Source organism: Enhydra lutris, unplaced genomic scaffold (assembly GCF_002288905.1).
Source record: "Enhydra lutris kenyoni isolate GAN:26980312 unplaced genomic scaffold, ASM228890v2 scaffoldscaffold55, whole genome shotgun sequence".
In the NCBI taxonomy this organism is placed as follows: Eukaryota; Metazoa; Chordata; class Mammalia; order Carnivora; family Mustelidae; genus Enhydra; species Enhydra lutris.
The window spans coordinates 14,517,740-14,660,277 of record NW_019154139.1 but is presented as its reverse complement, the minus strand read 5'-3'; the positions used below and the strand labels follow the sequence as shown (position 1 = coordinate 14,660,277).

The 142,538-nt window shown below is 45.1% G+C and overlaps 5 protein-coding genes across 11 annotated transcripts in view; 2 read left to right on the top strand and 3 right to left on the bottom strand.

The window, feature by feature from the left end:
- Positions 1–13,418: 13,418 nt before the first annotated feature.
- Positions 13,419–13,934, top strand: LOC111157459 (achaete-scute family bHLH transcription factor 4). The gene has a single exon (XM_022518876.1). The coding sequence runs from the start codon at positions 13,419–13,421 to the stop codon at positions 13,932–13,934; it is 516 nt and encodes a 171-aa protein (XP_022374584.1).
- An 18,339-nt stretch (positions 13,935–32,273) lies between these two features.
- On the bottom strand, positions 32,274–52,640 carry LOC111157565 (RNA 2',3'-cyclic phosphate and 5'-OH ligase). The gene is made up of 12 exons (XM_022519082.1): positions 52,470–52,640; positions 49,409–49,487; positions 48,160–48,227; positions 46,297–46,396; positions 45,461–45,617; positions 43,730–43,886; positions 41,987–42,146; positions 40,439–40,614; positions 39,760–39,948; positions 38,963–39,073; positions 37,516–37,635; positions 32,274–33,329 (listed from the first exon to the last, which is right to left on the bottom strand). Exons 1-12 carry the CDS (start codon positions 52,560–52,562, stop codon positions 33,222–33,224), a joined length of 1,518 nt encoding a protein of 505 aa, XP_022374790.1. The 5' UTR covers positions 52,563–52,640; the 3' UTR covers positions 32,274–33,221.
- Positions 52,641–54,482: 1,842 nt separating this feature from the next.
- LOC111157512 (BPI fold containing family C) lies at positions 54,483–108,029 on the bottom strand. 5 transcript variants are annotated; one of them, XM_022518979.1, is made up of 20 exons: positions 107,029–108,029; positions 104,610–104,707; positions 96,533–96,684; positions 96,107–96,400; positions 94,872–94,965; positions 87,718–87,841; positions 84,241–84,361; positions 80,353–80,481; positions 79,028–79,183; positions 78,838–78,901; positions 76,721–76,781; positions 75,349–75,440; positions 73,736–73,912; positions 72,524–72,577; positions 71,196–71,366; positions 70,472–70,539; positions 59,761–59,803; positions 56,986–57,049; positions 56,037–56,113; positions 54,523–54,803 (listed from the first exon to the last, which is right to left on the bottom strand). In XM_022518979.1, exons 6-20 carry the CDS (start codon positions 87,839–87,841, stop codon positions 54,681–54,683), a joined length of 1,524 nt encoding a protein of 507 aa, XP_022374687.1. In that variant the 5' UTR covers positions 94,872–94,965; positions 96,107–96,400; positions 96,533–96,684; positions 104,610–104,707; positions 107,029–108,029; the 3' UTR covers positions 54,523–54,680. The 5 variants fall into 5 exon arrangements, with proteins under 5 accessions (XP_022374690.1, XP_022374687.1, XP_022374688.1 ...); XM_022518980.1 differs by lacking the exon at positions 96,107–96,400; XM_022518981.1 differs by lacking the exons at positions 96,107–96,400; positions 96,533–96,684.
- Positions 108,030–108,142: 113 nt separating this feature from the next.
- Positions 108,143–132,371, top strand: LOC111157511 (F-box protein 7). Of its 2 annotated transcripts, none has more exons than XM_022518976.1 (9): positions 108,143–108,418; positions 112,937–113,231; positions 117,879–118,106; positions 119,440–119,581; positions 122,157–122,240; positions 126,717–126,812; positions 128,774–128,950; positions 130,705–130,742; positions 131,691–132,371. In XM_022518976.1, the coding sequence occupies exons 1-9, from the start codon at positions 108,297–108,299 to the stop codon at positions 132,078–132,080; spliced, it is 1,572 nt and encodes a 523-aa protein (XP_022374684.1). In that variant the 5' UTR covers positions 108,143–108,296; the 3' UTR covers positions 132,081–132,371. The 2 variants fall into 2 exon arrangements, with proteins under 2 accessions (XP_022374684.1, XP_022374686.1); XM_022518978.1 differs by lacking the exon at positions 108,143–108,418 and adding an exon at positions 108,585–108,651 and having other exon boundaries at positions 113,089–113,231.
- Positions 132,372–138,548: 6,177 nt separating this feature from the next.
- Positions 138,549–142,538, bottom strand: part of LOC111157509 (synapsin III) — a 508,652-nt gene continuing 504,662 nt past the window's right edge. For both annotated transcript variants that reach the window (XM_022518973.1, XM_022518974.1), the window contains exons 13-14: positions 141,808–142,099; positions 138,549–138,681 (exon numbers count right to left, since the gene is read on the bottom strand). In XM_022518973.1, coding sequence (XP_022374681.1) covers positions 138,549–138,681; positions 141,808–142,099 — 425 coding nt within the window. The remainder of the gene's footprint in view (positions 138,682–141,807; positions 142,100–142,538) is intronic.

Genomic DNA, 142,538 nt, shown 5'->3' with positions numbered 1-142,538 from the left:
CCAGGCACCCCTCTCTCATCATTCTTAATTTTTATTGCAATTAATTGTTTAATTTTCTGTCTTGCCAAGTAGATTTTAAGTTTTGGGAACCAGATCCATGTCTGTCTGATTTAATGCTATACGAGACAGCACAATACCTGACCTATACTGGGAGCTCAATAAATATTTGATTAATAAATGAAGATTAGGGGCGCCAGGGTGGCTCAGTCGGTTAAGCGCCAGCCTTCGGCTCAGGTCAAGATCCCAGAGTCCCAGGATCAAGCCCCACATCGGGCTCCCTGCTCAGCAAGGAGTCCACTTCTCCCTTTGACCCTTCCCCATCTCGTGCTCTCTCTCTCTCTCAAATAAATAAATAAATCTTTAAAAATAAATACATACATTAAATTTAAACTGGCATAACTGTAAACTATGCTTATTAACTCACATATCGTTTTACTTGGAGACTTACAGAAAAATGAATGCTTCAAAGGTTTCCTACGGAGCTGATTTAGGATGACTTGCCACTTTAGGGAGACACCAAGGGGCCAGTAAAACAATCAAAATAATGGGAGAACTACTGACCAATCAGACAAATAGAAACAAAGAGTGTAACTGTTCTTTTAGAACCCAAGTATTTAAGCGACTGAAACAGAGATGCTGGTTTGCACCCAAAGGTTGAAACTTAGAGATAAACTTAGAGATATACTTAGTGTAGATGAGACCAACCAGATCACAACCATTCACATTTTTGCTGGATTGAAAATTATCTTCCAGCATTAAAGACATGGGAAGAATGGGTAAATTGGGGCTTAGTTTGGGCTGCTCAGGATATCCCTTTTTTTTCATTTGACTCTAATTAAGGTATAAAATCCTGCTTTTGATCTCTCATGTTAGGAAGAGTCTGGAAATATCACTTTTTGTGGATAAACCTGTTCTTCAGCATTCTTGAGATTCTCCCCCTAAGCCTGAAACAATTACAATTTATTGCATCAGATTCTGACACTTTTCTCTATATAATATTTGCAGAAAGGCATGGGAAAGCTAGAATTTATTCAACAAATATTTGTTGAGTAGCTACTGTATGCCAGGCATTGCCCTGGGTACTGGGGATACAGCAGTGAATTAAATGGGCAAAAAAAAAATGCCAGTCCTTATGGAGCTTACATTATAGTGAAGGAATACAGATAATAAACAAGTAACTAATTAAAATATATAACATTCCAGGTGGCAATAAAAACCATGAAAAATTATGGGAGGGAAGAAAATGCTCGGAGATAGGGGCTACAATTTAAAATACGATAGACAAATCATCACTGAAAGGTGAAATCTGAACCAAAGGAGGTGAGAGAGTGATCCATATGCACATCTGAAGAAGAGAGTTTCGGTCAGAGGTAAGGGAAAGTGCAAAGGCCCTGAGGCAGAAGAACATCTGGCAGGTTTGAAGAATTGCAAGGAGGCCAATGAGAGTAGAATTGTATATTCCAACATGGTGGCCATTAACCACATGTGGTTATTGTGAACCTCTAAAATGTACCTACTTCAGATTGTGACTTTACAGCTCATTCCACTATCACCTAGAGTCCTTTTCTTCTGCCCCCTGATTCTGAGTTGGCCATACTAGACTCCACTAGAACTCAGCCTCAGTCATTGCCCTTCAGGCTCAAGAACTAAATAAATACTTCTTGCCTTAAGTGACTGAGTCTTGGGGTAATGTCCTTGGTGCCCACTCTGAAGGAGGCTGCCTTCATTTTCTTGGATACTACTGATTTTCTGCTCAGAGCTTTGGAAATGTTAAATGGGTATGAAAGATTAAGCACTAGTATTTGCAACAGTATTTCTTTAGAGTTAATGTCCAAGAACAGGCATACCTCATTTTACGGCACTTTGCTGATATCACATTTTTTACAGATCGAAGGTGTGTGGCAACCGTGTGTCAATCAGTCAGTTGGTGTCATTTTTCCAACAGCATTTGCTCACTTTATGTCTCTGTGTCACATTTTGGTAATGCTCCCAATATTTCAAAAGTTTTCATTATTGGTGCGCCTGGGTGGCTCAGTCAATTGAGCATCTGATTCTTGATTTCCACTTGGGTCATGATCTCAGGGTTGTGAGATGGAGCCCGTGTTACACTCTGTGCTGGGCTTGGAGCCTGCTTAAGATTCTCCCTCTCATTCTGCCCCTCCCCACCCCCTGTGCTCGCTTGCTCTCTCTCTCTCTCTCTCAAAACAAAAAACCAGTAATAATACAAATTTTTAAGTTTTTATATATTTGTTATAGTGATCTGTGATTTTTTTTTTTTTAAAGTAGGCGACAGGAGCACCTGAGTGGCTCAGTCATTAAGTGTCTGCCTTTGGGGTGCCTGGGTGGCTCAGTGGGTTAAAGCCTCTGCCTTCAGCTCGGGTCATGATCCCAGGGTCCTGGGATCGAGCCCCGCATCAGGCTCCTTGCTCAGCAGGGAGCTTTCTTCTCCCACTCCCTCTGCTTGTGTTCCCTCTCTTGCTGTCTCTCTCTCTCTCTGCCAAATAAATAAATAAATAAAATCTTTTAAAAATAAATAAATAAAGTAGGCTGTATGCCCAGCGTGGAGCCCAGCATGGGGCCTGAACTCACAACTCTGAGATCAAGACCTGGGCGGAAATCTTAAGAGTCAGACACTTAACTGACTGAGCCACCCACGCGCCCTGATCAGTGATCTTTGATGTTACTATTGTAGGTTTTCTTGGTGCCACAAATCTCACCCATATAAGACAGTGAACTTACTTGATAAATGTTGTATGTGTTCTCACTGCTCTACCAGCTGGCTGTTCCCCCTTCTCTCTCCCTCTCCTTGGGCCTCCTTATTCCCCGAGACACAACAATGTTGAAATTAGGCCAATTAATAACCTGTAAGCGTTCAAGTGAAAGGTTGAGTTGCACATTCTCTCGCTTTAAATCCAAAGCTAGAAATGACGAAGCTTAGTGAGGAAGCGTGTCAAAAGCTGAGACAGGCTAAAAGCCAGGCCTCTTGAGCCAAACAGTTAGCAAGGCTGTGAAGTGGGAGGGAAAGTTTTTGAAGGAAAGTGAAAGTGCGACGCCAGTGAACACATGAATGATAAGAAAGCAGAACAGCCTTATTGCTGGTCTGGATTGAAGATCAAACCAGCCACAACGTTCCCTTAAGACAAAGCTGAACCCAGAGTAAGGACCTAACTCTCTTCAATTTTTTGAAGGCTCAGAGAGGGAAGGAAGCTGCAGAAGAAAAGTTTGAGGCTAGAAGGGGTTCATTTATGAAGTTCAAGGAGAGAACCTGTCTCCATAACATACAAGTGCAAGGTGAACCAGCAAGAGCTGATGGAGAAGCTACAGCGAGTGACCCAGAAGCTCGAGCCGAGATCATTAAGGCGGCTGCTCTAAGCAATAGATTTCAGTGTAGACAAAACAGCTTTCTGTGGGAAGAAGATGCCATCTAAGACTTTCAGAGCTGAAGAGGAGTCAGCGCCTGGCCTCAAAGCTTCAAAGGGCACATTGACTCTCTTGCTAGGGGTTAAATCTGCTGATGACTTTAAGTTGAAGCCAACGCTCATCTATTATTCCAAAAATCCTCGGACCCTTAAGAATTATGCTAAATCTGGGCACCTGGATGGCTCAGTGGGTTAAAGCCTCTGCCTTCGGCTCAGGTCATGATCTCAGGATCCTGAGATCGAGCCCCGCATCGGGCTCTCTGCTCAGCAGGGAGCCTGCTTCCCCCTCTCTCTCTGCCTGCCTCTCTGACTACGTGTAATCTCTGTCTGTCAAATAAATAAATAAAATCTTTAAAAAATATATTTAAAAAAAGAGTTATGCTAAATCCGCTCTGCCTGTGTTCTACCAAGGGAGCAACAAAGCCTAATGACAACACATCTGTTATATCTGTTTATGGAATATATTAAGCCCACTGTTGAGAACTACTGCTCAGGAAAAAAGACTCCTTTCAAAATACTACTTGTTGACAACACACTTGGTCACCCAGGAGCTCTGATGGAGATGGACAACCAGATAATTTGTTTTCGTGCCTGCCAACACAACATCCATTCTGTAGCCAGTGGGTCAGGGAGTAATTTCAATGTTCAAGTCTTACTATTTAAGAAGTACATTTTGGGAATGCCTTGGTGGCTCAGTCAGTTATGTGTCTTAATTCTTTTTTTTTTTAAGATTTTGTTCATTTATTTGACAGAGAGAGACACAACGAGAGAGGGAGCACAAATAGGGGGAGAGGGAGAAGCAGGCTTCCCACTGAGCAGAGAGCCCGATGCGGGGCTTGATCCCAGGACCCTGGGATCATGACCCGAGCTGAAAGCAGATGCTTAATGACTGAACCACCCAGGTACCCCAAGCGTCTGATTCTTGATCTCACCCCAGGTCTTTTTTTTTTTTTTTTTTTTTTGGGAGGGAGAGGGAGAGATCACAAGTAGGCAGGGAGGCAGGCAGAGAGAGAGGGGGAAGCAGGCTCCCTGCTGAGCAGAGAGCCCGATGCGGGGCTCGATCCCAGGACTCTGAGATCATGACCTGGGCCGAAGGCAGAGGCTTAAGCCACTGAGCCACCCAGGCACCCCTCACCCCAGGTCTTGATCTCAGGGTCATGAGTTCAAGCCCCTTCCCCTGAGGAGCCTATTAAAAATTAAAAAAAAGAATATATTTCGTAAGGCAATAGCTACCATGAACAGTCATTCCTCTGACTGATTTGGAAAAAGTCAGTTGAAACCTTCTGGAAGGGTTCCACCATTCTAGATGCCATTCAGAACATTCATGATTAATTAGAAGACGTCGAAATATCAATATGAACAGGGGTTTGGAAGAAGTTGATTCCAACCCTCACAGGTGACTTGGTGAGGTTCAAGACTTAAGAAATTGCCGCAGCCACCCCACCCTTCAGCAATCACTGCCTGATCCAGCCAACAACATGGAGACAAGACAGTCGACCAGCAAAAAGGTGATAACTTGCCGAAAGCTCAGGTGATGGTTAGCATTTTTTAGCAATAACATATTTTTTAAAAAAGATTTTGTTTATTTTAGAGAGAGAGCACAAGCAGGGGGTGGGGAAGAGGGAGAGGGAGAGAAAGAATCTCAAGCAGGATTCACGCTGAATGTGGAGCCTGACACTGGGCTAGATCTCACAACCCTGAGATCATGAAGAGCTGAAATCAAGAGTCGGACACTCAGCCGACTGCTGAGTCACCCGGGCGCCCTGGCAATAATGTATTTTTAAATTTTTTTAAAAAATATTTTATTTATTTATTTGAGAGAGAGTGAGAACATGAGCTGGGAGAGGGCCAGAGGGACAGAGAGAAGCAGACTCCCCACTGGCCAGACAGCCTGATGTGGGGCTTGATCCCAGGACTCTGGGATCATGACCTGAGTTGAAGGCAGATGCTTAACCGACTGAGCCACCCAAGTGTCCCAATAACGTATGTAGGTTGGTTTTTTTTTTTAGACACAATGCTGTTTACTGCACGCATAAGAGACTGTAGTGTAGGATAAATGTAACATTTATATGCACTGGGGAAAAAAATCATTTGACTCTCTTCATTGTGATGTTTACTTTATTGTGGTGGCCTGGAACTCCACCTGCAAAATATCTTAGGGGTGTGCCTGGACTTGGTCCCACTCCTCTAAGCAGTGCGGAAGGGCTTATTTTCTAAATGTTGGGGATACAGGACTGGAGCTGACATAATTCTGTGTGTTCTGTTCACTCTTGAACCTCAGAAGCAGAACACACGCATCACTAAATGAGTTCAGTCTCTTAGACTTGACAGAGCTATACTAATTTCAGGAGCCCCCAGGCTGTGACTGATGAAGGAATCCTGACTCTGCTCAGGCTTTGGACTAAGAGCCTTCTGGTTCAGCCTGAGTGGAATAAGAAACTGGGAGGAATGATCAGTGGAGTTTAACCAAAGGCATTTTCAGGTTACCTTCAAATGTGAACTTCTAGGCTAAGGTTTTTTAAACTTTGGGTTTTAACTAACACAACTTGATATGGGAGGCATATTTTAAAATTTGCAGTATTCTTTCTTGATGATTATTTGATTACATAACCTCCAGTCAACTATAATGGAATGGTCTTCCTTAGAGAAAGGAAAAGAATCAGGAAGGAGTTTTTAACCCTAGCCCACCACGTTCTGGGGTTCATTTAACTAAAGTATTGTTCTGATCCATTTTAGAGATTTTTATGGGGCAAAAAAGAGACTGTGATTCTAGGATGATACAAAAAGGAGGAGGAGTTGCCACTGAAGGTGGGTGGAAATGGGGGGAGGGTGTTGGTCAGAACATTATTAATGGTCCCCAAAAATTCCAACAGGAAAGATAAAATAAGTTTTAAAAGTAACTAAAATTTAGGGGCACCTGGGTGGCTCAGTGGGTAAAAGCCTCTGCCTTCGGCTCGGGTCATGATCTCAGGGTCCTGGGATTGAGTCCAGCATGGGGCTCTCTGCTCAGCAGGGATCCTGCTTCCCCCTCTCTCTCTGCCTGCCTCTCTGCCTACTTGTGATCTCTGTCAAACAAATAAATAAAATATTTAAAAAAATAAAGTAACTGAAAATTTAGCTCTAAAGTTCCATGTGGTTTTTGGTTTTTTTGTTTTGTTTTGTTTGACAGACAGAGATCACAAGTAGGCAGAGAGGCAGGAAGAGAGAGAAGAAGGGAAGCAGGCTTCCCGCTGAGCAGAGAGCCCGATGCGGGGCTCGATCCCAGGACCCTGGGATCATGACCTGAGCTGAAGGCAGAGGCTTTAACCCACTGAGCCACCCAGGTGCCCCCCATGTGGTTTTTAAGATGGGTTTTTACCAAGTCTTCAAGGAATAGGTAATTTCTACCTTCTACAAATGGTTCCAGAGCCTAGAAATAGATGGATAGCTACTGAGCTTATTTTTAAGAGTTTGAAATAATCCCAATACCAGAAAAGAAGAGTACAAGAAAATAAAACTAGGAACCAATACAAATTGGAACTCTAGAAAGAAAATTTCTAAATGAAATGTTAACAAATTGAACCCAGCAGTGTACTAAAAGAAACATGACTCTGTAAGGTTCAATCCCAGGAATGCAAGACAGCTCAATTGTAGGAGATCTATTATCACAATTCACTGCAATGCTAAATTAAAGAAGAAAATATGCATGATTATTTTCATAGATGCATCTGATAAAATTTAATAGCCACTAAATACTAATAATACTCTTAGCAAACTAAGAGTGGAAGAAAATGTCCTTAATTTGATAAAAAAAAATCTACTACATGGTAGAACATTAGAAATTTCCCCATATAGGGATGCCTGGGTGGCTCAGTCGGCTGAGCTGCTGCTTTCAGCTCAGGTCATGATCCCAGGATCCTGGGATTGAGTCCTGCATCAGGCTCCTTGCTCGGAGGGGAGCCTGCTTCTCTCTCCGCCTCTGCCTGCCACTCTGCCTGCTTGTGCACATACTCTCTCTCTACCTGACAAATAAATAAAAAAATAAATAAAATCTTAAAAAAAAAAAAGAAGTTTTCCCATATAAAAATGCGAAGATGCTAGCTACTACTACCACAATTAGCACTGGACTGGGTATCTTAGGCAGTGAAATTTAGTAAGAAAAATAAATGAGTTACATTGAAAGGAAGAAACAAAACTATCATTGTTAGTAGACAATATGATTGTAGTTTAAGAAATCCTAGAAAATTGGGGTGTCTTGGTGGCTCAGGCAGTTAAGTATCTGCCTTTGACTCGGGTCATGATCCCAGGGTCCTGGAATCAAGTCCCCATTGGGCTCCTTGCTCAGTGGGGAGTCTGCTTCTCTCTCTCCCTGTCAAATAGATGAATTAAATCTTTAAAAAAAAATTCTAGAAAATAATTTTTAGAAAATAACTATTAGAATTATCTTGAGTGGGGCATTATTTCACAAGTGTGCACATTTATCAGCATTCAATGAATTGTATGTTTTTTTAAAAGATTTTATTTATTTATTTGACAGAGATCAGAAGTAGGCAGAGAGGAAGGCAGAGAGAGAGGAAGGGAAGCAGACTCCCTGATGAGCAGAGAGCTTGATGCTGGGTTCAATCCCAGGACCCTGAGATCACGACCTGAGCCGAAGGCAGAGGCTTAACCCACTGAGCCACCCAGGTGCCCCAAATTGTATGTTTAATATATGTACATTTCACTGAATGTAGATTTTCTGTCAGTTAAAAGCTGATAGAACTAGCCAGTGAAATGAGTGGATTAAAGATTAACATTTGCTAAATCATTAGCTTCAAAAACTAGAATAAAATTCTATTCACAATAGCAACCAGACCTTTGAGACGTCTTGAGATAAATGTAATAAGAAACACATAAAACTGACACTAAGAAATCTGTGAAACTTCCTTAAAGCACAAAAAAAGAAGACCTGGATGAATGAATTCTATTGTGTTCGTACAGGAGAGATTCAGTGTTTCAAAAAGTCAACCTCTTTCCAAATCCATCCATATATTTAACACAATCCCAATCAGAATACCAAATTTTGTTTGTATCTTTACAGAAATTAAAAGTGCATATTACCTTCTCAGCAGTTCTCCAAATATAGACGTCCTTGTTCAAGAACTGTACCTCCAAATGACTTGTGCAGTCAGCCATCCATTCTCCAAGACTTGGGTTTGGTTTCTTTCTCTAACTCACACCGAGGTGCCAGACACAGGCTAGGAAACGGCCATGCAAAATTTGTGGCAGGAAAAGACAGCCTTAAAGAAGAGAGAAAAGACAAAAAGCCATAAGGAAAGGATGAATATATTTGACTACAGCAAAATTTTACATTGTTGTATGATAAAAGACTGCAGAGAAAAGCCTAGCATGCAAATACTGTTGGAGAAAGACAGAAAAGTTAGTAATAAATTGTACCTAAATATTTGCAGGTCTTTAAACCTAAGTGCCCCACCAAACACACTGTTCTTGATCTATATCCTTGCCACTGAATCTGACACCAAATGTGGCCCTGGAGAGTCTTAATGAGCCTCAGTATTTAGTTGTACCCCAAGGACCCCCAGGAGATGTTGCACATGAAAATATAGAGTTTACTCCCGAGCTAGGTAGAAAAGGAATAACTGAATAGAACAGAATCGTAGGGGTGCCTGGGTGGCTCAGTGGTTTAAAGCCCCTGCCTTCGGCTCAGGTCATGATCCCGGGGTTCTGGGATCAAACCCCGCATCGGGCTCTCTGCTCCGCGGGGAGCCTGCTTCCTCCTCTCTCTGCCTGCCTCTCTGCCTACTTGTGATCCCTGTCTGTCAAATAAATAAATAAAATCTTAAAAAAAAAAAAACAGAATCGTATGATCTATTCAGCTTGAGATTTAGTTAGCTACACCTGTGAGAAATCTTCTTTCTACCATGAGGTCGTAACATGGGTCTTCCTGTTTCCCCTTGTGGCAGCTGATGCAAACAGCAAGTGTGGGGACAGCCATGTATGTACCCCTCTGTGCCACCAGCCTAGGAAACCAAAATCTACGTGACATCAAACATTCTGGAAGAAGAGCCAATCTAAAGTCTTCAGTTCAGATATTTAAAGCAGCTGACAAGGGACCTGTCTGAGTTTTAGAGATGGAAGTCCACCGTAGCCTTAAAGAGATCTTTGAATCTACTGTGCCCAGTCTTTAGTGAATCCCCATGACCCCTTTTTACAAGCAGATCCCGAAAAGGACAACTAAACCTAGTCCGAAGCGTTCTTGGAGGTTTAGCCTATTTGTCACATATTCTAGATGTATCTGCAACATATGCAGACCTGATCCAGATGGGAGACACCTTTAAAGTTGGTGAGAACATCTGTTTGGATCAAAACTGACTGGAGAGATCAGGAGTCAGAACCTCCTCTTTTGATTTTTTATGTGACAATAACACAGCCCCTCCCCACTTCACATTATGTAACAAAACATTGCTTCTCCTACTCAAGAGGCTACTTATTTCTAATGCCCTTGCACCTTCAGAAAGCATAAGACTAACAACACCCTCTGTGACCATGTAGATATCTCACAACATTACTTGGACCCAATAAAAAGATAACTAGAGAATCAGGATCCAACCATTTCTGATGTGGTTTTAGTAGAAACAAAAGTCTTATAGATAATTACTCCTCAGAGACAGAATTTATAAGGAGCCAGAAAACTTGGCCCAAGATGTTTACATTATAATGATAAATCTGTTGGTTTGGGTCCGATCAGGTTATCATTTGAGTTTTCTGTATATTTTGTCTTATTTATTATAAGACACTTATCTATTTTTACTTTTATTTATTATAATAATTATAATAATGCATTATTATAAATAATGTCTTAAACATTATTTATCTTATTACTTTAAAAAGATTTTTTTAAAGATTTTATTCATTTATTTGACAAACAGAGATCACAAGTAGGCAGAGAGGCAGGCAGAGAGAGAGAGGAGGAAGCAGGCTCCCCGCTGAGCAGAGAACCTGATGCGGGGCTCGATCCCAGAATCCCGGGATCATGACCTGAGCAGAAGGCAGAGGCTTTAACCTGCTGAGCCACCCAGGTGCCCCTGTCTTATTATTTTAAAAAGTATTTAAACTAGATTAAAAAAATACAAAAGTAATACATGCCTTTTGTAACAAATTAAGCAGTAGAGAGATCTATAAAGAAAAGGAACAACACCTCTTCTCCCCAGAGCCACCTTTTTAAGGCAACCAATGACAGAAATTTACTGTGTGTCTTTCTCCTTCCTTCCCTGTGCTCACATTAACACATATAAAGACTTATGTATCATGTAGAAGAGTTTGTTTTAAATTCACACTGCAGGGGCACCTGGGTGGCTCAGTGGGTTAAAGCCTCTGCCTTTGGCTCAGGTCATGGTCTCAGGGTCCTAGGATCAAGCCCCGCATCGGGCTCTCTGCTCAGCGGGAAGCCTGCTTCTCCCTCTCTCTCTGCCTGCCTCTCTGCCTATTTGTGATCTCTCTCTCTGTCAAATAAATAAATAAAATCTTTAAAAATAAATAAATTCACACTGCATATATTCCTCGTTAGTTTACTTTTTCTCGCTCACCACATTATGTACAGTTCTGCAAGTTCTTACATATAGCTCTAACTCATTATTTTTAGTAATAATATAATATTCTCAAAGTATTAGCCCTCCCTCTATTGATGGACATTCAGACTGTCCCCTTTTTCTCCTTTTAAAAATCATCATGGGGGGGGCACCTGGGTGGCTCAGTGGGTTAAGCCTCTGCCTTTAGCTAGGGTCATGATCTCGGGGTCCTGGGATTGAGCCCCACATCGGGCTCTCTGCTCAGTGGGGAGCCTGCTTCCTCCTCTCTCTCTGCCTGCCTCTCTGCCTACTCATGATCTCTCTGTCAAATAAATAAATAAAATAAATCTTTAAAAATAATAAAAATCATTACAAACAATGCTGCAGCAGATAACATTGTACATATAAATTTCCGCTGGTGCATTTATCTATGCAGGATCTCTGGGTCAAAGGACATGTAATGTACACTATTAATTTTAAGTCACTTTCCCAAAAGCTTATAGCAATTTATGCTTCTGCCCTTTCCCCAAATTCTTGCCTGCCCTGGGTATTAGCCATTTTTAGATTTTCCAATCTGAGGATGAAATATGGTACCTCTTATCCGTTCTCCCTTTCCTACCTCTCCAGTCTACTCTCCAGTCTGCAGATAGAGTAATGTTCTTGACAAACAAAATCTCACTATGTCACCTTTCTGCTTAAAGCACCTCATTTACTTCCCATCACTCTTAGAACAAAGGCCAAAATCCTTAACACGGCCCAAAGCACCTTGTGGTCCAGTAGTCTTTCTACCTCTCTGGGGGGTTTGTCTCCCAACCATAAGAGCTTTCTCTGGATTGTTCTCAACTCTACTGAGAAATCAAGGTGACACATTGGGTTGTTTGCTGGTACATGCCTCATAGGGAGTTTTTAAAATGTGACTAACTTATGCCTAAAAGGAATAATTATTTCTATTTTATTTGCCTTGATGGAGGTGTTTTTCCAGTTGCTTCAGGCAAAAATCATTTAGGATAAACAGGTAAGCATAGCACTTGTCAAAAAAACATGTCAGGGCTACACCCTGGCTCCTGAGGAATAGGCAGAAAGTCTGATCATAAATGTCGGGGGGTTTTGCTTCTCGTTTTTAAGTTGGACTTTTAAAAGTAGAAGCTGCCTTTAATGTGCTGGGTTTGGAGAACAAGAAATCTGATTTTCAGTGTGATAACACACTTTTTGACATTAACCAGCACTGTTGGGTTTTTAATGACACTTTCATCTTCAAAGCCTTTCACCAACATGGATGGATTAATTATTCTTTTTTTTTTTTTTTGGTGGTATGTTAAAAAGACAAGTCTTCAAAGCCATCATCCTTTATCCCTGGAACTGGGGCTCTTCACCTGCCCCCAAGGGAGAAAATAAATTGCATCTTTGTTTTTAAGACAAAAAGAAGAATACAATAGAAATACACTTTTTGCATTATGGAAAAATGGTCTTATATCCTGGGTGGGATTAGAAGAGGTCAGGAAGCAGGGTTGAACCTGTGTTTACAGTAAGCACCGTGAGAATAACTGACTAAAAGTGTTTGTTACTGTTCAACCTTTTGATGTGCTCTTAAAAAGTAACACACACACGTGGAAAAAAAAAAAAAAGTCCTGCGTTCCACACAAGCAGGAGCATAATACTCGGACACTTACCTTCTCGCTAAGGTATATTCCTTCCCTCCTCTCTTCGATGTCAAACTGGGATTTTTAAAAGATTGGGTTTTGGAGAAGAAACCCTCAAGCATCCCCTGAGGTCCCCCTTTGCTTGACACATCTTTTAACCACAAGGGAGCAGTCTTTCCTTTGATGAGGTCTTCCCTCCACCTCCACAGAAATGGAAGAACAAGGGCAAGTTTGCAAACAGTCTGAAAGCTCTTTCCATTAGCCCTGGACGCCGGAAACCGCAAAGGGCAGTCAAGTTTTGATTTTCAAGGAGAAAGCTTCTGGTAGACTTTCGCCCAGCCGCCACATCTGTGGGTTCCTGGGAGGGGCTTTTTGAAACCGGGAAGATTCCTATGCTCTTGAAGACCCAGAGCGGGTGGATTACAGTGATTGAAAAGCTTGGGTGATTTTTGGAAGATTACTCTGTTTGGTCTACGCTCCCATTCCCAGGCTAGGGGACCGAGCAGAAGCATCCCTTTTGTTATCTGTCGAAATAAGAAGATCAGAGGGGAAGACAGGGTTTGAAGTGTGGATTAGGGGGTCCTAAATCTTTGCCTGTCCCCTCCGTATGGATCTTTATAAATGATCGAGGAGTGCGATGAATTTAGGAAATCATGCAAAGTTTCCTGTCCTGGAACCAGAAACTTCTTTAAAGGCAGATCGGCCGTGCCGGGCTGTCTGAATGGACCAGCATCTTCGCCTCGAAGATTTATTTGAGTCTCAGCTTGTCAGAGATTAGTCCCTCGGGAGATCTGTTGGCTTTTCGGCGAGGGATGGAGAAGCGTAAGCCGGCCGGACTGCCGCCCTTGCCCTACCACCTCCGCACCGTGCCCTTGGACCTGCCGGGGACCCCGCCCCGCCTCCCTCTCAGGGACCCCCCCAGGGTCTCCCGTCCCGACGCCGCGTGCTGCGCGCGGGGGCCCGGGGGCTGCGCCGCGAGGCCGCCCTGCCGGCCGCTGCCGCTGGAGTGCGCCTTCGAGCCCGCCTTCCTCCGGCGGCGCAACGAGCGCGAGCGGCAGCGGGTGCGCTGCGTGAACGAGGGCTACGCGCGCCTGCGAGCCCACCTGCCCCGCGAGCTGGCGGAGCGGCGGCTCAGCAAGGTGGAGACGCTCCGCGCCGCCATCGGCTACATCAGGCACCTCCAGGAGCTGCTGGAGCGCCACGCCCGGGGGCCGGAGGGTCCCGCCGGCGCCCGCACCCCGCGCCCGGCCGAATGCAACAGCGACGGCGAGTCCAAGGCCTCGTCGGCGCCTTCGCCCTGCAGTGAGCCCGAGGAGGCGGGCAGCTAGCGAGCGCCGGGCCCCGGCCGGGTCCCCCCGCGCGCCCCCCGCGGCCCGGGAGTCGGCCGGAAGAGTCTCTCCCAGGGTGGTTTGCATTTCTAATGCGGTTTTTTTCCTCCACGACTAAATCTGAGGAACGAGAAATGCGTGTTTTGCGGAGGAAAGTGTATTTTGACATTCTGGTTGCCCTCCTCCCCTCCCCCTCCCACCCGCCCTTACTGGTCATGCGCTTGCAAACTTAAAGGTGCTCATGACGGAAACTCTTCCACGGTACTTCTCAAAGGCATACGGAGCCGGATTCTGAGCACCGGATTCTAAAAACGAGTATTCTAAAAACTCAGAGGACGGCGACAATGGGAAAAAGGTCCCACAGCCCGCGGGGTGGGTACATTAGGTACACGAATATCGAATCAAATTCAACCCAACCAAAGAACTTTCCAAATAAATAAATCACAGCCCTTAGGACAAGAGGAACGTTTTCCTGCATGCTTTCCTTTGGGGATTGTATTTGAAATTTAACTGACACCATCTGTTTGGGTGAAGGTGACTGTAAGTTGACGCTTTAGCAAACACGCACTTGCGAGGGCTTGTCGCTAGGCCAGCGGCCGCTCTCGGCTGAGTCCGTGCACGGTGGTGCTGGAGAAGACGGGGGCCATCCTTTGATACTACCAGCTTTATCTTATCCAGAAGTGGCCATCTGGAAACTTCATAACATTCAGGAAGTAACATGTTACTGTACATGATCTCGTTGAAGGAGAACTCAGATTTGTATGAAAACTTCTCAGTTGTTTCTACCCACTGGTTTTCCTTTTTTCTTTTTCTTTCCATCTCCCTCGGTAGTTCTCACTTCATCTAACCTTTGGTTAGATCTAAACTAAAGTGACACCCCTGATTTAAAAAAAAAAAAAAGGGAAATGCGTAGATGATTGAACCAGGTGGACTGAATTTCATATGTTCTCAAAATCTCATCACCATGAGGGCCTCTGGGTATATTGAAATTATCTAGTGACTTTGACTTTGTTCCCGGACTTTGAAAAACATTTAATTTGGGTCCATTTTGTCTTAGGGACAATTGTGAAATTCAGTAGATAGGTAAAATGCTTGCTGACCTATGAAGATAAACTTCCTCTCTCTAAAGTTGCTTTCTAGTATCTTGAATTGATACTACAGAGGCAGGCCTGATATGGGGGTGGGTAGCCAGGCCAGGACATGGGCAAGGAGAGAAAACTATTCCTGGTGAGCCCTTACAGGGCATGGTTTAATCCCCACAGGGGCCTCATGAGCTAGGTTTTTTAGTACCGCCTTTTTACAGCTGTGTCAACGGAGGGAAGCCAATATGCAATGAATATCTTTTATGGGCCAGGAATTCTGTCATGTGCTTTTTACATGTTGTCCTAGTTCATTCTCATTCGTCTGCGAGGTGAGTATTACACATACGATATGGTTAAAAAGTGGGGCCTTGCCCAGGTTTGTATTGCTATGGTTAGTTGAGCTGAGATTCCATCCAGAGTTTGACCCTAAAGCCCAGACTTGCTGGGTCTGGTTCCCTGTCCTCCCTTGCGCCTTTGTTTGCTAGCGGAGTGATACAGCAAACATTTCTTAATCGGGCAGCAACTCAGTTTCCTCATCTGTACTGTTTCACAGGAGAAATGTAGATGAAAGACCATGGTAATCTGCAAGGTACTATCCAAAGGTAAATTAGTCGTGTTATCATCCTTTGGAGAAAATACTCTTACTCGAACTCATACAAAATACTATTACCTATATACTATGGGAAGGAGAGCCTGGTTGAAAATGATCTCTAGGTGGAGTTAGTGTGATTTCTTCAGTGTGTTAGAAGGAAGACGGAGTAACCCCATGGTATTAGGATTTTGCCTTCTATTGTAAATTTCCAGGGGACATGACTTGACCTGTGGAAGCTGCATCCCTGTTAAGACGTATAATTACTAATATTTGTAACAATGAGTTCTAATGGATTCTGTGTTTCTGGCGGCACAGATAAATGCTTTGCAGTGATTCACAACAAATCTTTACATTTTCTTAAGAATGGGGCAGAGATGTTGGGTTTGAAGGAGTAAGATGGAAGCTTGCCCTTGCCCATTCCTTGGTTACAGCCTTACTGACATCTGTCATGAATCCATTTTGGTCTTCAGGCAGGTGGTTATTCCTTGTAGAGGTTTCAGTGAAGCAAGCCTCCCTGAGATGTATTTATTGTTGGGGGCGGCGTGGAAAGGAAAACACCCATCTTACCTCCCTGGCTGAGATGGAGGAGAGGGTAATGCACCAAGTTGTTCAGAACCTTGAGAAACTTTTTAAGGGTCTTCCATAAGGGCTAATGACGCTCTCCGTTCCTTCATTCTGCTCCAGCCATGGCCGGTACCTGGATGTTCTCTTTTCTACAGTAGGAATAATAACAATGAAAGAGTATATTTTGTTTATATACTGTGGTTACTTTTAAATACAGGAAAATGAAATAAAGACTTTTTTCTTTATTTACTTCTCTAAAATAAATGCACAAAATGGGTGAATAAATACAATATACCTTGTGGAGATGAGTGGTTTATAAAGAAAAGGACAAAGGCAATTTTAAAAGAGAATTTTATTCCAGGGGTGCCTGGGCAGCTCAGTCGGTTAAGCGTCCGACTCTTGATTTTGGCTCCGGTCATGATCTCAGGGTCATGAGATCAAGCCCAGACTTGGGCTCCATGCTCAACATGGAGTCTGCTTAGGATTCTCTCTCTCCTTCTTCCTCCACCACTACCCCCCAAAATAAATAAATACAATTAAAAAAAAAAAGAATTTTACTCTGGGTAAAAATGCCTTAAGAGATTTTTTTAAAAAGATTTTACTTATTGGACAGAGAGAGACACAGCAAGAATGGGAACACAAGCAGGGCGAGTGGGAGAGGGAGAAGCAAGCTTCCTGCTGAGCAGGGAGCCCCATGTGGGGCTCAATCCCAGGACCCCGGGATCCTGACCTGAGCTGAAAGCAGACGCTTAATGCCTGGGCCAGCTAGGCACCCCACCTTGAGAGATTTTTCATGTGGTTTTGTTTGAAGCCCTCCTGAGACTAAGGCAATGATTTTGAGAAGCCTTTTGGAAAAAAATCAGGCAGTTTTTCTGGAATCTTCCAGATGGCTTACAGGAGGAGCACTAATTCAGGAATGAGACCTTTTAAAATGTTCAATCTTGGGGCGCCTGGGTGGCTCAGTGGGTTAAGCCGCTGCCTTCGGCTCAGGTCATGATCTCAGGGTCCTGGGATTGAGCCCCGCATCAGGCTCTCTGCTCAGCAGGGAGCCTGCTTCCTCCTCTCTCTCTACCTGCCTCTCTGCCTGCTTGTGATCTCTCTCTGTCAAATAAATAAATAAAATCTTAAAAAAAAAAATAAAATAAAATGTTCAATCTTCATTTTTTCCTGTGGATGGATGGTATTAATTAACCATTAGACAACTTGACTCTTGGAAAGAACAAAATAAATGACCAAAAGTTTTGCAGAAACAATGCGGTGAGCAAAGTTTTATGGAAATGGTGCATTCATGACAGGAGAAACATTTACCTGTCCTTTAAAATCTTCCTTGTGTTTTTTCATTTGTTTTTGGTTTTGTTTTTGGCCACTCAGCTCAGACAGATCCAATGATTATCATACATATTGCCTTTTGGAATATTTCCTGTGGTTCATAACGGCTGCTCACCCTGTGGTACATGCACACCCCCCACCCACTCCCCACCCCCCTGGCGAGGGTGCAAAGGAGGAGGGGCTGTGAAGGCGCATACCCTGGAGAGGGCTTGGTTCAGCACTGCCTTTCACAAGCCTGGTGACCTTGGGTAGACTCCTGATTTCTGTGGTCTCGGTCCTCTATGGTAGGACACTTCAAGTTTAGATTGCATGATCTTTTAGGCTTTTCCAGCTCTAGAAAGCCATTCCCCTAACATGTGCCCCGTCCTGGACTCGAGGAAACCTGTGTCAACAAGACATGCCTGCTTCCTGCCATGTAGTACAGCAGTTCTGTTTTATCATCTTTTCCCACCAGAGAGTTCCAACTCCAGGGCAGGAATTTTTTTTTTTTTTTTCCAAGTCCTAGTTGCTGTTACAGTGTCTCATTAAAAAAAAATACAGACAGGGGTGCCTGGGTGAATCAGTCAGTGAAGCATCTGCCTTTGGCTCAGGTCATGATCTTGGGGTTCTGAGATTGAGCCCTGTATTGGGCTCCCTGCCCAGCGGGGAGTCTGCTTCTCTCTCTCCCTCTGCCACTCCCCCTGCTGTGCTCTCTCTCTGTCTCTCACTCTGTGTCAAATAAATAAATAAAATCTTTTTAAAAGTAGCTTAAAAAATGCAAGCTACATCATTTTTTTGTTGAATGGAATTTGAAGAACCTTCCAGTGTGGAGGGAAAATTAAACTATTTCATCTCCATATGATGAAAAAAGGTATACGTGTTGTAACCGATGTCCAAAATGAAAAATGGTATCAGGATACAGAGAAAAGAGGGAGTTATGCCAGCTTTAAGTGAGTAGAAAACTAGGAGGAAAGTCTTTTGGAGGTGCAGCATTTGGAAGGCAAAATGGGATGAGTACAGCCCGCAGAAGATCCAGAGGCGGAGAACAGGTGCCCAGAAGGCAGGAACTGTGTTTGGAGAATAGAAGCTGAGGAACAGACTAGAAGCTGGCCGAGACAAGATTCTAGAAGGCATTGAAAGCCAGGCTGAAAAACTTGAACTATTGATTTTATTATTATTATTAATTTATTTATTTATTTAATTTTTTTGGTTTAGAGAAAGAGTGAACTGTTCCGTGCTGTGGTTGAGGATCAGTCTGGTGGCAAGAAGCAGCCGACCTACAGGGCATTACAGCAATGAAGAGAGATGGAGGGAGGGCCTCAGCCAAGGCAGTGGCCCCCTGAAATGGGGAGGAGGGCGGGGCTGGGAGGTGATGTGGGTATGTCACTGATAGGTGTGGCCACTCAGAGCCTGGGGGTGGGGGAAGAGGTAGAGGGAGATGTTGAAGACCACTCCAATGAGTTCCCATCAACTGAAACTGGGAACATGGAACGAGGAGCAGATTTCAAAGGTAAAAATCATGTTAGAGATGCTGGATTGCAGATAAGCTACTTCTGTCCACAAGCAGTTGGAAATGCCAATGTTGAGGTGGGGGGTGGGGTGGGGGGGAAGACAAAGAACTGTAGAGTGGAGAATCATGCACCTTCGGGCAATGATAGGAGTGGCGGAGATCTTCCAGGGAAAATATTGAGAAAACAGGAGAAAGCTGGGGCAGGCCTCAATGAAGGAGTGGCAGGTGAAGAAACGGCTTTGAAGAGGACTAAGAAGGAGGGAGAACAATCTGGTGTGAGATCATGGCAATGACAGCAGGCATCATTTTATAGGGAGGAGGGAGTGGCTGACAGCATCATATAAATCAGAGTGTCAGGGAGCTTAGGTGAGGGGGGACCCATTGGAGTTGGGCACTGAAAGATCGCTGGAAACCTTTGTAAGGGCATGAAAGGGGTGGGAGGAGAAAGCAGAGGTGAGGTTGAAGCCCGCCCTTTCAAGATACTTCGCAGCCAATGAGCAAGACAGCCGGCAGGGTGCGAAGGAAAACCCAATGGAGGAGAAGATGGCATAGCCAAGGCAGGCCTGAGCCTGAGGTCTTCCAAGTAAGACAGTTCTAGAAGATTCAGAGGCTCACCGTGACAAGACTTCCGGGACTCTGAAGTCAAGTGGAGGGGAGGGTCCTAGGAACTGGGAGATGAAGGAACTGGAAAGGCAGTGGGTTGGAAGGCAACCAGTTGAGACTAAGCGAGGTGTTTACGTCACTGAAGAAGATGGAACAGGTGTAGACAATGGCAATGAACATGAGGAGAGCATTGTATGGGGAATTGTTCCTTAGGAACCGCCCGGCTTCAAAGGCATCGAGTTAAGAGTGTTTAATGGGCTGGTTAAAAAGTTGCACAAAACCCTCTGTGAGGACACCACACTTCAAATGGTATTTGTAGGGGTGTCTGGGTGGCTCAGTCATTCAGTGTCTGCCTTCAGCTCAGGTCATGGTCCCAGGTTCCTGGGATCGAGCCCCACATCGGGCTCCCTGTTCCACAGGAAGCCTGCTTCTCCCTCTCTCACTCCCCCTGTTTGTGTTCTCTCTCTCGTTGTCTCTCTCTGTCAAATAAACAAATAAAATCTTTTAAAAAATAAATATTTGTATTTATTTTTTATTTTATCATTTTGGGACCATATGTAACTCTGGAAAGTTCATCAGCATTTAGTATATGAAATAATGCTAATATATACAACATATATTACCTAAGAGTCTGGCAGTGAAGAATGGATGCTCAATTAACTTATTAATTTCCTTTTATTTGTGACTTCTTGAGTATAAAAAAAGACACCATTCTTACGTAGAAAAACTTCAGCAGAGGAACCACTGCAGAGGAAATGCAGTGGATCAAGGGCTGGAGAGAAAGAGAAAATAGTACCTTATTTCCTTCCCTTTGTGGAATTTCTGGGGGCAGGGAAAGGAGAATAAAGTAGCACAGGGAAAAGGAACAGGGCTTGGAGAGTAGAAATGGTATGCCCTTCAGCCATCCAGATGTGGACAAATGGCAACTGCTCCTTTGTCAATAGTTTGTGATCTGCGGGCAACATCACATCAACCCTGGACTCCTGAACTTAACTGTCATCCTCTCGACTCAGGGGTTATAATTCTCAGTTGAATTTGAGAGCGAAGTCCATGAGGCCAAGGAAAGCATTTCCCAGGATGAGTCAGCATTGCCCAGCTGTAACCAAGCCAACCAAGGTTCCAGATGGTGCCCTTCCAAAAACTTTTGAGCCATTTCTGTCTAAACACAGGTGTTCTCCAAGCCCCCAAAGTTATCATCATCATCTCCAAAAATGGGTAGCAATCTATTTAGCAATCCAAGCAAACTTGTTTCCCTGAGATCCAGACTTTTGATGGAAGTGTGGACTGGTGGGATCCTTCTCTGCAGAATGATCACTAAAAAGGCAAACTCTTCTCTCTGGGCGAGCTCCTCTGGACCCTTCTCTGTCAATACCACCAACCCTGTCATCTCCTTGTCAGGCGGACAGGCTCCTGGGGGAGAGCAGATGGCCTAGAAGGACTTGGTCTCATCCTTATTGGCCCATGAAACCAGAGAACCCTTTCCAGCTCTTTGATTCTTATCGTCATATGTGTGCATGCGCTACTCGAAGGCTCCCTGGGTGGTGAGATGGGTTTTTAATCCTTCCGTGGTTACTAAGCTGCGTCCTTTGGTGCAAACCTGTCAGCAGCCTTTTCCTGTTGGGTTACTCACTGCCATTAACCCTGGCCAAAAAGAAACCACAGATGCTGCAGAAGGAAGTGTGTCCAGACGATGAAACTCTCTGAACTGGTTTTTGCCTACAGAGCAAGCCTTGCGGTGGCCACTCCTGAAGACGTTTCTCCTTTCCCTGACAGTGGGGGAGAAACCATCTCTGAAGGAGGCATCCTATCTCATAGTCATGGGACTAGAAAGAGCCTTGAAAATTGACCTGACGCAGCACTGGGGGTTTTAGCGAAGTGAAGGATTAAATTGTGCTGTGTAGGAGAGTTTCATAGAAGCGTATCTCGTCTCTCCAAAAAGCCGTCTAATGACAGAAACTCGCCAACAGCTTACACTTCCCGAGAGCCTATGGGTTGGCAGGCTAGCCCTTCGTGGGCAGTATCCTCATCCGATCACAGCGATCCCGCAGGGTATGTATCACATGTCACTTCCATTTTAAAGATGAACGGAGGCTCAGAGAGCCTAAGCGATGTACACAGGTCAGTGGGAGCAAACCCTGTCTGGTTGGTCTTCATCCGGCCATTCATCGATCAGCAACTATTGCTTGCCTGCCTGGAGCTAAAGTGTAGGAAGACGAAGAGAGTCAGCAAACAAGCATGCATTCATGTTTCAGCTGGTGATGACGGCTAAGGAGAAAAATAAAGCAGAGATTTTTGTAATTCAACCTTAGGGGCCATGGACATCTCTTCTCACGTGGTTCAGAAGCCGCGCTGAGCAGATTCAAATGACTGGATGGCTTCGAATCACAGCCGCGCACTTGAAGATGGACGTTCAGTAAGTCTCCTTGTTCGAGACCCACCGTTACCACACAGCTGAATATCCATGTTAAAACAATAAGGGACGAGTAGAATAAAGTGCATGTGGGGTCCTGGTCCATCAGGGGAGTGCAGTCAACCCCCGTTCACATTCATAGCAAACCAAGCCTGATGCAGGACATCAGAATACTTCCTGGCATCTTCCTGGAGATCAGGAGGGAGAGCGAAGTGTTCTCTGCGGAAGCCGCTGGAGTTCAGCCGCACCTTGACGAAGTAGGAAGAACGTGGATTCCAGTCCTAACTTCGGGGCCTATTGGCTGTATTTCCTTGGGCAAGAGATACCTTTCTGAACCTATTTTCCTCATCTGTAAAACTAAGGGCAGTAACACCTGTTTCTTCTCCCAGGGTTGCGGTAAAGGGGAAACGCGGCTACCTAAGTCAAAGACTCCTGTACACTAGAAAGTGCTGTCATGGCTACCGATCTGCACATCAGTTCCCTGGAAGACAGGGATCCTTTTGCAGAGAAGCGCAACTACTCTATCCAATATGAGGGAAGTTCTATTCAACATAAATTCAGTTGATTGAATTCTTAAGTAGCATGATGGAAATAGTACCATGCTAGGTTTTCTCATATTGTCTAAGGAGAGATTCCAAAATGCAACACCCCCAGCAGATTGGCTGGGACGTTCATCTGCTGCTCTCCCAGAGGCTCACAGCTGCTGTGAGAATGCAGCTAGAACTGCTGGATGGCCCAGCGAGGCCTCTCTCCGCAGGGTCCTTCATCCTCCCGGAGGTCTGGGCTTCTTTCTATGATCATTTCAGAGCAGCCAGAGGACAAGAATGGAGTTTGCCAGCCTGTGGAGGCCAGGGCTCAGGAGTCACACAATGCCTGCTTTCTTTGGGCCAAAGCAGGTCACCAAGCCACTGCAGATTCTCAGAAGGAACATATAGACTCCACCTCTTGCTGGGAGAGACTGCAGAGTGGTGTCTAGGACCGGAGAAATGTCTGTGGCCGTGTTGGTAATTGACCTACCGCAAGTACTTTTATATGTCATTCTTTGTTTTGAAACAACCTTGTAACTAATTAATTAGTTAATTAATTATCTTTAGAGAGAGATGGGGGAGGAGCCGAGGGAGGCAGAGAGAGAGAGAGAATCTTTTTTATTTTTTTTAAAGAGTTTTATTTATTTATTCGACAGAGACAGAGAGATCGCAAGTAGACAGGGAGGGGAAGCAGGCTCCCAGCCAAGCTGAGCCGAGAGCCCAATGTGGGACTTGATCCCAGGACGCTGAGATCATGACCTGAGCCGAAGGCAGAGGCTTAACCCACTGAGCCACCCAGGCGCCCCGAGAGAGAGAACCTTAAGCATAGACCCCGTGCCCAGCATGGAGCCTGATTCGGGGCTTGATCATGACCCTGAGATCATGACCTGCTCGGAAATCAGGAGTCAACTGCCTAACCGACTGAGGCACACAGGCGCCCCTGAAACAAACTATTTTTAAATGATTTCAAACTTACGTTAACATTGCCCAAACAGTACAGAGAACTCCCATAGCCTCTGAACTCCCCATTCCCCCATATTCCCCCACATGTTCATATTCTACCGCATGTGTTCCTTTGCTTGCTCTAATTAAGTACTATTAATCATTTGTCATTTTTGGAATCTTCAAACATGATGTCCCATTCCCCTTCAGCACTCCAGTGTGTATTTTTCCCAAACAAGATCTGATGTGTATTTTATCACCACCACCAAGCAATTCTCCAGGTCTCCAATGGACACTAACGGGTATCCTATTATCTAACTCAATTCTTTTTTTTTTTTTTTTTAAGATTTTATTTATTTATTTGACAGAGAGATCACGAGCAGGCAGATAGGCAGGCAGAGAGAGAGGGGGAAGCAGGCTCCCCGCTGAGCAGAGAGCCCGATGTGGGGCTCAGTGCAGGGCTTGATCCCAGGACCCTGAGATCATGACCAGAGGCTTAACCCACTGAACCACCCAGGCGCCCCCGATCTAACTCAATTCTAACATGATGTACCGAGGTGGCCTCAGTCCCACAAAACTGCCCCCAATGCCAATGTCAACTGCAAACCCTGATTATTACCTGTGATTGTTGACGTAGTTTTTTTGGGAATGTTGGTGACGTTGGTGGGGTCCGGAGCCGACGACCACGAGGGAATTCTTGAGACATCTTTGGCGCAAAAAGGTAGTTTTATTAGAACACGGGGACGAGACCGGTGGGCAGAAAGAACCGTGGTGTCACTGCTGCCTTTTGCCATGGCTTTGTAAGGAGCAAGTGATTATACGCCTTGGGGGGTGGGAGGAGGGGAACTAAAAATAAGGAAAGTTCCAAGAGGACTTTCATATGCTAAAGGAGACTGGGGATCCTGGAGGAGTGTTAAGATCTGCCCATCTCAAGTATTTGTCAATGGGCTGCAGGTTATAAGGACATTTAATTTTATCTACATTTTCTTCTACCTTTGTTTCCCACAGCAGTTCTGGCTTCCTGGAGGTAAATCACAAGTTCCTATGACTCCGCCCCCTTCAGAGGAGGAACCCCCTCCTCGGTTCAATCAGTTTGCTAGAGTGGCTCACAGCACTCAGGAAGCTAGTTTACTGATTAGATTGCCATTTTATTACAAAAGATGTTAAAGGATACAAACGAAGAGCCAGATGAAAAAATTCAGAGGTCTGGAAGGGTCCTGAACACAGAAGTGCCCGTAGGAGTTTGGGGTACACCTGCCTCCTGGTCCGTGGTTGCAAACTGGTTCACCAGCCTGGAAGCTCTCTGAACCCTGTCCTTTTGAGTTTTTATGGAGGCTTCATAACACAGACATGGTTGATTAAATCATCCGTCAGTGGTGATTGAAGTCAATCTCCAGCTGTTCTCCCCTCCTTGAGATCACAGGTGGGGCTGAAAGTTACAACCCTCTAATCACTTGGTTGGTTTCCCTGGGCAACCAGTCCCCATCTTTAGGGGTTTTCCAAAATTCCCTCCTTAACATACACTCAGGTGTGGTTGAAAGGGGCTTGTTATGGATAGTAGACACCTTTATCATTCTTATCTTAGGAAATTCCAAAGGTTTTACGAGCTTTGTACCAGAAACCAGGATGGAGACCAAATATATATTTCTTATTGTAAATCACCATACCACACAAGGATACTAACATGCACAAACACCAGATCAAGAAATCAACATTTAGGGGTGCCTGGGTGGCCCAGTGGGTTAAAGCCTCTGTCTTCAGCTCAGGTCATGGTCCCAGATTCCTGGGATCAAGCTCCGCATCAGCAGGGAGCCTGCTTCCCCCTCTCTCTGCCTGCCTCTCTGCCTACCTGTGATCTCTGTCAAATAAATAAATAAATCTTAAAAAAAAAAAAAAGAAATCAACATTTATACATCACTGCTGACCAACTTATAGATTTTCTGCACAAATTTCATGACTGTCTCGATGATGTCAGTTTTTCCTTCTTTGGTCCAGGATCCTATCCAGGAATATACACACATTGCCTTTAGTTGTCATGTTATTCAGACTTCTTCAGTCTGGACCAGTTTGTCAGCCTTCCCCTGACTTTCATTCCCTTGACAGTTTTGATAATATTTGCTGAAAGCTTCCTGTAGGCAAGACTAGGAATGTTGTTAGTTTTTTTTTAATGGCAAGACAGTGTGAGATGTGGGAAAAACCCTCAAGCAAAAGTAAGAGCCCTTCCCTCTGGCCACCAGCAACTTGCTGGGTGAGTCTTGGACAAGTTACTTGAGGTTTCTGGGCTGCATGGTGGGCTGTCCCACTCAGTATTATGTAACTCCATTTTATGGAGTAATTTTTGACTTCTCACTTGTTTTTCTTGTTTCCACATGAAGAGCACCATTTAAACCTGTTTCCTCTTTGGGAGAAGGGACCTTGTCTCCCTTTGTTCTCCCAGGACCGGAAGATTATTCCCATAGTGCATGTAAGGGCCCTATTTAGCTAGAGCGATTCCATCTTGGATGGAACAGTCGTTTTGTTTATGCAGTAAAACTTAAACTGTCCCTGTACCCTTTACCCCCAGGGGACTTATTTAAAAACAAGTCCCGGAAACCAGTCCCAGGTAACAAAGCCCACATACAAGGGTGGGTCAGGCCAGGTGGAGACATCCAATCAGTTGGGGCAGCATACTGTCTCCTAGCTACCAAGGAGTATGGGCCCCGTGCTTTGGGCGCCTTTCGGGTGCCAATTCTGACCAAGGTGATAGGCTAGTTCAAATGTCTACTATAGGATAAATTGTAATTCAATTGGTCACTTATGTGTGACCTAACATGACTGTGCAGCTTTCTCTGTGTGTTATAATCTCATTGGCCACCTGTGCGTGGCCAGGCCCAACCGCATGGCCTTTGCCCTTAAAAGCTAGTCTGTAAGGCAGAGAGAGGTCGCCCTCTCTGTAAGAGGCATGGCCCCGGCCGGTCGGTTTGATTCTTGATGCTTGGTGCAGAATAAAGCTTTGCTTGACCTTCTCTTTATATCAGTCTCGCTCCTTTAATCACGGACCCATTAGTGGGGGACCTTTCAGTGCAGACATGATGAAGCAGACGGGCACCGTCCTGCTCTCATGGTGCCCACGTTCTTCTGGGGAAGACAAAACAAAGAGAAGCACAAACTCCAGGCAAAAATAAGTCACAGGGAGAAGTAGGCAGAGGAAATGTAGGCAGTGATACTGCAATAACTTTGTACAGTGACAGATGGCAGATCCTTTGATGGCGGGGTGCACAGTGTAATGTCTAAATGTGCACGATTGTCAAACCAACCACTATGTTGAACAGGTGAAACTAATATAATACTGTATGTCAACTACACTGCAGTTAAAAATATATTGTAATAGCTTTGTAAGGTGACGGAGGGTAACTAGACTTACTGGGGTCATTTCGTTATGTCTAAAAATATTGCATCACTGATGGACACCTGACATTAATAGGATTTGTATGTCAATTATACTTTAATTAAAAAAAAAAGAAATAGAGGAGTACCAATATTCAAAGAGCATTCTTTAGTTGAAACTGCATTTAGCAAGGTAAGCTTCCTGGGACTTTTTCAGTGGGTTTGTACTGACATGACATCTGTTAGGGGCATAAATCATTTGAGAATCACATAAGTGTTACTTTGAGGACCTTTATAACACAAGCTCTTGGAAAATTTTGGTAGAATATTTACTCTCCTGGGCCAAATGAGTAATAGAATGAGAAGAGTGTGAAAAATGGGAATAATAGTATCAAATTCAGAGAACTGTTCTGAGGTTAAAGTGAGTCAGGATGGGTGAAAGGCTGAGGCCAGTGCTGGGTACACAGTAAATGTTATGTAATTGTAGCTGTTGTTTTGGTATTCAAATAGCCATTTGCCCAAATATCCTATTGGTTATTGCCCTAGTGGTTTGCTGGTCACTAAGTCCCATGGATCTTTCTCAGAGCTCCTTTTCTCTGCAGTTCTGAATGAGGGTCAAGGAGAAACTTGCTCCTGTTTCTGCGCCCACTTTGGTTGATACTAGCCTATCCGTCTGTTCCCGCTTGGTTCCAGCAGACCGCGAGCCTTGAGGTCAGGGACTGGGTCATCAGCCCCCGCATTCAGGACAAAGCCTGGCTCTTTGTGGCTCTCGGGGAGTGCTAAAGGGCTGGGAGTGTGCCACCCGGGCCGAGATGGTTCTGCTCACTCTGCTTCCAGGACTTGGCTTCTCTTTCCCCTCTCATCAATAATTGGAGCTGCACCCCCAGCCCTCGCCTCTCCTCTAACCTGGTTCTCTTGCAAATCTCTTTTTCTCTGAAATCTAATCATCTGTTTAGTCTCTGCTCTGAGCTCCTATAATACAACTGCCACCTTGTTGTCCTGTAGCCCCCTCAGTTCAGTGGGACTGACTCCTCACAGCCTTCGGAAGTCAGTTTTCCCCAGCACTTCCTGGTTTCTGAGAGAGGAACCACCTGTGGTTAGTACCCCCAGGCACGGAGTCCTGGATTCACTAACTCCTCTTTTTAGACTTCCATTGTCTTACTGCTATACAAGCTAAGAATCAACTCAAATTGACTTAGGTGTAAATAAAAAATTTCCTTACATAACTGGGAAATCCAAGGATATCCTGCTTCCACACACAGATGAGTCCAGGAGTTCAAATCTGAGATCACTGGGAGTCTCCTGCTTTCCTCTCCCTTAGCTCTGCTTTCCTTTATGTGGGCTCCATTCTCAGGCAAGTTTGCTCGTGTGGCAAGATGGCAGCGTACAAGCCCAGGCTTACGTTGTATCCTTAGCAACACCAGGGGCAAGAGAGCACCCTGTATCAGGTAATACAGAAAAACTCCCCAGATTAGCTTTTATTCTAACTGGACCAGGTGCCAATTCCTCAAGCAGTTTCTGGGGCTGGAGGTTTGAGGTGGAGGAAGTGATGCGGGGTACCCAGGTCTGGGTCTAGGGGTGGAGTCAATTCACCCCAACCATGTGAACAGAGAATGGGGTTGGAATGGTTGTCTAAGGAACTGTGGGTTCCATCACCACGAAGACAGAGGACTTGCGAAGGGCAGGATATCAGCTAAGGAGATACCTTAGCTTAGACACAGTCTGAGAGATGGCAGATAAGGATCTGAACAGGTAAGCGATGCAGGCACAGAGAACCAAGAGAAGCATCTTCGAGATACCCAGGAGTCAGAACTGACAAGACTCATAGAAGGGTGAGAGAGAGGCAGGAATCCAAGATGACATGAATTTCTGGCTTAGATGGTCGGTGGGTGGCAGTGTCTTTCCTGAGACCGAGAAGACATTTTAGTATATGTGCTACCGAAGCAAGCACCAGAGAAGAGATTTTAGAAGAGGAAAGGTGATGACTGAGTTTGCATGCTGAGTCTGACGTGTTTATGGATCCTTAGGTAGAGACGTCCAGGGGATGTGACCTGGAGATGAATGTGGGGTCACCAGCCATAGGTGATGGTTGGAGTCAAGGAAATGGGTGGAAATGAGCAGTGATGAATGTACATAGTGAGAAGAGGGCCAAGATCTGGCAGTGAAAGTGTTCCACGGAGTGTGCCAGGAGTGGCTAATAGCCTCAGCTACTGCAGCAGGTAAATAAAAGCTAAATTGGTCCATCTAATTAGCAACTACAAAGGAACGGGTGACTTTGGTGAGTAGTTTCATTGGAATGGTTAATGGCACAAGCCAGGATTAAGGAGAATCAAGGGCAGGATGGGAGCTGAGGAAGCAGAGGCTTAGGGCAAAGGCATCCATCCCGCTGAAGAAGCTTGGCTGTGGTGGAAGATAGGCCGGGACAGTGTCTTTTCCCGAAAGCACGTATTCTTTATGCGTATCAGTCAACACCTCAGTTGTCTTCAGCAGCTTTCATATTAAACGTGTACACGTCTGTTCCACATCCTCAGCTAGACTCTAGTTCTCGAAGGCAGCCAATGACTTTATTTGTGTGAACTTCGTTAAGACCGAACACAGTAAAATTAAAATACTCGATTGATGAAACACGGATTTGGAGCCTGAGTAAAGGGTGTTCTTACCTCAGGGACCCGGCCAAGAGTCTTGGCTCCTGACTCTCTAGTTTTGGTCCCACTCTGGGAGGGAAATGTGTAGCAATGGAGCTGAGGCAAAGTCCAAAACAGTTTCTTAGGCTAACACGCTACAAGTGGGCAAACGGTTCCAGGGCGCTGAGTCCCCGGAGGTCCTTGGTGTTTTGAGGGCTACCTGTAATTTACTGATTTGTGGGTGATAAAAAAAGGCAGAAAGAGAGACCTGGTTTACACACATTCATCAAGCAGAATAAAACCTTTACAGTTCCTCACAGAATCCTTAATGGTGGTCTGAATCTGGCCTGCCCCAGCAAGGCCAAGCAATCCCATTTAAAAGAAATTTTGGTGAGTGCTCTGAGCATTGAAAGTTCCAGAGCGGGCTTGGCTGCTTCTTGTATTGAAGAGGAAAAGCAGCATAAAATGGTTATAGGAGGCAGTGTGACATCAGGAAAACAGCATTAAACTTGATAGCCAAAAGACCTAGTTCTCTGTGCCTCTGTGTCCTTAGTTGGGGGCCCTTGGGCTACCTGCTGGATCTCTCTGAGGCTGTATTCTGATTTGTTATGCGGGGATAATACCTACTTTGCCAACCTCATTAAACTCTGGTGACTGGCTCACATCATCCTCCCTCCCTCAGCATTCAGTAAGAACTCAAACTCGGTATAAAAACACTGGGTAAGCTACAGAGCAGGAACGGCGATTTTAATGTGTTAAGCTCCAACTACATGCCTGGCAGTTTATTCACTACCTGTTCACAAGCTACAACTTAAATCACTCACTTCTCTGTGAATGCCCCTCGCCCCATCATTGTCCTCTCCTTGCCTCACTAGCATCTGGGACATCAGATACTAGTTCTAGGGCAAGAGCTTCTACAGATCCGGATCTATTCAAACAACTTGGCATACTCCAACGTGCCTGATTGATAATTAATAGCATCGTCATCATCAGCAAATCCAGATGACCACAAATCACGGTCTCTGGATATAAAGATCCCAGAGTCAAGCACTAGAGCTCATGCAAACACCATGATGTAAGAATTAAGTATAGGACGAGCTGGTGTTGTGTGTTGGAATTCCAAGCACAAGGAATGGTACACTTCTCAGCAACACCGGTGAAGCCGGCAGGGAATTTTCAGAAATGAGAGACAGAAAAACTTTATAATGAACGTGAGGAAACCGGCAGTCTCAAGCAGACCAAAAAAAAAAAAAAAAAAGTTATTTTTCTGTGCTTGTTTTTTGAAGGTTAAATGAAGTAGAATTTGGAGTTCACAATGGGATTTGCAAGATTTAATTCAGCATTTAAATCGTCCTCTCCTTGCTGCTCCAAGAAAGTTATCAAATTAGAAAATGAGTGATTCTTCCTATTTTGCTTATGTCTCATCAACTGGTTTTTCCATCCCTCTGTTGCTGACAGGGCTGAGACAGCCCACCGTCAGTGTGAGGTTTTGAGATTACTTATAAATAAACTGACTTTAGGGGCGCCTGGGTGGCTCAGTGGGTTGAGCTTCTGCCTTTGGCTCAGGTTGTGGGCTCAGGTTGGGGTCTCAGGGTCCTGGGATCGAGGCCTGCTTCGGGCTCCTTGCTCAGCAGGGAGCCTGCTTCTCCCTCTCCCTCCGGATGCTTACAAGTCTGCTTACTTGTAATCTCTGTCAAATAAATAAAATCTTAAAAAAAAAAAAAAAATGGACTGACTTTAGAGGGCCTTAAAATGGACCAAGAGGTGCAGTGTTAAGGACTCCTCATGCCTGAAGGAGCCAGATAGGGCCTTATGGAAGGGTGTTCTAGCTGTGCATGTGTACATGGGCCTAGGGCACTGTTCCTCGGGGCAAAAAGCTGGTGATGTCTGCTTCTTTTGAGCATTTATTGAGTACTGTTAAGTATTGTTAATATTGTTAAGTATTGTTGAGTGTCTCAAATGGGAAAATAACATCTCCAGAAAAAGGAAAACAATGTTTGTACCTTTCTTTTTGAACTCAAAATGTTAACTATTACTTCCTATGGTCATTCAAAGGGCCGAGCTCACTGCAAATGCCACATTCAAGACAAGTTCATAGAGCAGAAACGCCCCCACATGAACCATTCTCTGTATCCCCTGCTCCCCTGCACCTCCTCATGCCTCCCCGGGGTAACTTTCAAAGCTTCTAATAAAACTCAACATCTGTATTTAAGATGACGCACAGCATTTCTTGCACTGACATCAGTGAGTTTTGGGAGGGGACCTTGCTTTGAATTAGTTTCAAATGACACGTCATTAAGCAAGCCCGGTCAGCGGGAGTCTACGCTCCACTGCTCAGCCCTAGAGAACACAGCGGCCGCGGGAAGCCTGCTCCTCACCTTGAGGTGCCCTCGAGCGTTAGCTGGGAACGTGCAACCTTGAGTCATGACTGCACAACAGCGGCTGGCCCAGTCTGAAGGCACAGGGAGTCTATAATTATTACATTAAGAATCCTAACTGGTTTGCTGGGTATGTTCAAACTCTACCATCAACATATTTAGGTGAAGGGGAGCTCAGAGTGAAGACATGCTAGGCTAATTCCTATCAGATCTTTTTCAGAGGAAGCCGGTATTCTACAGCCTTCCAAACGGCAGCATCTAGAAGATACTCCAAGGAGAGTTTCTACTGTAAGCTGAAGGGTAAGTTTTAGGAAAGAATATTTTAGAGTGAGTCACTGAAAGCAACCTGGGAGAAAATCAGGCAACAGCACTTAGCAAAGTGAATCAAGCACAAATACTAACTGTCCCAAGAAATAAACGATGAAGCACAAGATAAAACAACATATTGCAACTTTATTAGATTTTTCTATTTTACTGGCTGTTTGGACTCAACAAAGGCCTTAGTAACCTGTCCCTTCCACATCTTCAGGTGTCACAGTACAGAACACGAAATCTGATTAGATGGCACCAGTCACCCTGTCCAACAGAACCACCGCTAACACCTCAGTCATGTAAGGCTTTTATAATAATTCAACCACAAATATAAAGATACTCAGCATTCTGTGCAGGTTTGCCGCCGCTGCTATGCAAGACCTCACCCCGGAACAGTTTACCAGACCAGGCCTACTTAACGACAGCTCCCCACAGGCGACTTGTGCAGGTACGGCAGGACTCTGCCTCATATCTAGGATGAGCAAAGAAGTCAGTCTACGGAAAATTACTCTGAGCCCCTATTCCTACACCTCCGTACATGTTCCCTCCTCAACGTGTCCCACTATCCATTCATCTCCCATCTGGAAAGGACGCCGTGGGTGTTTTCCAAGTGAGAGTGGTGGTCGGGGTTTTGCTGGGTTCAGGGGAAGGGGATGGATGGGTGGGTGAATGAACAAACTGACAAGAGGAGGAGGGAAAGGAAACATTTGAAAACCTTATTTACTAGAACACTCTCCATGACTCAGAATAGAAACAGGGCTTGCTGTCACGAACTTCGTTCTGCTGGCTACACACTTCTATGACTGAGTGAGGCAGCATCTTGATCTATACCCACCCCCAACACGAAAACCTGGGGGACAATCAGGGAGGACAGTGGGACTCCTCCCGGAAGGTAATGTTACAGGCCTGGCTCCCGAGAGCAGCAGCCGCCTGCCAATGCCTTGGGAACGGGCGGTTGTAGATGTGCACTTGGGAGCCTGCGGGTCTGGAGTCTGATGTCTGAGGAGCGTTTCCGTCCACCACCTCCATCCCATGAGGGGCAGTGGCGCTGGCGGCTGCGGTCAGCGTTCTATCCTTTGATGACGGCAATAGGTCTCAGCTTAATGGTCTTCTTGCTGATTCCAGCATCGTGGCAGGTGTTCACCACGTCCGTCACGTTCTTATACGACTCGGGGGCCTGAAGGGGAGGAGTTAAACAGTGTAAAAATCTACTTAAAGTGTAATTCTTGAAACCACTGAACTTCACGTGGGATTAAAGAAATGCACATTAAAATAATACTGAGTTTTCTTTTTGGTGTGTGTATGGAGTGTGTATCATACAAAGACGATGACTGAACTCGATGTTGGTAAGAGAATAATAACAAACACTTTTACCTGGTTTTATATTTTTTCTGTATGTCTCATAGTTTCCCATTGCACATATTATTTCCTGTATAACTAGCAAAAACAGTTAATGTAATTGAATAAAACACACACAACACTAATACCCAACAGAAAGGAAATGCATCAAACCATTATCTTTGGTTGGTAGTTATTGGCCACTCTGATTTTCTTTATTTCTACAGTTGTCAAAATTTCTGGAATGAACAGCTATTACCTTCACAATAAGGGAAAGTTATTCAATGCATCTGTGTTACCAACATCGTCTGTCTGTCTGTTTGTCTATATACGGACACGCACACTCTTCTGAGTTTCCAGCAAGACCTCCCCCTCCCTTCCCAGCCAGTCAGAACTAGTCTCATCACACATCTTCTCTCCCTACTCCCCGCACCACAGCAGCTCCTCGCAGCGAATTTCCATAGGGCTCCGTGCACACCCTTTGCTAGCTCATCTCCCATTCCCTTCCAATTTCTAATTTTCACACCGCAGCCTCTGGACTCCTTCCAGTGAGTCATGTGCAGAATCCTCTCCCTGCTGTCCTCTGCTCGGAACATTCCCTTCACGCTTTTGTTCTTGCGGAAACAGAGATCTCTTCTAGGGATGTTACCTCCACTTCTAACTTGAAGTAGCAGCGATTTTCCCTCCTAAATGGGGTCCTGTCATTAGGCCCAAGAGTGTGCCAGGTGTCCGTGCTCATCTTGGTACTTTCTAGACCATTCCCACTCCCTTCTCCCTAAGGCCTCGCCGGTCATCGTGTCTCACTCCCTCTTCTTGCTGCAGTTAACCTGCTAGACTTGGAAGCACTCACTAGCGTTACTGCAAGACTTCTCGCTCCTGGCTCACTGCCACTCTATCCTGCTAGAATTTCAAATGGTTTCAATATTTAGCAAGAGGTCCCTCTCAGTATCTTGGCTTCTAGCCCCTTGACTGTCAATCATTCCCTCCCAGCCAGGGCCATAACCCGGGACCTGTCATTACCAGTGATTACAACTCCTCCACAATCCCCGTCTCAAGCACGCTGGGCTGGTGACCACAGCTAGGTTTCCAGCTCACTCCCTCCTGTGCGCCGTCTAGCCCTGTGGGACGTTTAATCTCCCTGCAAGCCCTCAACAGCCTTGCTTTTCTTCCACTGCACTATACTTGCAAACCTAGTCAAAGTTAACTCAACATCTATTTCAAGCCTGCACCTGTACAGCTGATATAGTTGAAAAACACCCAATCACTGAATTGAGCACAAGGAGGCCCCGGCTGCTATGAGGGCACCCACCCAGAATCTCGCCAGGCTGATTACTCGTTCTCATACATGGTTATCTCCTACCTTCCCCTGCATTCTCACTCTTAGTTGCTGATATTACTTTCTATTACACTAAAAAAAAGAGAAACCATCAGAACAGAATCTCCATATAATCTCACCACCAATTCCCTGACTACCTGCATCCTACCTTCTCTTTTATTAAGGATTCATTTTCTGAGCTCCTAGCAAGGACCAACCCCATCCACTTGGGACACTCGATCCCATCTCCTCTCACCTATCCAAGGACACTGCTCCAGTGACCCCCCCTTTTCTGCATCATCTATTTCTCTTCCAGATTTTTCTTATCAGCATGCCAGATCATGTTACTCTTCTGCTCAAAATTCTCTAATGTCTTCCCATCACCTCACTCAGAGTAGGAAGAGCAAAAGTCCTTCTGTAAAGGAAAGGCAAGGACTCACACAATCTGGTGCTCCTAACCTCTGACCTCAGCTCCCCCATGCCTGCTCTTGTCAGGGGCCTCCCTGCTATTTCTCCAACATCTAAGCATAATCTCACCTTAGGATTTCTACACATGGCTGTTCTCTCTGCCTGGAAGGCTTGCCCACTCCCTCATCCCCTTTAGATCTTCAAGTGTCACCCCACTACACCCTATTTAAAACTGCACCCACTTCCTATCTTTCCCTATCCCTGTCCCATTCGTACTTTATAGCACTTCCTGTCATCTAACATACTACATTTTTTATTATGTGCTAAGTTTCACAAGAAAGGGATTTGTTGGTTTTGTTCTCTGCAGTACCCCTAATACCTAGAATAGCACCTGACTATAGATGCATAGCATTTCCTGAGCGAATGAACAAATCATATGTAAAACACGTACAAAAGGAAAATATCAAACGTCAATAGAAGTGATCTCTGGTTGGTGGAATTTTGGATGTTTTGTTTTCTTCTTTGCATTTTCCAAAATCTCTTAACGAAACAGGTGTTATTCTTTTTTTTTTTTTTTAGGGAGGGAAGAGGCGGGCAGAGGGAGAGGGAGAAAGAGAGAAAGACAGACTCTTAAGCAGGCTCCATGCCTAGCAGGGAACCCAGCTCGATCTCACAACCCTGAGAGCATGACCTGAGCTGAAACGAACAGTTGGATGCTTAACCAGCTAAGCCACCCAGGCGCCCCATAAATAAGTGTTATTCTTTTTTTGCGGCGGGGGGGGCAGAGATTTTATTTATTTATGAGAGAGAAAAAGAGAGAGAGAGAGCGCATGCACGCACAAACATGGGGAGCAGCAGGCAGAGGCAGAGGGAGAAGCAGGCTCCTCTCTGAGCAGGGAGCCCAACATGGAACTTGATCCCAGGATCCTGGGATCATGACCTGAGCCAAAGGCAGATGCTTAACCGACTGAGCCATTCAGGTGCCCCTTCCTCTTAAAATCAGAGAAAAAAATTACTTGTTATTAAGAAATAAGGCTTTGTCATACTCTGTGACTCAGTAAGTCTACTCTCGGGATTTCACTCTCATTATTAAAAACAGCTGCCTGGGCCCCTGGGTGGGCCAGTTGTTTAAGTGTCTGCCTTCAGCTCAGGTCATGATTGCAGGGTCTTGGGATTGAGAACCATATCAGGCTCCAGCCCTGCATCAGGTTCCCTGATCAGCAGGGAGACTGCTTCTCCCTCTCCCTTTCCCTCCGCCAGCTGCCCAATCTGCTTGTGCTTCCCTCTCTCTGTCAAATAAATAAAATCTTAAAAACAAAAACCCAAAACCAAACCAAACCAAACCAAAAACAGCTGGAAAAAAGCTTCACGCATTACAACTTAATTTATAGTAGCAAAAATTTGGAAGCCACTTAAATGTCGAACATGGGCAGAAACTTATGGTCCTTAGCTGGTAGAATATTTGACAATCATTAAAAAGTGATGCTTACAAACAGTATAACAGTAACATGCTAAATTAAAAAAAGAAAATAGCAAAAAAAGGGGAGAAAAAGAAATTAGAAAAAGGACCACAAAATGTAAACTATGATTATAACTAGTTAAAAAAAAAAAAAGCATTCAGGGGAAAAAAAGGAAAAGACAATAAGTGTCCTAAAAAGGGAGGTTAACAGTTGTGTTAGCATACTGAGTTTCTACATGATTTTTTCTTTATTCTTAAACTTTTAAAAAAAGTTATGCTGCTTCTAAAATTGAATATGTACATACATATAATTTAAACAAAATCTTGGCTCCCTTGTGAATTAAATAAAACCGTTGTCTTTTAACATCTGCTTTCAAATTCTAATATATAATAGCTATGCAAAAGAAAGGTTAAAATGAATCGGCTCAAACAATTTTAAAGTTTAATACATAGAAAGGTTAAGAATCAGGGTGCCTGGGTTTCTCAGTTGGTTAAGCATCGGCTCAGGTCATGATCCTAGCAGATTCCAGGGTCCTGGGATCCGGTCTGGCTTCAGACTCCCTGCTCAGCGGGAAGCCTGCTTCTCCCTCTCCTCCCTGCTCACTACCTGTCTCTCTCCCTCTCAAATAAATAAAATCTTTAAAAAAAAAAAAAAAAGTTAAGAATCATTCTTGTGACTTGCCTTGTAATTAATCTCCAAACAAAAGACAACGATAAACTAAAATTGAGGTTATTTAAAAACAAACAAACATAGTATCTGGTAAGCAATACCAAAAATTATGCTGTGTAGTAGCATAAATCACGGACAGTTTTATGCTGAATATTTATCAAAATTTCACTCACCTCTTCCATAACCAGTTTGGGTGACGCAACACGGATTGCGATTCCCATATCTGCCAGTTTGTCCAAGACATCCTGGAAATCTAAATTACGACGAGACTTTGCCCGGGACAATGCCCGGCCCTAGATTAGAAAAGAAATGAACTTTACTTCATAAATTCTGAGCTACAATTTATTTTCAATTCCAGCAATTATTTAATCCTTTGGAATTATATGCCTTTTCCTTGACTTCTTTTAGAGTTAGAAAATAATCTTTTTTCTTTTTAATCAACCTTAGTTTTTTCGTTACAAATCTCATATCCTTCTAGAAAACAACTTTCCATCTATACAAAACATTCAGTACTGAAAGATTTAGTTGTGTATTTCTAATTACAATTATCAATTCAATATAAATAAATTGATTTTAATTATAAACACTAGGTCTGTCATCATAAAAACTTTGTAACTTGTGATTTGAAATAGTTTGTCAACTTTGGCACTATTGACATTTTGGGCCAGATAATTCTATGTCACGCAGATTGTTCAGCAGCATCCCTAGCCTCTGCTAGATGCTGGTACCAAAACTCCCTACCCTAACTGTGACATTTAAAAAAAAAAACAAAAAACCTTCCAGGTGTTGCTGATGAGATGTGCTGGTTTTGATCACTGGGCTACAATGAGGAGTTTGGAGGCAGCTGGAAATGAGAAGGGATCAGAGAAAAAGGAAGGCTCAGATATGTTTGTTAGGGTCTGTCTTATGAGAAGGTACTCTTGAGTTTCAATCTGCCACTCCATCACTAGCTAAGCACTCTCATGGCTCAGAACAGGGGTGGGCAAACTGGTTTGTGGTCCAAATCTGGCCCACCACCTGTTTTCTGCAAATAAAGTTTTATTGGAACACAGTAATTCCCATTGGTTTATGTATTGTCTATGGCTGCTTTTTCACTTCAGTGGCACAATGGAATAGCTACTATAGAGACCATATGGACCCCAAATATCTACTGTTGGTGCTTTACAAAGTTTGCCAACCCCCGGATTAGAAGAGGCAATATGGTGAGATAGGTGTGCATCTATGCATGGGCTCTGATGTGCGAATCCCCCAAATCTTGAGTGGACCTACCTAGAAAGGGACAAATTATGCAAATGACCAGGTCCAGTGAATCACTGACATAAGCTGTGATGTGACCGTGCATCAGTCAAAGTTGTATTGGTGGGGCCAGTGTGGCAATATACCAGTCTGGATTTTGTGGGCTTGCAGAGATGGGCAACAGTCCCTCGCCCTACAATGACCACTAAGGAAGAGATACTAGGTGACCTTAGTTGGTTCACTAGACAGTATATATCATGAGAATAAATTCAGGTAGAAGACCAGACAGATCCAAACTTCAATTTTGTTAATGCCCAATGTCGAAACGTAAAATGACGATTAAACTGAAGAGAGCATTTCTAAATCAGTTTCTGTTTTCCTTACCGCTCCATGACAAGTTGTTCCAAAGGTCTCAGTCATGCCCTGTTCAGTGCCGGTAAGAACGTAACTACAGGTGCCCATGGTGCCGCCAATGAGCACTGGTTGTCCAGTGAGCTGAGGAAGCACACACAAATCAAACATACCACCATTTAGAAAAACTTTAGATGAGCTTTTTATGCCCAAGATTTACACTTCCTCTTGCACTGCAGGACTGTGGGAGGAACCTGGGCCTCTAAATACATTGCTTTCCCAACTGTTACTATAACATTACTTTAATTCTTGGATAATTGAGAGGGAAGTGGAAAGGAATGAAAAACATGAGGACCTGAAAAGCAGCAGAGACAGACAACACAAGAGCAAAGCCAAATTCAAATGTTTAGGGAAACGTCATTAGGAAGAACATTCCAGGACAAGGTGCCTGACCTCTCCAAGTTCCGGTTTCCTTATTACAGGGAAATGGGAGCAGGCTAAGGGCCCTTCTACCTCTACCACAGCCAGACAGCAAGAGAGGAGGAGAGAGGAACAGACTGAGTTTAATCTTAATCTTGCCTTCCAATCATTCAGAGGCCTTGAAAAGATCACCTTTACGGAGTAAAAGATGCCCCACTGAGGATGTTTTAGACCTCCCAAGGCAGGCAAAGATGAGGTGGGAGTCACTGCTTCACAAAAGACCGGAAATCACCGTTCCCAGGAAGGACAAACCTTTCCCAATGGCTGCCTTTCTGTTTAAACTCGCTTATGTTCAGAACGACCTAAATCACGCCCCCACGGCTTAACACCGCAAATGGCTTAGTACATACTTGGTAGTCGACAGCGATGAGGGGATGGTGAGGAGGAAAAGCTCGGGTGGATCCCTTCCTGTGAACCAACAGCGTCCGTTCCTTTCCATCCACCACGTGCTGCTCTACTTTGGCAATGTTGTGAGAAACGTCATAGATCACATGCAGGTCCAAGTCGTCAGGGGTTGTGTTGAAGACCTTGGCAAAAGCCTAAAAGGACAAGCCTATGTTAAAAGCAGCCAGAACCAGCTCTTCCAAACTCCTCTGATGGACTTCAGCTGGTCTGTTCCTAGAGGGAGTGAGGAATTTACGAGCTCAAGCACAGCAGTATTATTCATCTTCACATAAAATACAAAACCATCTTTTACACGACATTGCAAATGCCACTCCGGAAATGCCAACTCTGACTGGAAAGCTGCTGGGCTACTCTTCATCCCACCCTTCAGAACAGCTTCTTCCTCAGCCATCTTGTCTCCGTGAACGCACGTCCATCCTATCTGATGCTCAAGACAAATTCTAAAAACAATTTTGGTTTCTCTTCTCCCATTCCCCACACCTGATACTCTGCTAATTTGGTTTAAGGAGACTTCAAAAGCCTAGAGAGTTTGCCAATATTTATCACGTAGATTTTGAAAACTGGATTCTGTGGGCTCTGTTTTAAACCTCATCACGAGTAACCGAAGAGCAACTTCAACCGTACCTGACGGGTTAGGAACGTCATGGAGGAGCGGTTGACCCAGGCGTAGTTCCCAGCAGCTGCCATGCCCTTCAGGTAGTCCTGACCCTCTGGGGAAGCAATCCGAGCACAAGCCAACTGCCGGTCGTTGACTATAATCTTGTCTCTCTTCATGGCTTTTTCCATAGCTACCAGTGCATCTGGATGAGACAGAAGCAAGTCTAAAGAGGCTGCTTTTCCCTTTATAATTGAGATTTACTAAAGAAAATTGGGCTACATTCAAACCCATTTTTTAAAAAGCAAATAAAATACAACTTTTTTTTGAAGTGTTTCTAGATTCCTCTACTTGCTTGGTCAAGACATAGTTACTGAGAATCTTCTGTCCATGCTGTGTGACACAAAGAATGTGGGCTACAAAGCTAACACCTTCCCTGCAGGAACCTGGAAAGGGAACGAGAGGTGTACACACACAGCAACAACATGGTCTTAGTTTCTCCTTTCCTGGCATGAAAATGAATGAACACAAGTAGTAAAATATATTTTATTACTGTCATGGTTTTAAAAAAATAATATTTTAGTGATTTAACAGAAAAGAATTGGAGACAAGTTGCTAGAAGAGCAGGAAAATCAAATCCGTGGCCAAGTGTAGAGAAGTACTCAGCAAAGAATTCGGAATTACTAGTCAGTGCTCCATACATCTGCTAGATTAAATATTCTAATGGGTCACACTGGCACAAATTATTAAATTCCCATAGGATGAAATGCATACACAAGGATGAACCATATAATACACAACTTAAGGTTTATAGTAATTTCCACGTGTATATATACCTTCTCATAAATGCATAAATGCTTCCACACGTCCTATCAGTCATCCAAAGTGACCCTCCTGCTATTCGCCTGCCTTCTGCTTTTGTCCATGCTGTCTTTTGGTCATGAATGTCCTTTGTGCATGACTGTCCAAACTGCAAACAGTATGTGTTCAACATGCCACTTCCAATGTATTTTTTCTAAATGCTTTATATAGACTGTCTTATAATATTTTATCAGGTATTACCTTTTCATTTTAATTAACGTGATTATCTCTTTTTTGAGACACCGTGAGGGCAGTTCCTTGCCAATTTCATCACTGAATCCACCACAACACTTAATCTTGTGGTACAGGTACGTGAGACACACTTGCATAGATCATAAGTGTATAAATGAAATAGTATATGTGAAGTATTTAATCTCCTATGACAACACCAGTTAAGTAGTAAAAACCTACGCAGTATATAGTTCTAGAGTTTCCTCTCTAAAATCTCTATTTGGTTCCCCACAAATGCGTGTTTGAGCACTGAGTCAAAAAGGAGCTTGAGGGGCGCCTGGGTGGCTCAGTGGGTTAAGCCGCTGCCTTCAGCTCAGGTCATGATCTCAGGGTCCTGGGATCGAGTCCCGCATCGGGCTCTCTGCTCAGCAGGGAGCCTGCTTCCCTCTCTCTCTCTGCCTGCCTCTGTCTACTTGTGATCTCTGTCTGTCAAATAAATAAATAAAATCTTAAAAAAAAAAAAAAAAATGAGCTTGAGAATATACCTGTGGCTACTTGGTGGCCCAAGCCTCTGCTTCCACTGTGGATCATCACACACACCTGTCCCTTATGGTCGATGCCCATTTTCTTAGCTGCGTACTCATTGAAAATCTCATCCACAACCTGGATTTCTGCATAGTGGTTGCCTGCTCCCAGGGTCCCCAACTGCAAAAGAAAGAATGTCTGATAAAATGACTTCTATTCCACTTTTAAACATTTATTTATTGATTTTAGAGAGACAGAGAGAGAGAGCCAATGTGCCTGCACAAATTGGGTGGGGAGGGGCAGAGACAGAGAGTCTACGAGTAGACTCCTCACTGAGTGGGGAGCCTGACACGGGGCTAGATCTCACAACCCATGAGATCGTGACCTGAGCGGAAACCAAGAGTTGGGACACTCAATGGACTGAGGTGCCAGATTACTATTCTGCTTTAAAAAGCAAATTGATAAAATCAACCGATAACAAAAAATAATCAGTTTTATACAATAAAGAAATTTCTGAGCCTCAGAAATACTTCATGCATTTAAAGCAATACACAATAAAAAATATGGTAGAGTAGCTCCTGAAACTCATTGTATCATTACCTGCTTGAGTTATATACAAATATGTATTGAAAGCTTCATAAACCCAAATTCAGACCATTAAATGGCTCAGAGGACACTTTAAAGGTGTGAACACAAGGGTCAAATTTTGGGATAAACTCCTGAGTGTGAATTTTTAAACAAGGTCCAAGTTCAAATGAGTTTTGAAACATCTGAGTTTGCTGACACCTACCATTATCCACCACTGAAAGTACATCCTGTAACTGGAGTTGATAGAGGATTCAGGGACCGCAGCACAGAAGTGCTGGAAGAATCTTTAGAGGCTGCCTAGTTTTAACTACTGCGATTTTCAGATAAGAAAACCAGACTCGGAGGGACACCTGGGTGGCTCAGTCAGTTAAGTGTCTGCCTTTGGCTCAGATCATGATCCCAGGGTCCTGGGATTGAGCCCTACATAGGGCTCCCTGCTCAGCGGGGAGCCTGCCTCTCCCTCTGCTTCTCCCCTGCTTGTATTCTCACTCTTTGACACAATCTTAAAAAAGAAAAGAAAACAAAACCAGACTCAGGCAAAAGAGACTTGCCCATAGTCACAGTGAATTAATGGCAATGCCATCGCCACTAGCTATAGATTTCAAACATGTGATATATTCTTATCTCATGGATAAGGTATGTCTTCTCATCTTAGACTCCAGAAAATAGCCACATCTGTGAACTGTCCAAATATGTACATATGTAATTTGGGCATACTTTTTTTTTTAAAGATTTTATTTATTTATTAGACAGAGAGAGATCACAAGTAGGCAGAGAGGCAGGCAGAGAGAAAGGGGGAAGCAGGCTCCCTGCTGAGCAGACAGCCTGATGCAGCACTTGATCCCAGGACGCTGGGGTCATGACCTGAGCTGGAGGCAGAGGCTTTAACCGACTGAGCCACCCAGGCGCCCCTGGGCATACATTTTTAAGCCTTATACTGATAGCCTATTTTTCTCCCATCTATTTCTAATTCAGCACATCTTGTTTTATGAACACCTGCAAGTTCCTAACACTTTTTCAAAAGAGTAAGAATGTGGTATAAATAAATTTGTGTTTTTTGATATACTGTGAAAAACCTGGGGATATATTTACTACACAGAAGACAACATTTTTGCCTCAACAGAAGCATAGGAAACCCCTCCCCCACCTAGCACACTGCCCCTCCTACGTGTTACCTGAGGGAGGCCTCTCTTCTTAGCCCTTGCGGAGACCTTGTTGGGGTCGGCCTGCAACATCCTTCCATACTCCTCACAGTGCTCCTTGTCCTCAGCCCAGGCATAGCCTTCCCTCAGGGACCAGTCCACTCCCATCTCCAAGGCCTCCTCCAAGTCTCTGAGGGAGTAATAAGGTCTGGTCATTTCACGGCCAAGACAGAACAAAAGCTGAGATGACCACATCTCTTTTGAGGAAACAGTCCATCTGCTCTCGCCTATATAGCGGGCACTATGCTAGATGCCATGTTTATGCTCTCAGCAACTCCAGTTTTTTTGGAGGAAAACAGCTACGTAAATAATTGTGATATAAAATAGTAGGTTCGTATTAGAAACGATTATCGTTCTTTAGACATTCATTCAGTTCCTTCTCCTCTTTAAATCTTTTTTACATTAGATTTGCCTCTCTGAAAAGCAAAGATAATTTCTGTCATCATATAACTGTCATCTCACATACCACCAACTACCACTAACTTTGCCACAGCTACCCCTTCATTAATAATTTATGAAAAATTACAGCCAAATAATAAACCTATGTAAATGCCTTCAGGTGGCACAGGAAGAACTTGAAGGTACCTCTGCAGAAATACTACATGGCTTCAGTGCACATGCATTCTGAAGGGGCACATACATTACATCCCTAGAAGGAAGCAGCCTTGATCTTCATCTAAGGTCCAGCCCTCCCAACACACTATCTGGAAGGTTAAATGGTCAATGTCATCTCCCTACTACAGCCCATTTCAAATATTATTTATGATACAGGACAAAAATTCCTATCTAAAATATTTACGAAGATCTTAGAATTTATATGTTCTAGGTACACTTTTCAAACCAGGGCTGTATGTCAGGGACCACATGAAATCACAGATCTTCCAAATGTACGTTTACTCCAATTTTTTTTTTTTTTTTTTACTGGAGAGGAGATGCAGAATTGGTAATAGCTAGAAACATAATGGTATGAACATATGTAGACATATATAATTAGGATGCAAAAGTCACATGAATTTTAAAGATAAAACAGAAGATGCGAAAGAAACATTCTTGTTAAGCACATGTTCTGCAGAGTTTAAGACGCGCAGCTTTGCATGAGCCATGATGGTACCGTCAATGGCCATCGAAAAGGCAGTTATGCTGTGGCCTTCACTTTCATTCTCTACCACTAAAATATTTAACATCCTGGCTAATATACAACATTCAGTGCCATCATTCAAAAAGGAAGGTCGTGGCTAACTACAGGCTCACTGACAAAAGGCCGTTCAGAACACAGCCTCTGAAGCCAAAGGATCTTTGGTTTGAACCCTGACTTTACTTACTAGCTTACTACTACCTCTTTAAACCTCACTTTCCTTTCTTGTCAGTTGGGAATAACATTAGGGTTATCATCGAGATGACATGACATGACAGACGTATACGACAGCACAGGGCATTCCATGTAGAAGTGCTCGATAACTGTTAGTGGGCCTTTTTCCATTATAAACTCGGATGTGTGTCAAAGCTGTTCTATTGAACATCACGTGACCAATCTCTCTACTTAATGATGGGGCGGACCTCACGTGTAAAAGAACAATTCATTACCACTTCCTGAAAGGTGACTAAACAATCCCCATTCCCTAAGCATCCTGCACTGGTTATGAATATGAGGGTCATGTGGCTATTTTCCTTCCCAATCCGTTTACTGGAATCTTGTCCTCCTACTTGGCACTCATGGGGATGACCCCTTTTGATCCTACGCCGACAGGAATGTGGTCGAACATAGCCTGGGCGAGCTGCTCCTTCACAGGCTGGACATCGCTTTCGTCTAAATTGGTTCTTAGCAAGCGCACACCACAGTTGATGTCAAAGCCGACACCACCTGCGAAATAGAGAAGTTAGTCACAGATCAGCAACACCGGGCAGCTGGGCAAGGTTACCTGTGGTTTCTCACATTAACATGAGTTTGAAAGATAGCTTTTCTTTTGAAGATCATTTTTTAAAAGCAGCCCACAAAGTAGGTAAAGTCTGAGGACATCAAAACATTTAGAGTAATGTCCATACTACGGGTACTTTGTAGGCCAGGAAGGTGGTAATGAACAATGAGTATCATCTAGACAAGGTTAAAAAAGACGTATACAACTAGATGTTAATCGTAACGATGATAACGAGAGTAATCACTTACCCAGTAATTCCTAAGGGCCTTTTCACAGCTGAGGTCATTTACTCCTCACAGTAATGCCACATGGAGTTAACATTACTAACATAACATTTGCCGGAGAATTAACTGGGACACTAAGAAGACACATAATTTGCTGGCAAAGTGTTGTTTGTTTTGTAGCCAATGTCTAAAAAGTGCCTGGCATATAGTAGAAGCCCAAATAATTTTCCATAAATGTATGCTTTAATTGATATTTTAATAGCCTCTGAGTGTCCACAATCCATCCTCTCAGTAAATGAGGGGACGAGAAAGGATAGAACATGAGACTGAGAGATGTTCACACTCTATTTCAGAAGGACAATGCTTCACCCCTGACGGCAGACGTGCACAGTGACCTTACCTGGGGACACCACCGCTTCAGGGTCATTCATATCAAAGGCTGCCATATTCCCAATAGCAAACCCATAACCTGAATGGACATCAGGAAGTCCAATAGATCGCTGAAAGAAAATCAGAAAATGAGATTCAGCTTTCTCCACCAGACAAGACTGTATTAATTCTCACGTGGGCTCTGGGCTGAAGCCTTCCCCAAATCAAGATTCTGTTTTTGTGAAACCTTCTCTATTGGTGGAAATTAAGTGTAAAAACTTCTAACCATAAAGCTAAAAATAGTGGGAAAAAAAACTTTTTTTTTTTAAGTTTTTTTAATTTAATTTTTTTTAAAATTTATCTGACAGACAGAGATCGCCAAGTAGGCAGAGAAGCAGGCAGAGGGGAAGGGAGAAGCAGGCTACCCGCTGAGCAGGAAGCCCGATGTGGGGCTCGATCCCAGGACCCTGGGATCATGACCTGAGCTGAAGGCAGAGGCTTTAAGCCACTGAGCCACCCAGGCGCCCCAAAAAACCTTTTTAATAAAGTCTGACCATTAACTAAGGAAACTGGAACAGAAAAGCCTCAGTATGACACACTGTAGGAGGGCCACATACTAACTTCAATGTAGTATTACTTACAAATATTTATTGTTATTAAAAAAAAGACTTATCTATTATTTCAGAGAGGGTGAGTGAGAGCAGGGTGAGGGGGTGAGGGAGAGAATCTTAAGACTCCCTGCTGAGTGTGGAGCCCAAAGCAGGGCTCTATCCCATGACCCTGAAATCGTGACCTGAGCCGAAATCAAGAGTTGGAAACTCAACTAACTGGGCCACCCAGACACCCAAAGTAGAATTAAATTTTATTTTTTGTTTTTTATTTTTTAAGATTTTATTTATTTGACAGACAGAGATCACAAGTAGGCAGAGCAGCAGGCAGAGAGAGAGAGGAAAGCAGGCTCTCTGCTAAGCAGGGAGCCTGATGCGGGGCTCGATCCCAGTACCCTGGAATCATGACCTGAGCTGAAGGCAGCTGCTTAACCAACTGAGCCACCCAGGCGCCCCTAGAATTACATTTTAAAGACAATCTTTAGACATGGATAAATTGTGGTCACATCAGGCGAAGTGAAGGGAAATATCTGATTTATACAGGCCCTTAGTGTTGAAGCAATCATTGGCAAATGTAATCCTTTTGCTGGCATGAATACTGTACACTTGCTACATCTGACGCCTAGGAAAGGGCCCTGACCCAGGAAGAATGCAGGTCAATGCAGACACCTAGACACCTAAGAGTTCCTTACATGCAAAAGCCCTTTCTTTTCATTTTCCTTCCAAGTGCCAGCACAATAAATGGTATAAAGGGCTCAAAAAAATGCCTGTTGTACAGATTTTATACCTTCCTGTGATGGTGGAACCTGAACACAAGACTGTGGAGGGCTCCCCCTTGCACCTTGCCCCACCCAGGCCTACCTTGTCCCCACCACCACCCTCCTTTCCCAATCATGCCTACCACACCTGTCCTGTCCTTTCTTCCTCCCCACAGGTCTAACCCTTACACTTTTGTCTATTCTTTCTTCAACCATCCTCCTGAATGGGGCCAGAGTGAAACTTTGAATGGTGGTATCCTGGTCCAGTAATAACGCTGTACTGTGATGAAGAAACAGGAAGACAAAACTACTTCAAAGATTTTTCAAATGCTTACAGGTTCTAGCAAAAAGCAACCAGAAACTGAGATGTTATCCAGACTCAATTACAGCTTTAAACTCCACGGTTATTTCTGGAAGTTTGAAGGTCACTGTCTAAGTGACACCACTATTGGTTAGGCCTGGCCATTCATCCACTCAGAGAACTCTAAGAGAAAATATAAATGATTCAAACTCTGAACGCGGACTCACATGAACAATCCCAGGCAGGGCTGCCACATTGCCAATTTGCTTCATGGCTGGCAGGAAGCCACCGACACCTGAAGACAAAAATTCAGTGTTAGGAAAGGGGACGCAGTTGATTTTTAACATTACATATATTCATATGTTTCTAGCTGGCATGAAACCAAGGGGTAGTGGCCAGGACTACCAGAACAACAAAGCAGGAGAGGACGTTTGGGCTGAAGTGGGAAGAGCGCCTCATCGAGAAGGGAGCGCATGTACAGGAAGGTAGTGAGGCAACCGGAGTAATCACAGGCGTCCTGTCCGCATCTGTGCATACCATGAAAAGGTTCCTTGCACACACGGTACTGAGAAATGTGAAACAACTAATAAACGTTTTATTGCCGACGCAAAAAACCCCGAATTCTTTCAATAGTATTATTTACCCAAAGAAAAAAAAAATCAACACTTGTTTTACTCTAAGTGGCAAAGGCGGCAATGCAGAAGAGCTGGGACAACACTGGACTGAGAGGCAGGGGATACGGGGCTCTAGCTCTGGTGTCACTTGGTCGTGGTGTCATTTGAGGCAAGTCAGGATGTCCTGGTGGGGCGAGGGGTGGGATTTACATTGCTGAGCCAAAAATAAAAGGGTTAAATCCAGGTTCCACTGTAATACCATCATGACCATTAGAGCATTACATTAGAGCTTTGTACACTTATCCCTAAATGTTGCTGCTGTTCGGCAAGATAAGTGTAATCAACTCCCTTTACGATGAGATTAGCTGAAGTTCAGTGAGGCTAATCAAGGTACTGGTTAAAAATGCAGACTTTGGAATCAGACACTCTCGAGTAAGAGATCCACCTCTGTCACCGAGAAGCTATGCAACTGGACTAAATAAAAACCCCTTAATATCACTGAGTTTTGCCTTATACATTTGTAAAACAGAGATAACATTTTCCTCTTAAAATTCAGAACTACATGAGGTAATCTACATAAAGTGCCTTGCAAAGTGCCTGGCACATGAGTGCACAATAAATGGTAGCTCGTTATAACTGTCCAAGGTGAGCTGTGAAACCAACCAGGTCCACCCAGCTCCATACAGTTTCTACAGAGCCAGGTGGCTAACAGCGTGATCACAAAGGTTTTTGGTCTCATTTAAAAGTTTTGATTATTACCTGACGATACTTCTGTATTTTTAAATTATAACTGAGTCACCACTGTCATGCCACAGGGAAAATGTTGTTTATACGGCTACATGTAGAACTCTGAAGTACTTACCACCACCCCGACAGGCATTCCTTAATTCCTCAAACATTAATTTTTCCAGAGCATCATTCACGTAGAAAACTCCTTCAACCTGGTAAGAATGAAAAGGAAAAACTCTAAGCACATGTCCATGACATACAGGCAGGCACTGGTTAGAATACAAATACCATATGAAACATTTATTTTACTTTACCCTTTATAGAACACTTTCTCATTACCTCTTTTTTTCTTTTTTAAAAGACTTTATTTATTTATTTGACAGACAGAGATCACAAGTGGGCAGAGAGGCAGGCAGAGAGAGAGGGGGAAGCAGGCTCCCCGCCGAGCAGAGAGCCTGATGCGGACTCGATCCCAGGACCCCGAGACCATGACCCGAGCCGAAGGCAGAGGCCCAACCCACTGAGCCATCCAGGCGCCCCCACTTTCTCATTACCTTAAGCAAGCAGAAAACTTCCTAACAAAGATGAGATGTTGATATCTTTAAGTAGGTCTTAAAAATGTATTCTGCAATGTTCACAAATTGTTTATTCCCCTATTCTTAAAGCCACACTTAAGAATTCAACAAGAATTTTTTGCACGTGTGATAAAGAAGTCTTGGAGCACCTGTGGGGCTCAGTTGGCTGGGCATCTGCCTTTAGCTCAGGTCATGATCCTGGAGTCCCAGGGATCGAGCCCCTCACCCCACTCGTGTTCTCTCTCTCTCAAATAAAACCTCTAAGAAAAAAATTCTTCTAACTATGCTCTCACCAAGGCCAAAGTCCTACTACTCTTGTGCTTCTAAAAATCAGTGGTTTTGATAAACAGATGAATCAAGAGTTAAGATTCTAAATATAAAAATGCAGTCATCTGACCGTAGTGTATTTTTTCTGTGCCTGAAGACAACAGCACGTTACACTTTATTTTGTCTTATGCTCATTTATAAATCAATACTTAGGTAAAGAGTAAAAAAATTTTAACATGTAGATACACAGCTGTGTGCTTAGTTCTAGAATCTACACAATTTTAAGAGGCTAAAGGAGCTTGACAAAAAATACAAATGGCAAGGAAGAATGTAATTATGTAACACCTAAGGCCAGAACATTTTTATGAGATCAAAGACTATGAAGGAGCTGCCCACCTAAGGAGGGCATTCACCTGGACAAATTTCTTTCTTTCATAAGAAAGAGGACCTCTGCTTGAATAACAACACCAGTGTAAGCAAAATGTCTCCAGCATTATTCTCTACGGAGCACATTTTATTAATTCACCAAAGATTTACTGAGGATTTACTATGTTTTAGGCACTGTACTGGGCACTAGGGGAGATATGAAGAATATATAAGTTTTTTTTTAAAGATTTCACCCATCTGTTGGGGCGGGGGCAGGCAGAGAGAGAAGGAGGCTCCCCACGGAGCAAGGAGCCCGATGCGGGACTTGATCCCAGGATCCTGCAATCATGACCTGAGCCAAAGGCAGACACTTAACTGACCGAGCCACCCAGGTGTCCCTAAGATGCTGTTTTCGGATGAATTTCCAGCCCAGGATGCAGCCCAGACTAGAAAATCAAGGGTGCAATGAGACGAGCACTATGATAGGAAAGTGCTATGGAAAAAACGGAGGAAGCAGCTCAGCAGCCTAGGGAGCCCGGAGGAGGCTTGACAGGTGCTCACTGTTTGAACCAGCTCTTCAAAGACAAGAGACATCACTGGAGCTGCAAGACATTCAGGAAATATAAAGGAGACACAAAAATGACAAAGTTGGGAGGGGGGTGTTTTGGGGGAGAGGAATTTTTAGTGCAGCATGTGGGTCTTACTGGAGATTAAGTAGGATAGATACGGTAATTATGGTGAAGTTCACTGATCTCTCAAGTACGGGAATAGAATTCAACCTTAGTACAAAGTAGTACACTGAGATTTCAACTCTCTGCTCTTAGGGGAGAAGTGGTAGTCAAGTGTACAAACAGTGAAACCGTAACTGCCAACGGCAAGATGAGACTGGCTCTTGGGCAGAATCAGCAGCAAGTGTGTGTATCAAAAGTGAAGCCAGAATCACTACCAGACACTGACCGTGTGTTATCATGACCATCATGTCATGGTTATTTCCTATTCCTTCATTCAGGGAACCAGATTCCTTAGACAGAAACTGGTTAAACAGAAAACAGCAAAAAGGAAATCTTATGACCATGGCCTTTTTCTCCTCTCAGAGTCCCGCTTTGCTCATGGGGGACACTCAGTAAGTTCTGATATTGAGGAAAAGAGTGCAGTGGCTATCAGGAACTCTTACCAAAACACAGACTCACAAACCTTTCAATACACTTACAAGGCACCTTAAAAGACTTCAAAAGCTATTTAACAACATATGCCCCTGAAACTAGCAAACGACTGTTTTCTTCCCTTTAATGGAAAATAATAGATACAAATGGCAACGAAGCCTGCGAGAGAGAGTGAACCCAGGCTTCCACGCTCCGTGGTGTTGGGTTCCAAGTCTCCAACGGGAATACATCATTCCGTCGGAGAAAAGAAGTAAAAGGGGCATCAAAGTCCTGGCTGAGCTTACGAGGTGGCTAGAGGAAGCTGTAGCTTCCTTAGCGAAGGGAGTATTCAAAACAAGCCACCCTACCCTGGGAATCTTCTCGACCGCTGCGAGAGGCAAAGACGCTTTATTGAACGGTGGATGCTAGTAACTTGCTTCAGCAAACAAAGGTCTTGTAAACGTCACCCAGATGGCCAGCATGACTCAGGAACAGAGTCCCATCCCAGCGACTCCACCCGGGACTGGCTGGGCCACCGTGTACAACTACCCCTCACGTCTCCAAAGCTCGAGGATGTAACATCTTGCGGTGCGTTTCGGAGACTTCGACGCGAAAGCGTTTTGCAAGCGCGAATTTCGCGTTCACTTGGGATTCCCCCGGAACGTTCCGTTCTGGGGACCTTTCCCGCCGGGAGGGGGGGCCGGCCGGAGGTTGGGGACGGGGACGGTCCCCGCGCTAAGCCAGGAGTCGGGAGGACGAGGGGGAAGGCCAGGCCGGTTGGGCAGGGAGGCGCCGCGGGCCCCCGGAAAGGCCCCGTCACGGGCTCCCTGCTTCCCCGCCTCACCTGCATGTTAGGCACGAAGCCCTTCTTGATTCTCCAGCAGTTTTTATTGATCTTTTCCAAGAATTGCAGCTCATCATTATAGCTGCGACTCATGGCGGCGACAACGGTGGCGAAAACTCCCGGCTCCCCTTTGAAGAGACGCTGCCGCGCTGTCCCGCGGCCTGAAGCACCACCTTCGGAATCCAACGCGCAGGCGCAGTAGGCTCCTTCGCAGGATGGACGACGGCAAGCGTCGAGGCTCGAAACTCATGCCCCTACAAATCGCTTTTCTCTCGTTAAGTTAGACTGCCCTCTAGTGTTTATCTTTTTTGGATATTTACGAGCCCTCTTCAGACTCAAAGCTGAGCTAAATGCAGTCGTTTTTAGCGAGTTTGTAGTCACACTTTGTTTTGGAAGTGCTTTTAAGCACTTGAAGAACGCACTGAATCTGGATCAGGTCCAACTGCTGTAATGAAAATCTGCGTGGAGTTTACGTTCCCAGCAGGGAGGGAAAAAAGATGCGTGTAGCCGCGAAACCTGTTTAAATAAAATGACTGGACACGTGTAATGTTTCAGGACGCATTTGTGGATGCACGTTAAATCACTTTTCTGTCAGAAAAGAACGTTCCAAAGAATGAAGGTGACAGTTTACCCGTTATTCCAGCGAACACCGATGGGCTGGTTATTATGGCCAGAGGCGCACCCTGAAGATGAGCAGACGGCAGTCCAAGGCGGACAGCCGGCTGCCCGGGCTTCCCTTCTTGGGAACCCTTGTTCGTGCTCTTTTACACGCCTCTCTTGCTCCCAGAGTAAGCGGTTTTCACGTATTTCCGCTTCTAGTCCTACCGCATGTAAATAGCAGTGACTTTGGGATCGGGAAGACTTGGACTCCATTTCTCCCTCTGCCCTGTAGCACAGGCTGCTTTACCAGCCTTGTGGGATTCATCTCTCTCCTACTTCGTTTTCTGATCTGTAAAATGGGACCACAGTTCTTCTGAGCGTGTGAGCATTAGGTGAGTGACCGTCCTGGAGTAACCAGTACCAGGCTTGGCATCCACTCTCCCAGGAGACTGTGAGAGCCACAAAGGCAAAGTCGGTGGTTTCTAGTCCTTCTTGCATTATCCATATGGGTTCCCCTTTCCTCCTCTTCTGCCCCAGTGTCACCCCAATAATTAGATGCTCTAACAACTTAAGATCCCCAGCGACGAATGATCTAGGCTAAGTACTTGGCACTACCATTTCATCTGGGAGGGAAAACCCTAAAACTTAAAGAAGTGATATAACTTCTCGAGTTTGCTGTGACCACTGTTTCTCACCAGAAACATTGAGGAACCAAGCTGCCCACCCCCTTTAAAAGATTTTATTTATTTATTTGCTAGAGAGAGAAAGGGAGCACAAGCAGGGGGAGTGGCAGACAGAGGCAGAGGGAGAAGCAGGCTCCCTGCTGAGCAAGGAGGTCTATGGAGGATTCCATCCTAGGATCCCTAGGATCCTGGGATCATAACCTAAGCTGACCGCAGCCGCTTAATGAACTGAGCCACCCAGGCATCCCAAGCTGGTCCCTTTTTAGATCAAGCCTTGAAGTCTGCATACCCTTACTTTTTGTCAAAGATGTTAACGATGTTAATGATGTTAAATTAAAGATGTTAGCTAAAGATGTTAAATTCTCTCATCTTTGTCTTATTTTATTTAAAAAAAAATCCAGAGCAGAAGCAGAGATTTTCTCAAATAAAAAGACAAGTTCACATTAATAGAAAACGAGTTTAATTAAATACAAGGGACAGTAGCAGTAATATAAAACATACAATCCAATATGCAGGGAAGTGGGGGAAACCCTGGGTTGCTGAGAGAGCTAAAGGGAGCTCCTCCAGGAAGAACTCGGGCAAATCTGTCCTTTGGGCTTTCTCATGCGCCTCCTCCAGGGCACATGGCTAGCTCCAGGCCCCAGCATTTTATAAACACAGAAACACACAATGTGCATTCGAACACGAAACACTGAAATGCCTACCCCTACACACACACACACACACACACACACACACACACACACCCCGATTTGGCTCTTTAACTCAGTTTGCCTCCCTCTGTCCCTGAGGGCTCGAGAAGGAAAACTGCCAGCCTAAGCACTTCACAGGGCTTTACAATCCAGCGTGCACTGTCCTCCCCTTCTGGGCTTACAGTAGCTGTGGATTAAGGGCCACTGGCCGCCTGGGGTGGGCTCCAAACAAGCAATCAAGCGGCGGGCTTCCCCCTCCACTGTCCACTTATGAGGTTCAGACCTTCCCAACCATGGAAACTTGGCTGCTGCTTTAAGGACGTTTCATACTTGAGGTCGGTGGAGATCAAAAGGAATCCCTGAAAAGGAGGCAAGAATGAAGACAATGTCACACCCTGGACACCGGCAGCCACAGACCTCTGGGGTTTGCTAAGGGTGAGGGAGAGATGGTTTCTTTCCCAGGTCCTCCTGTGTCACACCCTCCCTGCCGCTGTCCCCTTGTGAGTGCCTCTGACATCAGAACAGGACACTTGGGGTTATTGTCTCCCTATGTAACTTGAGCAGCTACAAAAGCAGCGGAGGTGGGGAGGGAAGGAGGAGAGCAGGATGTGCATGGGATTGGAGAATTCCTTCAGAATCTTATTTCCCCCACGCCCCCAAAAGGTGCCAAAATGGAAGAAAGAAAGTGTTCTGAAGTTTGTTGATAATGATTAATGAGGAAACAGCTCACAGCAGATCCCTGAACCTCGAGGAGGGTCTTTGGTTCAGGCAAAAGTTCACTGAAGAGAATCAGAGGAACCAGTCAGGTCTCAGCCAGGCCCTGCTCTCCTTATTTTAAAAGGGGCCGTTATAAAGAAGATATGGTCCATATATATAATGGAGTATTATGCCTCCATCAGAAAGGATGAATACCCAACTTTTGTATCAACATGGATGGAGCTGGAGGAGATTATGCTGAGTGAAATAAGTCAAGCAGAGAGAGTCAATTATCATAGGATTTCTCTTACTTGTGGAGCACAAGTAATAACACGGAGGACATGGGGAGATGGAGAGGAGAAGTGAGTTGGGGGAAATCAGAGAGGGAGATGAACCATGAGAGTCTGTGGACTCTGAGAAACAAACTGAGGGTTTTGGAGGGGAGGGGTGTGGGTGGTGGGTGAACCTGGTGTTGGGTACTAAGGAGGGCACATATTGCATGGAGCACTGGGTGTGGTCCATAAACAATGCATCTTGGAACACTGAAAAAAGAAAATAAAATGTTTTTTTAAAAAGGCGGCCATTAATCCCAACCTCGCAGGTTGTTTTGCAGAAGGAATGAGGCAGAGCACGCCACACCACCACAGTGCACCTTCTCTTACTACAGTGTGAGTCTGGCCTGCCAAGCGAAATCAGCCTCGGTCTGATTTTTAAACTCAAGTTTAAATGCTTTTCATTGTTGACTGCAAGCTTTAAGAGCTAAAACTTTTGTCTATAAAATTCCTTGGGCTGGAAAAACACAAAGCAAATTAGCATAAAACAGAATAAGCAAACTCGGAAGAGGCTTCTACTGTGAAAAGAAATGGGGGCAGTGAAGAAAATATTCACATTCTTACCGCAAAAACTTCAACATCGGAGTTGACAAGAGAGATTTTGTGTGGGTTGGGCAGGGGAATTCCTTGCTGCAATTTTGCTGAAAAACAGAGCAAGGGGTAAGATAGCTGGCAAAGTTTTTGGTAAAAGACGAATAAGCAGTTTTTAAATCTATCTTTTTCTTCTGTATTTTCATTTTATGTTCCTTGCATTTTCCTCGATGAATACTTAATTAGTTACTGAAGTACTTAGTAAAAATGCACAAGCAGCTATGTACACTTGGATGGCAGAAAAATGCTGGCAACTTGTCCAGTTTATATTTCGAAAATACCTTAATTAGTGTCTGAGAACATTCTGGTCTCTGATACAAAATATATTTTAACCAAGCCAAAGTCAAGATGCTGCTGTTTATGAACAACTGCGTACAGGGAGAGGGCCTAGAATTGTCCTTCATCCAAACTGTCTATCCAGGGACACCGGGGTGGCTCAGTGGGTTAAGCCTCTGCCTTCGGCTCAGGTCATGATCCCAGGGTCCTGGGATTGAGCCCCGCATCAGGCTCTCTGCCTACTTGTGACCTTTGTCTGTCAAATAAACAAATAAAATCTTAAAAAAAACAACAACAACTGTCTATCCAGATGGTGGTCTGTGCATAAGAACCACAGAGATGCCCTCTAGGGAGTTGAATTTCATTTCTGGCGGACCTGAAGGAGGGTTCTTACTGCCTACGGAGTGTGGTTTCAATCTCTTCAATTCAACCAGAGTTTAGCTGTTCTCGCTGAGTCTACAGGTAGTGTGGCTAACAAGGCTTGGACCTGGAATAACCAACTTTGCAACCACACTCTGTAAGTTCCGGGATGGCTCTGGATTCACACAGTCATGTGCTAGAAGTACAGCCTTTGGGGTGGAAAGTCCCAAACAATCCCCAGTGTTTAGCTAATGTCAGAGTCACATGTTTCCCCAGAACCCCTTACCATTGGCCAGTGGGAGGATTCCAAAGTGGAGAATAGAGGACAGAATGTTCTCAAACCTCAAGACCTAAAATGAAAGGGGATACTAATCAGTTGCAAAATCAGGGCATTTTGAAGGTACCATGCCGGGTCTGAACGTGCACTTTCCCAGACCTTATCACGACAGAGGGCAGTAATTAGAATCTCCCCATGGAGATAATCTAGCTTTCCAGACACTGAAAGCTACTTGGAGGGAAACCGTATTACAGTTTCCCAATCTTTTTTCCTCCTTGAGGTTGGACATTTCTGCTCCGTGTAGGCTGGGTCATGGTGACAACAAATGTAGAGGGACCACATGGTGGCAGCAAACACGGCAGCTTAGGTATCTATCAAGTAAGACGATCTAAACAATTACTAAGTATCCCAGTTAGTTGTCTTTCCTTAATGGAGGTCCTTTGCATTACCTTATGCTCTATAGTTAACACTATCACCAGAACATCCAATTTACCCAGAATAAATCACAGTAGTTGTTAAATCTTAGAAAAGTGTTAGTTCCTGGGAAGATTCAGGTATTAAAAACAAATGGACAATGGGGTGCCTTGGTGGCTCAGTCAGTTGAGCCTCCGACTCTTGGTTTTGGCTTGGTCATGATCTTGGGGTCGTGATCTCAGGGTCAGGCTCTGGGCTCAGTGCAGAGTCTGCTGGAGATTCTCTCCCCCTCTTCCCCACTTCTCCTCCCCACTATAATGCACACACACACACACACACACACACACTCTCTCTCTCTCTCTCTCTCACACGTAAATATTTTAAAAAATAAATGGACTGTGATGAACATCAGTTCACTCAATGAATATATTTTGAATATCCTACACGCTCAGCAAGCCTTGCAGCTTAGCAAGCAGGGCTCTGAAGCTGACTTCCTAGGTTTAGCTCTTGTTTTTACCACTTCTGTGAAGTTGGAAAAGCTCTCTAATCTCTGTGTGCCTCAGTTTCCTCTACTGTGCACTGAAGATAACAGCACTAATGTCTCAGTTGGTCTCAGGATTAAACAAGTGAATATTATGTAAGATGCCCAGTATATATCACTGTCATATTTTCCACCCAGAAATGTCATTATTAGCACACTCTGTTGTGGATACTAAGCAGTTTCTCTGGGTCTTCCTGGAAGACTTGGACTCATTTTGCCTCCTCTAGGCTCAGGAAATGTTATTTATGAGAAAGTCAGCTGTGCATTCTCATTGATTGTGGTCTGTCATCTACCAAAGAGCTATGCCATGGAGGTGCTGACCCACAGTGCGTGAGACACTACGGGTATTTTATGTTTCAATATCTGGCGTGAAAATATAACTTATTTTCCAGCTTGCTGGCACTCATGTCACTGGCTTCTAATCTTCCCAACCTGAAAATCAGGATGTTCCTAAAAATTGAACAAACAAACATCTTGTCTGGCCACCTGCATAAATTCCTGGGCTTCTTTGCTATTTTCCTCACATCTATTCCTCTCTTAATAGCTGCTTCTGTCGAACATGGTCAACAGTTCAGGACCATGTCTAGGACTGCTCTGGGAGAGGTCAAGTGCCCTGACTGAGGTCACACAGCCCGTAAGTGGGAGTTGACTCCTGCGCGTTGGCCCGAGTTTGTGGATGTAACCATTGTGCTATGCTGCCCCGTGACAGAGAGGTGGCAATAACTGAAATTAATTTTCATGAGAACAATGGGGATCATTTATTTAACACCTGCCATATATTCAATGTGCTAAATGAAGCTCATATATAATCCCAGCGAATCGTCCCAACAACCTGAAGACTGGAACGGCCAGCTCTGTCCCCACCTGCACTGCCCATACACTTGCTCTGATTTACTTTTCTCTACAATATTTTTCAGCAGACAAAATATATTTGCTTGTTGTCCCCCCCCCCCCACACACACACTAGAAATAGGAGTGGCCAACAGTGGCACTATTGACATTTTGGGATGGATCCTTCTTTGCCGTAGGGGTTGTCTTATGCACTGTGGGATGGTAAGCGGCATCCTTGGTCTCTACCCCCTAAGTGCCTAAAGCATCCCCCGGACTGTGACAACCAAAAATGTCTTCAGACATTGCCAAATGTCCCTGGGGGGCAAAACTGGCCCAACGTGAGAACTGCTGCTCTGCGATGTAAGTGCCACAAGGGCAGGGACACCAAGGAGTGATTTGGCTGAACTTCCTGCAGCTTGGGGGGTGGGGTTCAATTCCAAGTCTATCCAAGTTGGGATATACTCTTCTCATCAGGAGGTCACCAGGCTGGCCTCCCCTCACCCCAAAGTATCTGCACAGCCAGCCTCGCAATGGTTTTCGGAGATGGCTAGAAAGGCTTCCAAGAGCAACTCAGTCATGGCCTCACAATTTGCAGATGGCCTCATCCTTTGGGAGTCTGGATCTTATATTTAATTCTCAAAGATTATTTTATCCAAAGAATGAAATTGCCCTGAAAATCTCCCTGAAAATGCCAATATTACATAGGTCTTAGTGTTTAGGAAAATTCTTTTAAATGTCTTTCTGAATAGATAAAATTGGAGAGTTCCTGTCCTGTTTAAAAGTTATGGGGTTGGGTTCCATTGTGTAATGGTTAGCACTCAGGACTCTGAAAAGTGATGGGGTTGGTGGACAAGAAGCTACACAAGGAATTTTAAAGTTAAAACCTACCCTCATGGGGAAATCAAGTATTTAGAGGCTCAGAAAACATTAATTCAGCTACTATATAGGGAAACTATCATTTTTCCCTTGACAGGAACTCTGAGAGCTTGGATTCCTACCTCAATATTGCTGCGATTGGACTCTGGCAAAGAGAGTCGGAATCTGAAACAAAACAAAACAACGAATGTCAACAGGAAAAGTTTAAAGGATGGAAGATTTAAAAACAACTCTTTCAGGCGCCTGGGTGGCTCAGTGGATTGAGCCTCTGCCTTTGGCTCAGGTCGTGATCCCAGGGTCCTGGGATCCAGCCCCACATCGCATCGGGCTCTCTGCTCAGCGGGGAGCCTGCTTCCCACCCCCTCTCTCTGCCTGCCTCTCTGTCTACTTGTGCTCTCTGTCTGTCAAATAAATAAATAAAATCTTTAAAAAAAAAAAAAAACCCTTTCAATAGAAAGGAACAAAAAGGAAAGGGGATTTATTTTTTTAAAGATCCGTAAGCCACTATTTAATTTATTTTTTGTTTTTTTAAAGATTTTATTCATTTATTTGACAGAGAGAGAGAGAGTGAGAGAGCACAAGCAAGGGGAGCAGCAAGCAGAGGGAGCAGGAGAAGCGGGCTCCCCACTGAGCAGGGAGCCCAATATAGGGCTCGATCCCAGGACCCCGGGATCACGACCCGAGCTGAAGGCAGCTGCTCAACCAACTGAGCCACCCAGGTGCCCCATAAGTCACTATTTTAAAAAAACCGCACAGACTGGTGAGGATATAATGTTCTAGTACATCTTTACTTGATATTTGCTGCTTAAGAAGCAGAGCTTTCTAGCAGAAGGCTTGGATTTGTAACCAGGATGGGTTCCCCATATGCATTTGCTATATAGGACTTACTGTTGGCAACTTGAAGGCAGAAAAATTTTTTTCCTTTTTTTTTTCTTCTTTTAAAAAGAATAATTTTTTTTCAGTGTTCCAAGATTCATTGTTTATGCACCAAGAAGAAACTTAAGAAATAATTTTTGGTCTCCAGCCATACCACCCCGAACGTGCCTCGTCTCATCTATCTCTGGAGCTAAGTAGGGTGGGGCTTGCTTAGTACTTGGGTGGGAGAGATTGTCTTCAGGTCTTCTTGGTCTGAACTCCCAGAACACACACTTGATTTGTCAGACATAGTGAGATGAAGCAGTGGTAATCAACAAGGAGGATCCTTTCATTTCACAGGTAGGGAAACTGAGGTCCAATTAATGGCAGATTTAGGACCAAAACTCAGATCTCTTGATGCCCAACCCAAACCTCCCTTCCACTGTAGGATCTTTCCTCACTTTGCTTTCCCTCCTGTCCTTCCATGGCTCACTTTTGCCCAGGTGTAGAGCCTTACTTCTGCATCAGCCTTCTTCTTCTTCCTTTTAGAAACTTAAAAAAAAAATTTTACTTTATTTATTTGAGAGAGAGAGAAAGAGAATGCGCATAAGTGGGGTGAAGGGCAGAGGGAGACATAGACTCTCCACTGATCCCAGGATCATGACCTGAGCCAAAGGCAGACACTTAACTGACTGAGCCACCCAGACGCCCCCTGCATCAGCCTTCAAATGGCTCCCCCAGTCTCCAGTCTTGGTTTTCTCCAATCTGACCTCCACACCATTCCCAGAGTGAGCTATATGGCAAGCATGTCTGAAGAGGACATGCTCCCGTTCAGAATTCTTTAATGGCCTGAGTCCAAGTCATTTAGGTGGTACCCAAGCCTTTCTGTATTTTGGTGTCCGGTTACCTGTTTACTCTCACTTCTTTTCATTCTCTACCCTGAATATTATACTCAAGAACCCTGAACTGGTTAGTGCTATGCTGGTTTATTTATTTTTTCTTTTCTTTTATTTTTTTTTCAAGATTTTATTTATTTATTTGACAGAGAGAGATCACAAGTAAGCAGAGAGGCAGGCACAGAGAGAGAGGAGGAAGCAGGCTCCCCACTGAGCAGAGAACCCGATGTGGGGCTCGATCCCAGGACCCCGAGATCATGACCTGAGCCGAAGGCAGAGGCTTTAACCCACTGGGCCACCCAGGCGCCCCTTTATTTTATTTTCTTAAGTAGGCTCCACATTCAGCCTGGAGCCCAATGCTGGGCTTGAACTCATGACCCTGAGATTGGGACTTGAGCTGAGATCAAGAGTAGGACACTGAAGCGACTAAGCCACCTGGGCACTGCTATGCTATTTTATTAACAAGGCACTATATATCTGAGGTTAAAAAATGTATTGGCTTCAAAACACATAACCAAAATATCCTGAAAAATGAAAATTAATACATGCCCACAACAAGTTAACATTATGGTGACTAGTCACTTTAACTCAACTCCACTCATGGTTAAGTTTAAATTATATTTCATGTGGAATGCATTTGAATATGTGCAATATATTTGGGGCTGGATTATTCAAAATTAGAGTAGGGCGCCTGGGTGGCTCAGTGGGTTAAGCCGCTGCCTTCGGCTCGGGTCATGATCTCGGGGTCCTGGGATCGAGTCCCGCGTCGGGTTCTCTGCTCGGCAGAGATCCTGCTTCCCTCTCTCTCTCTCTGCTTGCCTCTCCATCTACTTGTGATCTCTCTCTGTCAAATAAATAAATGAAATCTTTAAAAAAAAATTAGAGTAGATAAGGTCATAATGATCTTAAAACAACTGCAAAGAATTTACTTGTATATTCCATGATACCTCTGGTCTCCATGCTTTTTGCTCCTGCTGTTCCCTCTTTCTGAAATTGCCCCTCTCCTATCTTGTTGACTGGTTAACTTCTTTTCATTGTTTAAGATTTAACTCAGGTGTTACCTCTTCCAGGCACCTTTCTGTTACTACGTTTAAGAAGCAGATAGATATCAATGGAAGAGGTGAGTTTGCTTATTATCAGCCAATATTATGTGAATATGAATTAAGTCTCAAAACTTAAGTTTCAAAACTTAATTCATATTCACATGATATTGGCCGATAATCAGGAAACATAAGCGTGAGAACCAGAGACAGTTAAATCTGACAAGGATCAGAGATGGCATGGGTGGTGCGGCGGTTCAAACTGAGCTCAGTGGAAAGTGAGGACCAGAATCCTTAGGATATCTTTAAAAGAAGGAAGCTGAGCAGTGGAACAACACTTTGAAGGTACTGCTGGAGAAATGTGAGGGGGGCGCTGCCCCTTGGCCACACATCTTTTTCTGATGGAGGTAACCTAGGCCAGTTCGGAAATGCAGGTGGAGAAAAGGGCAAGCCCTAGGCTTCTGGTTCTGAAAAACACGCAAGCGCAACTGTGACCACTAGGTGGCGACCGAGTTCAGTCTGTTGACTTTTCATCCTCATCCTTACACGGAGCCCCTAACCTCTTTTTTTTTTTTCTAACCTGTTTCTTAAAGCACAACTACTAGAAACTAATTTTATTACAGAACCACAGAGTTCGTGGGGAGAAAGGGAGCTCAAGTAGCCCTACCTTGCAGACATATAGAGAGCACAGCTTATTCACAAAGTTTTGGAGAAGGTTCACCGTCCTGACTGAAAACCAGAACAAAAGTACAAGCACTTAAGCCTGTCAGATGGTGGTGGGGTCAAGATCTGGGTCAATAGCAAATACAGCATAATGGGGTTCAAGTAGATCAAGGCACAGGCACTCACAATGCCGCTTCTCCAACCCTGTGGCCATGGCAGACGTTGAAAATCACACCTTACACTCAATACTGCACAGTAATTGTTTATCTCTGTGTCCTTTGACTGTGAACCTGACTGAGTCCAGAGCATGGCACATTAAGGCACTTAGTGTTCATCCAGGCATCTGTCCAGCAGATACTTACTGAACACCTAATACACGTCAGCCGTGCGGCAGGTGCTAGAGATCACGACTGTGAGTTAAACCAAACACAGCCACTGCTCGCTCGGAGCTTAAAGCCTCGTGGGGAGGCACACAGTAATCAAATAAGCCCACTGGTGATGGTTTAATGACAGATTGAGATAAATGCTCTGAAGGAAAGAAAAAGTTCACTGAGGCCAATAAGAGAGGAACACTATCTAAACTGGCAGGTGCAGGAAAGTTTCTGAGGAAGAAAATACGTCCTTGAGAGCTGACATATGAAGGGTAAGTGAGATTAAAAAGGCAAATTGAGGAAGGAAGAGGGAAGGGTCTGGCGGAGGTTGCGAGGGCCCTGTGGAGGGAACAGAGGCTAGGAAGAGAGCGCTCAAGAGGCAGACAATGGTGGTAAAATTTTGATATTTATCTTAAGATATCAGAGGCTATGCTAAAAGTTTGATATTTATCTTAAGGGCAAGGAATCTATGGAAGGTTTTTTTTTTTTTAAGATTTTATTTATTTATTTGACAGAGAGGGAGAGATCACAAGTAGGCAGAGAGGCAGGCAGAGAGAGAGGAGGAAGCAGGCTCCCTGTTGAGCAGAGAGCCCGATGCGGGGCTTGATCCCAGGACTCCAAGATCATGACCTGATCCAAAGGCAGAGGCTTAACCCACTGAGCCACCCAGGCACCCCTATGGAAGGTTTCTAAAAAGGGAGATGATGTCTGCGTTTTGGAAAGATCACTCTGGCTGCAGTACGAAGAAAAGATGGGCAGCCTAAGAGGTTTCCTAAGAGCTCCTTCTGTGCTCAGTAATGCTCTAGGCAATGGGAAGAACGTTAATTATATTTATGATGGACAGACAGAAGCTGCATATAGAGGAAGGATTTGCAGAATAATACAAAACAGCTTGTCTTCAGTGCTCTTTTGTGGGTTTACACTGACTTGCTGCAGGAATTCTAAGAATGTATGAAATGGTGAATAAACCAGCATGGGTTGGAGGTAGGTGTGTGTGTGTGTGTGTGTGTGTGTGTGTGTTTAAGATATGGGGGTGGGAATAAAACTGCCCTTTGAGGGATGCCTGGGTGGCTTGGTCTGTTAAGCTGCTGCCTTCGGCCCAGGTCATGATCCCAGGGTTCTAGGACTGAGTCCCTCATCGGGCTCCTTGCTTGGCAGGGAGCCTGCTTCTCTCTCTCTGCTTCTGCCAGCTTGTGTGATTTCTCTCTCTCTGACAAATAAATAAATAATCTTAAAACAAAACAAAACAAAAAAAACTGCCCTTTGAGAGAAGCACGCCACCATTTTCCTTAGCACCCAGTTTTTGCCTCTTAATCTGAGTGTTTTTCCTGCAGGCTCTAGATTTGGGAGGTAGAAACATTTGCCTTTCTCTATTTTCTGTATCAAGAACACTGTAGAGCACATAATCGGTGCTCAAGAAATTCTCATGGAATGGATTATGGATAAATGAGTAAAGGGTAAGTGGGGAAGTGTTTATTGGAATTGGGGTGGCTTTGAAGGGGGGCAGTCTACAGCAGAATGTTCATTTTAGGGAGTTATGAGAGGGAAGATTGGCTCTCTTGGAAGGTAGTCAAAGTGCTTGACAACCCCAGGCTGTGGATTTAATCCATGATGAAAGGCCTTCCCCCCCCACCAAGATTTATTTTAGAGAGAGGATGAGCGGGAGGGGCAGAGGGAGAGAAAATCCCAAGCAGATGCCTCGCTGAGTGTGGAGCCTGATAATGAGGCTCGATCTCACAAGCATGACGTTGCGACCAGAGCTGAAACCAAGACGCCTAATTGTGCCACCCCGGTGCCCCCAAAGATGAAAGGTTTTCATGTGAGGAATGTGTTGAGCTCATTCCAGTATTAAAGGACCCTCTTGATGAGGAAGAGTTCCCCAGTGTTTTATCTTCACTGCCTTCTGCACCCTGGAAATTCCCCCAACAAGTCTGGGAGAAGCGGAAGTTATTTGTTTTTCCTCCTCTGACAGGGGCCTCGCACTGTGGCATTCCTGTGCGCCCGCCTCCACGGGAGCTCAGAGGGAGGGTGGAGATGGCGGTCAGCTCGGGGGCAAAGCCCGAGCTCTGATGACCTGTCTAAAGCACCGTTCTGACAGAAACTGAAGCGGTTCTTCCCAGACCTGTTTTCCTTTCTGGGTTTCTTTCCAGAGGGCTCACGTTGGGAAATGCTTATCGCCCAAGCTGCGTGGAGTAGGGCTGGGTGGGGTTTGTATGTGCTTGTAGTCAGCTCTCTTTGCATTCTCTGAGGGTGTTGCCTGGGAGGGGTTGTAGAGTGTGAGTGTGTGTGTGTGTGTGTGTGTGTGTGCAAGCGCACGCGTGCTGATGTCACTGGTGTGGGGCGCAGTTTGGGAGTGTCCGATGCCTCACTTGTGGCAATGTCAAAATTGTTCCAGAGTTCTAAATGGCCCAACGATACTGTATATTGGATTGCCTTGAGCTTTGTAAGCTTAAAGGGGCGTCTGGGTGGCTCAGTCAGTTAAGTGTCTGCCTTCAGCTCAGGTCGTGATCCCAGGGTCCTGAGATTTGAACCCCACATCCGGCTCTGCTCAGCCAGGAGTCTGCTTCTCCCTCTCCCTCTGTTCCTCCTCTCTGCTCGTGCTCTCTCTCTCAAATAAATAAAATCTTTAAAAAATAAAAAAAGGGGGGGTTAAAATTCAGTCATCTGTATGGCGACGAAAAAAGGGAAAGTATTACTTAATTTGGTCTCAGAAACGTCTAGTATATGGATCAGCCCGCACTGGGGTTACCTCCCGACGGAGCTGTGTTTGGAACAAAAGTCTCCATTGTGGATAGACCAGTACGAATCCGGTTTAGGACTCTGAGGGCCAACTCTAAGGCTTTTAAGGCCATCCTGACCTGTCATGTCTCTTGGGATCAATTTCTCCCTCTTATTTGGTTAAAGTTTGATCCCAAAAAGGGGAAAGAAAATAAAACTCTACTGCTGGTGGTAACTAATATTTCTTGAGCACCGATTACATGCAGAACATCGTGCTTTTCAGACATTACCTCGTCTCCCCATAAAACAGCTCTGTGAATAGGTGCCCTGTTTTGCTGATGAGGAAACTGGTATTTAAAGAGGTTGATTGACTTGTCCAGGGTCACACGGCTACCAAGCGACGGAGGTGGAATTCAAAATCAGAAACGACTAACTACAGGGCTGTGCTCGTAATGAGACGTCCCCACCGAGGTCACGTTGATTACTCGTACTCCCTGCTTTTGCTTTCATTTTCTCCTTCCCTTCATTTCTCAAGGTGGCTGTGTGCAAAGGGCGGTGTGCTTTTTCTACCGCAGATCACCTTCTGCCTGTGGCTTCTCTTCCTCTATCAAGTCTTCACACTGAGAAAGGACATGCTGCCTGCTTCAGTTCCGTGTGACTCCGCGTTCATGGGTTTCCTCTTCTGGGCAAGGGTGTTCACCGTCTCAGTCTTCTAAGTCTTGGCCATGTTCCGCATCAAAGGCAGTATAATGTCATAAGTGAACACCCAAGGCTGTGAAAACCACTCACCCAGGTTCAAGTTCTGGGTCTGTCATTCAATAGCTCTGTGATGTGAGCAAGTTAGTCGACCTCTATAAATGTAAAACCGGGATAATGAGCGACCTCCAGGTCTGTTCACTGAAGCTACAGACGTCGATTGAAGACTGTGCCAGGTCCTGGAGATCCAGGGTTGTGCGGTTTAAATGAAATGATATGTGTGAAGTTCTTGGCACGGGACCAGAAGACAGCAAAGACTCAATAATAAAGTAGTCATAAATACTAGGACAAAAGGCACTTTCTCTAATAACCATCACTGGGTAGGAGACACGGGAATGAGGTGTTTCCTGAACAGGGTTTTTCTGACGAGGGGAACTCTTTTGAGGATCTTGTATAATGGAGCACCTTCTTCCCTGGGATGAGGCCAGCCCCAAATTTTAAGTAATAGCCATAGTCAACCTTCCTGAACACTTAACACGCACTTTACATGTATTAACTCATGTATTCCTTACAGTAACCCCCTGAAGTGGGTTGTATTATAGCCTCATTTTATAGAGAAGGAAATGGAGGCCCAGAGAGGTTAAGTAACTTGCCTGAGGCCCCACAGCTAATGAATGGCAGGGCGGGGATCTGAACCAGCTAGTCTTGACTCTAAAGCCTGTGAGCTCATGGCGTCTTTAAACTCACCACACCGAATTTGCCTTGATTTCTCTATCTCCTGTCTCTGTAGCCAGCCGTGAGCAGCTCCAGAAAGAGACACATTCAGGCAGGGGATGTTTAGAAAAGTGTTTCGGGGGTTAGTATTCTGGGAGCCTAATTTGGAGACCCCCTTTCCCAGGGTTTTCTCGGGGATGCTTCACTGATCCCCACCCCCCTTTACGCCTCTCCGCACTGTGCCTCTCTGACCTCACCCAAGACCACAGCAGGCCATAGGTCTGGAAGAGCAGTGCTTGTGGAACTGGGAGTGGCGGTTGCTGGCTGGGGCAGTCGTGAGGGAGGTGGGGCAGCCATTCCTGCGGCCACGGGGAAGGCACCCCTTCAGCACAGCCTCTGCTTCTCCGCGGTCTCGCACGGGCTGCCTTGGGACTGAGTGATGCCTGGCATATCCACCTGACCCTTCATCCTCCTGCTGCCCGAGATCCGCCATAGCACCCCCAGCAGGAGCCACCCCAGCGACATTTGCAGCATGACATGGCCTTGCTCAGAGGGGCCCCATGCTTGGTTCAAGGCCCTGCTGTCCCCATCTTTAAATTCTTCATAAGATTCTGAACCAGGGGCTCCCCATTCTGATTTTACAATGGGCCTTGCGAGTTGGATAGCTAGTCCTGCTCAGACCCCACTAAGGCCCCAGAAAACCTCCCCAGCATGAGAATCTGAAGGAGACCACAGGGAACGCGGAGGAGACGCCAGGAAGGCAGGAGTCTTAATCTCAGCTTGTGTTCACTGGGTCAAAGCACGCTTGTGGGCTGTAGGAAGCCAGAGAATGGATCCGCGCGTTTCTTTGGGTGATGTGAACCGAGTGGGTTGCAATCAGTTTTGCAGTTACTCTCGAACATAAACCTAACACCCTCTGAACGTGCCATTTCTTACTGGGAGGACCGCTGGAGAGGAGAGTCCGCCCAGCGGAAGCTCAGAAGGGGACCTAATCTCTCTGCTCCTTAAGGTCTCTCCCACTGGCCTGCAAGCCTGAAGTCCCACCCGCACTAAGTCCTTCCTTCCATCCTGCCCATGAACCAGGGCCCTGCTCAAGGGTGCACGTGGTTTCTCCCTTCTCAAGAGCTTGCAGCCTCAGTCAGAGGCCCTGCCTCCCTTCTCCCACCTCCCTCCAGATTTCCAGCCCCCCTTTCCTATCAGCGCTGTCCTCAGGCTGCAGATGGGGGGGTGCTTGTGGTGGGGCTGCTCCGGCAAATTACATTGCAAATTCTCTCCTTTCCCGTCTGGCCTTGCTCTGATGCTGCCTATCTCTCACCAGCCTCCCTTTCCCTCCTCCTCTCCTGCTCTCTGGCTTCCATCCTCTCAACTGTTAAAACTGTCATTTCCAAGATGACCCATCAAGGTTTAGAGTTTCATCGGCCTTGACCTTGTGCAGGGTGGGCCACAGTATGATTTCGGGGGCCCTGAGGCAACTGTTGCCTCGGGAGCCCTCCCTCCATAAAGAAATACTAAAAATTGTATTTTAAGACTATGTTGTTATAAAGATAAGTATAATCCAGCCTGGATTGTATTCATTTTTTAATTATTTTAAAAATACACTAAAACGTTTTCATGGGTCCCTAAAGTATTCATGGGCTCTAGGTTCTGTGCCTGCTGAGACTAATGTGGAAATCAGTCCCGTGTTGTAGAGCTGGGTAGAGAGTAATGAAGCCTTCTTGAAACCTTTTTTTTTTTTCTGGGAAACCATACTACCTTTCTTTTTTCTTTTCTTTTTTTTTTTTTTTGTCATTGTTCCTTTTATTGGGAAAACAGTATCGTTACAAAGATAATTTTAAGGAGGAAAAATCTCACTCAATCCCGTATCCTATGGCACTCCTAATGGCACTCTTCGTGATTCACTTCCTTGTCCAGATGGAAAGCTATTTTACACAGCTGACTGCTGCCTTTGTGCAGTATTCCATTCTGTTTGTCCCATTTAATATCTCTTTGTTGAGGGCACCTTCTGTGTGTCTGCAGTAGTCTTCACAACCATCCGCTGACTTATGGTGATTGACTTACTTTTCCCCTCTGTTGGTTTCCTGTTCTTTCTCGACTCTGCTTTCTCTGGCCTTTTTTAGCATTTCTTCCCCCCTCCGTGGGTTTCATCTGAGCCATCTGGTCATTCGGAATAGCATCTCCCTCCCCCCAGGCAGTCTCATTCATGGCTTCGACTATCAGCCTCACAGGGCCCAGGAAAACGGGCTTTGCGGACGGTTCTTCTCAATGGCAATCACTGTCCACAGTCTACCCACATGACCCGCCCGGCCCCTTCCACAGCGTGCGGCGTTCTCTGGAGAACCAGCTAGGCCGTGGGGCGTGGTTTTGTTAAACTCTATGGTCTAGTAAGGGGTCAGGGTGTCAGAGCCTGCAGCTACCTCAGAGACGACCCAGCCCAACTTCAGTATTTTACAGACAAAGAGACCGAGGCACAAAGAGATTCCTAGACTTGCTCCTGGTTAAGCAACTAGTGACCAGGGATTTGACACTTTGTTCCTCGACTTCCTTCCTCAAAAGCTCGCTTCCTGGAATTGTTGAGGAGGGTCTTTAATTTATATCATGGTACCATTAGAAAGTGAATTTATATGATGGAATTATATTTACACTTCGGCTGCCCATTTTATTGGAACAGTATCTAATGGGAGGAGAGAGAAAGGCTCCACAACAAAGTTTTAGTGAAGCCCATAGTCTGATGTCATCAGGATCATGCCAAGAGGAGTACCTAAGTGATTCATGTTCTATCTGGTGGTAACTTCCCCTGTTCTGTTAAAGTTCGCTTTGTTTCTGTGGTCTGCTGAATCACTTACTGCTAAGGTTGTCAACAGTCAAATCAATTAAACTTACCTGTTCAGAGATAATGAGCAGACCAGTCTTTGTCCCAAAATAACCAGGCCAACACTGGTGCTAGCAACCTGCAGACAACAAAAGCGTTCGTTACTAAGGGGAATGAGTCTGTCTATTTTGGCCGCAAATACAATTTCTTATACTGGAAATACCAGAAGCTCCACTTTCCCTCTTATTGCTAGAGATACTGGGAAGAAGCAGATCTGAAAATGCTCTCTTGTGGGCAGGGAAACTAACTATAAAGACTTTTTAAGAATCTCCCTTAAATTACTCTATTTTTTCCTCTTGTCTCTTCTCCATGTACTGTGTGTGCGTGTATGTGTACGTGTATGTGTGTGTGTGTGTGTGTGTGTGTGTGTGACATTTCGTGTAGAATCACTGTATTTGTCCCTTTCCATTGGGTTGCGTTTGGCCTCCATCTGCTCAGATAACCTTGAATTCCACTGACTTATTTTGGGGAAAAATAAAAGAAAGTCAGCGATCAATGTAACTGCAGCTGAGGGAAGGGCACATAGGGAGTGGGGGAGGGGGAGAGCTGTTTTACCATGAGGGGGTATGAGCACCAGCCCCCCCACCGCCCCCACTCTGTCCCACCCCTGTCCTCACCAACTGACGAATCAGACCTCACACCCCCAGACACCGAGCAGAGCGCTGCTGGTCAGTGGCCCACTGTGGGAATGGAACGGGTCTCCCCAGGCCGCCCTCCTGCCCCCACAGGCCTTACAAAGTCCATGGACACGATGGTTTCCACAGTTGAGTTCTCGGTCTGGGCGAGGAGCACGATGGAGGCAGGGATGTCCAGGGTGAAGTTGCCCGGCAGCAGATTGACTGCAGGAGGCTCCGTTGCCATGACCCGTACCATGAAGGGCTGGGACAGGATGTAGATCTCTGCGATCTGCAAAGTTCAAGGAAAGAAGTGGAGAGCGGGGAGCTGAGGTGACGGGAAATCACACGTTTGGGGTGGCCTGGGTGATTAAACTTTACATCATGCAGTCAGAATAGAAACAAAGCTCTTCGGCAATTATACCACCACCATACACAAGACAAATAATAACAACGGCTGACATTCACTGAGCTTATCTGAATTGTCTGGTTTAATCTTCACAAAATCCCTGTGGGTGGGTTCTATCAGAATCCCCATTTCACAGCTGAAGACAGTGAGCCTCTGGTTAAATAATCTCCTTCACTTCCAGATGGATACATTAAAGAACAGGGATTCAAATCTAAGTGTGTCTCCAGGTCCTTGCTCTAGAATTAGGAAGCTCGGTGAGCATCTCTCTGTCCTCAAGAGCAAATCTGAGCCTTTCAGGACACTGTGTCCAATATTCAGGGGCCGAGAAGGCATGACATTAAGAGTTGCTTCACTAAAGGCACAGACATGGGCACTATTCCCCCATTTCCCACAGAAGCTTATTAATTCAAATGTGTGGTGGAAACTTAGGGAGGGACCGTTGATTTGTTTTGTAAACTTATGATGCCTTTAACAGTAACTTGTTTAGTAAATATCTGTGGCTATTTTATTAAAAGAAAAAAAAAATCTGAGGGCCCCCAGGTGCAGAGCTAGTCAGACATCTGACTCTTGGTTTTGGCTCAGGTTGAGATCTCAGGGTGGTGAGGTCAAGCCCTGCATCGGGCTGGCTCTCATCGCCAAGTCTGCTTAAGACTCTCCCTCTGGGGGCGCCTGGGTGGCTCAGTGGGTTAAGCCTCTGCCTTTGGCTCAGGTCATGATCTCAGGGTCCTGGGATTGAGTCCCGTATCGGGCTCTCTGCTCTGCACTCTCTGCCTGCTTGTGATTTCTCTGTGTGTCAAATAAATAAATAAAATCTTTAAAAAAAAAAAAAAAGACTCTCCCTCTGCCCTTCCCCTGCCACTTATGCTCACTCTCTCTAAAATAAATAAATCTTACCGAAAAAAGAAAAAAAAAATCTCTTCAGAATGGAAAGATAGACTCAGGTTTGGACCAAAAAGGAATAGAGAGAACCCACAAATCTTCCACAAGTAACTGCCGTGAATCCAGATACACTACCAAGGAGTCAGACCCTCAGTACTCACCCGGGAGAGCACATTGCCAAGGCCTTGAGAGTTTTGAACCAGATGGCTGGAAATCTGGAAAATCAAGATCATCATGTTATTGTAAGATTTTTACCTGGGTTCTCTTTTCAGGGGAAAACCTAGCTTTCCTTATATTTTTATGAATCATGAAGTTGTTACATCAACAAACAATTAGTGTTTAATAGTGGCCTATCATTTAATAGCCCAACCATAGGAAGTCTGAGGCTCAAAGAAGTGAAGTCACTTGCCCAAGGTCACACAGGAAGTACCTTCCTTTTCGGTAAGTGCCTTTTAACCTTGGCTACACTGTGTAGGGCACACACGTACGATCCATGCATAACCATCCTACAGTGGTTAACAAGAACCCTTGGATATATTGCCCACCTCTTCAGAGGTTGCTGAGACAAAGGATACTTAAGTCATTTATCTTCACAAATGAATGTTTTCCAAATCTGAAGCTAGGTTTCTCTAATTCTCGGCAGTCTGTGGTCACTGGTGCTGCCATACCTGGTATTTTGAACCCAAGTTTTAGAACCACTTGTATAATTAAGACCCATGGAATGAAAAGATTAATAGGGGATGCTTAATAAAAGTTGTTGGTTGGCTGAAGAGAATGTTCTCATCATGAAAGGGAGGGGCATGGCAAAGAGAATCCACGAGTATGTGTCCTTTTAGTGGTCATTGTAGATAACTCAGTTGCAATTACCAACAGGAGAAATATTGGTGCTGGCATTAAACCAGGCATGGTGATGATGATGATGGTAAGCAACACATTAAGAACACTTCCTCCATGCTAGGCATGAATGCTTTCCGTATATTTAAACCTCTCTAATGTCCATATCGACCTTATGAGTATGGAATTATTATTCCCATTTTCTAAATGATGACACTCTGGCACAGAGAAGTTAAATACATTGAAGATGCCCAAATTTACAGGTCATAAGTGGTGGAGGGGAGTCCTGGCATTATTTAAGATTAATCTAGAACAGTGGCCTGGTATCCTACACAACTGAAATTAGCAGACTTAGAAACCCAACAATTCCCAAGATACTAAAAGCTTTCAGTTCACAATCCCTTTATTCATGACCTGCTAGGGTTGATAGTCTAAGAGGGCCCAGGAGATAGAAACCGTGACATAAAATTCCCATAATGGGCTACTTAAAATAAGACGAAATGCTGGTGCTGATTGTTCTATCCATGAACTCTCCTTACCTCTTTCATGGAGAGAGTGACATTGAAGGCCCCAGCTGTAAAGTAGGCAAAGGATGCAGATTTGAAGAAAAACTCGGAGATTCCAATATAGAGCATAGAGTCATGGCGTTCTGGCAGTGCAAAAGGAACTGGTGAGAAGGGGGGGTCGCTGAGGTTGTCCAGGGGGTAGAATACGCCCTGTGGGAAAACAGAGAGAAAGATCAGGGTATCAGGTCAAGACTCGGGTGTACAGCACTGAGAAGGTGGATCTGTTCAATCAGAATCAGAAAAATACCAGAAACTCAGTAGGGGTTAAAACACAACAGGGCCTTCTGACTCCTTGACCAGTGACGATGGTCTGGCAGCTCTGATGAGTTCTTGAGCGTATGTGGACGTGTCTGTCCACTCTGGGGTGTAACCTTCTCTCAGAAGGCAGGTGTATTTTACCTGGACACACAGCTCTGCATAGTTCCTGAGGGGCACGTAGAGATGCCAAACCCTTGACCTTTGAACTCTGTGGCTGCTGAGCCTCTGGGGTGGCACAGAAAGCCTCAGAAGGACCCGGGACTCTCAGTGGGTTAAAGCATTTCCTACGCATTCCTGATGCTGCCCTCAGTGGCTATAGGATGTTATTACAAGATGTCTTGAGTAACATTTAACTGATTTGAAAGACTCTAAGTGATTGAAATATAAGTCAGGGACGCCCGGGTGGCTCAGTCGGTTAAGTGTCTGCCTTTGGCTCAGGTCATGATCCCAGAGTCCTGGGATTGAGCCCCGCATCCATCTGGGCTCCCTGCTCAGCAGAGAGTCTGCTTCTCCATCTCCACCCCCCCTCCCCCCAGCTCATGCTCGCTGTCTTTCTCTAATAAATAAATAAATAAAATCTTTTTAAAAAAAAGATTTGACAGAGAGAGCACAGCAGGGGGAGCAGCAGGCAGAGGGGGAGGGAGAAGGAGGCTTCCCACTGAGCAGGGAACCTGATGTGGGGCTGGATCCCAGGACCCTAGGATCATGACCTGGGCCAAAAGCAAATGCTTAATAACTGAGCTACCCAGGAGCCCCTAAATAAATAAAATCTTAAAAAAAAAAAAGAAATATAAGTCAATATGCACTTCAAAAAAACAAAAACAAAAAACAAAAAACAAAAAACCACGGTTACTAACCATGGGGCAAAACTAAACATAAAGACAATCTCTTTTCCAGAATCAGCAAATACCATTTTCATGTGCAAACGGCCCTGACCAAGGTCAAGAGGTCGACAGCCCTCAGTGAAACCGGCTGACCAGACAGGAACAGGAGTGTCCGTATGAACAATCTGCTGATGGGTTGAGTTCTAATACATGTAGAGCCCCTCTTCCTGCTGCCTCTTAGCCTCAGACCTGACCCCACAGACATAGTCATCATGATACTTTCCTTGAGGAGGAAGTCGTACGTTGGGCAAATCCAAACCATTATTTACCAATCAAGAAACTGCTGAAGGGTCTTTCGAAAGAACACAAGCATGAGGGAATTGCTTGAAAGGACATTAAATTATTTAAAGGGTATTTAGTGATATTTCCTTCTGCATAGAATATTTGCTCTTCGAATACTGGCTGTTGATAGCCGGGATGAGAATTTGGTGACGATAAAGTTACCTTCAAATTCAGCTCCATGTAATTCTCAGTTATCTCTGGAGAATGGATTAGGGAGTAGTCCAGGAGAGTATAGTTGTCAATCTTGGTTAAAACTAAATAACAAATAAAAATGAAAATTCATATTTATTAAAGGTATAGTATAGCATCTGACTATTATCTATGCAGAGCAATATAATTTTAATTCTCTGTTATTTAAAATAATAATTATTCTTATTTCGTAAGTAATACATGCTCACTTTTCAAAACCTGGGATAAGTAGGTAAGTCAAAAGAAGAAAGTAAACCCCCCCCCTTTTTTTAAAGATTTTATTTATTTATTTGACAGAGAGAGATCACAAGTAGGCAGAGAGGCGGAATCATGACCCAAGCTGAAGGCAGAGGCTTAACCCACTGAGCCACCCAGGCGCCCCAATTCATTCTTTGTATCATCATTTTCAGAGCACAGCAGGAGGCTAGGGGCCGCAGGAGGCATGATTTCAGAGTCTGAGGCAGGTTGTATGCTCAGGAGTGCAGTGCTTGGGAGTCTGACCCGGCCTGGGAGAGCAGCTTTCCTGGCCAGCACCACGTGCTCTGTGATATGAAGACCTCCCCCTGATCTAGAGCAAAACATCTGAGTAGCACACCTTCTCCTCTTACACACCAGGCTGCTTTATTCCACAGAGGGTGGTAAGCAACAAGAAGAGACAAAGGGACTTGCCAAGGTGAGGGAACAGTACTGCCCCATGTCACTATCATTTTTAAAATGCTTTCAAATTCAGTCTGAACAATCCCATCACATGCTGTGAGGGGAGCAGGACCTGCCCATTTTAAATGATAATGAGGAGTGGACAGGACAAGGGATGGTGCAGGGGTAAGAAGCAGAAGGGCCTGGACCCCCCAGGGTTTAACGCAGTGCTGGTAAAGAAATAGGAATTCAATATACATCTATTTGAATAAATGTGGGGGGAGGGGAAGCTCTGCTAGGCAGGGAGGGCAGCATGAGCCCAGCAAGGGGCGTGGGGGCAGTAGAAGCAGTTTGATCGCTGGAGCAGAGAAAGGGACAAGATGAGGCTGAGAGGGGTGGGCTGAGCCCGAGCACGGGGGGCAGGTCTTGTAGTCCATGTGAAAGCATTTGGACTTGATCCTGAGGCAGCAAAGCAGCCACCGAAGGGGCTAGAACAGGGGGAGGAAGGGGCTAACTTGGTTGAGATTAGCATGAATCATCCTGAAGAGGATGGATTTCGTGTGAGAGCGGGCGTTTCCCGTGGCTTTAGTTTGCAGAGGGTAAAGCAGGTAGGAGAGTGGCCTATCTTACGTTGAAAAGCCAGCCGGCAGAGCACCAGAGTCTGAAGGCGGGAAGAGGGCTGTCCCGAAGAGGCAGCCTGAGGACTCACCCTCCAGCATGCTGAGGTTGGCGTTCAGGGCTCCCACCTCACTCATGATAATGGGACAGAGCTGGCCATAAAAGGAATAAAAAAATTGCGGGTTACCACCTTGCACTATTTAGGGGTCTGGACTCTGCCAGCCAAGTCCTTCTGGTTAGGAGCCATTCTCCCTTTGGCCACCAGGACCTTCCCTCAAATTCACTGATGCCTGTGGACCCCACACTTGTGTGTATGTGTGGCACGTCATGGAATGCGGGCTAAACTTGGGAGTAACCGGGACCACACCCAGTCAGCCCCGTGAAAGAATGAGCCCCTGGATTCTCTTTCTTGTGCGGTCACCCCTGAGGACCTGCTAGTGGGACTTTCCCGGCTGTGGGGACGCCACTGCCTCTGGGCGCAAGCTGGGGCCCTCACTGTCCCACTCGGCTGGCTTGAGAGCCCAGTTGTGAGACATCTGTTAGATCAGAACCCCTTTTGGAGTTAGAAAAGCGATCTTGACTTGGACTCGAGCTTGTCTCTAGGAAGGAGATAGAGTGCAAACATGGGTGGGCCACCGTGTGCCAGGCGTGTGCTAAGCACTCAGTGTGGCGGTTACTAGCAGAGGCTTGGGAGCCTGGCCGCCTCGGGTTGACTCCCTTGGCACGCGATTTGTAGTCTGGTTTTAGTTTCCTCACTTGCAACACGGGGACGATAATTGTACCTACTTCGTCATGAGTTGTGAGCAGAAACAGAAGGAATTCATGTACGGCCGCCCGGCACACAGCAAGCACTCAATAAATGTCAGCTGTGCTGCTTGAACCCCATTTTGGCCTCATGGCAGTGCTGAGAGGTGGGCACCACGGTCCGCCCTTCACAGATGGGAACAACGATGTCTGGAGAGCTTTAGTGGGTTGCCAGGGGTTACATAACTGGGACTTGGAATCCAGCTAGCTGTGGTCTGAGTGCTCTTCTCTGTTTGCCCGTGGCACAGAGGGACTACTGGAAGCAAAGCACCCATGGCTCTAAGGCCTACACACACTCCAGGGAAACTTAGCTAGTGGCTTCCTGTCTGAGGCCAGAGGACCACGCCTGGTTTCCAGCAGAGGAGCGATGGCAAGTGTGGGGTCCCCAAGCCGACAGGGCTTTCCCTGTCACTCTCTGGCATGCCCATGCGCTCGCGCTCAGCACCTGCCAGTTGAGCCTGGAGAAAGCCCGGGCAACTTTGGAGTGCCCCGACCAGCTGGGCAAGCTCCTCGGACAAGCTGCGGAATGCATTTGCACGTTGATTTCCTCGTTGACATTCATCGAGCACCTACTGCCTGCCAGGGAGGAGGGGATGGAGGCTTCCATCCTCTCATTTCCATCCTCTCATTTCCCATCCTCCTCATCCTTCTCCTCGTCTGCCCCCAGATATGGGTAAAGCGTCCAGAAATGGTCTGGCCTGGACTGGAAAGAGGGCACACAGCCAATTCCGTCTCTCGCCTTCCTCAAACACCACATTCTGGAATCGAGACACTTGTCACTTTGGAAGTTATCTTAACCGATACAGTTTCTTGGAAAATCCTTTCTTCTCTCCCATTCCTTACGTGTCAAAATTGTACTTATTCTTCAAGGCCCAGTTCAAGTCCTGCGTCCTCTAAAAACTATCCCCTAGGAGACTTTCAGGCCCTTTTGACTGAATCTTTCTACTTCCCTGAACACCTCTGGTTCAGTCTAATGATCATGTAATTACGTATTAAATTCAAATACTCATTTAGTCATTGTTCCACAGCCTGAGTTGGGTTTACCTAAAAACATAATAAATTTATTCCTATTTTATATCTCCAACAGCCTGTAGCCTCTTGCTGGGCACACAGTTGGTGCGCAATAAATAAACGCCTGTGGGTTGTCTGCCCATCCTGTGCTGAGCACTCGAGGGAGGGAATACTGTTTCATTCATCCCTGCGTCCCCAGCACCTACCACACTGGCCCATGGTGGGCACTGGCGAAACATAGTAAGGTGCAAGGGATTAATGTGTCAGAAAGTGCCTTGGATGATGCCTGGCATACAAGAGGTGCTCAATAAAGGTTTATTCACGAAGAATTGGGTAAAACATGGCAGAACTGCTGAGCATTTTACTGTGGTAGCATCACCTCTAAAGACTTACCATTTCATTTAAGTTCTTTAAAATGGGTTTCTCCATGGGTTCAGCAAAGGAGTTGTACAGGACACTGGGGAGAAAAGAGAAAAAAACGGGCTTATTCAGGAACCGAATCTGCCGGTGGTGAACCTCCTCAGGCCCTGCCGGGTAATCCGGTTCCAGACCAGCAACTGCCCAGCATGATGCTATCGCTCACTTGAGTTCTCCGGAAAATGACACGTGGGCGTGGCTCACTTGGGCGTAACAGTCTTGGAGCTTCATGATTGGGTGACCAAAGTCGTTGCGGGCCAGGACAATGATACCGGTGAAGAAGACACCAGAGAGAAACAGATCAGCTCCTCCTGTGTCTTGGCTGTTGAGAGAAAGTGCAAGGTTACCCAGGGCTGGGCAGGGGTGAGATGGGTCATTTCTCTGACTCCCCGCAGCCTCTAAGCTCCTGGAGGGAAGGACCTCTGTCACCAAGAACAGGTAGGAGCAGAGTAGGGGCTGAGCATTTACCAAACAAAGGAAGTAATGAATATGGGGATGGGGACAGCTTTAGCTTAGCATTTTTATCCTGGGTGCTCTGGCCCCCACAGTGGCCGAGCACGTATTAAGCACCATTCATGTACAATGCTTGTGTGGACAGAGAACATGGGGTAGGCTTATTTAGGATGAGCACAGATGGGGACGGGACACTAGATGCAGTCTGTGAACTCTTTGAGGGACTGGAGTGTGTGCTATTCATGTCCACACCCCCAGGAGGAGCACAGAGCATAAGCGTTTTAATATGTGGCTGATGAGTCAGCAAAGAAATGAATGAATCCCTGAATCTATGTTACTTATGGGAGAATAAATATACCATTTCTTTACAGTGTATAAGTGTAGAGTTCTTGAGATGGGAATAAATGGTCCCTGGTTGGCACTCGATAAATGGTTGTTGAATGACCAAGTGGATGAGTAGATGCGCTTTCTGGGGAACTAACCGGGGTAGACCTAAACATTACCCCATGACCGTGACTTCCACGCAGTAATTGGTCTTTGAGTATGACTTGAATTTGATCCCTCCTTTCTCTGAGAGTGCGCAAAGGCCTTTTGGTGGGGAGAGAATTGGGCTCCCGATGACTATTATTCTCTAATCTCTTTGTGAGGTAGGAAGGCCCATTTCCCATCAGTTGCCCCGAGGATGGGGAAGTGTGTGGAACGGCCCAAGAACACACAGTGACTCACTGAAGGTCTAAAATGTTGAGCGCATGTCCGTTGCTCCAACGGTCAGGGACTCCCAGCTCTTAGGAAGTCTTAAATGACGCTTTGCTCTGTCTTTAAGGGAAGGATGCTTCTCAGCCTCCCACTCTCCCCTGCCCAGCCCCCAGCAGAGATATCCTGATTTAAATCTCTCCTGGAAAATGGTGCTCTTGAGAAAGACTGTTAGTGGCAGAGGGAAAGAAGCCCAATGTCAAAAACACCAGCTAAATTATGTACTTTCAATTTCGTTCCATTTCTCCCTAGAACAGCCACAGCAGCTTTGAGAGGAATACTTACAAGAGCGGAGACTTGACTTCCCAGTCGGTGCTGATGTTGGCGGTACCGTGGTTGGTCAGGGCCTTGATTCCCACCCCAGGCACAAAGGCTAATGAAGTATTTGGAAATGAGAAGGCATGGATTTTTATGCTGTAAAACAAAAACAGAGAGGTTAGCCCATGTCTTCTAGTGCATCTCTAAGTAAGGCAAAATCACAGAGGAGGTTTGTGGAACTCCCAAAAGCAATCATGAATTCCTATGGAGGAAGGAACTTCAGGTCGGAGGAGCTGTCTCTGGGCACTGCCTTCTTCTTCTTCTTCTTATTTATTTATTTATTTATTTAAAAGATTTTTATTTATTTATTTGACAGAGAGAGATCACAAGCAGGCAGAGAGGCAGGCAGAGAGAGAGGAAAGGAAGCAGGCTCCCTGCTGAGCAAGGAGCCTGATGTGGGACTCAATCCCAGGACCCCGGGATCACGACCTGAGCCGAAGGCAGAGGCTTAACCCACTGAGCCACCCAGGTGCCCCTTCTTCTTCTTTTTTTTCTGAACTCATAACCCTAAGATCAAGAGTCAGATGCTTAACTGACTGAGCCCCCCAGGCACCTCTGGGCACTGCCTTCTAATTCCCCATTAACACTTGCCAAGAAGCCCCTGGTGTCTAATTGAGGGGGAAATGAGCAAGTATAGAAACAAATTTGAAAATAACCAATTTTTTTAGCTTCATTAAAGACAGTATGAGGTACAACATTGCCATCATGGTTTTTCCCTTCAGCTGCTCCAGTGTTTCTCGGTAAGGGGGGATATTATTTTGGATGGGACAACTATTTGGTCTAGAGGACTGTCATACATATCTCCAGGTACCGGGCTTATTTGCCAACTAAATGCCACCAGAGCCCCTCCCCCCCATCATGGGACAATCACAAGGGCGCTTTCCCTATTCCCAGATGTCCTCTATGTGGACACTATCTTCCCTGGTTTAGAAACTTAGAGTTTTACTTCCCCTAGGACTGTCTGAGCTGTCAACGGTAGGCAGGAGGCAATGGGCTGCATGGAATCTGTATAGGTAGGCAGCTCATGTGCTAAGTGATTGCTCCCTACCAGGCACTGTGGTAAGCACTTTACATGCATTAGCTCATTTTAATCCCCACAATAATCCCATGAGTTTGATGCTGGTTTTGCAATCTGCAATCCAGAGATGAGAAGATAAGGAACGTGGCTGAAGTCATATATAAGTGGTAGAACCAGACCTGGAGCCCTCCTCCATCTGTCTCAGACGGTTCCTAGCCAGTAGGCTATGCCACTTCACGTATTATGCAAGGGGCCCTTGACTTGGAGCTGAGTTTTGTGCTAGCCGTGCAACCCTGGGTAAGACACTAATCTCTTTCAGTTAGTCACCCAGAGGAAGGGTTACTCATGGGTACGTCGAGAAGACAAAATGAGATCATCTGCTTATAACTGTGGTATGGGAGGAAGGCATCCTTATGAACTAAGATTAAGAAAAACGTAAAACATAAATGGGATAGCTGATCACAAATGCTTATTTACTATTTCTTCTACTTTGCATCCTTTCCTACATGTCTTTGTCATACACTCTGAGTCCACTATGGGGAGAAGATGGTAGACATTCATTTAACAGATCTTGGAAATATTTTCAGTTTGATATGTATAGGTCTAATGCATTCTTTGTAGTCAAGCTATGGATATATCATTAAAGAAAATAATTTATTTTTGCTGGACATCTAGGTCATTTCCAGCTATTTCTGTGTTATAAACAATGCCATACTGAACATCCTCAAACATGCTGTTCATGTGTGTGTCTTTCTAGTAAGGATGCTGAGAAGTGGGATTGGTAGGTTGAAGGGCATGCATTAAAAAAAAAGTCCTTGTAAATAGCTCTAATAGAAATGGTATATGAGCCACATATATAATTAAAAATCTAGTAACCACATTTAAAAAAGGGAAAAAAACAGGTGAGAGTGATTTTATTAATATTTTTTACTTAACCCAATATATCTAAAATAGTATCATTTCAACACATAATCAATATAAAAATTATTGATGGGATATTTTGTTTTCTCTTTTTCAAAATAAGTCTTCAACATATGGTCTTTTTTTTTTTTTTACATTTATAATATGACTCAGTCTGGACATTGAATTTCATCAGAAATCCTTGCCCTATATTTGGATTGGATAAAATTGTCAACCGAAGAAGTGCATTTCCATACTCAAATTGTTCCATGCATACCTAAAAGTTTTTCAATAATTGACTTGAGTACCATTTTTTATTTTTAAATTAATTAAAATTAAATAAGTAAAGCTTCACTGCCTCAGTTGCACTACTCCCATTTCCAATGCCCAGTAGTCACATGCCCAGTGGCTCCTGTGTGGGCAGCACAGGTCAAAGAGTATTGTACCAGTTTCTCTACTCTCATTAGCAATCTTCACCTACAAATCATAACACATGTTTAACTCTGGATTTTTCTGCTGGGGCATTATCGTCACTGTAACTAAATAATTCATTTTGTAAACATATTATGTCCATCTCTCTTATTGGACATTAAGGGCAGGGGATATCTGTGTTCCTCACTACAATATCCCCTATGCTTAAAACAAAGCCTTGGTACCTAGTAGGTACTCAATAAATACTTGTTGAATGGCCGCCTCTATTAGCAACTAGAGCATTTGCTAGGAGCTTTTCCTAGATCACATTCTTCTCCCCATCCCCCCAACCCTTCCAAAAAACTCACGGTTTTATAGAATGTTACCCTTGATAACAGGGAAAGTATTACTCCAAAGGGTTAGAGCAGCAGGGAATTATCACTGGATTGATAAAGCCTTGGGGGCAAATTGTGAATCACAGATAATTCCTTATAAAATCCCGACTCTGCTTTACCTTCAAGATTGAGCTGAAACTGACAATGATGTTCTCTCCCTGAATCGTGCTTTGGGGCTTTTGTTGGCAACTACGACTGCCAACTGCTATCTGAACATCCATTCCTCCTTCTTCTGAATCCCTGAATTTGTTCAGGATGACAAAGATATGTGCTTGGAAAATGAATTTTTCCAGTCTCTCTGGCTAATACTAATAAGTATGGTCATAAGACTAAGTAAAATCCATCCATTATTGAGTCCTCTTATTTCTTCTTGGGACTGGAATATGGGTTTGATGGCTGAGCTGCAGTGGCCATACTGAGCCATGAGACAAACGTGAGGACAGAAGCCAGAACTGAGGGTGGTGGGGCAGAGAAATACAAAAAGGCTGGGTTCAGATAAAATTGTGGGGCTTCCATAGGATCCCTCTATCCTTTCTTTTTCTTTCTTTCTTTTTTTTTTTTTTAATGTAGGACTGAGATCAAGACCTGAATGGAGATCAAGAGTCAGACACTTAACCGAATGAACCACACTCTACTCTTTCTTTCGACCTCCTTATTTGTGGCCCATTTCTATAACCTCTGATATCTCAACTATGTACCGCTAAAGTAAGGGAAGCCTTGCTGAGGATAGATTTGGTTTTGAGACTGTGACTGAATCCTGTATCTAGGTTTAAGGGGTGGAGGCAGCAACGGGATGGGTAAAAATTTCTCTTCTTATTCAAGGAGCAAGGAGTTCTCCTTTTAGGAAAGAGGCAAGGAAATCGAGACTCTGAGCAGATTCACCAAGTGCCACAACTAGTGTGCAGTAGGGGTAGGACTTGGACCCAGGTGTTCTGACCCCAATCCTCCACTCTTTGTCAGCTTTGTGACCCCTCTTTCTTAATGTCACTCACCTGATAAGCCCCTTACCAAAGATGGGTTAAATTCTACACTGCACGTCCCTGGTGTTACACCAGAACACCAAGGGGGCATAGCCACAACCTGAAGGTTTTAAAGAATAATTTCACTTGCTAAAAATACTCTTCTACTTACTTTGAAAAATTGTAGTTCACATAATCAACCTTCAGAAATTCCAGAGATTCAGAACCTTCTAGGTCTGGGATATTTTTTTCCTTAACCATTTGCTCAATCATCTCCATCCCAGCTAGAACACCTATGAAGGAAAGAGAGCATTTACTGATAATGATGAAGAGACAGTGGCTTACTACCGTAAACATACATGCGAGGTTTACTGAGTAAGGCCCGCTCTTAGAAACTTAGAAAGCAGCAACCCTAAGAGTGGGTGCTACTGTCCCAGTTTCACAGATGAAAGCACTGATCCTCAGAGAGGCTAATGAAGACCCCAGGACCCCAGACCTAACAGCATGAGAGATTCTCATTATGGGGCCAAAGCTAAAGGGTTCTACTGCAGGGCGCTGTGATAGGAGAAGCACAAAATATTACCATTATCCACATTTTATGTATGAACAGACCGAACCCCAAAGAGATGAATTCTCACCTAAGTCACACAGCAAAAACCTGGGGTCCCATAGTCAAATCTGGGTGATTTGGCTCCAGAATTCTTGCCTTATTAGAAAGTTATTCCACATTCTCTCCTTTCCCCTAGATTCTTTATTTTTATTTTTATTTTATTTTTTTTTAAAAGATTTTATTTATTTATTTGACAGAGATCACAAGTAGGCAGAGAGAGGAAGGAAGCAGGCTCCCCGCTGAGCAGAGAGCCCGACGCGGGGCTCGATCCCAGGACCTTGGGATCATGACCTGAGCTGAAAGCAGAGGCTTTAACCCACTGAGCCACCCAGGCGCCCCAGATTCTTTATTTTTTAAAAAGGTTTTATCTATTTATTAGAAAGAGAGAGAAAGGGAGCATGAGTGGGGGGAGGGGCAGAGGGAGAAGAAGACTCCCCACTGGACAGGGAGCCTGAAGCAGGGCTTGATCCCAGGACCCTGAAATCACAACCTGAGCTGAAGGCAGCCCAACTGACTGAGCCACCCAGGCGCCCCTCCTCTAGATTCTTTCAGCTTAGCTATTTTTGGCCTGAGGTAAGTGGACTGTTGGGCACTCTTAACCCTCCTGAAATCCTAGTAAAAGGCTGTGAGTAGGATATGTATGTGCATGTCATCTGTGTCTCATTTTTCAGTGGAGAAGGTCCACGTTCACATCAGATTATCAAAGGATCCCAGGACTCCAAAAACATTATTAAGCCCCGCTTTTGTGCAATTCAGGAATAAATCTGTCTTTACATGGTACCACCACAGGACACATTTTTCCGAGTTCATGGAGAAAAGGAGCCCCCTTTCACATAAAGAGCTTGAGAAAAGTAACTGACACAGTAATGAAGAACGATCTTTTCATTTCAGCCTTTTAAGGAGGAAGCTTTGCCTTTACCCCTCATTTTGTGGCTTAGGCTCATTTCCACTTAGGCTGTCCCCGTGGAGATTCAGAGCAGATCTTATCCTCCAGAATACCATGAATAATACTATAATACAGGGATGCAGGGACAGGATATAAAGGATATAAAGATGGAAGCAAAGGCACTAGCAGACAGCTTAGTTTCGAATCCCAACACTGTCGTGAGATCACAATAATCGTGTGCCTGTGCGCACGAAGCCTGTCTACGCACTACACATATTCTGTCCCTTGATCCTCAGAGCACCCCAGTGACAGAGACATTATTATTCCTATTTCACAAAGGATGCAGCTGAGGGTGAGAGAGATTCATAGGCTTGTCCCAGAGCTCACAGCTACCGCGTGTCATCAGCGAGGCTCTGGAGGAACGTGGAGCAGAGAACAGAACATGGGTTTTGACATCAGGCAGAGCGGACCTGAGCTCCGATCCTGCCTTGCCTCCTTCCTAGTATGTGATGTGGCAGATTCGGTCCAGCTCCTCTGAGCCTCAGATCCCTCCCCCATAAAATGACTATCTCTTCTTGTAGAGTTGTTGTGGGAATTAAATCAAACCAGAGCCCATGAGGCTCGGCCATGATAGATATTCGACTAGGACATGGTTCTGACTTTACAGCCTGTCCTTTCCTGGGCGCCTGGATGGCTCAGTAGGTTAGGTGTCGGCCTTCAGCTCAGGTCATGATTCCAGAGTCCTGGGATTGAGCCCCGCATCAGGCTCCTTGCTCAGCGGGGAGCTTGCTTCTCCCTCTGCTTGCTGCTCCCCTTACCTGTGCTCTCTCCCTCTCTGTCAGATGAATAAATAAAATCTCAAGAAAAAAATAAAGCCTGTCCTTCTCCACCACCCCACGCCATATCTCTACAGATGATCCCATCTGGTCCTCACATCATGACAGGGGGGCACCATTATTGTCATTCTCCCTGTTTTCCAGATGAGAAACCCACTGGGCCAACCCTGCAAGGGGCAGAATTGAGACCCATCCCGTGGGAACTGATTAGATCTGTTTTTTTAATTGCTCTGATCTTGAGAGTGGAATAAACTCTTCTCACAACTTCAATAACGTTGCAAGATTTCTATTTCTGATCCGTATTTCTGCGCACATGAGTATATCAGTACAGTAACAAGATACACACACACACACACACACATGCATATAGACATGTAGATACTGACATACATTCCTGGCATGTATTTCTCAGTATATAGCCAGCTCATACGGCAATTGTGCAACATGGATTAACCTTAGATTCGTTGTTCCAGATGAAGTACTGGGGGAAGGACAAGGAGTTGCCCAAAACTCAATCTTTCCTTCTTCCTCCCCTCCCTTCCTTCCCTCTATCCTTCCTGTGTTTCTTTTTTGGTACAGCAGGTGAGGTGTTTCCTGGTCACACTTAGGAGTTTCTGAGTTAGACTAGCAGTACTTGGGCTGACTGCTTTAGTTAAGAAGGATCGAAGTGAATCTATCTGCCTGTAGTCAGCTAATCTTGGGCCAAGATTTATAGAATAGAATTGGGCCCACACACTTTGATTTTGCAGTTCCTTTCCCATACACAATCTGCCCTCACCCCAGCTCTGCTAAACATTTTTCTCTCCCCATGTTTATAAACACCTCTAAAGGAGTTTTACTTAATCTTTCAGTGTCCCGGGCTCCTTTTTGCATGTAATGAAAATATGGAGCCTCTCTCAAGAAAAATCCCCAATCATCATCTATATTAAACTTGGCGCACAATTTTAGGGGATTTTTAGTTCCTTTTGGAATTAAGCCCTTTCTGAAGTTCTAAGATGTTACTTTCACTCTCCCATCTCCTCCCCTCTAGACTATGATGTATCCTTCTTTACAGCATAGATGTTCGTTGTATGTGCATGAGGGGGTACAGGGGGTAGGGGGTGGGGAGAGAATGAGTATCTGCAGTCAAGTTTGGACAGACCTACCAGCAAGGTGATTGTTTTTTGGACAAGACTTCCTTCCCAGCTGTCTTAGCAGTCTCCATATCATTCTACAGGAGAGCTTGCCTCAGTCATGAGACAGTCCAATATGAGCTTGGAACTCATATAAACTCCACCTGGGGGGCTGTAGCCTGGCTTCTGGAAGCCCTTGACTTACCATAGTCCAGAGCCTGCTGAGTAACCCTGGCCTTGATGCCAGGGTAAACGGCCTGGGCGGATGAGATGTAGAGATTCCACAGGAAGAAACATCCCCAGAGGAGTTGGACTGCCTTTGTATGCATCTGCAATTAACCAACATTTATGGTTCCTTTACTATTTTTGACTTTTCATTGGTCAATTCCATACAGTTTTCTATGATTTCTTATTCATTGCTCATGGCCAGAACTTACTCTATCCACCCATCAGTCCATATATCCATCCATCCATCCAACCATCCATCCAACCATCAATCCATCCATCCACCTATCCAGTAATCATTTATTGAACACACCAGAACATGTGCTAGGTGCTGAGGATGCAGAGATGACCTCTGTGTGTCCTTGGCTTCTGTTTCTCACAGATTAGTGGGTGAGTCAGACACACACACAGATGATTATGACTCAGGATAATACAATACAATGCAATGCAACACAAGAGACTTACTGTAAAAGTAACACTGGTGATATGTCTTGGGAAGGATAAGGGATGGGGATGTGGGATTTTAGACCATTTCAGAACACGAGTCGGTAGTTTAGAAAGGTGGCTTTAGGGAATGTGAAACAATCAGTCATCTGCTTAGAGACCCTTAATGACTCCCCTTTGCCCACAGGACAGGGTTTAAGCTCGCAGCCCAGTGGCAAGGCCTTGCCCTGCTCTACACTTATACCTCCTCAAAGACTTCCTTCTTTAACACACATGCCAGGCTCACCCCAGAATCTAGTACAATGCCTGGCCTGCATAGATACACATATACAAAATCTTAAATAAACATCTCCAAGGAGAGGGAACACATCTTTTTTATTTTTGCTGTTATATTGCTGGTGCTTGGCATATGTTAAATATTCAGTGTATACTTGTTAAATGAATGGACTCAATGAATTAATGGCAGTCTATTTTCTTTCCCTTTCTTCCTTCCTACTTTCCTTCCTTCCATCCCTCCTTCCTTCCTTTCTTTCAAGTAGGCTCCACACCCAGCATGGAGGCCAATATGGGGCTTGAACTTACGACCCTCAGGCTGAGACCTGAGCCCAGATCAAGAGTTGGATACTCTTGGTTGGATACACCCCTCTGCCCCTCAGCCCATTTTCTTGATGAATGAAGCACAGGTTACCAATAGCAACGGTGACACGGGTTTCTTTTAATGACAGGCGAGTGAGTAATATGTTCACAGGCCTTGTTCCTAGTTCTGGCAGCTTACAATCTGGGTGAGCTACCATCGCTGCGTTCATACGTGTCAAAGACCCACAGGTGACAGATTCCCACTGAGTTAACATACAAACATGAAACAGATCAGGGAACTATTTGTGGGGGTGATGAAGGAAGAGGAAGTTGTGGGAGCTGTGCAAAGGGAGGGGTCAGGCCAGGTGGGCAGGGAAGGATTCAAAGAAAGGCTGGGACTCAGGAGTAGTCTGGATGAAGGAAACAATCATTTCAAGAGGTGTGTATGGAGTGCTTGGCCAAAAAAAGAAAGAGGTTTGAAAAAGGGGGTTGTGTGGGCTTTATGGATAAGGCCATAGAGATAGGAATGGAATGTGTAGACAAAGGGCTGTTCCAGAGAATTTACTTGAGAGGAACAGAACAGTCTGACCAGGGAGAGGAGTATCCGTGCAGGGCTGTTGCTAGCCTATCTTGGCCTTCTGTGTGGAACGGGAAAAAGTTCCCTTTGGAGATATACCAGCCTTCTAGCACAAAGTGGGGCAAGCAGAAAATGTTTTTTTAAAAATCCCATACCATGTGCCCGGCTAGATCAGTTGGTAGAGCACGGGACTCTTAAAAATCCCATACCAGTGTGCCCAGCTTGGTAGGGAAAGCAAGGGCTGCCCTACTCACCCATTGGGCTAGCATTTTTTAAAAATATTTAGATTTCGTTTATTTATTTATTTTTGAGAGAGAGGGAGGGAGAAAGAAAGAGTGTGGAGCTTGACACAGGATTCGGGATCCTATAACCCTGAGATCATGGCCTGAGCCCAAACCAAGAGTAGGACACTTAACCCACTGAGCCACCCAGGCACCCCATGGGCTGTTTTGCATTTTGTCTAGTATACACATCGCCCAATTTATACAGGGGACTTATGTACAGATTAGTGAATGTTCATGTGGGTATTTTGCTGGAGGGCCATGAGGCTGAGACTTGGGGTCTTGACTTGTCTGTTTGGTGGTGTATCCATCCACCTTCAGGTGTGAGGAGTGGCTGGGTCAGTCAACTTGCTTACATTTCTCGTCTGATCTCCCAGGAGCCCTCTGTCCAGACCAACTGGAATCCTGGTCCCTAAACACTCACCACGCTTCCTGACTAAAGCCTGTGCTTATGCTGTTCATCTTCACCTGGGCCTGCAGACACCCTGCACCTCCTTAAGGTTCATTTTAAATACAGCCTTCCCTAAGTTAATCATATTTCCTTCTGAATCCTTGGTCAAAACAGATACTTATTCATGTGTTTATATTTATTTTCTCACGTGCTGTCTGTCTCCTCTGTGAGAACGTAGGTGCCATGACGGCAGAGACCTCATTTAGTTTGGAGGCCCTAGAGCCTGGCTTAGTGTCTCAAACATAGAGTGACTGATAATTATTGGTAGAATGACTCAATAAATCATAAATTAAGGAAGAACCCTTACTTCGCTCTGCATTATTATTATTTTTAAAAAGATTTTATTATTTATTTGGCAGAGAGAGAGATCACAAGGAGGCAGAGAGGCAGGCGGGGTGGGGGGAGGAAAGCGGGCTCCCCACCGAGCAGAGAACCTGATGCAGGGCTCGATCCCAGGACCCTGGGATCATGACCTGAGCCGAAAGCAGAGGCTAACCCACTGAGCCACCCAGGCGCCCCTCCCTCTGCATTATATTACAGTTCTTTGCAGAGGTGATTCACAAAGCTTTTGTACATTAGTGGAGTGCATGCACCCATTAGAACAGATGTGGGCCACAGTCCAGAAGCAGCATTGGGGAGGTTAGGTACTGGATCATGGGGACAGGAGAAGTCTTGGGAGGACTGGCCAGTGTGGCTGGGGTACTGGGGATGGGGTGGGAGACTCAGAGTATTGACTATTTACTATTAGAAATGGGGGCATTTTGGGGCACCTGGGTGGCTCAGTGGGTTAAAGCCTCTGTTTTCGGCTCAGGTCATGATCCCAGGGTCCTGGGATCGAGCCCCACATTGGGCTCTCTGCTCAGCAGGGAGCCTGCTTCCTCCTCTCTCTCTGCCTGCTTCTCTGCCTACTTATGATCTCTGTCTGTCAAATAAATAAATCTTAAAAAAAAAAAAAGAAATGGGGGCATTTTAATATCTTAACACTGCTGTGGTCTTAGCATTCAGTATGCTGTTTCAGCCCTACAGAGTTGGTCTGGGTTATACTGGACAATGTGCAGAAAGAACCTGGGCAGTGCTGGGGGCAGGGCTATGGAGTGGTGGCTTGGGGATGGTCGGGTGCAGAGAACATCAAGGGAAGCACGGAGCAATGACAATAAGAGCCAAGGGGGCGGGGCTTGAGTAGGAGACCTGTCTCTGGTAGGGCAGCAGGTGATCTGAGTGAGGAAACGTGAGGAGTGGGACAAGCAAGCAAGGGGCCGGGTGATACTAACATCTTACACTCAGAATGGATGTAGAAGCTAGGGCCAGTTGCCATCTGTGCTAGGCCCTCCTTGGTCCTTGTTATTCTGGGTTTGGGGGGTGGGTGGTCAAGGGGTCCTGGAGAAGGGGATAGGCAGAGATGGATGAGACTATGGGAGTCAGGGAAACACTCCTGGGGCTGAGATTCGTGGCTATTCACAGCTGATATAAAAGTATGTCCACATTTTAACAAATGGTGAAGCCATACGGATGTGCATTCACACTGACATTGCTGTGGGCAAAGAATTGTAAATGATGTGTCAGGCCAAGGCAGGCATGAGAGAGATTTTCTTTTTTTTAAAGAGGAAAATATTTTCATAGCAATGCAATGTGGTGGGAAAAAAATTAGACCAAAAAGTTTGTACACATTAGACTGTATATTGCAATTAAGGTTGACGTGATCTCTCTGCCGGCATGTAACTAGGATCTCAGTAAGTATTTGCTAACTGACCAACTGACTGGGTTACAAGATTCTGGCTAACTAAGAAAGGTTCTAGAAGAGTGTGAAAATAGGGGAGAAAACCAAACCATCATAAAAATAACTCTCCATTTCTACAGTGAAAAAGCATAAAAACCAGAGCAGAGCTATTTCCTGTTAATGGAGTAACAAGTAAAATAATGAATTTATACACACACACACACACACTCTTACCATTTACACAACTCACAATCCTCCTTGGAGGCAGATGTTACTATAATCCTGCCTCCCTCTCAGGCATGTGAACACAGAGACTTGGAGAGTCTGAATGTCCTGTCCGAGACCACACGGTAAGTCAGGCACCTGGGAACCATACCTTGCTCTTCTGGTTCCCAATTCTAGTGTTTATGAATTTAATTGCTTGATAAGTGCTAGATTTTTCATTTTCTTCTGGGAACATTAGGAGATGCCTGATGCCATCTTCTATGTGGAAAAAAAAAATCAGGAAGCATCTGGAGATTTTCAAGTGTCAAAGTGCAAATCCTTTTGTATTTTCTTGGGCACAAATGGAATTTTAATGTCCTTCCAGCAGCAAAAGTCTATTTTCCCTTCTTCAGTAAAGGGAGTATCTGAAATGGTCTACACTGATGGAGATCCAGGAACTCAAAATTGCACATAGAAAAACACATTTTTCCTCTAGAAATTTTATGAGTGAATGAAATTACGGGGCTATAAAAGGATTGCATGTAACTTTCGGCTGAATTGTTTGTTAGGATGATAATTTATAGGCAGAGGAGGGAACGAACCTTGTCAAGCAAGGAGGTGAGTCCTAAAAGGTTAAGTAATTTGGCTGACAAGTAAGGGCAGGATGAGTTGCCTATGAAAAGGAGGGATCCAAGATGACTTAAAAACCCTGCCCACAAGTTACCTATTTTGTTGTGTCTAAGGAATTGTTTCTTCCACGATTCAAAGCCTCAGAAGTCATTACATTTCCATACCAATAAATGGACAGAATAACCCTTCTAAATTAGATGGCTCTGCATAACAACAATTTTTTCTAGTTTTGTCTCTTGAGGCAAGGGCAACAAAAGCAAAAGTAAATTATTGGGACTTCATCAAAATAAAAATCTTCTGCACCATGAAGGGAACAATCAACAAAACTAAAAGGCAGCCTATGGAATGGCAGAAGATACTTGCCAATGACATATGCAGTAAAGGGTTAGTATCCTAAATACGTAAAGACCTTATACAACTCAACACCCCAAAACCTTACAATAATCCAATTTAAAAATAGGCAGGAGACATGAACAGACATTTCTCCCAAGGAGACATCCAGACACCCCACAAAACACATGAAAAGATGTTCAACATAACTTATCATCAGGGAAATGCAAATCAAAATTACAGTGAGATATTACCTCACACCTGTCATAATGGCTAAAATCAATGATACAAGAAACAATAAGTGTTGGCAAGGGATGTGGAGGCAAAGGAATCTTTATGCACTTTTGGGAATGCAAACCGGTGCAGTCACTGTGGAAAACGGTATGGAGGTTCCTCAAATAGTTTAAAATAGAATTACCATATGATTCAGTAATTGCACTACTGGGCATTTAGCCCCAAAATACAAGAACACTAATTCGAAGAGAAACATGCACCCCTATGTTTATAGCAGCATTGTTTACAATAGCCAAACTATAGAAACAGACGAGTATCCATTGACAGATGAATGGATGAAGAAAGTGTGATACAAACACATACACACACACACAATGGAATTTCATTCAGCCACAAAAAAGAATGAAATCTTGCTGTTTGTAACAAGATGGATGGAGCTGGATAGTATTATGCTAAGTGAAATAAATCAGTCAGAGAAAGACAAATACCATATGATTTCACTCATATGTGGAATTTAAGAAACAAAACAACTGAGCAAGGGAAAAAGAGAGAGAGGTAAACCAAGAAACAGACTCTTAACCATGGAGAACAAACTGATGGTCACCAGAGGAGGTCGGGGGGAGTGTGCATGAAACAGGTGATGGGGAGTAAGGAAGGCACTTGTCCTGAGGAGCACTGGGTGTTAGAGGAAAGTGCTGAATCACTATTTTGTACACCGGAAACTAATATTACACTGTAGGTTAACTAGCTAGAATTAAAATAAAAACTTAATATATAAAAACATACATGTGTCAGGTGGCCCTTGCCTGAACCATTCTGATGACCAGAAATAAGACCACTCTAGTATAACTTGGGAAATTCCTGAGACAGGTCGACGTGCCATTGGTATTTGCAATGGTGAATACCAGACAGACTTTGGGAAGATCAGTTAACGCAGGTGATAAATGAATGAAATGCAGCCTTTAAAACAGGGGCAAAGGTTGAAAAATTAAGTCCAGTTGGTTTAAAGACGCCAGGACTACGAGACTATTCCAACCTAATTGTTATGACAAAATGTGTAGAAGGAGTCTAAATCAACAGGTATAGAATATGGGTAGAACTGGGGGCTGTTTCAAGGGATTCAGCTCACACATCTGATTTTTACCAAGATCTCAAATGACAAGGTCATTAAAAATTTACACCGAGTCTTCCCCAAACTCCATACTTAACACAAACAGGTTAAACAATTCCTGCGAGTGGGAGGGCCCTTTGCTCTGGCAGGATGTAGGTCACTTGATGTGGTTTAAGACCTGGCCCCAAACACAGAGATCAGAGCAGCCCCTTCTTCCTAGATCCACACTGGTTTGACTTAGAGACAAGTTAGAATTTTCTGCCACTGAGCTGGGTTCCCCCTTGAAATGAAGGTAAACATAAGTCCAGAAGATTGAGGGACCGTCTTAACGTTGCTGAACGAAGCAAATGTCAATCACATGTCCATACCAACTCTCTATTCTTTCTCAGACCTTCTCAGAACCTTCTGGGTGGGCATGAGTGACACAAAGGACAAAAACAAAACAGAAAACCCTAGGCAGACAGCAAAGACTCAGGCTACATGACAGCTCACTGAGCTGGGGCGTCACCAGCGGAAGGGTAATCCCTAACCGGGAGATTTTGCACTGGCAGAGACCAAAAGTTTGTTCATGATTCTTACCTCAAGTAGGGGAAGTGTTCAAAGCTGGAGAGCACCTTCGACTCCTTCTGCCTCTGAAGCTATGTGTTCTCCACTTGAGCCTTGAACTCAGCTGCTGAAAAGACAAGATAATTAAGTGTGAATCATCTAGTGGTGGATTTTTTTAAATGCCTCTTTCAAAATGTGATACACGATTGCTACACTTCAGTTGCCCAATAGCATGAATGAACACTACAGCTTCTACCTAGATGAGCAGACAGTGCCACCCATGCAGTGATTACTCCCTGTAACACACACACACACACACACACAATTATGACGACGTTACCAGAATGATTAACTCAAGTCATCCAATGTACTTAAAATGGTGTCAAGTTGGACTGAGTTGGAAGATGAAGAATTTTCCTTTCTGGGATAATAGGCCAGTTTCTCCTGGTCAGGGTGCCTGCAGTAAATGGCCCCACCACTGCCCAGAATACCTTTTGGGACTTTTGGTGGATCAGATTCAGTCTGAAAGCATGAGGCTTGATAACTGGGCTGACCTAGTTACTACCTTTATCTTTCAGGGTAGGAGCAGCGCGCAGATGGTATCTCTAAGTGCCTGTTCCTTTTCAGGCTGTTAGTGCCTTCCGCTGTCAGCATTTCTTTGAGGTTCGGTTGGGTGGGCGCCTCAGCTCTGACATGACTTCACACCGGTAGGTTCTAAACCCTGTCTGCCCTCCCATCCCCCCACGCTTTAGTCTTCACATTTTACATGGCCAGGGATCTGATGGCATGAAGTATCTAAGGTCTGATTTACAGTTTTCTGGGTAAGATAGGGTGATCCACTGTCTTGATTTTCTCAGGAAGCAGGATTTCCAGTACTTAAACCAGAACAGTCCTGGGAACAGGAGACTGGTAACACTAAGAACAGCAGGCACGCTCATTTGGCATTGTCCGCACTCCTGAGAGCTCTTTGGGTCTCTGACCCCGGGCGCCTCCCGTTATATTTACCTATTTAACTTGTGCTTCCTTACGGGCAAAATGGGGATAAAAAATAGTATCTACCTTGGGACGCCTGGGTGGCTCAGTCAGTTAAGTCACTGCCTTGGGCTCAGGTCACAATCCCGGGGTCCTGGGATCGAGTCCCGCATTGGGTTCCTTGCTCAGTGGGGAGCCTGCTTCTCTCTCTGCCTCTGCCTGCCACTTTGCCTGCTTGTGCTCTTTCTCTCCCTGACAAATAAATAAATAAAATCTTTTAAAAAAATAGTATCTACCTTGATAGGATCTGGTGGAAAAAAAGAAGTTGAACATCAGCCGGTTGGGGCTGCTATCGTGTACAAACAACAGACACTGCTCACTGTTCTGGAGGCAGGAAGTCCAAGATTAAGGAGCCTGCATGATCACATCTTCCTGGTTCACAGCCAGCGCCTTCTGGCTGTGTCCTCACACAGTGGCAGGAGCCAGGGATCTCTCTGGAGCCTCTTTTACACGGCATCTGTCCCATTCATGAGGATTCCACCTTCGTGACTTGAGCACCTCGTAAAGGCCCCGCCCGCAGATACCATCACCTTTGGGATTAGGATTTCAACATGTGAATTTTGGAGGGATGCAAACATTCAGACCATAGCCATAACCTGGAAGAATTTGCTCTTAAAACTGAAAAATGCTGTAAAATTTTATTCATTGGTATGTGGCCTTACCAATGGTGACACAAGCCTGAAGACACTTTCTTCATTGAATCATTTATTGTCAGTCATTACAGATTCCCCTCATTCAGTCCACAAATATTGGGCAAGGACCTCTTCAGTAAAAAAGACAGATTCCCTGTCCACATGGAGTTGATTAGATGAGGCTATAAAACAAACAAGCAAGCAGCAAAATGAATAAAAAGGTAGAGATTGTGTCATATGCTATGAAGGAAACAAGGGACCGTGTTGGTGTGGTCTTGTAATGGACAGGGTGCTGTCACTGGAGGAGGCCATGCTCCCTTGGGGGATGGCCCAGGAAGGCTTCTCTGAGGCGGTATACTGGAGCTGAGATCCGAGCTCTGAAGGGAATACAGGTACAGACCGCTGTACTGTATGAAGGAGAGACATACAGGCATTAGGCATCTGAACAGCAGGGTCTGGTGGGGAGCTGGAGTTCTGGGGAAACCTTGGCTGGAAATGTGAATTTCTAAATCATCATGTGGTCCAAAAATGCAACAGAATATTACTCAGCTGTCAGAAAGGATGAATACCCAACTTTTGTATCAACATGGACGGGGACTGGAGGAGATTATGCTGAGGGAAATAAGTCCAGCAGAGAAAGTATATTATCATATGGTTTCACTTACTTGTGGAGCATAAGGAATAACATGGAGGACATTAGGAGAAGGAAAGAAAAGGGGAGGGAAGGGAATCAGAGTGGGAGACGAACCATGAGAGACTGTGGATTTTGGGAAACAAACTGAGGGATTTGGAGGGGAGGAGGGTGAGGGGGGTGGGTTAGCCTGGTGGTGGGTATTAAGGAGGGTACATATTGCATGGAGCACTGGGTATGGTGCATAAACAATGAATCTTGGAACACTGCATCAAAAATTAATGATGTACTGTATGGTGACTAATGTAATACAATAAAAAGATTCTATTAAAAAGAAAAATAAATAAATCACCATGTAAAATGAAAGCCCAGAAGTTGGCAGGTGCACATGGAGCAGTTTCTCATGGTGTAAGGGCTACTGAGGGCTGCGGGATGATTTTAGGTGCTTGACGGAGAAACACTTGATTGTCATTGTTTTAGTGTTTTTAGTGTATGAGGGAAAAGAATACACAACTAGACATGGAAGCAGAGGAATGACATCACAGATCACGTGGACAAAATTCACAAAGTACCCCAAATATTTCTGTCCTTTCCTCAGAATCTTCCCTGGGTGGCAGTATCAGTTTCGCACCCTGCCCCCCATCTCTCCTGCCCAGAGCAGCGGCTTGGCCCTAACTTCCTCCCCTGCTCGCCTACCCTCCCCTACTGCCCCATACCTTTTCTCCGTCAGTAAGATCCCCATCCTCTCAGCCCCCATTTGCCTCTCCCATCCATTAACCAGATGCATAGGATCTGCTAGACTTACAGAGAAGCTGATCGTTAAAACAGCAGTATTTTTCCTGAAGCAGATATTAATTTTTCCTTTTGTACTGGAAAACCTGAAAGTCTTGGTGGAAACCTGAATCACTGTTGTCTATCCTGGGGCATCTGGCACGGGATTTGAGGGGAGTTCTCAGGAAAGGTGGCCTGGAGAAAGTGAACTCGACTCCGTCCTGCAGTGCTGGACCTGTCCTGCCCTCCCCTCCCCACCTGGGACCCTGGGCAATTTGCTCCATTTGTGGGTCTCTGCCATCTAGAGTCACTGAGAGAATGAAGCTGAATGAGCTAACACATAGTTTTTCATACAGTATTAATAAGATGCATCATTATGTTTCTCTATTTTTATCTTAAACATTCAGAGTTTAGTTTCCATGGTATTTATTTTTTACATTTACCCTCTATTTGGAAATTAATAAGTTTTCTCTTAATATAGCTTCCCCCTTTAAACAAATGTACATACAGCTTTTAAAAATTATAATTTTTTTAGAGAGGGAGAGAGAGAAGTGAGAGAGAGGGGCAGAGGGAGAGGGGGAGAGAGAATCTTAAGCAGCCTCTGTGCTGAGCGTGGAACCTGACGCAGGGCTCAATCTCATGACCCTGAGATCATGACCTGAGCCAAAATCAAGAGTCAGACACAACCAACTGAGCCACCCAGGCACCCCTAAACCAATGTACATACAATTTAAGAAGTGGACTGATTTATGGGGAAAGTAAATAATGGTGCAGCTCTGGTGGGACATGGAATAATTCTAGAAAAAAAAAAGGCCCAAATAGTTTGAGTTTAGGAAACGAAGGTGGAAGAAGAGAGGGCAGATAGTCTGTTTTTATTTCATTTAGAAAGGGCCTGAGATTTCAGCTCCTTAGTGTCCTTTCTGCTCAACAAGTGGCTTTAAGACAAATTTGCTGAATCCTTCATCACATCACAAGCCAGTAGCACTATGTCCAGGGTCACTATTTATTTTAGTTTTTCAGATTTAACTGAGAAAATGTGCTGGGAATTCCTGCTTATCCAGCCTACCCACAGTGGCAATTTAGAAGGCAAGATTAATTATTTACTTACTAATGGCTGACAGCATGTTAGTCTCTACAGATCAAGGGACACCTTTAATTAAAACTCCAAAGAAACATCATAATTAACTAGGTAGAATAATTGTTCACTAAAGAAAAATGTCAAGATCCAGTGTTAAGGAACTGAGCACCCTACTTCTTGGTTTCTAGAATGTCTGGGCTCTTCCCATATAGAGCAAAAGCTATCTGAATACCAGAGTTTTTTGCGCTTGGAAGACAAATTATATTATTCTTTGCAGGAGAATAAGAGGGGACAGGGATCATCTATACGTTGGTGGGGGGGAGAACCAATATTTTGTGTTGGTGAAATCTGGTTAAAAGGACACCCCAAAGAGGGAATAAGAGGTAGGGAAAAAGAAGAGCTAACATTTTTGTTATATTCTGGGCACCAGCCATATATTATCTTATTAATTCCCCACCAAGATGGTATGAGGTACTAATATTATCTCAATTTTATGGGTAAGAAAATGAAGGGGGTTCGGTATATGCCAAAGCTTAGGTGTCACAGCTAAAGTTGTAGAGCCAGGACTCAGGACCCAGATGTCCTGGTTCCCAGAGTCTGTGCTCTTAACCACTATGCCATCCTGCCTCTTCAGGAAGGTTGCTAACGGGCAACGCACAGCCCACAGGGGATGTGGAAGGTGAGGAGAGAGAAGGATGCTATTGATAGGCAACACATCTGGTTTTCCAAGCCGCTAACTGGATCTGTAAGAGTGACACAGATAGATGTGTTTGTTTGAAGCTGCAAGCTTATTCCACCAGAGGAAGCTGTCTGGAATTGGTGTGGCTCTCAAGAGAGATCGGCGGTTCACTCTGGACGCCTGAGGAGACATCTGGCAGAACTGCCCCGTCCCCTGGCAGCATCTCCTCGTCTCTTCCCAGCTCTGTCCCAGGCCACCCTCTCCTGATGCCTGTGACGACTGACCCAGACCTTCGCTCTCCCGCTAGTCACTCTCTGCAACAGTTTACAGCATGGATTCCCTCCTGGTTTTGAAAAATAAACAAACCCACTTATTTACCTCACTTATTATCAGTTGTCTAAAAGGGAGTTACATTTTATTACTTGCAGTTCAAACTGAATTTAAATTCATGTTAAATCTGAAATGAATATACATATGTCTTTTATAAGACATGAGAGATACTGTGGAACCAAGCAAGCAAGATAATGTGATACAATTCTGAAATGTCTGAGAACCACCAGAGTGAGCCCAGTTCAGACAAGAATTTCTCTACCTCGACGCTTTGACACTTTGGGCAGCGTAATTCTTTGATGTGGGGGCTGTCCTATGCCTTGTAGGACACTTTGCAGCACCTCTTGCCTCTACTGTGATGTTAGCAGCACCACTTTCTCCTACCCTCGTTGTGACAAAAATGTCTCTAGACTATGCTAATGTCCTTGGACAGGCCTTGGTTGAGAAGCAAGAAAATAAAATATATTCAAATATTCTATCTACCTTGCTGTAGAAGCTGGCACACCTCTGGAGGGTCAGATTCTACTATTCCTAATATTTTTCTTACTTACTCAATACATATTTGAATACACTCTCTTGGTGACAGATTCAAACAACACTGAAGTTTACATATTGAGCTGTGAAAATCCCTGATACTCCTTCCACCCCTTATCCCTGTCTTCTGTATGCCTGCTTCTAGTTTGCTTTCCAAGAATATTTTTCTTTCTTTCAATAGATTTCAGACATCTTCATTTGGACCCTGGATAGGGTTTTAATCATTTCAACAACTTCTGAAGATTCTTTTCCTAATTTGTACGGCTTGAATTTCCTTTCACAACACTTTTTTTAAGGTCCATTTCCATTTCTTACCAATCATAGCAGATACCTCAAAGTACTTTATAAGTGTTAAGAAAACCAAAACAACCACAGCAAGACCACATGGTATAGACCAGTGGTTCCCAAAGTGTGGTTTCATAGTGGCATTACCTGGAAATCATTAGAAATGCAAATTCTCAAGCCCTTCTCAAGACCTGCTAAATTAGAAAACTGTATAAATTAAAGCTCAAGATTCAGGAAAATGGATTGGATTTAAGTAAACACTCAAACGAAGGCCAACCTGGCTTTCTTTGGTAGAGACAGAATGAAAATCTTAATTCCAAACAGATACATCAAAAACTTAGAGATAACAATGGATATCTTTATACCACTTTAAATTTTGCTTAATTAGTCCTAACAAGGAGGTGGGGACTGAATGTTTTGAAGATGGATTAAGACCTGTCTTTTCCCCTTGAAAAACTCATAACCTAAGACTGGAGAAAGCCTGATGTGCAAATAATTGTACTATGATATGATGGATAACATTGAAAAGCATGTTCCAAGTGCTCTTGGAACAAAAGGAAGGAGCAACATACTTTCCTTGAAAGAAGGAAAAGGAAAGTATTCCAGGCAGAAGGATCAGCATGTGCAAAAGCACAAGAGCACACAAACTTACTTGGTGGGAGAGGATGTAAAGTAGGGGGAGAGGCATTCTGGAGGAGGGGCAGTGTGAGTAGTCTACAGGGGTCATTGGGAAAATTGAAGAAAGTGATTTCCAGCTGGACTAGTAAGGGTTTTTATCATGCACAGAAATCTGATTTATATTCAGAAAACTATAGCAAACTCAACAATAAGGAAAAAAAGAATTAAAAAGCGGGCAAGAGATTTGAAGACACCTCACGGAAGAAGATCTATAGATGGCAAATAAACATACATAAAGATGCTCAACATTGTTATTAAGAATTGCAAATTAGGGGCACCTGGGTGGCTCAGTGGGTTAAACCTCTGCCTTCAGCTCAAGTCATGATCTCACGGTCATGGGATCGAGCCCCACATCGGGCTCTTTGCTCGGCAGGGAGCATGCTTCCCTCTCTCTCTCTGCCTGTCTCTTTGCCTACTTGTGATTTCTGTCTGTCAAATAAATAAATAAATAATTAAAAAAAAGAATTGCAAATTAAAGCAATGAGATACATCTATTAGAAGGACTAGAATCAAAAACAACCTGATATATATATCAGTGGTGAGGATGTAGAGAAACAGAAACTCTCGTTCATTGCTAAAGAGAACGCAAAATGGTACAGCCATATTGGAAAACAGTTTGGCAGATTCCTACAAAATTAATCCTAGTCTTGCCATACAATCCAGCAATGGTGTTTCTGGGTACTTATCCAATTGATTTGAAAACTTAGGTCCATGTAAAAACCTGCTCCAACTCAAATGTTTATAGCAGTTCTATTCATAATTGCCCCCAAATGGAAGCATCCAAGATGTCCTTCAATAGGTAAATGGATAAACTGTAGTACATCCATACAATGGGATGTTACTCAGCATTACAAAGAAATGAGCCAGGAGCCGCAAGAAGGCATGGATTAATCTCAACTGCATATTGCTAAGAAGTTAGTCACGAAGCCAGAAAATGTTACACAATAATTCCAGTCATATGACATTCTGGAAAAGGCAAAACTAAAGAGATGGTAAAGAGATTGGTAATTGGTAATTGGTAAAGAGAAGGTTGAAGGGCAGGGGACTTTTAAGGTAGTGAAATAAGACATTATGCATTTGTCAAAACTGATAGAACTTTACAGGTCAGAATAAATCTTAACGTACGTAGTTTTAAAAAAATCACACAGGAGGGACGCCTGGGTGGCTCAGTTGGTTAAGTTGCTGCCTTCGGCTCAGGTCATGATCCCAGCGTCCTGGGATCGAGTCCCACATCGGGCTCCTTGCTCAGCGGGAGCCTGCTTCTCCATCTGCCTCTGCCTGCCACTCTGTCTGCCTGTGCTCACTCTGACAAATAAATAAATAAAATCTTAAAAAAAAAATCACACAGGAGATTGAGGGGGTCCAAGACAGAATGCAGAATATGAGAAAAGAATCTAAATGCATTACAAGTGTATGAAACAACCTTGGTGAAGGGGATTGGAGAACAAGGTGCTGACCGGTGTCGCTCTGGGAGCAAATGGAAGCTGTACGATGGAGGCCAGCAGGAGCTATTGTTGAAGCACCGTACTCCAGCTGACAATGTTGTTTTTGACAAGGGTATGGGTTGAGAATCCTGAAACCACGACACATAGCTGCTGGAAATGAATGACTAAGTAAATGGATGGTGGATGGGGGGAGCTAGATTTGTCACATTTGGATTAGGAAGTTACAGATAAGCAAGAGAGGAGAACAGAATGATGGTGTGGTAATGGATTAGAGCTGGAAACATCAGAATGAACTCATGCTCAGTTTAATATAGAAATAGATGGTTATGTATGGAAATAGTGTGTACATACATGTATCTTCCTGCTCTGTCAGCTGAGAAGGCTTAGAATCAATAACACCTCAATAGCAATGAGCACCGCTAGCACCCAGATCATGGTTTCTAATACCACTCTCCTGTAAAAAGCACTAGGGTACCTAGGAAAAATGGTTGATTCTAGGGTTGGGGAAGGATATATACAAAATGATCCTAGAGCATCTTACAGTGCCAGAAAATAAGAAAGTGCTAAAGAACAGAACAAATGAACAAAAATCCACAATAATGTAAAATGGATACAGTAGCCAATGGAAAGATTTCCCAGTGGTCAAAGCTGGAACAACGTGAGCAACAAAATAAATGAAGCAGTATTGGATTATAAGCAGAAGTATAAAATAAATATAAGTCCACGCTGATATAAGGGATTGAATAGACAAATCTCCTGTACAGAAGAAATGCAAATAATTTATATAGATACTCCACCCCTAAAATCTAAAACTCTAAGTGTGGGCTGCACATAGTGACTTTCTTCCAAAGGCTATGGTATGAAAAGGAGAAATAAGGAGTGCTCTTACTGTGGAGAAACCAAGTGATCAGGATTAACAACAGCAGCGAGAAGTCATACTGACAGTTTACACTGTTGATGTGCTGAGCATGGTACCTTGACTTCAGTGGTCTTCTTCCCAGGAGCATGTTACCTCGGTCTAATCATGAGAAAGCATCAGATAAATCCCAGTTGAGGGATGTTCTACAAAATCCTTGACCAATAATCATTAAAACTGTCAAGGTCATTAAAAAAAGGAAAGTCTAAGAAGCTGTCGTAGCCCAGAAGAGCCTAGGGAGACATGATGACTAAATGTAATGTGATGTCCTGGATGGGATCTCGGAACAGAAAAAGGACATAAAGAAAAAAACTGAGGGAATCTGAATAAAGTATGGACTTAGGTTAATACAAATATGTCAACATTAATTCATTCATTTTGATAAATGTTCTACACTCATCTAAGATGTTACTTGATAGGGTTACTTGGGTGTGTGGTATATTCTTTAAATTGTTCCATAAATCTAAAACCATTTTAAAATAAAATGTTTTTTAAAAAAAAAAAAGTCTACAGGGAGGGTATGTATTCCCATAGAAGAGTGATATTGTCCCTTTTCATATTCTATGAAATGGTCCATTAAAAAAATAAATTTAACTTTCGGAACTCTTTGAGAGTTACAGTAACTGTCGCTTGCAGACATTAAAGTGACATCCTTCAAGAAATTTAAAAAAATTTTTTCAAGGAGAGAAATAGTTGAGAGAAGAGGTATATAACGTTTTCATGGATCTTTGAAGTTTAGGAGGATTAACCTCCAGAGTACCTTAAATCTTGGTGGTGCCTTGTGGATGTTCTGGTTCTCTTCCAGGACCCTTCTAAACCCCTGTGTTTGGATGACTTCTTCCATGCCGATGGTTATGCCTAATGGGCAAAGGATTGAGACAAGGATCCTGGTTAGATTAGTTTTCTAATCTATTAGAAATCTATTGCTTTAACAAATTATCACAAATTTAGCGGTTTAGCATGAGAGACTATGGACTCTGAAAAACAATCTGAGGGCTTTGAAGGGGCGGGGGGTGGGAGGTTGGGGGAACCAGGTGGTGGGTATTAGAGAGGACACGGATTGCATGGAGCACTGGGTGTGGTGCAAAAACAATGAATACTGTTACGCTGAAAAAAAAATTTAGTGGTTTAGAACAAAAAACCAAGAAAGGTATTATCTCACTTAATCTTTACAACACAGCTGTCTGATACATTGTTAACTTTCCATTTTTTTATAAAGTATTTTTTTAAAAGATTTTATTCATTTCTTAGACAGATATCACAAGTAGGCAGAGAGGCAGGCAGGGGGGTGGGGGTGGGAAGCAGACTCCCCGCTGAGCAGAGAGCCCAATGTGGGACTTGATCCCAGGACCCTGGAATCATGACCCAAGCCGAAGGCAGAGGCTTTAACCCACTGAGCCACCAGGCGCCCAACTCTTTTCATTTTTATAGATAGTCACTTATCCAGGTTTACATCGTACAGAGAGGTAGACTGTGGTAGGTGGTCTCCAAAGATGGCCATCGTTATTAGCCTTGCACTGCTTTCTCCAAGAGTGGTATCTCAGAGAGAAATAAATGTATCTTGTCTAGGTCACTATTATTTCATATTTCTTAAGGCAGCTGAAGCTACATTCTAACTAATAAGACCTCCAAATATAGCCATTTTCCAATTTCTATTATTTCTACTTCTGTAACATCATCTCTGCCCACCCATCATCTCCATTCTTACCGTCATTCCACTAATTCCTTTCTTCTCTCAGTTACCAAAAGAGCCTCCAAACTAAGCTGGTTCCTAATCCAGCGCTTTTCAAGGCAATTTCACCCTCTAGGGAGTATGTGGCCAAGTTTGAGGACATTCTTGCTTTTTACAACTGCGGGGGAGAGGTTTCTAGTAGCATTTGGTAGATTTAGATGCTGCTAAATATCCTGCAAGGCCTAGGATAGTCCTCCACAACCAACACTCATGAAGCCCCACCTGTCATCAGTGCCAAGGCTGAGGAACCCTGACCTAATATATCCGCTACACTCAACAGGTGATAGATTCAAAGTTCAGATCTGACCTATGTCCCTTGTGGTGTATACCTGTCGGACTCATGGCTTCCTACCGTCTTTTGAATGACCTTTCTACATCCGGGGACATTTGCCTTCCCAAGGAAGGAGTTCAGACCCCACAGTCTCAGTCTCCTTTGCTGCCAGGACTCAGGCAACTCCCGTCTCCCTCAGTCAGATGCCTTCCTACGAGCCTTTGATTTAGAAGTGAGCAAGGTGAGGACACAGGTTCTTTCGGAAGCTTTTCGGAAGCATTTTGTTGGTGCGGGAGGCTGCAAAACCGTGTGGCATTTGAAGGTGGTAGCCATTCCGCAGTGGTTCCTGTCAGGGTGACAGCAGTTTCCTCCAGGGCGGGGTGGGGTGACAGCAGCAATCCCAGTCAGTCCGGATAGTGTCCTCATCAGGCCAGTTCTTCGGCGTGGTTCTGAGTTTCATTCCTTGAATTAGCCTGGAACCACTTCTTTAGTCCTTCCCAGAATTCCCAGTACCCTTTTTAACATGTTCCAATTCTTCTTAGTCAGCCAGAGTTAGTCTCTATGGCTCAGCAGTAAGAAACCTGATAAAGAATTCCCTGCTTGGGGCGCCTGGGTGGCTCAGTGGGTTAAACCTCTGCCTTCGGCTCAGGTCATGATCTCAGGGTCCTGGGATCAAGGCCCGCATCGGGTTCTCTGCTCAGCAGGGAGCCTGCTCCCCCACCCCCAGCCTGCCTCTCTGCCTACTTGTGATCACTGTCTGTCAAATAAATAAATAAAATATTAAAAAAAATTCCCTGCTTAAAACTCTCCCTTGCCTTCCCATGCATTCTAAAATATTGTCTCGAATCCTTTGCCCAGCTCAAGACTCTTCTTTATCTCAGATGTACCCACTCTGCCCTTCCCTCTGGCCACACTGAGCCACTCTGGTCCTGCCACCCTTCCTCAATCCCAGATTGCTTGCCACTAAAGGATCCTACTGGCACAACCACCCTTCTCTGTGTACACCAGTCCCCAGGATTGCTCTTACCTCTGTCATAAACAAACAAACAAAAAAAAACTCACTATGCTCTACTACAAGAGTTGATTCACTCAACTGTGAATTCACTCATTCTTTGCGTCCCCAGCACCTGGAATAATATCTAGCACAAAGCAGGTGTTTAATACATGTTTATTTACCCAAGGAAGATCAGGAAGTGGACCAGTACTGCCACCTACTGGTAGGAAACTCCATTGGACTCCTTCATAATGATTTGGACAGTGGCTCTCGGACAAGGATGAAATTTGACGATTCCCTCTCTCTCATCTAAGTTATAATCGTTATCAGCATTGTCAGACTCTCCATGGTAGTCGGCCTCCCGGGTGGCTCCCAGCGCTCCCTGTCTATTGGTATTCATACGTTTGGGTTGATCCTCCCACACTGAAGGGTTGTCTGGAATAACAGTAGTGATGGTATGTGACTTCTGAGGCTTGATCACAAAAGACACTGTGGCTTCTGCTTTGCTCTCTTGGGGACCACGTGTTGTGAGAGAAGCCAAATGCCAAGTCATGGGGACACTCAATTCACCCTGTAGGGAGGTCCATGCTGTGAGAAACAGGCCTCCCGCCGACACTCAGGTGAGTGAGCTATCCAGCAAGCAGGTTGTCCGGCCTGCTGCAGCCTTGGCCTACATCTTGACTGGAATCTCAGGAGAAACCAAGACAGAACCACCCAGCAACGCCATGCCCAAATCCCTGACGTCCGGAACCTGAGGGACACTTCACCTGTGTTGTTTCAAGCTGCTAAACTTTGGGGTGATTGCTATGTAACAGATTACTACTATACTCTGCGACATAGATCAGGGACTACAAGCTGTTTCATACTTTGCTGTAACAAGAGGAAACTAGGGGAGCCTGGGTTCAACTAAGGCTTCCAGAGCAGATGCCTGCGGCTGGAGCTGAGCGCCGCGGAGGAAATGAGTAAAGAACCAGGCACTGGGGCTTGCGGAGCGGCGAGTCCCGTATTCTGCAGCCTCTCTCTCGGCGTTAACTTTCTCCGAGCACGCCTGGAAGGACTCGGCACAGCCGCCGCAGAAGAATCCCCATGGCCGCCAGAGCCTCGACACCCGCAACCCGCAGCAGTCTCGGCACCTGCGCACTGTGCGCCTCTTACTCCCAGGCGGAGCCGTTGCGCGCCGAGTCATCGATCACAAGACGCCAAGCGGCCTGGCTGGGCAGCTGCCCGCCCGAGGGGTGGGCTCTAGGGGGCGCCCTCAAGAGAGGGGCGGGGCGCTCATGTTACAGAGACCGTCCGGCAGGGGCCGTGGTAGGTCCTTGTCGCCGCTCGGTAGTCCTCAATAACCCCCGCGGCTCCCGTAGTCGCCGCTCGGGGCCCGTCGCCGCGCGGTCATCACCGTCGCCGCCTCCGGGTCCGGGCCCCCGGGCCCTCGGGCCCTCCCGCTGCCACCATGAAGCTCCGGGTGCGGCTACAGAAGCGGACCTGGCCGCTCGAGATGCCAGACGCGGAGCCGACGCTGGGCCAGCTGCGCGCGCACCTGAGCCAGGCCCTGCTCCCCACTTGGGGCTTCAGGTAGGAGGCCGCGGCGGCCGCGCGCCGCGGGCCCGGGAGCAGTGCGCGGGAGCGCGCGCCCGCCGCGGGCGGTCACGTGAGGTCGGGCCCCAGCTGGGCGTAGCGGGTCGGGCGTGCCGGGGACTGCGACGCGCGCAGGTCGGGCGCGGCGCGGGCGCTAGGGCTGCAGCTCGCGGGCTCCCGGGTCGCGGAGGACATGGCCCGGCGTCCGGGGGACCCCCTTCCCTTGCAGGGTGAGCCATCGCTTCCGTTTCCGCCTCGGAGGAAACCGGGGACGGGGCGGGGCGCAGGGGTTCGGCTGGGGGCCGACCTTTCTAGGCCCTGTGGGATTCAGGTTTACCGTTACCAGCTATCGCAGTGTCCCAGGGAAAAAGTCAGGAAAGTTCTAGAAGTTAGAAACCGGTCCTCCATCCGAGGCCACCTGTGAGCGGGGCCGCTGCTGGGGTCGCCGTAATGTTGAGGCTGCGCTGAGTGTGCGGGGTCCCGGCCCGCGGGGAGCACTTTGACTTCCCCGCCGCAGAGTTTTACACAGTACGAGATGTCGGCGTGGGTCAGATCCTTTTATTTTCCTGGCGAGCTGTTGCTTTTTTGCTAAAACTAAGATAAACGTTGGCCACGGGATGACCCTGGAGGGCTTACAGTTTGGGGGCAGTGAGGTTGACAAACGACGGACCAGATTCCGCTATTAATTTATGGGACTGCAAATGAGACTGCTTTGTTTCCACAGAGAGTATTTTCTGGGGACAGTAATCTGGGGGTAGAGGGACAGACATAGGGCGGACCTCTTCACATACTGAGGTAGCGAATTTGGAATTTGAGGGTACTAAGAGAACAGAAAAAGGCGGTCTCGGGCTTTTTGGGTGAATTCGTCAAAAGAAAATCTTTCTGTTAATTAAGTGGACCGTTTTTTATGAGACTTTTATATACTTTGACTTTATTTTTAGGGAATAGAGTAAAATGAGGTCATATTATGAACTTCTCACCTTTCATTTTTCAGGTAAAGGCACGATATTAAAAGTAAACTTGTCTCCAAATTAAAAATGAGATATTGACATCACTGTTAAGGGCTGTATTAAGTGACATGCCTCTTGTTATTTTTGATGTTAAACCTAAGCGTTTTGTATGCTGAGGCCATTACCCCACCATAAATCTTCAAAAGCAACTTTTTAAAAAAGATTTTTTTGTATATCTGTATATATATTTTATTGATATTACTTTTTAAATTAGGGGCAGTCTTGAAAGGACTTTACAAGAGCCCAGGTTAGTTTCTTCTTTGAGTTTTTTTTTTTTTTTTTAAGATTTTATTTATTTATTTGACAGACAGAGATCACAAGTAGACAGAGAGACAGGGGTAGGGGGAAGCAGACTCCCCACTGAGCAGAGAGCTGGACCTGGGGCTTGATCCCAAGACCCTGAGATCATGACCTGAGCTGAAGGCAGAGGCTTTAACCCACTGAGCCACCCAGGCGCCCCTGAGTTTGTTTTTATAGTTGAGGCTGGTTAACTGGAAGGAATGTAAGCTTCAGCTTCTGAAAGTAAATTCATTCTTCTGAAAGTACCTGCAATTTATAAAAATGGGCCGTTTTAATTTTTAAAGTGTCTTCGCTGAGCAAGTGCATCTGGGATTGACATAAAATATTTTTAAAAGGCCTGGTATTTCTAAAGTGGCATTTTCTTCTTTTTTTTAATTTAAAGAATTTATTTATGTATTTGACAGAGATCACAAGTAGGCAGAGAGGCAGTGGGGGGGGGCAGGCTCCCCGCTGAGCAGAGAGCCCAGTGCTGTGGTGGGGGGGTCGATCCCAGGACCCTGAAATCATGACCTGAGCTGAAGTCAGAGGCTTAACCCACTGAGCCACCCAGGTGCCCCTAAAATGGCATTTTCTGATGAATTAAAATGTTTTTTTTAGTTTCAGAAAACCAGTTTTAATGCCTCTGCGGAAAAGCTGTATGTTACTTTTTTTTGTTGTTGTTGTTTTTTAAAGATTTTATTTATTTATTTGTCAGAGAGAGAGAGAGAGAGAGAGGGAGAGAGAGCGAGCACACGCAGACAGAACGGCAGGCAGAGGCAGAGGGAGAAGCAGGCTCCCCGATGAGCAAGGAGCCCGATGCGGGACTCGATCCCAGGACGCTGGGATCATGACCTGAGCCGAAGGCAGCTGCTTAACCAACTGAGCCACCCAGGCGTCCCTGTTACTTTGTTTTTAAAATTTTATTTATTTACTTAAAGATTGTATTTATTTATTTGAGAGAGAGAGACAGCAAGAGAGGGAATACAAGCAGGGGGAGTGGGAGTGGGGAAAGCAGGCTTCCCACCAAGCAGGGAGCCCAATGCTGGACTCCATCCTAGGACCCTGGGATCATGAGCTGAGCTGAAGGCAGACGCCTAATGACTGAGCCACCCAGGCGACCTTGTATGTTACTTTAGAAGTAGTTCTTCTGTTTTTCTAAATGGGGACAGTAGGCCAACACTTTTATTCATCATATAATCCTTTAGCTTTTCTACAGATAGATGTTTGAATTAATATTTTGTTAGGTACTGTTAAAAAAAAAAAACCTTTTGCTATGACGGATGATCCATAAACACACAGTACATTTGAGGCATTTTTCTCTTTATCTGTTAGGATGGTGTTTTTTGGGGCATCTGGCAGATTTTCAACATTTTTCAAAGGGTTTGAAAACCCTTGATAACAGAAGCATAGCAGCTTATTTCCTAATAAGCAAAACTTTGGCAGTTTCTCCAACAAAGACACCGTAATTGGTAAGAAAAAATGTCTTAACATGTGAAAGAAAAAGAATTACTTTGAGCATTTTCGAAAATGCAGCATTGCAAGAATCCCGTTTATTCATGGTTTTCAGTAGACTTCATCCTTGGTTGACCTCTCAAAAAGTTAATGTTAAGTCAGCATTGTTGAGTGTAAACGCCTTATAAAATGTGCACTGGTTTGCTAGTTACTTTTCACCACTATGTGATGAAATGATGGTTATTCTCTCAGATCAGAGGAGCTATGATATGGAAGGGAGAGTTCGTTGCTTCGGGCTGATTTGAGCTCTTACCTTGTTTAGCCGTGGGTTTTTGGATTTGTGCTATTTTCATTATAAAAGGCATTATACTTGGGGTACCTGAGTGGCTCAGTGGGTTAAGCCTCTGCCTTCAGCTCAGGTCATGATCTTAGGGTCCTGGGATCGAGCCCCGCATCGGGCTCTCTGCTCAGTGGGGAGCCTGCTTCCCCCGCTCTCTCTCTCTGCCTGCCTCTCTGCCTACTTGTGAACTCTGTCTGTCAAATAAATAAATAAAATCTTAAAAAAAAAAAAGACCTCATACGTAACTGGTCATCAGTAAGAAAGGTGACCATGTATTTAACAGTGGGAGGGGAGAATTCATACTCCGTCCTCTACATACTCATCTTCTTGTGATTGTGAATATTCATCTAGGACATGGGTCTAGTATTTTGGAACAGACATAAGCTGACAGTTCTGTTGAGACAATGACTAGGGAGCCCTGATTACACTTTTCATCACCTTCCCAACTACTGTTTGTTGGTTGCATTTATTCCACAAATACTTTTGTTTGCCAAGTGCTGGAGAGAAATAGTTTTGAAATAGACAAGATGACTGACCTTATGAAACTTAAATTGTAGTGGGGGTGGAGAAGAGATGATAAATACGGAATTTTCAAATAGTGATGTAGTAATAAAAATAAAACATGACAGTGGAATAGAGTGATGGAGGCTAGGCAGAAGGCATCTCGGAAGAAGTGGCACGTGAATTGAGACCCAGATGATGAGAGTCCATCCTCGGAAGATCTGGAAGAGCAAATGCAGAGGCCCAGAGGCTGCAGTGAGGTTGATCTGTTTTGAGGAAGGGATAGAAAGCTTGCATTGATGGAGAACAGCGATTGAGGGGATGAGGTAGATGAGGTAGGAGAAGTGGGTAGGGTTCAAATGGTGGGCGTCGGAGGCCATGTTAGAGATTCTGTTCCGAGTTCAATAGAAGCCATTGGAGGATTTGCAGCAGAGCAATGATGTGACGTAGTTTGTATTTTGAAAAGACTATATTTCATTGACTGAATCTTAAGTTAAGATCTTATCAATCTTAAGGTGCATACTGTTTTATGTAACACTAGAGGAAAAGTTGCCGGCAATTACCCTTTGATGTGTCATCAGTTTTAAGAAGCACCCCCGTTTCAGAGATACCAGAATTACAAAAGATGTGAAGTGTGTACCTTAGAATTGGTGGGAACATGGGTTAATGATAGAGAATTACTATATCCTGCTCCCTGGGCTGGAATTGTAGCCATTAGAAATCTGTAACCTAGGCATTTGGTGATAAGAACAAGTAATTCGGATAGTTTTTACAAAACTTTGGCTTCCTTCTTATTTTTGTTTTGATTTCATTACTTCATTCTTCCAAGATCATACCGTGTACCTTATATATGTTCTAAGTGTATTAATTGAGGGTAATGGTAGCAGGTCATGGTAGGTAGCTCTTACAATCCTTATCCATCTTTCTTGGCAGTTCCGATACCCGGTTTGCAATCACATTGAACAACAAGGATGCCCTCACTGGAGATGAAGAGACCTTGGCTTCATATGGGATTGTTTCTGGGGACTTGATATGTTTGATTCTTGAAGATGCCATTCCAGCACCTAACTTACCTTCATCCACAGATTCAGAGCATTCCTCACTGCAGAATAATGACCAACCCTCTTTGGCCGCCAGCTCCAATCAGTCCAGCGCACAGGATGAACAGCCCAGTGCTTCAGTCCAAGGACAGGCAGCCCAGACTGGCGTCTGGAGTGATGACAGTACGGTAAGTATTAATACCAAGATGAGAAATGGGGTAGTTGAGAAAGCACACTGAACACCTCAGTTGAATTCTGTGTCCGTCAGGATGATTATGATTGGTAGACTGCAGATTATATTCTTAAAGATTTTTTTTTTTTTTTTTTTTTTTTTTATTTGACGGAGAGAGAGATCACAAGTAGGCAGAGAGGCAGGCAGAGAGAGAGGAAGGGAAGCAGGCTCCCTGCTGAGCAGATAGTCCGATGTGAGGCTCGATCCCAGGACTCCGGGATCATGACCTGAGCTGAAGGCAGAGGCTTTAACCCACTGAGCCACCCAGGCGCCCCAGCAGATTATATTCTTGTAGAAAATCTTAAACTGCTGAATGCCTGGACCAGTACTTGACTGGGATTCTGAAGAACTCAGATTTTACGTATTTGTTTTGTTCAGACATTTACTCCTCCAGCCAAATTGTCCCTTGGCTCCTGTTGTTGCCCCCGGGCTTGTGGTTCTCTAGTCTGCTCCGCTCACTAAGGCTGTACAGAGTCCGCTTACTTCCAGAGTACTTGCAGGACGCTTACACCTGGATTCCGAGTGTTGCAGTCTCACACTCTGTGCTGACATGAATTTGCAAATAGGAATGTTTTCTTCTTCCCAAACCAGCTGCCCTTTCTGTTGGTGGCATCGCTGTTTTCCTGAGCTTGAAACCCTGCAATGATCTTTTGACTCCTTTGACAAGCCCTGTCCGTTCTTCTTTCCATTCCAGGCTTCCAGTGTCTGTCCTGCGGTCTACCTTCTGGGTTCATCTTTTTCCTGCACATTTTTGATTATGTTGTTCTCTTGCTCTCTAGTAACTCTGTGTCATTAATACACCTGCGCTTATAATTTTTGAGCTGAAAAAGACCCAATTATCTCTAGTTTAACTCTTGTCATATTACAGAGAGGGAAAATTTTGTCTCTCTTCCTATACCTAGTTTTTAAGGCTTTTCAGGGCTGCTTTCTGTTCTTCCCGCCAGTAAGCTATCATCTCCAGTCAGACCTGACTCCTTATCATGTCTCCTGTACCAGCTGGCACATTCACACGTTCCCGTGTGCACGCACACACACCCTACCTGCTGCTTCATGCCTTTGCTCTTGCTGTTTCCCGAGCCTGGAATGCACCACCTTCCCTCCCTCTCCTGTCTGTGCCTGTCTTCCAAGGCCCCGCCAGCCACAGTCCAATGATCGTCTTTAATTTCTTAGTATTGATTATCTTTACTGCCTTGTAAACACCTCATTATTTATTATCGTGTCTTTTGATTTCTTTTTTTTTTTTTTAAAGATTTTATTTATTTATTTGACAGAGAGATCACAAGCAGGCAGAGAGGCAGGCAGAGAGAGAGGAGGAAGCAGGCTCCCCTAGAGAGCAGAGAGCCCGATGTGGGGCTCGATCCCAGGACTCTGAGATCTGAGCCGAAGGCAGCGGCTTAACCCACTGAGCCACCCAGGCGCCCCCTGTCTTTTGATTTCTTGTATGGCACAAATGATCACATATATCACTTAATTTTTTAATACTACGTATCTGCCATCATGTTCACAGTTTTTTGTGTGTATACATGTTACTTCAGCTTAGTTTCCCCCCCCTCCCCCCAGGCCTTAAACATTTGTGAGCATTAAGTATGCATTGTGCCTGTCATGTATAGACAGGTATTAAGAAATGCTTTTTAAAAGATCGGTAAAGTACGAAAATCATCTATGTCGAGGTTTTTTTGTTTGTTAGTTTTTGAGAGAGTGCACTTGAGCAGAGGGATGGGGGGAATGGCAGAGGGAGAGAGAATCTTGAGCGGGCGCCACACCTAGTGAGGAGGTTGACTCGGGGCTCGATCTCACGACCCTGAGATCATGGCCTGAGCCGAGATCAAGAGTCGGATGCTTACCAGACTCATGCGCCCCAGAGATTTTTTTAATAATAGTATTGAAAGAGATTAAGCAGTTTAAAAAAGGCTTTGTAAAGCTCAAAGTATTTTTATGATTTTTTAGAAATTATTATCTCTCTGTTTATGTTTCATGGAGGTTATCTAGGGAGTAATTAATAGACTATTTAACCACATATTTAAATTATGTTTCTGAATCTTCTTTGTTGATAAACTCAGAGATTCTGGTAGAAGGGTCCATTCCTTGTACTTGTTACTTGTAAAATGCCCAGCAAGAACGTTTCATAGCGTATATGACACTTACTTTACTAGTTTCCTTTTGGAAAATTTTGACAAATTAATATTGCTTCAGGTTAGTCATTTCAGTTCTAAACGCATGTTGTTTCGTATTCTAAGACTTGTACAGGGTGACTGTAGAGTCTTAGGTGGAAGGGGAGCTTGAAATCTCCTGTACGTGTGCTGTAAGTGCTTGCAGCAGCAGGTGATCTAACTCACTGTAGAAGTCTTAGTAAGGGAAACAGCTGGGTACAACAGGAAGCAATGGGAAGATTTTACTCTTGTAATTAAGAATGAATTAATTTTCTTATTTCATATATTTGGGAATTCTAGTACCTGTTGAATCTTTGATGGAAAATGGGGATAACCTGGTATCAGACCCTAATGTTAGACCTAAACTGAATTTTAATTACTTGTTCCTATCATTTGTAAATGACATGACAAATGATCTGTCTGGAGAGGTGGTGCTGAACATTTTTTCCCATTTCTGCAATGCATGAAAAATATGATAAGTATTCACAGTCGTATCAGAATGATGCAGAATGTCAGTGGTTCTCATGGAGTGGGAGGAAGGTTACAGAAGCTCACCGGGGATTCTGATATCTTCCTCCATGGCGTTATCAGTTTAGGGTAACTTTTAATATTTTTTTCACATGTATTGTCTTACTGTTAGTAAGTAGTAAATAGCTAAAAGTTGGATAGATGAGTAAGAAGTGAAGAGCTTACTTCATACTTTAGGTGTTAAATGGTTTTAATAAGTAGCTCTATTCAGAAATGTGATGGCGCCTCCTTTTTAGGTAGTGCAAATTGTCATTGGCCTCTAGGTTTTAACAAATTAACAGATGAATTTAGATCTTTCCCAGAAGTTAGTAAGGGCTAGGTCCTCAGGGATTTTGGAAGATTTTGGAAGAACAGCCTCTTGCTTCCCTATATAGTTCTACCCTTTCATCCGTCCTACATAATTTTTAATTTCCTCTGTCCCTTCTTTCATGGAAATATGAACTGAAAGAGAAGAACCATGTGTTTTGCATCAAGAGTTGAGCACATGTGTAGGAAACAAACCTGATCAAAATTAGTATAGGTCACATAGTCTTCCCGAAGCAGCATATTGTGTCTGGAAGCCTGAACTGCGAGTCTGCAGATTTTGGTTCAGTTCAGGTTTTTATTAGCTGGTAACCTTGATTATGTTATTTAATCTGAATCACAATTAAAACATGTATAAAAGGGCAACATCATCTGACTTGCCTGTTTTATAGAATTTTTGTATGGTGCGAATGAGAAGACCCTGAGAACAAAGCAATCATTAGGAGATTGTAAGATACTGTCCTTAACACTGGCTCAGCAAGCGTTTGTCGAGCACCGACTAAGTGCCAGGTACGGTGCTGGGATTACAAAAGTAGCTGACGGGGAGTCAGCTCTAAGCTTGCAGTCCCGGTGGGATGTAGATGTGTAATCAGGAAGGTGCAGTGCGGTGCCGTTGTGTGCAGTAGTCAAGGCCTTTGCCGGGCAGGGTGGTAGTCGCTGCTGCCTGTTTGGCGCCGGTGGAGAGTGCTGGTGTGGGGAGGAAGGGCCTGGCAGGACGTGGGCTTGACAGAGTCCGGGACCCAATGAAGTGATGAAGGGCCTTGTATGCTAAGGAGGTTTAGCAGTTTGGATTTCATTTTCTCGGCCTGTGTTTCTCAGCGTGTTGTCTACGAAACACTTCTTTCCTGCGATTGTGAGTACGTGTTGTGGAGCATTGGGGAAGAAGGGTGGTGTTTCTTGGCTAAGTGTTGTACATGTTATTACTGGAATTGTCAGCGCTCTGTAATGCCGTGTGTGTGAAATGTAATGCTGATTGTGTGAATGCGGAGGGTGAGCGTCGGTGGCTGTAGCTTCCAGTAGCATTTTCCAAACTTCATTGATCGTGGAACTCCTACTTCCTGCGGACGTCTAGGGTTACGTTCCAAGGCACAATTAAGGGAAATGCTGCTGTCTGCATTGGGAGAGTGCTGGGAAGTTTTAAGTTGGACATGGGACACAGTTGGATTGTTAATCATCAAAAACTCTGGCAGCAGTGGGTGAAATGTCTTAGTAGAGAGTGGAGTCACGGATACTTGGGGCAGCCGTTGTCGAGGAGCCAGGCGGTAAATGGGTCTGAAGTAGCATTGGGGAGCGGTAGGGGCAGAGTTTGGGGTTAGGCAGGAGGTAGATTCAGTGGAACTTGGAAGACCGAGCACATGGAGTTGAGGACAGTGGAGTGAGAAGGCTGGGTTGGTGTCCAGGTTTTGGGCATACTGACCAGAACTTGCGGAGGTGAGCGGTTCAGGCTGGGGGAGTAGATGGCGGCTTGTTTATTTAGGAGAGCTCGCTTAAAATGTGTCCCGTTTCTGAAACGAGAAGTGCTGTGGCTTTGAGCACAAATCTGAGTTCACTTTAGGGTACAAAGTAAACTGTAGAAATAAAAGCCTGCTTAATGAATTCATGCTTTTTGTTTTCTTTTTCAGTCAGGGCCTAGTCAGACTTTTGAAGCTGGGTCAGTTCAAGATGTTGTGGATATGGAAGAGGGCACAGGTGTCTTTCCCTCAGAACCCATGCTCTGCAGCGAGTCGGTGGAAGGGCAGGTGCCACATTCGTTAGAGATCCTGCATCAGTCAGCGGACTGTTCTAATGCCAACGATGCCTTGATAGTATCGGTGCATCTGCTCATGTTGGAGTCAGGTTACATACCTCAGGTAAGACGACAGGCAGAAATCAAACCTGTTAGGGCTTCAGTTTCCCATTGGGAGTGGGGCGTATTGATAAACATCACTAGGGTATTGTGGTTTTTTAGATTTCTGTATTAAAGACAGAAGATTATGTCTGGTGATATGTAATAAACTACGGTCAAGAATGTGGGATGGGTATGTCTAGATGGTTTACTCACTGGGTTTTTATGTTAATGGCCCTGAATTGCCAGTAATCTAGTAAGATTCAGTTAGGAAGAGGGACATTGCTTGCTTCCATACTTCCTTCCTTCATTCTCCATTTGGTAAGTATGTGCCCGTGACAGGTGCAGTGCTTTGTCCCCATTGTCAGGTTGCTCCCAGTCCAGGAGTGGGGGAGAGAGACAGCTTATAGTCTATCATACTGTATTGGTGACATCCTAGGAGAGATGTCTAAGTATGTGGGATGCCAGAGAGTCACAGAGGAGAACAGTTAGAGCTTCTCCAGCCTTGGTGTGCCTAAGAATACTTGGGGATCTTACTAATGCAGATTTTGATTTATTTACTTTGTTTTTAAATTTTATTTATTTGAGAAAGATAGAGAGCATGAGCAGAGAGAGGGAGAAGCAGGCTCTCCACTGAGCCAGGAGCCCGATGTGATGCTCGATCCCAGGACCCAGGGATCATGACCTAAGCTGAAGGTAGATGCTTAACCGACTGAGCCCCCCAAGCGCCCCTGCACATTTGGAGTTAATAAGTCTAGGGTGAAGCCTGAGACCCTGCATCCATGTTATGAGTGACAGAGATGTAGAGAAGTTCAGTGACTGTTGTGTCCCCGCAGTATGCCATGCCTGGGGCCAGGAGTTAGGATGTAAAGATCCTGGGATAAGTGCTTGTCTGCAAGGAGTCTGTAACTTGGGGAGAGAAACAAAAAGAAAATTATGATGTTTTATGATAGAAGCGTGTAACGATAGAAATATGAACAGAATGTTGGGATAAAAGAGAATGACAAATGATTTTTTTTTTTTTAAATAAAAGGCCTCACAAACAAAATGGTAATTGAGCTATGGGTCTTGAATGATATGGCTTTGCTGGGCAAAAAAGTGAGTCTTTGACAAGAGAAATCAATCCCTGTCTCTGATGTTATTATATCTACTCGAACAAACGTTTTGATGGAGGATAATATATTGTAACATTTTCTGTCAAAATTTTATTAATGACGGTAGTCATGATTTGGCAAATTTGATTAAGGGGTCTGTATGGAGTGCGTATTTCCAGACAAGTTAGGGGCCTCTGGGATTTTTAGTCTTTTGAGAGGAACACTTTTCTTCCTTACTTGTTTTTCTTTGCTTTCACTCCCCAGGGGACCGAGGCTAAAGCCCTGGCCATGCCGGAGCAGTGGAAGTCGGGCGGCGTGTATAAACTGCGGTACACGCATCCTCTGTGCGAGGGTGGCTCCGCTGCTCTCACCGGTGTGCCTCTGGGAGCCCTGCTTGTCGTAAACGGTAACTGGCTGGCCCACTCACCGCTGTCACTTTACCAGAGCTGCCCTGTTCTCCAGATGTCTAGCCGCTTCGGTGATTAGCGCTCACGGTCTAGTCGAGGCTTTCCCAGCTCCGCTTAGTCCCTAGGCCGCTGATCACACGGTCGGCAAGGTGCTGGACGACGTGGGTCGCCGTTGTGGCGGCAGGCTTCCGGGCCAGGGCAGCCGCGCCCGTCGGCTGTCTTCATCTCGTGGTGTTCTTGCTCTGGGGGTGTTGCGATCATCGGAATGAGAGGATCTCTTACGTATGAGCTCTTTGTGCTGCGGGGGACTTTTTTATGTTTGTATTTTTGACCAAGGTCAGGAAGTGAGCGATGGGAAGAGGTGAGATTGAGTGGGGGTCGCTTTTTATCCCGTTTGGTGTCTCTGAATAGTAATGTGTAGACATGCGGCTGAGCACTGCGTGTGTGTGTGTGTGTGTGTGTGTGTGTGTGTGTGTGTGTGTTTGCTCCCCGACCTGAGCTGCAGGAAAGTCACTGAGTAGTTGCTTTTTCTGCTTCTCTTTCCTATTGGCAGTTTCCCAAGGATGGCAGTCCGTTCCATTTTTGTATTTCATTTGAACTCAAATGCCACCCACAAGTTCATACGTCTACAGTGGTCTGTGGAATCATCCCATAGTCACATGTTCCGGAGAGCCAGTGGAGTGACTAGAATCTTTCTTTTCTGCTCTCTTGATTGTTGAGATTTATCCCTTTAGCTAGAAAAGATAGTATGATGAGATTGGGATGACTGCATTTTTGATTCTTCAGGACACCCTGCCTTTTGTGTAGCAGAGACAGTTGCCTCGATGTGCCTTCGCCCCGAAGTCTCAGCAGCTGCTGGTTCCGCTGAGGCTGGGGGGAGGCCTAGTGGGGCCCGAGTGAGCACTCAGACCTCAAGCCGCGCCACGTGCGCCTGTTGCGTTTATCGAGGTCCCTTGTAGGACTTTGTTTGAAAAATGTTTGTTTCCGCAAAAATTTATTTTGAAAACCACCGTCCTACCCTGTCTTGATTTTGGAAATGAAAGATCGTTCTTGGTCCCCTGTGATGTGATTTCTGCTACTTCCCTTTAATCACTAGATTCTTTGAAATGCTCCTTTCAAGGCTCAGATTTCAACAGCTTTAACAGCTTTGGTGGCATTCCACGTTTGTCAGGATGTGGCTCTCTGATGCAGGACTAGCCGTGTCTCCTCGGCGTTCCTCCCAGTGAGCCCGAGAGACGTCCAGCTGAGCGTTCTTGCACACGCAGGAGCGACCCTTTCTGCCTCTCCCAGTGGCTCTGCTCCATCATGTCGTAATTTACAAGGCTGAGGCTACCCGGTCGTGACCCTGAGGTGGTTTCTTACAAAAGCACTTTAAGAACATGTATAATGGCTTCTGTTCACTGGTTTCGGGCTACGTAGCATACAGAGAATGGCTGCTACGTCTGGCGATGGTTTCTTAGTTTGTGTTATCTTGTTCTTTTACTCTTCTCGGCACATCGGCTGCTCGCAGACTTGGCGTGGCAACCGGCCATTCCAGGCTTCATTCTCTGAAAAGGAGCAGTGTGTCCTTAAGTTTTTGCTTCACCCAGGACCTCCTGCTCAGTGCACATGTGCATAAGCACAGCCCGGGCTCTTTCATGGAATGAGATAAAGTGTGCCTTTGTTTACATGGTTAAAACTGAACCCTCTGGTGATATCAAGAATAGTGGTTCTTTGCGTCTAGAAAGAGATAATGTTGTGAAAACTAACAGGATTCTTTTAATAAACAAGGGAAGACTCCTTGCCAACGGTTAAATAAAAAAAATAAGTGGAATTTTTAGTGACTTTATTAGAAATAATGATTTTATTATGTTTAACAGTCTCCTGTTAACCTTGTTGCATATCTTTCAATTACTAGTAAGCCTTCAATTACTAATAAACCTTTCAATTACTAATAATCCACTAATACGTAGTGGATTTTTTTTTAAAGATTTTATTTATTTATTTGACAGAGTGAGAGAACACAAGCAGGTAGAGCAGCAGAGGGAGAGGGAGAAGCAGGCTCCGCACTGAGCAGGGAGCCTGATGCGGGGCCCGATCCCAGGGCCCCGGGACCACGACCCGAGCCAAAGGCAGTCAGTTAACCAACCGAGTCACACAGGCGCCCCTACCTAGTGGATTTTATATAAAGGGTGCATACTTCAGTTTTTTTTTTTAGAAAGAGAGAGAGAGAGCGAGCGAGCACAGGCAGACAGAGTGGCAGGCAGAGGGAGAAGCAGGCTCCCCACAGAACAAGGAGCCCGATGTGAGACTCGATCCCAGGACTCTGGGATCATGACCTGAGCCGAAGGCAGCTGCTTAACCAACTGAGCCACCCAGGCGTCCCCATACTTCAGTTTTTAAGGGTGTTGTAGAATAATGAATTTGGTGTGGTGGCAGGTTTACACTTTGCTGTGAGGGAAGGAAATAAACGTAGAGCAGTTTGTTTTCTGTACGTGTCCTTCGTATGCTGGGGCAGGGAAGTGCAAGCCCGTGCTAAGACGTGAAGGCCATTGGTGAACTGACGAGTTCTTTGTCTCTGTTGCTTATTTACAGCCTCACTAAAGATCGGCGGTGAGCTCAGAAGTGTGAAAAGGTTGCAGCTGCTGCCGGAATCATTTATTCGCGAAGCTGAACCAGGTAGGAAAAGCATGATCGAACTTCGGGGGTGAAGCTTTGAGAGGTTCACTTTAGAAAAACTGAAAGGTAATGTCTGAGAGACTGAAAATTCCGGAATGAGATTAAAGCAGATTTAAGACCTGTTGCAGAGTATCTGTTTCTTTCCTGCTTTTCTTAGGGTCTTGGCGTGCTGGGTTTTACGTGTGCCGCCATTACGGAATGACCCTAGTATGTAATTCATCCCGCGCTATACCGGTGCGTCCTAATTTCTGAACTAATCTTCGGATTTTTCGAGCATCGTCTTTAACCACTATGGAGAGGATCTGTGTTTTGTGGAAACCATACAGGGCACCTTCCTTGTTGAAGATTGCTGGAGGAAGAACTATTCAGAATCGTTAGCTTCAGCCAGCCTAGATGGGGTGGCTGTTGGATCAGATTGGAGATTCCCCAGACGTTTACATTCTAGGCATGGTTTTGCTTGTATTCTGTAAGATTATAAGTAGATGCAGAGACAAATTTTCCCTTTTATTTTTTCAATTAAATCCGAAGTATGAGAAGCAGGAGGCAGTTGAAGGAGAGGAGATGGATGGAGAAGGGAGCTCACATCTCTAAGTGCTGGTTTTGTGCTGAGTGGGCGCCTTGACAGACATCATTCCATTTCTTCCTTGTAGGAAACTCGGCAGGGTTTTACAGTCCTCCTGTGGCCTGGAGCGGTGCCGTGGGGTGGTGGCGTTGACAGCAGGGTCTTTGAGGGAAGGCTCCCTAGATCAAGGTCTTTGCTTGAAGGCCTAGATACTTACTCTTGTTAGTTCCCTGGAGACTGTACCCCTGAGGTCCATGAACTTCCACAGACCAAAACTGATGAGAAAAGGGGACGTCAGGAAGCTTATTTATAATGGTCTCTGAACACTTATCGTCACGCCAGACCAGTTTTGTTACTGCTTTTTTTCTCACATCTTAATTTAATTTTATTTTTTTCAGTGTTCACAGATTCATTGTTTATGCGCCACACCCAGTGCTCTGTGCAATATGTGCCCTCTTTAGTACCCACCACCAGACTCACCCATCCCTCTACCCCCTTCCCCTCCAAAAACCTCATTTTGTTTCTCAGAGTTCACAGTCTCATGGTTCATCTCCGCCTCTGATTTCCCCAATTCACTTTTCCTTTCCTTTTCCTAATGTCTTCCATGTTATTCCTTATGCTCCACAAATAAGTGAAACCATATGATAATTGACTGTCTTTGCTTGACTTATTTCACTCAGCATAATCTCCTCCAGTCCTGTCCATGTGGATACAAAAGTTGGGTATTCATCCTTTCTGATGGCTGAGTAATACTCCATAGTGTATATGGACCACATCTTCTTTATCCATTCATCCGTTGAAGGGCATCTTGGCTCTTCCCACAGTTGGGCGACTGTGGCCATTGCTGCTAAGAACATTGGGGTACAGATGGCCCTTCTTTTCACTACATCGGTATCTTTGGGGTAAATAGTAGTGCAATTGCAGGGTCATAGGGAAGCTCTATTTTTAATTTCTTAAGGAACCTCCACACTGTTTTCCAAAGTGGCTGCACCAACTTGCATTCCCACTAACAGTGTAAGAGGGTTCCCCTTTCTCCACATCCTCTCCAACACTTGTCGTTTACTGTCTTGTTAATTTTGGCCATTCTGACTGGTGTAAGGTGGTATCTCAATGTGGTTTTGATTTGAATTTCCCTGACGACTAACGATGATGGACATTTTTTCATGTTTTCTTAGTCCTCTTTACATTATCAGTCCCCTGAGGAGCCTTTGTACAAAATTCATCCCCCACGCATTCTCTTCCCATGGAATTTTAATACCATAGATACAAGTATTTTCATTTGTGTACTGTGACTCTTTGGACAGTCACAAAGCAATGGTATAGCTAGGGTTTTGTTTTGTTTGCCAAGAACCAGTTTTGGTCCCGTTGTGGACGACACTGCCCCTGATACGGGTAGATGAACTAGACTGATAAATCTGTAAAGACGGTCTTACCACTGGGACCAGAAAAACTTGAAATTCCTTGGCCACAACACTTTAGTCCTCTTGACACTAGGGAGGACCTGCTATGGGGAGCAGAAATACTCTCTACTCCACAGTAGTAGAGGTACCATTTTACAGATTAGGAGATAGGTCTAGAGAAGGTTAAATTACTTTAAGATCACAGAGCTAATAAATGGTGGAATTTAGGATTGGAATAGATTTGACTCCTGAGCCTATTTTTTTTTTTTTTAAAGATTTTATTTATTTATTTGACAGAGAGAGATCACAAGTAGACAGAGAGGCAGGCAGAGAGAGAGAGGGAAGCAGGCTCCCTGCTGAGCAGAGAGCCGATGCGGGACTCGATCCCAGGACCCTGAGATCATGACCTGAGCTGAAGGCAGCGGCTTAGCCCACTGAGCCACCCAGGCACCCCTGAGCCTATTTGTTTTTGAGAGATTTTACTTATTTGAGAGAAAGAGAAAGAGAGAGAGCACAAGAGGGGACAGTCAGAGGGAGAAGCAGACTTGCCGCTGAGCAGGGAGCCCAACATGGGACTTGATCCCAGGACCCTGGGATCATGACCTGAGCTGAAGGCAGACGTTTAACCGACTGAGCTACACAGGTGCCCTTCCTAAGCCTATTTTTAAAAGACAACTTCTAGGGGCGCCTGGGTGGCTCAGTGGGTTAAGCCTCTGCTTTTGGCTTGGGTCATGATCCCAGGGTCCTGGGATCGAGCCCCGCATCGGGCTCTCTGCTCAGAGGGGAGCCTGCTTCCTCCTCTCTCTCTCTCTGTCTGCCTCTCTGCTTACCTGTGATCTCCGTCTTTCAAATAAATAAATAAAATTAAAAAAAAAAAAAAAGACAACTTCTATAGGAATATAGCTCAGATTCATATTCCTCATCTGGTTTCTGTTAAAGAGGAAGTAGGGGCGCCTGGATGGCTCAGTTGTTAGGGGTCTGCCTTTGGCTCAGGCCACGATCACACGGTCCTGGGATTGAGGCCCACATAGGGCTACCTGCTCCACCCTAAGCCTGCTTCTCCCTCTCTCACTTCCCCTACTTGTGTTCCCACTCTAGCTGTCTCTCTCTGCCAAATAAATAAATAAAATCTTTATTAAAAAAAAGAGGAAGTAAAAGGGGAGGAAGAAAATTAATACTGTTCTATTACAGTAAGTTTATGGACTATATTAACTAAATATTTTTAATATAGTACTTTTATGTTGGGTAGGGTTATATAACTGCCCATCTGACAAGTCATTTTGATTACTTTTTACTGTGACTTATAGTACAGTACCTAATATATACTTATGAATAAGTTCCTGGTTACTTTTATATAATAGATAACTGAAGGAAAAAGCTTGTTTAAAAAAGTCAGTTTTCACACTTCAAAAAAGGCCGTGAACCAAACTGATTTTTTAAATATCTTGACATTTGAGTTCAAGTTCATGGTAGTTCATGCAATGAAGATACCAAACAAATTACGAAGAGTGTTCTATTTCTTATAGATAGCGAAGTGTGCCTAGTTCCAGGATGGGGGGAGCACACATGTACTGATGATCTGTAATGCTCCTGGCCCCGTGCACGGATCTTTACATTTTAACCACTCTTAGGTGCACCGGTGGTGTCGCCTTTAAGTAGGTGAGCAAACAGGTGTGGATCAGGGGGGTCAGAGCCTGGTAGAGCTACACCAGAACTGCAGTGGGAACGTGGGTGGCATTCGGCCGGGCTTCCCATGCTGCAGGGTATGTACAGGTGAATCATCCGGGGATCTTAGGAAAATGCAGGTTCCAGTGTGAAAATGTGGGTCTGTGGTAGGGCCTGAGATTCAGTTGTGCTCCTGAACAGTTTCCAGGTGATGGCCATCCTGGTGGTCCGGACCCACACTGCGGAGTGGCAGGGGAGTGACCTAAATGTATTGGAGCCAGACTTAGGTGTGGCTAAGACTTACGGTGAGGCCTTGGGTGTCTTTCAGTATCTGTCCTGTTTTTAAAATGGGGGTCAGGGTATTTGTCTCCTACTTCGGGGGAACTACTGATGTGAAAGAGCTTGAAGAATGCTTGACACAGTTCCCGACACCTGGTCCTCACGAGACGGGGACAGCTCTCCTTCTGCTGGGACCTGAGGAGCGGTCCTCCGCTGGACTCTCCCAGTGCCTGGGCAGTGGGGCAGGTGCTCAGGAAATCATGTTGGGTCTACAATTCTCATCCCACAGTTTGTCCTACTATAATTGTAGCCTGTGAGCTTGTACGTTGCCTGTAGCTCTGTTCGAAATGGTGAGATTTCTAGCTTTACATCTAAGAGTTTCCAGAGTGCCAAATGATGTATTTCTTCATCTGCTAGAGACTGTGGTTCATGTCTCTCCAGGCAGGAATCACTTGTGAAAATATACCACTTTGATTTGGCAGAAGTAGAGGATACCATTTCAGGTTTTGCCATTTCAGGTTATGCCACTTGATTTTGTGTTTTGATTTTTCATTAAAAAATATATTTTAGGGGCAAGTGTAGCCAAGATATACAAAGATCTTCAGAAGCTCTCTCGTCTCTTCAAAGACCAGCTGGTGTATCCTCTTCTGGCTTTTACCCGACAAGGTGAGAGATGATAAATGATCCCAGGTCAGACGGCTAGAAAGAACAGTAGTTTACATGCTAAGCTTGTGACTCTGATATAAGACTTTGCCTCTTTTCTCCTCTTAGTGAAGTTCTGATCTTCTACAACTAAGCATTAATGTTAATTCCTTAAAATTATATACTTCCTTTTTGTATTTCCTCAGCATTTTGTGCATCTCTGTTGTAGCCTGTCTTCCATTGTATCATAATTGTTGACATGAGTTCTTTCCACCTGAGGTTTTAAATATTTTGAAAGTAGGGAACAGGCCCTGTCCACTTTTGTGTTCTCATGGCCTAACACAGGGTCTAGTCCATAATAGGTGTTCAGTAAATAATAATGGAGAGTCTGTAAATTGGTTCTTAAGTTTTTTTAAACCTGATTTATTGGGGTTCTATGCTAGGTACTGTGGATATTTCACATGCATTCTTTTTTTTTTTTTTTCCAAGATTTTATTTACTTATTTGACAGAAAGAGAGAGATCACAAGTAGGCAGAGAGACAGGCAGAGAGAGGGGGAAGCAGGCTCCCTGCTGAGCAGAGAGCCCGATGCTGGGCTCGATCCCAGGACCCTGAGATCATGACCTGAGCTGGAGGCAGAGGCTTAACCCACTGAGCCACCCAGGGACCCCCACATGCGTTCTTTTTTAATGCTAACAAGTTTGAAGGAGATTTTAATCTCATTGTATAGGTGATGAAACGATTTTCGTGAGGTTTTGTAATTCATTCAGAGTTCTCATATTAGCGAGCTCTTATTTATGTTGTAGGAAAAAAACACTTTAAAATCTCAGTGACGTAAAGCAAATAATGTACTCTTCTCACTCACGTATGTGTTGTGTAGGGGTTAGCTATGGTTGAAGGAATAGTCCTTCTCCAGGATATGCTCTTGTAGCAGAGGGAAAAGAAGGCCAGTGGCCCAGCTGCATGTTGGTTCTTTAAGCTTTTGCTTGGAGGTGATGTTCCACTTCCACTCATATTTCACTGCACAAAACCAGTCAAAATGGCCAAGCCTGATGGCAGTGCAGTGGGGAAGTGTAATTAGAGGCTGGAAAATGAGAATCCTAATCTACTACAATCCTTTAGCTGGAAAATAACTTCAGATTTATACAAATAAATATGTGGCTTTCATTAACTCTCTGTATATTGAGATATTTTAGGTCTCCAGTTGCGTGGGCCCAGGTGGCTGTTACCATAGTTTTCTTCTTTAGGTGGTGGTAATAGAAGAGAAAAATAGGAATTTTAAAACCCTTTATTGGATTTCGGTTATCTTTGCTAGTGGAGAACAATATCACATCTATTTCAGGGTGCTAATACTAAACCATTTTTGTTTGACTTTGGAAGATGATGTTATTTTCCTTTCTTGACTTGCCTCTGAAATTGATCTACTTCCTTTTGTGCCAGCCCTGCTAGACTGCAGAGAATATTGCTGCCTAACACTTGAGTGTTTGTTCTGACCACTCTGTGTGTATCCAGACATTGAATTCTCCTCAGGGAGGTAGGCAGTACTAGTCCCCCATCTTACAGATTAGGAAGTTGAATTATAGTTTAAGTATCTTGTCCCAAGGCACACAGCTAATAAGTGGCAGCATTAGGAACCAGTTACAAAAGCCATCATCCGTCTTTCGTAGTTGAGTAGAGAAGTTTTTGTTGCATTGACTATTGCTCAGAACAAGGGAGGCCATTGGCTAACATTTAGAAATTGTCAAAGTTACTCATTTGGTCTGTATTAAAAAGTATTCATCTTTTCAGTAAAACGTTGAGGGAATAAGGGACTTAGTAGTAGCCATCTGGCTGACCTGGGGTTAAAAGTTTGTTGTAGGTGTCATATACTTGGGTCGTGGAGACAACCGTCTGATTTGTCACTTAGGTGTAAGTTGGTAGCTGTTAAATACATGGGAAAGCTCGATGTTCTTTACTTAGTGATACCTCTTCTTTTTTCTTTGTAGCACTGAACCTACCGGACGTGTTTGGGTTGGTAGTCCTTCCTTTGGAGCTGAAGCTGCGGATCTTCCGACTTCTAGATGTTCGTTCTGTTCTTTCTTTGTCTGCAGTTTGTCGTGACCTCCTTATTGCTTCAAACGACCAGCTGCTGTGGAGATGTTTGTATCTGCGGGATTTTAGAGGTGATTGTTACGATGACATGTTAATCTCTTTCTTACTAAGGTCTTAATTATTTAGCTCACCAAGTTTTTAGTTGTAGCCTCTTTTTTTTTTTGAGCCGTTGCAAATAATCATAACCTATAACCTTATCGGAAGGAGATTCTAAGCCTCATATACTTTTGCCTATATCCTGAAAACTCTTCCTAGTCTTATTTGTGTTCTCCATAACACAAGTAGACTAGTAGACGAAGTAGAATATTTCAAGAATTTCTAAAATTTTGGAAATTAGAAAAATTTCAAGTTTATTCTTTCTTTTTAGACCATCCTCCATTTGTGACTTAGTCTGGTGCATTTCCAAGCTCCCATGGTTGTGACCATGTGCACAAGTTGAGAGAGCCCTGCTTACTTCCGTGTGGCTTAATTTCCATATAGTCTCATTTATGGTGACCTGGTGATCACTGTAGCAGTGATGATAGTGGAACTCGGGGGTGGGGAGAAGTTACCCCAAATGTAAAAGCCCTTTGCCTGGTGTATCAAGATTTCCAGATACTAGCCTGGAATCCTGATAATGGAATTTCTTTTCTGTGTGTCAGTGTTCTGTTCTGTTTTTTTTTTTTTTTTAAACTGATGTGACCCTGAGGTGGGTCATGAAATCAATGCAATAAAAAAAACCCCCAAAAACCATATGCATTTTATAAAATAGTTGTAAACTTCTATTTTAGTATATGTATATATAGGTATATACTGCATTGTGATGTAAAAAATATTTGTGGTTCCCATCAAGAGAGTGTGAATGATGGTGCTATGTATAACATACCCTCTTGGGAACTGTAAAAATCTAGTGGGTAGACCCCCTTCCTTCTTTTTCGTACTGAGAATGTTATATAGACTCATTTGGATTGATAAAAAACTTTTTTTTTTCTTTAAAACCTCAAAATATAAGAAGTGAATGAGCTGGTTTTTCTTTGTCCTCCTCCTTGATTCCTAAGGCCCTACATTATTCATGCCTCTGAATCTAGAGTTCAAAGTATCATTTTGTGCCAGGACAGAGCAAGTATCATCTCAAATTTAAAAAAAATTAATTACAGTCAAAAAGAAAAGATAAAATGACCAAAGTATATAGAAGAACCAGCTGAAAAACAGGCTGTGATAAAAAGGGGCAAAAAGCCCTTTTACATACATTCTCAAATTCAGATATAAAATACAGTCAGTCTCTATCTCATTTCCAGATTGTGGTCCATAAGCTGAGGGTTCAGATTTCATAATAAATTTCTCTATGGGCATGATATTAGTTGTCCTGGTCATACTATTACGAGTTGGGAGAAGAAAACCCAGATATGGAAGAAAACTTTAAGTCAGCTTTCCCTATGGATGATGGGCTGTGATGCACACCCGGAGATTGTCACCCAGACAGTGTCCCAGAGACTCGGGTTAGATGAAGCGGCCACACCCAGATGAGTCGCGGGACGGGGTGGGGGGTGGCGCAGCGAGGGACAGCGCAGGCAGGGAGAGCGGTCCGCAGGCCTCCGTATTCCTCAGGACATCCATGCACGGACTTCCCATGAGCAGCGACAGTTGCCTTCAGCCAGCGAGAGTGGTTTGAGTCCGGTGCAAGGACAGGCCCTACGGTGTGTGGTAAACAAATGATTTGTGTTCCTTTTTGTGCTTCGTGTGTAAGCTTCAGTTTCCTTAGGACAAAAGCAGAAGTGCTGTTTAATGCTGGATGCATGAAGCATTTTAAGTCCTTATTTCTATTTTATTTTATTTTTTTTCGTAGATGGGACTGTTAGAGCTCGAGACACAGATTGGAAAGAAGTAGGTATTACTATCGAGGCTAATGTTAATATAAGCACAGAAATAACTAGTGAGTTAATACATTAAAGGCATATTATCACTTTTGTTGTGTGATGAAATCTGTTTTCATTACGTTTGTTGCTAATTTTCAGTAATTGAAAGCGTTCTTTAACTTTTACCTTAGACTCAGTCCTTTTCTTAATTACATAGGAAAAGAAACATTACCTCAATGATTGTTTTTCACCTTTACTTAATATAAAACATTCTCTCTTCCTCTGTTGCAAAAAATGTTGAGTTTCTGTGCTGGAGTGGTCCAGCTGTTCAGCTCATTAGACGTGTGTGCTGGGACAAGAGTAAGTGTTGTTTGACATGCAGACACCTACTGTACAAGAGGGGGGCAGGGCTCCCGAGAAATGGGGGGGCGACTAGAGAGGGGTCCTCAGCTGTGTCCGCTCACAGCCCCGCCTCTGAAGCTGGCGTCCCTTTTGTTGCAGTTTAAGTTGCGCTCCATTAGCAGCGTGGTTTAGGCGAAAAAATGTATTTAAATGCTGTCCTCCCGCCCCCCAGGACCTTAACTTTGTATTTGGGGGTATGATATTCTCAACGGATATTTAAATTTTCCACTTTCAAGAAAACCTGACCTAAAATTATATATGAGTCCGAGTGCTCTACACTGCAATCTGGAAGTACGTGTCCCTCAGTGATCCTGCCTTGGGATTGAGTGTTTCTCTAGGGCGACACAGTTGCTCAGTTGCGGTGCGGTTAGAGGACACTTTGTTCGGCCTTGTCTTCACAGCTACTGCCTTATTCGTGCAGACGGAAACTGGTAAAAGTTCTCTGTGTGCACCGGTTCCTTTGTCTGCTCCAGAGTGTGGGCAAAGAAAAGTGTAGAGAGAGCAGTGGAAGCAAATTGGGACTTTGGAGAAGCCTCCAGATCACTTACCGCATCTCGTTCTTGTGTTTCTGCAGCTCTACAGGAAGAGGTACAGACAAAGAAGAGAAGCTCAGAGAGGACACCATGTGTTGTTCCCACCATCGTCACCCCACCCCATGCCGCTCGGCCCCAGCCCCTGGCACCCCAGGCCTTTTCCTCCCAGCTCTCTCCTTCCTCCAGGAATTATTGGTGGAGAATACGATGAGAGATTAACACTTCCCTTTGTTGGGGACCCCATCAGTTCACTCATCCCGGGGCCGGGGCAGACACCAGGCCAGTTCCCTCCACTCAGACCACGTTTTGATCCCATTGGCCCGCTTCCAAGACCTAGCCCCACCTTGCCAGGGCGAGGTGGCCCGAGTGACAGATTTCCCCTAAGGCCCAGCAGGGGTTGGCCACCCGACAGCCGGCTACCATTCATATGATTGATTTGTAATCTTACTTCTGGAGCTTGTTTGGTTTTTCGTTTTTAAAACTGCAGATGTCGTCTTGCCAGGGTGCTGATCTCGTGTTCACTGATTGTGATGCTGAGGAATGCACTCCCCGTGGCCTTCCGGTAGATACTTACAGCTCCAGGGGTGCTGGGGCCCACAGGGTCCTGTAGGACCGGGTTGGCTTGGAAATAATTGGCTCCTGACCTCCCCCCTCTGAGTTCTCCTCTTGAGTGAAGGTTGTTCACTGATAAATGTTCTGCACCAGATTAAAAAAAAATTAAGTATAAATCACACGGCAGTCTGAATTTTTATTAGAGAGCATAAGTACTCAGAACAGCTTCACAACATTACTTGGAGGTTTCAGAGTGATCAGAGAACCCATTCAGTGCCATCAGATTGTGGTGGGCGATTTTGTAAAAATTGTTTTTCAGGGGCACCTTCTCTTCAAACAAAATCATTCGCAGAAGCCTGATTTATAAAATGAATAAAAGCCAAGCTAGCTCGGTTGAACTGGACTTGGGGTGGGTGCTTTGGACACCCACCTGCTCCGTCCACCTCCTCTCTCTGCAGCGCTTTCTCAGCTTCTCTGGTGGGACTTCTGGGCTCTGCAGCAGCATTGCTTGACAACTGTTGGGTTATAGGGACTCTGTTTCTGGCTTCTGAAGCGGAGTTACGATTTTTTTTCCTTGTGTTTGGAACACTTGGTGCCTAATTTGTAATCTGAACAGGTGACAGCTTTTAACATCCGTTTCACTGCTTTGAGTGCTGGTCAAATACTTGTTTTCAAAGACAGCGTCTTATTCTTGGAAGAACATTTTGCTTTTAAGATTTAAAATGCACAAAATTCAGGATTTATTCATCTTACAAGAAAAAGGCCAAACACACATGTCTTATCGTACAACTATACAAACATGCTATAGTGACAAATGAAAATCTGAATCACAACACAGAAATAAAACCCTATTAGTATTTGCGGACAATATTTAGGAATATTGTCAATGTCTTCCTGCTTTTTAAAAAATCTGTTCTGCATATAAGGAAATGGCTTGGAATGTTCTATGCCGCAAGAATATTTTGAGTCCTACATACATGTGAAAATATTTTTTTTTTTGCTACACATATAGTCTTTATTCCCATCACAGTGAAGAAAATTCAGTCAATAGGATTTTCTGGAGGCCACGCCGCCTATAGTAGCTTAATGTACATAGGCAAAGGATTGGGGCTTTGACATTTCTTTCTGTGGTATTTTGTGATAGCTGAGCTATAGGACAGCTTTTCAAAAAAAAAAAGTGTCCACTAGATGCAGTGTGGCCCTAATTGGGCCTGGGCTGAAGAATTACCTGAAGCTTTGGTGGGTCCAAGTACACCCTCCTCTATCTCTACACTTCTCCGTGGGCATCTGTGGTGTTAGGCTGCAGTGCATGTGTGTGTGTGTGTGTGTGTGTGTGTGTGTGTGCACGCGCATGTGTAGCGGGAGAACATAGTGATGACCAGAAGCACCAAATACTATAAAACAATGAGTTTGCAAATTGCAGTCGTTTTTGAAGGGCCCTCGAGAGGTCCACGAATGGTGCTGGTGTCCCGTGGCTGCAGGGGCTCCTCCCTCCGACACACCGCCGGCTTCCGGGCCAGCGTGACACACGTCTTAGGGGAGCATATTGGCGGTGTGCCCTATGCCTGGATTTGCAGTCCTCGAACGGCAGTTTGTTCTAAATCCTTAAACCAGCCTCAAAGCTTTTCCTCTTGAAGAGCTAAATTTATAGTTTAGAAGCTTGTAAACTACATTCTTTTCATTCGGCTGAAACTGTGGAGCCCTGTGTATTGCTGGTGGGTCATGAGGGTGAGATCACGGTTTGGCAGCGGCATGTGCACTGTGTGACCTGACATCACTTCGATCCTACTGGGTCGGAGGCGGGATAGCGTCTAGCGCCACTGGAAGCGTTGCGTTAAGATGGTTCTTCGGTGGCTTGGAGCCTTAACGACTTTCCGTGGCACCATATTTTCCTCCTACTGTTAATTTTACTAACAGGAGCTCACTCTCTCTCTCCCCCTTCTCTCTCTCTCTTCTCTTTTAAACTTAGTTTTATTGTTTTTTAAGACCGGCAGGTGGAGGGACAGAGGGGGAGGGAGAAGCAGGCTGAGCAGGGAGCCCAACATGGGACTCTATCCCAGGACTCCAGGATCATGACCTGAGCCGAAGGCAGACACTTAACTGACTGAGCCACCCAGGAGCGCCCCCTCCCCTTCTCTTTATAAATGGAAGATATGGTTTGGCACGGCTGGACAGCAAATCATGGGAGGTATCCTTTCCCTCTGATGGAAGGTTTTGTGGTTCCCTCTGTAAAAATGGTTAATTTTGCCCTCTCACTCTTGGCGCTCCAGGTTCTGAGATCACTGCTTAGCCTCAGATCTCCGTAATTCTTATTTTGACGGAGCCCGACTCTCCGCCCTTTGCTCCCTGGGCTCGGGACGGGCGCCAGGACTTTACTTTCTCCTTCTCTGGGCGGTGGCTGCCAAGTGCTAACTTGCTTCTGCCCGAGACTCGGCGGAAGACCACAGGTAGCAGATGCTGACACTGTGAGAGTTTGGAAATGGGAACCACAAGTGGGAAGACCGAGTAATCGGAACACAAACCATGGAAGGCAAGGGGGAATTTAAAGGATTCACACATGTGCATTGTAGAAGGAACATTTCATTTTTGACTGGTTTTCCCTTAAAGGAATGCTGCCCTGATTTCAGAAATCACGTCCTGGCCATTCTCCTCTTCCTCTCAGCTGGCCGGTCGAGAGAGCTCTCAGCCCAGCATCTAAGAATCCTGATCTCATCCATTTTGTCTATTTTGTCATCTCTTTGTGCGGACACACAGGGGAGCCTCTGCGCCCTTTCTGCATTCTGTTTGGTTAACGGACCGATCTGACTTGCTTGTGCCCAAACTTCCAATTCCTCTCCAACCCAACCCCAAATGCTTTCTCTTAGAGTCCAGATATTAGACTGAACCTCGGAATTTTATCACTGACTGCGTGGGAGTCGGGGACAGTTTCTGACCCTTGTCAGTAGGGTTAGTAACCAGCCAGTGTGCTCTCCAGGATGAAGAAAGTGCGTGATACAAGGAAAGTGCACTTAGGCTCTGAGCTAGTCCTCCAGCTGATTCCGCGACTGTTGCCTCCGCCTGCCTGACTTAACCGGCTTCAGCTCTGACTCTGACCCGTGTCCTCTCACCTGTGCTAAACACGTAAAGCAGAATGAGCCCCCGACCTGTCCCATGACGCCGAGTGAAGCACGAGCTGTCTGCTCCCTGGTGCTGGGAGGGGCGGGCTCCAAAGGGACCCAGTGTGCCTGTGAGAGGCCTGGAGCTGGGGGGGCCCGGCTGTCTGCGAGGCTTTGCTGGGCTCTGATGTGGTGCATGGTCTGCAGGGGGCCTCTCAGTCTTGGTCTCTGCTGTACGAGCCATCGTATTGTCCCGGTCCACTCGCCACGGCCTCTTCTGACTGTGCCGATGCACAGTCGGCTGTCCCGCCAGCTCCTGGCCCCGGTAGCCCTGTGGCCACCCCTGCCCCCCTGGCCACGTGCCCCATGGGGGAGGCCTCCTGGCCCCCTGATTCTGCTCCCATTCCTTTTCAGACTCTGATTCTTTTCCTGGGCAAGTGACTTCCTCGCACGGAGGCTCTTCTGAAGACAGCCTTTTTCTCCAATCTTCACACTTTGTGTACGTTTTACTAGTACCTAAAACATGTCCTGGATACCTGTGTGCCAAGCAGTGTGCCCCGTGCTTGACTCACGTAGCTGCTCCTCAAGCTGCCTTCGCCAGCTTGATTTCCCTAGGGCTCCTTCCACCGCAGACTCCAAGGGAATGTCAGGAGGCGGCCCCCTGGGCTTTGCTACGGTGTTTGTGACCGTGTGAGTGAGGGCCCATCCTCCCTGCCTCCTCCGCAGGCATGATCGTTTGGAGGGAGTGCAGTGATGGTGAGGAGAACCCCGGGAGGTAATGGAAGAGAGAGGGTGTGTATATTCAGTGTCCCTGGAAAGCGGACTTTACACCTAAGCCACAGAACCATCTCACCATGGCCACAGGAGGAAGACCATGGTATATTCTCGCACTGGTGACAGTGTCCCCTGAGGCTACCTCCTTCAAACCCCATTGTGCGTCACTTTAGCACAAACCAAAGGGCTCTTCCTCAAGTTTCAGCCTCATTAAGTCAGCCTGGAGGGACAATGCTAGGCCTCCCTTGGGTCAAAAGCAAACCAACATACAACCTTTCAGAACCTCCACAGAGTGACTCCCTTCCTCACTTCCTTTTGTCCTTTCCCATTCCAAAATGTCACAGCTATGAAAGGTGAAGAGTTTGGAAGGGACACGTGCTAGCCCATGTGAGCAAACAGCCCGTTTTGGGGCTCCGTGCTCTTGCCAAGACCACTCTTGGTCTCAGTGCTCAAATTTTCCAGTGGAAAATTGCTTCCGATGTGCTGGCTACCACAGACAGTGTTATTGTCACGGATCACGTGTGCACGGTTCTAGAAATCGGGATGCCTGGCCGGATGAGAAAAGTGTGTGGTACTGTGGCTGGAGTATCTGGGAGCTCGAGCTTGAAAGTTGAGATGTTTTTAGGGAAGGGACAGATTATAGGGAAGTGGGAACATTTCAGCCAGGCAATCCTGTTCATGGAACCACGGGTTCAGCTCACCAGAGGACCGGGTCCCTGGGTGTACGGCATCCCTACCAGTGCTGCTCTCGCCACGTGGCCTTCCTACGCCGCTCAGCAGGGGCTGCTGAGCTGACTCCAGTATGCACTTCAGTATGCGCGCAAACTATGCAGGGAGACTGACCAACATACGGGTCTGGGCCTTATGACCAGAAATCCTGACTCCTTTGGTCTGAAATGAAGCTAGCTGCGCCCACACTTCAAGAAACTTTGTCGGGCCTATGACCCCTGTGTTGCGTGTTTTGGGTTGCATTTGATTAATTACTAAGTGAGAATCAAGTGAGGTTGACTTTTTCAGATCTGAATCTCCCATGCATGTGAGTGATGATTGCCTCGGGTGGTTTCTGTGTTCCTGATCTTCCAATCATGTGGGCTTGGTGGTGGTGGTACACCCTGTCCTACAAGCTTCCTCTCCTCTAGAATGTAGCTCCAGGCCAAGGACAAGTTCAGTGTCACCTCCCTCTCTCTTTCTCTGTCAACAGGGAGGGGAAGACATGTCTCAAGTTGCAAAGTAGGCTGTAAGGGGAGAGCGCGGTGGCTATGTTCTAACGTCCTAGGCTCTTTTGAAGCCCAGGAGGCTGGTTCTGGCACCTGCAATGTTTATAGCACCGGGTGCGTGGTAACGGGGGGCAGCCCTGCACCCCGTCTGATTACGGGAGGCAGCTTGATGTAGGGAAAGAGCTTTAGGAAAGGAGTCGGGACCTTTGCCAGCTCCGCAGGGAACTGGTATTGTCAGATAGGTTTGGGCTAAGCAAGGTGAAAGCTCATTTCTTTACTGCAGGAGGCCGGAGGGCCTTTGACATGTAATGTGTACTACCAACCTCAAAACAAGAAATAGAAACAGTGTTTCCTAAACATATTTGACCATGGGACCCTTTTATAACTGAGTAACCTACCGGGCCTTGCTGGCAACAGTCCCTGACATGCCAGCCTCGAAGTTGCTGTCACAGCCCTTTCTCAGCCTGAGCCATTGATCCGCGGACTCTCTCTGGCTCGTCCTCTATCTTGGAGGAGGGGACAGCGTTCCTGGCGGGCATTCAGAGTTACTCGTGGTGTAACACAGAATGGCTGGGAGGAACCCTAAGCTGACTCCCACCTTGGGAAGTTGAAGGCATTTTCCTCCTCTTGGAACTAGAGATGATTCATCAAAGAACCTGTGGTCTGCTCTTGGCTGTCCAATCTGGGCGTGAGCAGCTCTTCAAGACTTCCCCTCCATTTCTGTTGTGTTCTGGAAGGCCCCACTTGTCACACAGGATCTGATTTCTTTCCACGGTTCTCTAGATCCCACCGGTGGCCACGTGGGATGGGGGGTCATCTGAGGGGTGATCTCGAGCCTGGATGGAGTTAGCATGGGTAGGTAGTAGTGATGGAAGGCAGGCCAGGCCTAGAGGGGGCCTTTGCCTGAAGGCAAGCAAAACACTAACAAGAAATGTGAAAACTAGCCACACACAGACATTTCACTTGGTTATCTGAGGCAGGGGAGCAAGCATGTGGGTGGGCAGGGTGTGATGCCTTTAGGGCCTGATCTGAGGAACCTGGAGGCTCTCAAAGGCCCACCACTGAGTTGGCTGACGCTGGAATGTCATGGTAAAGGGAGGGGGAACACGTGTACATACTCAGTTCCTGGGTCAAAGGCATTTAGAGAGTATATTCTCAGTCCCTCCATTCTGTTCCCATCGGGAACCAAGGCTGAGAAGGAAGGTGAGACAGGAGAAGGGCGAGTGGAACAGAACACTCCCCTGTCCCAGCCCCAGCTGGGTTAGTCAGAGAACAGGCTGGCAAAGGACTTCCTCAGGTTGCGGATGGTTTCAGCCTTGGCCTCATCTTCACTTGGTGTCCCGCGCTGGGAAGCATCAGATGTGCTGAGGCTGTTAGTCAGGGACTGGGATTTGCTGAAACAGAAAGGTGAGGGGGGTTGGGGGCGACCAGGCCTGGGACACCAGTCGCTGCGGCTTGCCTGGAAGCCGGCTGGGTGAACCCAGTCATCACAAGGATGTGATGACCGGAAACCAGGCATCCCAACGCTTACGTAATGCTAAATGCATGACACACAGCCTTTCACCTGTACAGTGGTGATTGGTGCAGAAATCGGGGCTCACACCAGGTAACTGGGGAGCACCCAAGGCTGACATTCTGCCCACTAAGCCAGGCTGCTCAGAGGGCAGGCGTTCCCAGCCGGCACCTCCGTGCACAGACCTGTGTGGCCAACTGTGAATTTTCTGGATCAGCATCAGGCTGTGGTGGCTCCTCCTGCCCTTCCTCGCACTAGTTTGGGAATCAGGAGGCCCATGTCCTGGACCCCGCTCTGCCATCTGCCCCCTCGGCCTCGCCAAGTGACCTGCAGCTCAGGGCCTCCTTCGATGAAAAGGACATCGATGAAAAGCAGGGCCAGTGGATCACCCCTGGGCCTCTTCTCTCCCACTCGGGGCTTCAATTCCCACCTTTTCCCTGAAGCCTTTACTACTGATTTTGGCCCGCCTCGGGATTCTCAGGGTGCCCACTGTTTGAGCCTTGGTGCCAGCCTAAGTCTTGGTGACGGGGCCGTGGAAATGGATGTAACTGGGGCCTTGCTCTCAGGAGGCCCACCCTCTGGTGGGGGTGACACACACAAGAGCTGCTGTAAAAAGGCCGAAGTGTGAGAAAGTTCCGCACAGTCTTGTCATCACCATAAAACCCCCATCCTCTCCTAAATGGGGACCATCTTGTACCCCTTGCTTATCCCGCAAGGGCCTCGTCCAGAACTAGGTGCAGACTGGGGAGCTGGCAAATACTCGCCAACTTGAACGGAAACAAATAAGCAGTAAATCAGGAGTTTCAGTGTTTTTAGCTGGATTGCTATAGGGTTGGTACTTACTATCCCCAATTCCAAAGCCCCCACCTGTCCTGGGATGGGCTGAGTGGAGAAAGGCTGTCTTAGATACATCTATAAATTGCCAGACGCATTCTAAGCACTAACAGTGTATAAGCTCATTTTAATCTTTGTAATAACCCTGTGGGGTAAGTACTGTTGTCCCCATCGTGCGTGTGAGGAAGTAGAAGCACAGAGAGGTTGAGCCATGTTTCTGAGGTCACACAGCTTTCGAGGGGGGAGAGCTGGCATTCGAAACCAGGTGGTCTGACTCTGGAGTCTGAGCTTTCAACCACGGGCCATAATTCCTAGGGGACCTCTTGCTAATACCCATCAAATTCAGAATGCCTTTCTCCTTGGATCCAGCAACAGCCTTGCTGGCATCTTCTCTACGGCTGATCCTGCATATGTGAGAAGCAGTGCGTGTGCAAGGTTATTCCCTGTAGCCTTCTCCGCAAGAGCAAACCAAATTTCTGTTTGCGGTGGAAGGGTTAGACTGTAATTCAGCTCTACAGAGGAATACGTATGACAGCTGTGAAAAGGAAGCATTTTCAGTGAACTGATGGATGAACTTTAGGGTTTATTGTTAAATGTGAAAAGCAAGGAGGCTGGGGTGGATAGGAAGCACTACCATTTGGAAAAAGCAGGGCTGGGAACCAACATGTATTTTTGTGTTTGTGCGAGGAAACATGGGAGGGGCGCACAGGGAGCTAACAACAGCGGTCACCTCTGGGGAGCAGGGGGCAGAAGGTTCTGGATGGGAATGAGGTGGGAGGAAGGTGTTTCATTGTGTACCTTTGCTATTGTTGATATCTTTTAGATCTCTGAGCCACGAGAATGGATGACCCATTCAAACACATTATGGTTAGCCCAATCCGCGGACTGGCCCTGTGCTCAATCCTGGCTCTTCCACTCTTCAACAGTGGGAACTCTGGCAAGTTATTCATCTCCTCCTCATTAGTAAAATGTGGATAATAACAGTTACTAACTACTAAGCTGTGAGAATTGATGAAAAACCTCAGTTGGGTGAAGTACTTGGAATGTGGTAAGTGGGCAAGGGCTGCTGGGAGTGAGGCTATGCTTATCGACATCAGTGCTTGGCGCTGAAGGAAGGAAGGGGCTTTCCCAAGAAAAACACATCTGGGACCTCTCTGACCTCAAACCGAGGGAGAGGCTTGAGAGGAAAGGGGACACGTATGTGTGTCATGATGAGTTGTTTACAAACATGGCATGACAGCCACAGTCCCCCCCATGCCTGGGGTCTAGCCTTTCCCAGTGTGGCTTTGCAGGCCCTCCTACCAAGGGTCTCTTTGGCCATGTGAGTTGCTTTGACCAAAAGCATGTAGTGGGATGGAATGACCTTGTGTGCCTTCAAAGCTGGGCCTCAAGAAGCCTTGAAGCTTCTACTTGTGCTCTGTGGGGATGAAATTCTACCATGTGAGGAGGTGGGACCCAGCCTTCTGGAGGTTGTGGCCCATGAAAGAGAGAGAGAGAGGACCAGCTGACAGCAGATGTGTGTGTAAGGCCCTCTTGGACCATCCAGCCCCAGTGAAGATGCCAGATGACCGCAGCCATATCAATGATCCCAGGAGAGTAGGGTTGCCAGATTTAGTAAACAAAAACACAGGATTCCCAGTTAAATCTGAATTTCAGATGAAGAACATACTTTTTTAGTATAAGTATAGCCCATGCAATTTTGAGGATATACTTATACTCAAAATTATTCATCACTTGTCTGAAATGCAACTCTAACTGGGCATCCTGTATTTTATCTGGCAACTCTGTAGGAGAGACGAGGAGAAGCACCTCCCAGTTGAGTCAAACTCAGCATAAAGTGCTGAACCAAAAAATTACGAATACAGAAAATGGCTGTTTTCTTAAGCTACTCTTTCAGGGAGGTTTGTTATGCAGCAAGAGATAACTGGTGTGCGTGTGTGTGTGTGTGTGTGTGTGTGTGTGTGTGTGTGTGTGTATCTGGAGGACCGCGGTGGGAACTATGCTGTACTCTGACCTCCTGAGCCCTGCCGGCCATCCAAGTTCCATCCTCTAGGCTTTGGACCATTTAAAATCTGGGTGAGGCCCTCTGTCTTCGAGTCCCAGCCCTGAGTCAGCCCAGCTCTGCCCCCAGCCCAGCTCCACCCTTGACCCTACCCAATCCCAGAGCACTTACTTGAGATGAGGATGAGGTGGTGCTGGCTTCTTGGACTCTTCGCCCTGTTGGGAGACGCTTCGGCCTTGAACGGGGGGCCGGGGCTGGGAGGCGAGGGGGGCGCCTGGCTTGGAGGCCTGGTTTGGAGACGTGCCACTGGATGCCCGGGACAGCTGCGGAGAGCCTGGTGATCTCTGCTGCTGCGGAGATCCGGATGGGGGGCTCAGGGGCTGCTGGCCTTGCGGGGAGAGCCGCTGCTGGGACGGGCTTCCGGATCGCACGGGCTGCTGGGTCGGAGTTTGTCGAGGGCCCCCTACAGGGGGAAAGATGATGATGGTCAAGTTTTTAAGATAAACCTGGTTGCTTCAAGGATGTCCATTACAGTTTTTTATAACAGTGAAAAGCTGAAAACAATATAAATGCCCAATTGCGCAACTGATCGACATTAAGATACATCTCTATAATGGAATATGCTGTGGCCATTATATATTGTGGCAGAATCATAGTAAATGACAGAACATTGTTGATAATATGTGCTGAATATATACCACGGAACAAAAAGGCAGCTTACAAAATAGCATGTACAGGCTTATTCCATTTTAGCACACATGTATGGATATAGCTCCATAAAACATGAAGACTGGAAAGTTGTCCCCTTGAACCAGCGTGTCTCTCTAATTTTAATGTGCACACGAATCACTGGGGGATCTTGTCAAAATGAAGATTCTGATATAGTAGGTATGGGAGGGAGA

Excerpts from the sequence above, each read along its gene's own strand:
- LOC111157459 (XM_022518876.1), top strand. The coding sequence starts at position 13,419 with ATGGAGAAGCGTAAGCCGGCCGGACTGCCGCCCTTGCCCTACCACCTC.
- LOC111157565 (XM_022519082.1), bottom strand. The coding sequence starts at position 52,562 with ATGAGTCGCAGCTATAATGATGAGCTGCAATTCTTGGAAAAGATCAAT. Across the intron at positions 46,397-48,159 it reads CCCTGCCTGGGATTGTTCAT|CGATCTATTGGACTTCCTGA; the intron begins GTGAGTCCGCGT and ends ATTTTCTTTCAG. Across the intron at positions 42,147-43,729 it reads AGAAGAGAGGCCTCCCTCAG|TTGGGGACCCTGGGAGCAGG; the intron begins GTAACACGTAGG and ends TTTCTTTTGCAG.
- LOC111157512 (XM_022518979.1), bottom strand. The coding sequence starts at position 87,841 with ATGCATACAAAGGCAGTCCAACTCCTCTGGGGATGTTTCTTCCTGTGG. Across the intron at positions 72,578-73,735 it reads TCACTCTCTCCATGAAAGAG|ATTTCCAGCCATCTGGTTCA; the intron begins GTAAGGAGAGTT and ends TTGATTTTCCAG. Across the intron at positions 56,114-56,985 it reads AATCCTCCCACTGGCCAATG|CAAAATTGCAGCAAGGAATT; the intron begins GTAAGGGGTTCT and ends TCTGTTTTTCAG.
- LOC111157511 (XM_022518976.1), top strand. The coding sequence starts at position 108,297 with ATGAAGCTCCGGGTGCGGCTACAGAAGCGGACCTGGCCGCTCGAGATG. Across the intron at positions 128,951-130,704 it reads GTATCTGCGGGATTTTAGAG|ATGGGACTGTTAGAGCTCGA; the intron begins GTGATTGTTACG and ends TTTTTTTCGTAG. Across the intron at positions 130,743-131,690 it reads GAGACACAGATTGGAAAGAA|CTCTACAGGAAGAGGTACAG; the intron begins GTAGGTATTACT and ends GTGTTTCTGCAG.